The sequence below is a fragment of the Hordeum vulgare genome, chromosome 1H (assembly GCF_904849725.1).
Source record: "Hordeum vulgare subsp. vulgare chromosome 1H, MorexV3_pseudomolecules_assembly, whole genome shotgun sequence".
Classification (NCBI taxonomy): domain Eukaryota; kingdom Viridiplantae; phylum Streptophyta; class Magnoliopsida; order Poales; family Poaceae; genus Hordeum; species Hordeum vulgare.
Window position 1 is genome coordinate 409369381 of NC_058518.1, and position 144179 is coordinate 409513559.

Below are 144179 nucleotides of genomic sequence, written 5' to 3' on the forward strand. Positions count from 1 at the left end.
GCCTGCCTCCTCGTCTTTGGCATCTTCTCGCTCCCCGTCTCCTCCCCTATCGTCCCCACCACCGACGCCGAGACCGAGTTGTCCGGCGGAAGAGAGGCCGCATCCGAATCATCCCGCCCGGCTCACAATCGCGGCCGCCGCAATGTTAGGTGAGTGAGTGTGTGGTTCCGATGCACCCGCCTCACTCCAGATTCGCTTCGATCCGGCGCCAGCTGATCTGATCCCTTGCTCGTTCGTCGGGTGGGTGCAGTGAGGGGCTAGGGGAGCGCAGTGCATAGTGGACGGAGGTCATCTCGTGTGAGCCCAGGGCATTCGTCTACAACAATTTTGTGGTAACCACCATTGTTACCCTTCAACATTCATAATCGCTATTGTCGCCATGGCTCATCCGTTCCTACACCTGCTCCCTCATGCGCGTTGTTTGGATGTTGTTCTGCCTGCTCTCGAATCCGTTGATCGCCCAGTTGTTTCTTGGTTTGGGGTTATCCTTTTATATCTATTAATTATAGGATGGTTGCAGAGGTGTCGCCATCGTATCATCCCTGTCTGCTTGGTGATTATGTTGCTTCAGTTTTCATGATGCTAACTGCTTGGCTGAAAGAGGGAATCTCGCTGAAATAGTTAATTGAAGTATGAAGGGGGTTGTTGCTTGCTATAGATTTTCGGCTACATGGAAGTCCCCCTATTTCTCCACATCTCAAACAAATATGGCCACCGCGTGTTAGTGCATATCTCAACCACATCAATGTCCCTTGTTCCCGAGATTTACTACAGATTTATTGTAGGTGCATATCTCATACATGTCTATTCTCTGTTTTTTGGCATGGTGAAGTCCCCTGTTTCTGAGATTTGTTGTGTGTCAGATTCTCGAGTTAGATCCTTACTAATCTATGGCTTGATTAAGTTGGAATGCAACTTTAAGATTGAAAATATGTTGTAGATTGGGTCTTATTTAAACTAAACATGATAATTCTACTATGTTATTATATCCTCGCACTATTGTACTAGTATTATGCTGATTGCATAGTATCTCGAATGGAACATGAGTTACGTTGCATTATTTGGTCCCTAAATTAATACAGAAGAAAGAAGGACTTGAATTTATGCTAGTACTCCTACCAAATTTTCTATTCCTGTTTTTGTTATCTTTCTGGACCAGACGGTGCATGTTGTAGCTTACTCAATATATCTCTTGTCCATAAGAAATAGGATGCTTAGAATGTTAATCTCACTCGAATATTTTGAATAATGTGCTTGGTTTCAGTAAACCATGCTATTATGCTTATTGAGTTATTAAATTATTAACAATGATTGAAATTATGCTTGTTCATTTTAACTTCATTTTCAAATGGTTATTTCTGGATTTAGTACCAATTTATTGTTGTCCTGGCCTGTGCTCTGTACCAATTTATAGCATTATTATGTTATTTATTGTAAAATTATTTGTTAGATTTACTTTTATTTTGTTCCTTAATATTTTTTTCTATAACATGGAGATGTTGGCCTTTCTTGTTTTTTCATGAGCATCAGGACAAAGAAGTCGGAAGAAGCATAGTTCTAGCTCACTCGATATAGTTGTGGGATTAATGAAGCCCTTTAAGCTGATCATATTTGTATCTTTGTAATATGATTGTAAACTTGTAGAGCAGATTGCTTATTGATGTTATCTTATTGTAAACTTCATGATGATCACATTTGTATATGTGTTATATGATGTAGCAGATTATATTGCTTCTTGTTGTAATTTGAAGTATTGCGTCTGTATTCTGTCTATTTTGATTTAAATATTGGTTGTTTAGTTATCGGCATATTTATTGAAATATGAAGAACATCACCTTGACAACAGGGGCTCACAAACTAAAATGCCACATTTGGGACCCACTTACGAGAACGTCATAATTAGGATGCATTAAAAAAAGAAAAACAAAGGCCATAGCACAAAAAAGGCTCAAATGTTGGGCCTGGCTCATGTAGTTGACCAAAATTAATAGAAAAAAATGTAAAAAGGCTGAATTGTTGGGCTTGGCCTATGTAAAACACCGAATTGGACCGGGTTGATTCTTATCAACGACCAATCCAATTGGTCGTAACTTTGCCATGTTCGCTTGCCACGTTGGATCTGACGTGGTGTGGGCAGACTTATAACGACCAAAATGATTGATCATAGAACCTATGACCTTTTTTTGGTCATATAATTCTACGACCATTCCAGAAGAAAGGTCGTTAATTTCCATTAGAGACGCTCAGCTTTTGACCGTCTACTTTTGGTCGTAAAAAGGTCTGAAATGGAAATCAACGACCATTCAGTGACCAATATTGAAGGTCGCAAGTTAGCATATTTCTTGTAGTGTATGAAAAATAATTCTATAATGAAAATATCATGACTTTGGACCAGTAGAGCAAGAAAACAAGCAATTATTCGAAAAAAGGCAAGCAAAAAGACCAAGAGAAGTGAGAAATGTCATTTCTACGCAATGAAAGTCACTTGTGTCAAAAAGGTAAATAAGAAAGAGAAAGTTAAGTGGGAAAAGTTCATTTCTATACAACAAGCATGCACTTATGCCAATGCCATGGAAACCCGACATCGCATATATTTAAAAAGTCACTTATGCCAGAGGGTGTGTAGCTACCACCAAGCATAGGAAATCGCCTCTCTTCTATTTATATATATCGCCCAAAGATTTGACGCCAGTACCACGGAGAAATACTCTGTTCTCGTTTCTGTTCTTTTTCTGACAGATTTAGATCATCATGGCCTCATCAAGCTCCTCCAAAGATAAGTTCTTCGAGAGGGTCATCAACCCCTATTTGTCGGAGGTGATGAAGCACCCTGAAACCATTGAGATGCGTCAGGGGGTGCTCCACATCCGGGATGTTCAAGGTCCCAAGAATACGGGAATAGGAGATCTTCAGGTGCCAAGGCATGGTTGAGAGTGGACTTAGTGCCAACCACATCATGATCATGGAATTCACCCATGATCAAAAGGTGGATGGGAGATCCTTGAAGGATATCGCCTTCTCCCTCAATGAGCAAATCATATTTCTCCAAGGTCAAATCTTTGATCTTCAAAACCAAATCTTTAAGTATGAAGCAAGGTTAATTGGTATGAGTTTAGATGTCAACTGAAGGACTCTGGAGACTCGTGCCTCCTCTTATAATGGTGAGCCACTGCCATGGAAATCGGAGGACAAGGTTGCTTCTACTTCATCATCTATACCACCAGCACCTTAATCTTCATCACCAAAGATGGATACTTGAGTACACGGGTATGGACACTCCCCTTGGCTTATGCCAAGCTTGGGGGATGTGGCTGATACGTCTCCAACGTATCTATAATTTTTGATGGTTCCATGCTATTATCTTGTCAAACTTTGGATGTTTCGTATGCCTTTTATATCTTTTTTGGGACTAACTTTTTAACTCAGTGCCAAGTGTCAGTTCCTATTTTTCCGTGTTTTTGACCCTTTTCAGAGGAGGATTTTAAACGGTGTCCAAACGGAATAAAACTTCCGAAAAGATTTTTTCCGGAACAGAAGATACGCACGGGACTTGAGAACCAAGGCAGAGGCCACCAGGGGAGTCCACAAGCCCCCTAGGCGCGGCCAGGGGGGCCACGCCTAGCAGGCTTGTGGGCCCCTTGTGGCTCGTCTGCCCTACCTCTTCCGCCTAGAAATTCAGGAAAAAACCAAAACCGCGCGAGAGATCCACGAAAATACTTTTTCGCCGCCGCAAGCTTCTGTCTCCGCAAGATCCCATCTGGGGCACGTTCTGGTGCCCTGTCGGAGGGGGGATTCGGATACGAAGGGCTTCTTCATCAACACCATGACCTCTCCGATGATGCGCTAGTAGCTAGATGGCTTCTTCTCTCTCTTGGATCTTCAATACAAAGTTCTCCATGATCTTCATGGAGATCTATCCGATGTAATCTTATTTTGCGGTGTGTTTGTCGAGATCCGATGAATTGTGGATTTATGATCAGATTATCTATGAATCTTATTTGAGTTTCTTCTGATCTCTTATATGCATGATTTCATATCCTTGTAATTCTCTTCGAGTTGTGGGTTTTGTTTGGCCAACTTGATCTATGATTCATGCAATGGGAGAAGTGCTTGGTTTTGGGTTCATACCGTGCGGTGACCTCACCCAGTGACCGAAGGGGTAGCGAGGCACGCATCGTGTTGTTGCCATCAAGGGTAAAAAGATGGGGTTTACATCATTGGTTTGAGTTTATCCCTCTACATCATGTCATCTTGCTTAAGACGTTACTCTGTTCGTCATGAACTCAATACACTTGATGCATGCTGGATAGCGGTCCATGTGTGGAGTAATAGTATTAGATGCAGAAAGTATCGGTCTACTTGTCTCGGATGTGATGCCTATATGTATGATCATTGCCTTCGATATCGTCATGACTTTGCGTGGTTCTATCAATTGCTCGACAGTAATTTGTTCACCCACCGTAATATTTGCTATTTTGAGATAAGCCTCGAGTGAACACTATGGCCCCCGGGTCTACTTCACACCATATTTTTAACCTTTCACTTTTACTTTGTTGCACTTTCCGCCTTTAGATCTCACTTTGCAATCAATCTTGAAGGGATTGACAACCCCTTTATAGCGTTGGGTGCAAGCTCGTTTGTGTTTGCGCAGGTACTCCGGACACTTGGCTTGATTCTCCTACTGGATTGATACCTTGGTTCTCAAACTGAGGGAAATACTTACTGCTCCTGTGCTGCATCACCCTTTCCTCTCAAGGGAAAAACCAACGCAAGCTCAAGAGGCCGCCGGGGATTCCTGGCACCGTAGCAGAAGGATTTCTGGCGCCGTTGCCAGGGAGGATCAAATCAAGAATAGTCTCCCGTCAACGTGTCAATCTCTGGCACCAGGGATTATTCTAGGCGAAGCTCATCCAAGTAAGTGTTGCAAACTCATCTCTTGCATTTACTTTTTTGCCTCTCGTTTCCTCTCCCCCACTTCTGAAAAACAAAAATTTATAAATTATTTGCCTTTTTCGTTCGCCCTTTTCTCTCGTTTGCCTATCCTTTGCTTTTGTGCTATCTGCCTTCAATATGCTTGCATCTTCGCTTGCTGAAAACCTAGTGATATGGATCCTCACCCACTTACTAATCTCTTTAAGAGATCCAATTATGTTGAACCATTTTCTAGTGAGTTGAGTGCACTTGACTTTCTCTATGGAGTTTTGCTTGAGATGCGTGAATCTGAAAATCATGATGAAGAAATTTATGAAGTGATTCACGAGGGCTCCTTGAATGAAAATCATGATTGCAATGATTTCATTATAAATTCTATTAATGACCATCATGCTAAAAATATGCAAAACCCTAAGCTTGGGGATGCTAGTTTTGCTATGTCCACTACTTGTTGCAATGATCATGATTGGGGTGACAATTTTTCTTATGATCTTGAAATTTTGTTTAAGCCTCTTGATGATTATTATATTAGCAATAATATTGAAAGTGGGATTGGAGAAGTCATGACTTTAGTTGATGATAATCCCCCTATTTTTGAAGAGCGACAACTTTGCATGCATGTGGATCATGAAAAGAATATCCGATGTGATAGCTATATTGTTGAATTTTATTATGATCCCACATGTAATTGCTTTGAGAGAGGAAAATATTGTGGTAGAAACTTTCATGTTACCAAATTACCTCTCGTTATGTTGAGATTGCTATTGTCTCTTTCTTCTTCCTTGCATTTGGGAACTATTGGTTGTCTTGCCAATTTGTTTTCCTATAAAATGCCTATGCATAGGAAGTCTGTTAGACTTAGATGTGATTTTCACATGCTTTATGATGCTCCCGTTGTGCTTCAATTCTTGTCTTTTGTGTGAGCATCTTTGAATTATCAATGCCTAGCTAAGGGCGTTAAATGATAGCGCTTGTTGGGAGGCAACCCAATTAATTTATCTTTGCTTTTTTGCTTTCTGCTTTGTTGCGTCCACACCATCATAATTATGTTATGATTGTGTCTTTTGTGTTTATTTTTGTGTTTGAGCCAAGTAAAACCTTTATGACTAGTTTGGTGATGGTTGTTTGATCGTGCTGGAAAAAGACAGAAACTTTTCGCTCACGAAATTTTACTTTACATTTTTATTCAGAAAGAGATTTTGAGTTGATTCTTTTTGCTTCTGGTTGATATGCCTTTTTCCCAGGCTGTCGTAATTTTTCAGAATTTTTGAGGTACCAGAAGTATACGAAGTATACATATTGCTACAGACTGGTCTATTTTTGACAGATTCTATTTTTTGTTGTGTTGGTTGCTTGTTTTGATGAAATTATGGATAGTATCGGGGGGTACTAGCCATGGAAAAGTGAGAATATAATAACCTAACACCAATATAAATAGAAATCAAGATTGTTACAGTACCTAAAGAGGTGGTAGTTTGTTTTCTTGTGCTAATGATATCATGAGTTTCTGTTTAAGTTTTGTGTTGTGAAGTTTTCAAGTTTTGGGTGATGTTCTCATGGACAAAGGGATAAAGAGTGGAAAGAGCTCAATCTTGGGGATGCCCAAGGAATCCCAAGCCAAATTCAAGGACACCAAAAAGCCTAAGCTCGGGGATGCCCTGGGAAGGCATCCCTTCTTTCGTCTTCAATCCATCGGTAACATTACTTGGAGCTATATTTTTATTCACCACATGATATGTGTTTTGCTTGGAGCGTCTTGTATCGTAGGAGTCTTTTCTTTTTGTTGTGTCACAATCATCCTTGCTGCACACCTTTTGAGAGAGACATGCACTCATCGTGAATTTGCTAGAATACTCATTGTGCTTCACTTATATCTTTTGAGCTAGACAATGTTGCTCTATGTGCTTCACTTAGATCTTTTAGACCACGGCAGTGCGTAACTTGGTAGTTGGCTTGTGCTATGAAAGTAGTCCCAAAGGTGATAGGTATCCAAAGAGGATACAATAAAACTTCCATCTTCATGTGCATTGAGTAGAAGAGAAGTTTGATTCCTCTCAATTAGTTTTGAGACGTGGATTTGGTAATATTAAGAGTCATGTTAGTAGGGTGTTGTGAATCTAGAAATACTTTTGTTGAAGTTAGTGATTCCCGTAACATGCACGTATGGTGAACTGCTATGTTAGGAATTCGGAGAATTGATCTATTGATTGTCATCCTTTGTGTTGCGGTCGGGATCGCGCGATGGTTTACACCTACCAACCCTTCCCCTAGGAGTATGCGTTTAGCACTTTGTTTCGATTACTAATAAAAACTTTTGCAATAAGTATGTGAGTTATTGATGACTAATGTGAGTCCATGGTATAGATGCACTTTCACCTTACACCATTTCTAGCCTCTCTAGTACCGCGCAATTTTCGCCGGTGCACAAACCCACCATATGCCTTCCTCAAAACAGCTACCATACCTACCTACTATGGCATTTTCATAGCCATTCCGAGATATATTGCCATGCAACTCCCACCGTTCCGTCTCATGACTTGTGCCGTCACTCTCATACTGCTATTGCATGATCGTAAGATAGCTAACGAGATGTTTTAACGTCATACACCAAGCTAGATCGTTGCACATCCCGGTACACTGCCGAAGGCATTTCCTATAGAGTCATCGTCATTCTAAGCTTTGAGCTGTGAGTAAATAAAAGTGTGATGATCATCATTATTAGAGCATTGTCCCATGTGAGGAAATAAAAAAAGAGGCCAAAGTTGCCCACATAAAAAAAGAGAAAAAATAGAGGCCAAACAGCCCAAACAAAAAAAAGAGAAAAAGAGAGAAGGGACAATGCTACTATCTCTTTCCACACTTGTGCTTCATGATAGCACCATGTTCTTCATGATTGAGAGCCTCTTGTTTTGTCACCACCATATGCTACAGGGAATTTTCATTATATAACTTGGCTTGTATATTCCAATGATGGGCTTCCTCAAAATTGCCCTAGGTCTTCGTGAGCAAGCAAGTTGGATGCACACCCACTAGTTCTCCTTTTGAGCTTTCACATACTTATAGCTCTAGTGCATCCTTCGTATGGCAATCCCTACTCATTCACATTGACATCTATTAATGGGCATCTCCATAGCCCTTTGATACGCCGAGTCAATGTGACCATCTCCTCCTTTTTGTCTCACAACCTCCACCACACTCTATTCCACCATAGTGCTATATCCCTGGCTCACGCTCATGTATTGCGTGAGAGTTGAAAAAGGTTTGAGAAAGTAAGAGTGCAAAAACAATTACTTGGCCAATATCAGGGTTGTGCATGATTTAAATTAGTTGTGTTGGGATGATGGAGCATAGCCAGACTATATGATTTTGTAGGATAACTTTCTTTGGCCTTGTTATTTCGAAAGTTCATGATTACCTTGCTAGTTTGCTTGAAGTATTATTGTTTTCATGTCACATGAAAGAAGTTACAAAGGACAACTATGCTAGGTAGCATTCCACATCAAAAATTCAGTCTTTACCACTTCCCTACTCGAGGACGAGCAGGAGTTAAGCTTGGGATGCTTGATACGTCTCCAACGTATCTATAATTTTTGATGGTTCCATGCTATTATCTTGTCAAACTTTGGATGTTTTGTATGCCTTTTATATCTTTTTTGGGACTAACTTATTAACTCAGTGCCAAGTGCCAATTCCTGTTTTTTTCCGTGTTTTTGACCCTTTTGAGAGGAGGATTTTAAACGGTGACCAAACAGAATAAAACTTCCGAAAAGATTTTTTCCGGAACAGAAGATACGCACGGGACTTGAGAACCAAGGCAGAGGCCACCAGGGGACTCCACAAGCCCCTAGGCGCGGCCAGGGGGCCCGCTCCTAGAAGGCTTGTGGGCCCCCTGTGGCTCGTCTGCCCTACCTCTTCCGCCTATAAATTCAGGAAAAATCCTAAACTGCGCGAGAGATCCACGAAAATACTTTTCCGCCACCGCAAGCTTCTGTCTCTGCAAGATCCCATCTGGGGCACGTTCTGGTGCCCTACCGGAGGGGGGATTCAGATACGGAGGGCTTCTTCATCAACACCATGACCTCTCCGATGATTCGTGAGTAGTTCACCATAGACCTACGGGTCCATAGCTAGTATCTAGATGGCTTCTTCTCTCTCTCGGATCTTCAATACAAAGATCTCCATGATCTTCATGGAGATCTATTCGATGTAAACTTCTTTCGCGGTGTGTTTGTCGAGATCCGATGAATTGTGGATTTATGATCAGATTATCTATGAATCTTATTTGAGTTTCTTCTGATCTCTTATATGCATGATTTCATATCCTTGTAATTCTCTTCGAGTTTTGGGTTTTGTTTGGCCAACTTGATCGATGATTCTTGCAATGGGAGAAGTGCTTGGTTTTGGGTTCATATCGTGCAGTGACCTCACCCAGTGATAGAAGGGGTAGCGCGGCACGCATACTCTTGTTGCCATCAAGGGTAAAAAGATGGGGTTTACATCATTGGTTTGAGTTTATCCCTCTACATCATGTCATCTTGCTTAAGGTGTTACTCTATTCGTCATGAACTCAATACACTAGATGCATGCTGGATAGCGGTCGATGTGTGGAGTAATAGTAGTAGATGCAGAATGTATCGGTCTACTTGTCTCAGACGTGATGCATATATGTATGATCATTGCCTTAGATATCGTCATGACTTTGCGCGGTTCCATCAATTGCTCGACAGTAATTTGTTCACCCATCGTAATATTTGCTATTTTGAGAGAAGCCTCTAGTGAACACTATGCCCCCCGGGTCTACTTCGCACCATATTTTCAGCCTTTCACTTTTACTTCGTTGCACTTTCCGCCTTCAGATCTCACTTTGCAATCAATCTTGAAGGATTTGACAACCCCTTTATAGCGTTGGGTGCAAGCTCGTTTGTGTTTGCGCAGGTACTCTCGAAACTTGGCTTGATTCTCCTACTGGATTGATACCTTGGTTCTCAAACTGAGGCAAATACTTACTGCTCCTGTGCTGCATCACCCTTTCCTCTAAGGGAAAAACCAACGCAAGCTCAAGAGGCCGCCGGGGAATCCTGGCGCCGTAGCAGTGGCCCTCTATCGTATCACCATCACTCTTATTATATTTTTGCCATCTTAGTTTGATCTATAGTTATTTCATGATTTAGTCAAATAAAAGTTTAGTTCGTTCCATATTTTTAGTGCTAGTTTTGTAATCTATATATCTATCTATGTAATCGAGTGAGAGTTATATAATAAAGTTTAGTTTGAGTTTTGCTTCTTTACTTTCTTGCGACAACCAAAATAGAGGAAAATAGTGAAAAAGAACATATGCTAATCTAATAGTAAGTAGTGACACCACATAAGCAAATGTATAAGTAGTAAAAATTGTTGAAGATTGACAAACATAGCATTAGTCGGTGATGCAACACATGAAATAATTAATAAGGGAAGAGAAGATTTACGTGTAAATACGCTCTCCTTGACATCTTTTATGATTGTGAGCCCCCATCAATTATAATATGCCAAAACTACTGATGTTGGACAAGGAAGACAAAGTAATGATTTATGTTTGTTCACATTCATATAGAAGTTACATTGTTATAGATACTCTAACATGTTGTGCTTGCCCAATATCATTGCTAGCGAAAACTTCGCACTAAGGATAGATACTACTTGTCCATCAAAAACCTTAAACCCAAATCCATGTTCTAAGAGTCCACTATACCTACCTATGGATTGAGTAAGATCCTTCAAGTAAGTTGGCATCGGTGCACAAAGCAAAAAAAATGCTTCTAAACATGTTTGATCATTTAGTGTAAGGTAAATTAAGCGTTGTACAAACTTGTGATGGCGATAATAAAAGCGATGAACCGCATAATAAAGGTTGCCATCACAAGGGGAAATATAACATACCGTTCCTTTGCACTAAGAGATTTGGCATACAACCAAAAAGTGCATGACAACCTCTGCTTCCCTCCACAAAGGGCCTATCTTTTACTTTTATGCAAGAGTCAAAGTATTATTCTCTACTTCTTTTTATTTTATCCTTTGTAAGCATCATGTGGTGGGGAAAGATCTAAGCATTTATATCCAGTTAAATGTGAATAGACATGAGTTATTATTGTTGACATCATCCTTGAGGTGCATACGTTGGGAGGCGACACTTTAAGCCCCTATCTTTCTATGTGTCCGGTTGAAAGCTTTTGTTCATATGTATGCGATGAGTGTTAGCAATCATAGAAGACTAAATGATGGCTGAGTATGTAGACTTGTTTAAAAGCTCTCATATGTGACCCTTTCTAAAGATATGATGAATTGTGTTGCAAAGTCGAGTGAAAAGATAGCTTGTTAGTTTTCAACAGAGTTTATGCTTCATACTTCAACGATGTGATGGATCGTTACTTGTTTATGAGAAGTTCTTATGATGAAAGTTATCTGATGAAAATGTTATGATGAAGTATTTTATAAAATTTGTTTGATGTTATAATAATGAGCATGATGCTATTATGTCTGTATTTTGTTTTTAATGACACCTCTCTCTCTCTCAAAGCATGTCGTCATGATTTTCGTTGTCGTCTTTCGGCTGAGGACAAGCGAGGTCTATACTTGGTCAAGTTGATACGTCCATTTTGCATCATGTTTTGTTACTGTTATTTTTAGTGTTTTTATGCATTATACCACTTGTGCTGGAAATATGCTCTAGAGGAAATAACAAATTAGTTATTATTATATTTCCTTGTTCATGATAATTGTTTATTATCCATGCTAGAATTGTATTGATTGGAAACTCAAATACATGTGTGGATACATAGACAATACATTGTCCCTAGTGAGCCTATAATGGATTAGTTTGTTGATCAAAGATTGTCAAGGTTTCCTAACCATAGACATGAGATTTCCTTTGATAACAGGGATCACATCATTAGGAGAATAATGTGATGGACAAGACCCAAACTATGAACGTAGCATATGATCGTGTCAGTTTATTGCTACTGTTTTCTGCATGTCAAGTATATGTTCCTATGACCATGAGATCATGCAACTCTCGGACACCAGAGGAATGCCTTGTGTGTATCAAACGTCACAATGTAACTAGGTGACTATAAAGGTGCTCTATAGGAATATCCGATGGTGTGTGTTGGGTTGGCATGGATCAAGACTGGGATTTGTCACTCCGTATGATGGAGATGTATCTCGGGGCCCACTCGGTAATACAACATCACAACAAGCCTTGCAAGCAATGTGACCAAAGAGTTAGTCACGGGATTTTGTATTACGGAACGAGTAAAGAGACTTGCCCATAACGATATTGAACTAGGTATAGAGATACCGATGATCGAATCTCGGGCAAGTAACATACCGATGGACAAATGGAATAGTTTACAGGATTAACTGAATCATTGACATAGAGGTTTGACCGATAAAGATCTTTGTAGAATATGTAGAAACCAATATGGAAATCCAGGTCCCACTATTGGTTATTGACCGGAGAGTGTCTCAGTCATGTCTGCACAGTTCTCGAACCCGTAGGGTCTGCACACTTAAGGTTCGGTGACGTTTCGGTATAGTTGAGTTATGCATGTTGGTGACCGAAAGTTGTTCGGAGTTCCGAATGAGATCCCGGGCATCACGAGGAGTTCCAAAATGGTCCGAAGACGAAGATTGATATATAGTTAGAGGGTATTTGGGCTCCAGAATGGTTTCCCGCATTTCCGATAGTGTACCGGGAATGACGAATGGATTCCCGGGGTCCATCGGGAGAAGTCCACCCACCGAGGGGCCACATGGTCCTAAGATGTGGCGCACCAGCCCTTAGTGGGCTGGGCAGCCAGCCCCTAAAGGCCCTTGCACCAAAGAGGTGGGAGGAGGCCAAGTGGGGAGGGATGTTGGAAATATGCCCTAGAGGCAATAATAAAATAGTTAATATTATATTTCCTGTTTCAAGATAATCGTTTATTATCCATGCTATAATTGTATTGAATGAAAACATAAATGCATGTGTGGATATATAGACAAAACAATGTCCCTAGTGAGCCTCTAGTTAACTAGCCTCTTGGTCAAGGATGGTTAAGGCTTCCTAGCCATAGACAAGTGTTGTCACTTGATGACAGGATCACATCATTGGGAGATTGATGTGATGGATAAGACCCAAACTATAAATGTAGCATATCTTCGTGTCATTTTGTTGCTATTGTTTTCTGCATGTCAAGTATACCTTCCTATGACCATGAGAGCATGTAACTCACTGACACCGGAGGAATGCCTTGTGTGTATCAAGCGTCGCAATGTTACCGGGTGATAATAACGGTACTCTACATGCATCTCCGAAGGTGTCCGTTGAGTTAGCATGGATCAAGACTGGGATTTGTCACTCCATGTGACGGAGAGGTATCTCGGGGCGCACTCGGTAATACAACATCACAAACAACCCTTGCAAGCAATGTGACTAAAGAGTTATCCACGAGATCTTATATTACGAACGAGTGAAGAGACTTGCCAGTAACGAGATTGAAATAGGTATGGTGATACCGACGATCGAATCTCGAGCAAGTAACATACCGAAGGACAAAAGGAATGATATATGAGATAGTGTGAATCCTTGACATAGAGGTTCAACCGATAAAATCTTCGTAGAATATGTAGGATCCAATATGGATGTCCAGGTCCCGCTATTGGATATTGACCGGAGGGTGTGCAGACTTAAGGTTCGCTGATGTTTTCGGTATAGTTCCTTAACCCACAGGGTCTGCACACTTAAGGTCCGGTGACGTTTTTGGTATAGTTGAATTATTGATGTTGGTAACCAAATGTTGTTCGGAGTCCCGGATGAGCTCCTAGACGTCACGAGTGTCTCCTGAATGGTCCGTAAATGAAGATTGATATATAGGATTGTTGCATTTGGCTTCCAAAAAGATTTTGGGCATTATCGGTAAAGTACTAGGAGTGACGAATGGGTTCTGGGGTTTTACCGGGAGGGGCCACCCACCCGGGAGAGAACCAAATAGGCCCATGGGTGGCACACCAGCCCTTAGTGGGTTGGTGAGGCCATCCCAATAAGGCTATTTCAGCAAAAGCAATAATAAAGAAGGAAAAAGAAAAAAAGAAGGAGGTGGACAAGATAGGAAGGAGTCTGATACGTCTCCATCGTATCTACTTTTCCCAACTATTTTTCCCTTGTTTTGGACTCTAATTTGCATGATTTGAATGGAACTAACCTGGACTGACGTTGTTTTTAGCAGAATTGCCTTGGTGTTATTTTTGTGCAGAAATCAAAGTTCTCCAAACGTCCTGAAAATTTACGGGGAGCAGTTTTGGAAAATATCAAAAATATCTGCGCCAAGTTCCACCTCAGGGGGTGGGTCAGTGGGCCACAAGCCCCTGCCCCGCCACCACCCCCCTGGTGGCGGTGGGCAGGCTTGTGGGGCCCACAGGCACCTTCCGCCCCCAACTCCAGCTCTATAAGTTGTCCCAGAAAAAATAAAAGGAGAAGGTTTCGTCGCGTTTTCGATATGGAGGCTCCGCCACCACCTGTTCTTCATCTGGAGGGAAGATCTGGAGTCCGTCCTGGGCTCCAGAGAGGGGAAATCGTTGGCATCATCATGATCAACCTTCTTCCCTCTCCAATTCCATGAAGCTCTTCGTCGTTCGTGAGTAATCTATTCATAGGCTCGTTGGGCGGTGATGAGTAGGATGAGATCTATCATGTAATCGAGTTAGTTTTGATGGGGATTGATCCCTAGTATCCACTATGTTCTGAGATTGATGTTGCTACTACTTTTCCATGCTTAATGCTTGTCACTAGGGCCCGAGTGCCATGATTTTAGATCTGAAATTATTATGTTGTCACCAATATATGTGTGTTTTAGATCCGATCTTGCAAGTTGTAGTTACCTACTATGTGTTATGATCCGGCAACCCCGGAGTGCCAATAACCGGAACCACTCCCGGTGATGACCATAGTTTGAGGAGTTCATGTGTTCACCAAGTGCTAATGCGTTGGTCCGGTTCTTTATTAAAAGGAGAACCTTAATATCCCGTAGTTTCCTTTTGGGCCCCGCTACCACGGGAGGGATGGACAATAGATGTCATGCAAGTTCTTTTCCCTAAGCACGTATGACGACACACAGAATGCATGCCTACATCACATTGATGAACGGGAGCTAGCCACATATCTCTCCGTGTTATAGCTGTTGCATGATGACTATCATCCAAACAAATCACTGACCCATTGCCTACGAGTTTGTCCTACTACTGCTGTTACTTGTCTTGCTCTGCTGCTCCTGCTACTACTGTTGCTACTGTTGTTACTTGTCTTGCTTTGATGATACTGTTGCTATTACTGTCGCTTGCTACTGTTGCTACTTGCTACTGCTGTCACTACTGCTTTTCATTGCCGCTGCTATTGCTCGTTACACTGCTCCTACCTGCTACAATCTTGATCGCTGGTCGTTGACGGGAACTGAGAATTTTCGTCAACGAGGCAACTTGGCGCCATTGATACAATCGTTAGGAATAGTCTGCCATCAACAAATCGTTTCTGACACCGTTGTTGTCATATTACTTTGCTAATACTACTGTGGTTGCAGATACTAATCTTTCAGGTGTGGTTGAATCCGACAAATTCAGCTGCTAATACTCGAGAGTATTCTCTCACCTCCAGCCTGGCGATCTACAAATTTGGGTCGAATACTCTACCCTCGAAAAATGCTGCGAACCCACGCGTTGGTGGGTCGTCAACAACATTCTTCTAGTTTCCCTACTGGGGAGTGCTATCAGCATTGTTCTCATGCCGTTGCAGGAGAAGGTTTGTTGTTATAAGCATTCGTCTAGCTAACGCCAGAGATTGCACGATCGGCATTTTTCTGGCGCCGTTGCCGGGGAGGTATTGCTATATTCTTTGAGTTACTTGGGATTTATATCTGCTGATCACTATGAAGAATCTGAAGGATCCGAAGACCAAAGTCTTGCCCTCAACTACGAGGGGAGGTAAGGAATTGCCATCTTGCTCTGCACTTGATTCACCTTCAGTTATGAGTAAGTTTGCGACTTCACCTCCTGCTAGAAATCTTGATATGTCGCCTGTGCTTGATGATGCTTGTGATACTACTGCTAGGGATGCTATGCTTGATACTATGCTTGATGATCTATGCCTGATGATGCTATGCTTGATACTGCTAGAGATGCTATGCTTGATACTATGCCTGATACTGCTAGAGATGCTATGCTTGATACTGCTTTGCCTGATGATGCTAGAGATGCTATTTTGCCTAATGATGCTATGCTTGATACTGCTAGAGATACTACTTTGCCTGATGTTCCACTAGGAGTGTTCCTTGATGCTCATATTGCTAGAGTTACTGCCAATGCTTGTGATGCTTCTGATACTGCCGATACTATTGAGATAGAACCTGCTTTTGCTCCTGCTAGATCTAGCTCTCCTAGATATGAATTGCCTGATATACCTGAGGGTTACATTATGGAGGGAGAGATAGCTGAGTATTTTCTTGCATGTAAGGATGCCTATGACGCTGAGAAATTACTTGTCAAGTGGAAAGAAAAATCTCGGGAAGCTAGGATGAAAAATGACCCGAAGTTTGCCACTTCGCCTATCTTTGTCACCGATAAGGATTATGAATTCTCTGTCGACCCTGAGATAATCTCTCTAGTCGAATCTGATCCTTTTCACGGTTATGAGTTTGAGACGGTCATCGCCCATCTTGCCAAACTATTCGAAATAGCCAACCTTTTCACTAATGAGGAGAAGATCCGCCACTACTATATCCTTAAGTTGTTTCCTTTCTCTCTAAAGGATGATGCTAAAGCCTGGTTCACTTCTCTTGCTCCTGGATGTGTGCGTAGTCCCCAGGAGATGGTCTATTACTTCTGTGAGAAATATTTCCCTGCCCATAAGAAGCAAGCTGCCTTGCAGGAAATATACAACTTTGCTCAACTCCAAGAAGAGAGTCTTCCACAAGCTTGGGGGAGGCTGTCCAGCTACACAATGCTTTGCCTGATCACCCTCTTAAGAAGAACGAGATACTTTATATCCTCTATAACGGACTTACCGATGCCTTTAGAGACTACCTAGATAGTTGTGCCGGTTGTGTTTTTAGGGAACGAACTGTAGAACAAGCTGAGACCCTACTGAATCACATCTTGATCAACGATAATGCTTGGACTATTCCCGAACCACCTCCTAAGCCAACTCCTAAGAAAAGAGGGTATGCAAGAAGCCAAGAAATCTATGCAAGAGAAAGGCATTAGAGCCGAACCACCTCCTAAGCCAACTCCCGATATGAATCCTTGGCACTGAGGTTCAAACGATAAGATCTTTGTAGAATATGTAGGATCCAATATGGGCATCCAGGTCCCGCTATTGGATATTGACCGAGGAGTCTCTCGGGTCATGTCTACATAATTCTCGAACCCGCAGGGTCTGCACACTTAAGGTTCGACGTTGTTTTATGCGTATTTGAGTTATATGGTTGGTTACCGAATGTTGTTCGGAGTCCCGGATGAGATCACGGACGTCACGAGGGTTTCCGGAATGGTACGGAAACGAAGATTGATATATAGGATGACCTCATTTGATTACCGAAAGGTTTTCGGTGTTACCGGGAATGTACCGGGAATGACGAATGGGTTCCGGGAGTTCACCGGGGGGGGCAACCCACCCCGGGGAAGCCCATAGGCCTTGGGGGAGACACACCAGCCCTTAGTGGTCTGGTGGGACAGCCCACAAGTGCCCTATGCGCCAAGGAGAAGAAAATCAAGAGAGAAAGAAAAAAAAGGAGGAGGTGGGAAGGAAGGGGGACTCCCTCCCACCAAACCTAGTCCAACTCGGTTTGGGGGGGGGGAGTCCTACCCCTTGGACTCGGCCGACCCCCTTGGGGCTCCTTGAGCCCCAAGGCAAGGCCCCCTCCCTCCCACCTATATATACGGAGGTTTTAATGCTGATTTGAGACGACTTTTCCACGGCAGCCCGACCACATACCTCCACGGTTTTCCCTCTAGATCGCGTTTCTACGGAGCTCGGGCGGAGCCCTGCTGAGACAAGGTCATCACCAACCTCCGGAGCGCCGTCATACTGCCGGAGACTCTTCTACCTCTCCGTCTCTCTTGCTGGATCAAGAAGGCCGAGATCATCGTCGAGCTGTACGTGTGCTGAACGCGGAGGTGCCGTCCGTTCGGTACTAGATCGTGGGACTGATCGCGGGATTGTTCGCGGGGCGGATCGAGGGACGTGAGGACGTTCCACTACATCAACCGCTTTCTCTAACGCTTCTGCTGTACGGTCTACAAGGGTACGTAGATCACTCATCCCCTCTCGTAGATGGACATCACCATGATAGGTCTTCGTGCGCGTAGGAAAATTTTTGTTTCCCATGCGACGTTCCCCATCTCTATGGTGATGTCCATCTACGAGAGGGGATGAGTGATCTACGTACCCTTGTAGACCGTACAGCAGAAGCGTTAGAGAACGCGGTTGATGTAGTGGAACGTCCTCACGTCCCTCGATCCGCCCCGCGAACAATCCCGCGATCAGTCCCACGATCTAGTACCGAACGGACGGCACCTCCGCGTTCAGCACACGTACAGCTCGACGATGATCTCAGCCTTCTTGATCCAGCAAGAGAGACGGAGAGGTAGAAGAGTTCTCCGGCAGCGTGACGGCGCTCCGGAGGTTGGTGATGACCTTGTCTCAGCAGGGCTCCGCCCGAGCTCCGTAGAAACGCGACCTAGAGGGAAAACCGTGGAGGTATGTGGTCGGGCTGCCGTGAAAAAGTCGTCTCAAATCAGCCCTGAAACCTCCGTATATATAGGTGGGAGGGAGGGGGCCTTGCCTTGGGGTCCAAGGACCCTCAAGGGGGTCGGCCGAGCCAAGGGGGAGGACTCTCCCCCCCCAAACCGAGTTGGACTAGGTTTGGTGGGAGGGAGTCCCCCTTCCTTCCCACCTCCTCCTTTTTTTTCTTTCTCTCTTGATTTTCTTCTCCTTGGCGCATAGGGCACTTGTGGGCTGTCCCACCAGTCCACTAAGGGCTGGTGTGTCTCCCCCAAGGCCTATGGGCTTCCCCGGGGTGGGTTGCCCCCCCCGGTGAACTCCCGGAACCCATTCGTCATTCCCGGTACATTCCCGGTAACTCCGAAAACCTTCCGGTAATCAAATGAGGTCATCCTATATATCAATCTTCGTTTCCGGACCATTCCGGAAACCCTCGTGACGTCCGTGATCTCATCCGGGACTCCGAACAACATTCGGTAACCAACCATATAACTCAAATACGCATAAAACAATGTCGAATCTTAAGTGTGCAGACCCTGCGGGTTCGAGAACTATGTAGACATGACCCGAGAGACTCCTCGGTCAATATTCAATAGCGGGACCTGGATGCCCATATTGGATCCTACATATTCTACGAAGATCTTATCATTTGAACCTCAGTGCCAAGGATTCGTATAATCCCGTATGTCATTCCCTTTGTCCTTCGGTATGTTACTTGCCCGAGATTCGATCGTCAGTATCCGCATACCTATTTCAATCTCGTTTACCGGCAAGTCTCTTTACTCGTTCCGTAATACAAGATCCCGCAACTTACACTAAGTTATATTGCTTGCAAGGCTTGTGTGTGATGTTGTATTACCGAGTGGGCCCCGAGATACCTCTCCGTCACACGGAGTGACAAATCCCAGTCTTGATCCATACTAACTCAACTAACACCTTCGGAGATACCTGTAGAGCATCTTTATAGTCACCCAGTTACGTTGCGACGTTTGATACACACAAAGCATTCCTCCGGTGTCAGTGAGTTATATGATCTCATGGTCATAGGAATAAATACTTGACACGCAGAAAACAGTAGCAACAAAATGACACGATCAACATGCTACGTCTATTAGTTTGGGTCTAGTACATCATGTGATTCTCCCAATGACGTGATCCAGTTATCAAGCAACAACACCTTGTTCATAATCAGAAGACACTGACTATCATTGACCAACTGGCTTGCCAACTAGAGGCATGCTAGGGACGGTGTTTTGTCTATGTATCCACACATGTAAATGAGTCTTCATTCAATACAATTATAGCATGGATAATAAACTATTATCTTGATACATGAATTATAATAATAACCATATTTATTATTGCCTCTAGGGCATAATTCCAACAGTCTCCCACTTGCAGTAGAGTCAATAATCCAGCCCTCACATCACCATGTGAATTACATTGTAATAAATCTAACACCCATACAGTTCTGGTGTCGATCATGTTTTGGCCGTGGAAGAGGTTTAGTCAGTGGGTCTGCTACATTCAGATCCGTGTGCACTTTGCATATATTTACGTCCTCTTCCTCGACGTAGTCGCGGATGAGGTTGAAGCGTCGTTTGATGTGTCTGGTCTTCTTGTGAAACCATGGTTCCTTTGCTAAGGCAATGGCACCCGTGTTGTCACAGAACAAGGTTATTGGATCTAGTGCACTTGGCACCACTCCAAGATCCGTCATGAACTGCTTCATCCAGACACCCTCCTTAGCCGCCTCCGAGGCAGCCATGTACTCCGCTTCACATGTAGAATCTGCTACGACGCTTTGCTTGGAACTGCACCAGCTTACTGCACCCCCATTAAGAATAAATACGTATCCGGTTTGCGACTTAGAGTCGTCCGGATCTGTGTCAAAGCTTGCATCGACGTAACCTTTTACGGCGAGCTCTTCGTCACCTCCATACACGAGAAACTTCTCCTTAGTCCTTTTCAGGTACTTCAGGATATTCTTGACCGCTGTCCAGTGATCCACTCCTGGATTACTCTGGAACCTACCTGCCATACTTATGGCCAGGCTAACATCCGGTCTAGTGCACAGCATCGCATACATGATAGAACCTATGGCTGAAGCATAGGGGACGGAGCGCATATGCTCTCTATCTTCATCAGTTGCTGGGCACTGAGTCTTACTCAATCTCGTACCTTGTAAAACTGGCAAGAACCCTTTCTTGGACTGTTCCATTTTGAACCTCTTCAAAACTTTATCAAGGTATGTGCTTTGTGAAAGTCCTATCAGGCGTTTTGACCTATCCCTATAGATCTTAATGCCTAGAATGTAAGCAGCTTCTCCTAGGTCCTTCATAGAGAAACTTTTATTCAAGTAACCTTTTATGCTCTCCAAAAGCTCTACGTCGTTTCCAATCAGTAATATGTCATCCACATATAATATTAGAAACGCCACAGAGCTCCCACTCACTTTCTTGTAAATACAGGATTCTCCAACCACTTGTATAAACCCAAATGCTTTGATCACCTCATCAAAGCGTTTGTTCCAACTCCGAGATGCTTGCACCAGTCCATAAATGGATCGCTGGAGCTTGCACACCTTGTCAGCATTTTTAGGATCGACAAAACCTTCGGGTTGCATCATATACAATTCTTCCTTAAGGAAACCGTTAAGGAACGTCGTTTTGACATCCATCTGCCAGATTTCATAATCGAAAAATGCAGCTATTGCTAACATGATTCTGACGGACTTAAGCATCGCTACGGGTGAGAAAGTCTCATCGTAGTCAACTCCTGGAACTTGTGAAAAACCCTTTGCCACAAGTCGAGCTTTATAAACGGTCACATTACCGTCAGCATCCGTCTTCTTCTTAAAGATCCATTTGTTCTGAATAGCCTTGCGGCCCTCAGGTAGTATCTCCAAAGTCCACACTTTGTTCTCATACATGGATCCTATCTCGGATTTCATGGCTTCTAGCCATTTGTTGGAATCTGGGCCCACCATTGCTTCTTCATAATTTGCAGGTTCATTGTTGTCTAACAACATGATTGATAAGACGGGATTACCGTACCACTCTGGAGCAGCGCGTGATCTTGTCGACCTGCGTGCTTCAACAGAAACATGAACTGGAGTTTCATGATCATCATCATTAACTTCCTCCTCAACCGGCGTCGCAACGACAGAGGTTTCCCCTTGCCCTGCGCCACCATCCAGAGGGATGAGAGGTTCGACAACCTCGTCAAGTTCTATCTTCCTCTCACTCAATTCTCTCGAGAGAAACTCCTTCTGGAGAAAAGCTCCGTTTTTAGCAACAAACACTTTGCCCTCGGATTTGAGATAGAAGGTGTACCCAACTATCTCTTTTGGGTAACCTATGAAGACGCATTTTTCGCTTTGGGTTCTAGCTTTTCAGGCTGAAGCTTTTTGACATAAGCATCACATCCCCAAACTTTAAGAAACGACAATTTTGGCCTCTTGCCATACCACAGTTCGTATGGTGTCGTCTCAACGGATTTTGATGGTGCCCTATTTAAAGTGAATGCAGCTGTTTCTAATGCATAACCCCAAAAAGATAACGGCAAATCAGTAAGAGACATCATAGATCGCACCATCTCTAACAAAGTACGATTACGATGTTCGGACACACCATTACGCTGTGGTGTTCCAGGCGGTGTTAACTGCGAAACAATTCCACATTGTCTTAAGTGAGCACCAAACTCGAAACTCAGATATTCACCCCCACGATCAGACCGTAGGAACTTGATCTTCTTGTTACGATGATTTTCCACTTCACTCTGAAATTGTTTGAACTTTTCAAATGTTTCAGACTTGTGCTTCATCAAGTAGACATAACCATATCTACTTAAATCGTCAGTGAAGGTGAGAAAATAACGATATCCGCCGCGTGCCTCCACGCTCATTGGACCACACACATCGGTATGTATGATTTCCAATAAGTCACTTGCACGCTCCATTGTTCCGGAGAACGGAGTCTTAGTCATCTTGCCCATGAGGCATGGTTCGCACGTGTCAAGTGAATCAAAGTCAAGTGAATCCAAAAGCCCATCAGCATGGAGTTTCTTCATGCGCTTTACACCAATATGACCCAAGCGGCAGTGCCACAAAAATATGGCGCTATCATTGTTTACTCTAACTCTTTTGGTCTCAATGTTATGTATATGCGTATCGCTATCAAGATTCAATATGAACAATCCTCTCACATTCGGTGCATGACCATAAAAGATGTTACTCATAGAAATAGAACAACCATTATTCTCAGACTTAAAAGAGTAACCGTCTCGCAATAAAAAAGATCCAGATATAATGTTCATGCTCAACGCAGGCACTAAATAACAATGATTTAAGTTCATCACTAATCCCGATGGTAGCTGAAGTGACACTGTGCCGACGGCGATTGCATCAACCTTGGAACCATTTCCTACGCGCATCGTCACTTCGTCTTTCGCCAGCCTTCGTCTATTCCGCAGTTCCTGCATCGAGTTGCAAATATGAGCAACAGAACCGGTATCGAATACCCAGGCACTACTACGAGAGCCGGTTAAGTACACATCAATAACATGTATATCAAATATACCTGATTTTTCTTTGCCCGCCTTCTTATCTGCCAGATACTTGGGGCAATTGCGCTTCTAGTGACCCATACCCTTGCAATAGAAACACTCCGTTTCAGGCTTAGGTCCAGCTTTGGGTTTCTTCGGCGGATTGGCAACAGGCTTGCCGCTCTTCTTCGAATTGCCCTTCTTGCCTTTGCCGTTTCTCTTGAAACTAGTGGTCTTGCTCACCATCAACACTTGATGCTCTTTACGGAGTTCAGACTCTGCGACTTTCAGCATCGCAAACAACTCGCCGGGAGACTTGTTCATCCCTTGCATGTTGTAGTTCAACACAAAGCCTTTATAGCTTGGCGGCAGTGATTGAAGGATTCTGTCAGTGATAGCTTCTTGCGGGAGTTCAATCCCCAGCTCAGCTAGACGGTTTGAGTACCCAGACATTTTGAGCACATGTTCACTGACAGACGAGTTTTCCTCCATCTTGCAAGCATAGAATTTATCGGAGGTCTCATACCTCTCGATCTGGGCGTTCTTCTGAAAGATACACTCCAACTCCTGGAACATCTCAAATGCTCCATGACGCTCAAAGCGACGTTGAAGTCCCGGTTCTAAGCCATACAAGACTGCACATTGAACTATTGAGTAGTCCTCCTTACGTGCTAACCAAGCGTTCTTAACATCCTGATCAGCCGTAGCGGGTGGTTCATCTCCTAGCGTAGCATTAAGGACATAATCCTTCTTCCCAGCTTGTAAGATTAGCTTAAGATTACGAGCCCAGTCTACAAAGTTGCTTCCATCATCTTTCAACTTAGCTTTCTCTAGGAACGTATTAAAATTCAGGATGACTGTCGCGTGAGCCATGATCTACAACACAAATATATTCAAAGTGGACTTAGACTATGTTCAAGATAATTAGAGTTCAACTTAATCAAATTATATGCTAAACTCCCACTCAAAAAGTACATCTCTCTAGTCATTTGAGTGGTTCATGATCCACTTACACTATCCCAAGTCCGATCATCACGTGAGTTGAGTATAGTTTCAGTGATAAGCATCCCTATGCTAATCATATCAACTATATGATTCATGATCGACCTTTCGGTCTCATGTGTTCCGAGGCCATGTCTGCACATGCTAGGCTCGTCAAGCTTAACCCGAGTGTTCCGCGTGCGCAACTGTTTTGCACCCGTTGTATGTGAACGTTGAGTCTATCACACCCGATCATCACGTGGTGTCTCGAAACGACGAACTGTAGCAACGGTGCACAGTCGGGGAGAACACAATTTCGTCTTGAAATTTTAGTGAGAGATCACCTCATAATGCTACCGTCGTTCTAAGCAAAATAAGGTGCATAAAAGGATTAACATCACATGCAATTCATAAGTGACATGATATGGCCATCATCACGTGCTTCTTGATCTCCATCACCAAAGCACCGGCACGATCTTCTTGTCACCGGCGCCACACCATGATCATCCATCAACGTGTTGCCATCGGGGTTGTCGTGCTACTTATGCTATTACTACTAAAGCTACATCCTAGCAAAATAGTAAACGCATCTGCAAGCACAAACGTTAGTATAAAGACAACCCTATGGCTCCTGCCGGTTGCCGTACCATCGACGTGCAAGTCGATATTTCTATTACAACATGATCATCTCATACATCCAATATATCACATCACATCGTTGGCCATATCACATCACAATCATACCCTGCAAAAACAAGTTAGACGTCCTCTAATTTTGTTGTTGCATGTTTTACGTGGTGACCAAGGGTATCTAGTAGGATCGCATCTTACTTACGCAAACACCACAACGGAGATATATGAGTTGCTATTTAACCTCATCCAAGGACCTCCTCGGTCAAATCCGATTCAACTAAAGTTGGAGAAACCGACACTTGCCAGTCATCTTTGAGCAAAGGGGGTTACTCGTAACGATGAAACCAGTCTCTCGTAAGCGTACGAGTAATGTCGGTCCAAGCCGCTTCAATCCAACAATACCGCGGAATCAAGAAAAGACTAAGGAGGGCAGCAAAACGCACATCACCGCCCACAAAAACTTTTGTGTTCTACTCGAGAAGACATCTACGCATGAACCTAGCTCTGATACCACTGATGGGGAACGTCGCATGGGAAACAAAAAATTTCCTACGCGCACGAAGACCTATCATGGAGATGTCCATCTACGAGAGGGGATGAGTGATCTACGTACCCTTGTAGACCGTACAGCAGAAGCGTTAGAGAACGCGGTTGATGTAGTGGAACGTCCTCACGTCCCTCGATCCGCCCCGCGAACAATCCCGCGATCAGTCCCACGATCTAGTACCGAACGGACGGCACCTCCGCGTTCAGCACACGTACAGCTCGACGATGATCTCGGCCTTCTTGATCCAGCAAGAGAGACGGAGAGGTAGAAGAGTTCTCCGGCAGCGTGACGGCGCTCCGGAGGTTGGTGATGACCTTGTCTCAGCAGGGCTCCGCCCGAGCTCCGCAGAAACGCGATCTAGAGGAAAAACCGTGGAGGTATGTGGTCGGGCTGCTGTGGAAAAGTCGTCTGAAATCAGCCCTAAAACCTCCGTATATATAGGTGGGAGGGAGGGGGCCTTGCCTTGGGGTCCAAGGACCCTCAAGGGGGTCGGCCGAGCCAAGGGGGAGGACTCTCCCCCCCCCCCAAACCGAGTTGGACTAGGTTTGGTGGGAGGGAGTCCCCCTTCCTTCCCACCTCCTCCTTTTTTTTCCTTCTCTCTTGATTTTCTTCTCCTTGGCGCATAGGGCACGTGTGGGCTGTCCCACCAGCCCACTAAGGGCTGGTGTGTCTCCCCCAAGGCCTATGGGCTTCCCCGGGGTGGGTTGCCCCCCCCCCCCCCCCCGGTGAACTCCCGGAACCCATTCGTCATTCCCGGTACATTCCCGGTAACTCCAAAAACCTTCCGGTAATCAAATGAGGTCATCCTATATATCAATCTTCGTTTCCGGACCATTTCGGAAACCCTCGTGACGTCCGTGATCTCATCCGGGACTCCGAACAACATTCGGTAACCAACCATATAACTCAAATACGCATAAAACAACGTCGAACCTTAAGTGTGCAGACCCTGCGGGTTCGAGAACTATGTAGACATGACCAGAGAGACTCCTCGGTCAATATTCAATAGCGGGACCTGGATGCCCATATTGGATCCTACATATTCTACGAAGATCTTATCGTTTGAACCTCAGTGCCAAGGATTTGTATAATCCCGTATGTCATTCCCTTTGTCCTTCGGTATGTTACTTGCCCGAGATTCGATCATCAGTATCCGCATACCTATTTCAATCTCGTTTACCGGCAAGTCTCTTTACTCGTTCCGTAATACAAGATCCCGCAACTTACACTAAGTTACATTGCTTGCAAGGCTTGTGTGTGATGTTGTATTACCGAGTGGGCCCCGAGATACCTCTCCGTCACACGGAGTGACAAATCCCAGTCTTGATCCATACTAACTCAACTAACACCTTCGGAGATACCTGTAGAGCATCTTTATAGTCACCCAGTTACGTTGCAACGTTTGATACACACAAAGCATTCCTCCGGTGTCAGTGAGTTATATGATCTCATGGTCATAGGAATAAATACTTGACACGCAGAAAACAGTAGCAACAAAATGACACGATCAACATGCTACGTCTATTAGTTTGGGTCTAGTCCATCACGTGATTCTCCCAATGACGTGATCCAGTTATCAAGCAACAACACCTTGTTCATAATCAGAAGACACTGACTATCATTGACCAACTGGCTAGCCAACTAGAGGCATGCTAGGGACGGTGTTTTGTCTATGTATCCACACATGTAAATGAGTCTTCATTCAATACAATTATAGCATGGATAATAAACTATTATCTTGATACAGGAATTATAATAATAACCATATTTATTATTGCCTCTAGGGCATAATTCCAACATTTATATCCTGTTCATGCTTGCATTCAATGTTAGTCAAACTCATTGCATCTTGATGACTGTTGTCGCTCTCTAGTTGGTCGCTTCTCAGTCTTCTGCTAGCCTTCACTTGTACTAAGTGAGATTATTGCTTGTGCATCCACTTCCATAAACCCAAAAGTGTTTCCATGAGAGTCCACCATACCTACCTATTTGCGGTATCTACCTGTCGTTCCAAGTAAATTTGCTTGTGCCATTCTCTAAACCTTCAAGAAATAATCTGTTTTGCATACCCGAACCACTCATGTGGTGACAGAGGGCTATTGGTATCTTCCATGCTAGGAGTGTTATCCTCGACATGTGTTTATTCACAGTCATTCACGAGAAAGGGGCCAGTATTTGGGATGCCCAGTTCCACGCTTAAATCGAAAACATAACTGTAAAACAAGACTCCCCCCGGATTGATGTTAGTATGGACGGTACCCGAGGATTCGGCTAGTCGTGGAGTGTGATTGATTGGTGGTGGGGGAGTTAAAACTTTACTTTTCTGTTTGGGAACCACCTATAGCATGAGTAGCATGGAAGATATTGAGAACTCTTGGTCATTGCATTGACAATGAAAGCATGCCACCGAAAATTATTATCTCTGTTTTCAAAGCTTGAGCTCTGGCACCTCTACAAATCAATGCTTCCCTCTGCGAAGGGCCTGTCTATTTATTTTCCTCTCGAGTCATCCTCCTCTTATATAAGCACCAATTAGGGAGCACCTCTGTCATTTTTATGCTTTGCTTTTGATTGATATTGAGTATGACTATGACTGGATCTTCGTTGCTATGAATTATAATGCTTAGTCAGCCCTTGATCTTTGAAAGTGCTCTGCATTTATGTTTTGCAGTCTCAGAAAGAGCTAGCGAGATACCACCTATTCATATTGCTTCATGCTTGTTTTGATTGAAGTGTTCGTATTTGAAACTCATTATTATTTGCTCGTTAGCTGATTATGCCATTGATATTAGTTTACCGTGAGACCTTTGTGTCATTTTCTTATGTGGTTAACTTGTGATATTGCTGAAATTCTGGTTATGAGTTAAACATAGTTGCAACAACAAGATCAAACAGAGTTTGTCAAAGTTTTTCTTTCTCTCTCAGTTTGTCAACTGAGTTGCTTGAGGACAAGCAAGGTTTTAAGCCTGGGGGAGTTGATACGTCTCCATCGTATCTACTTTTCCAAACTCTTTTGCCCTTGTTTTGGACTCTAATTTGCATGATTTGAATGGTACTAACCTGGACTGACGTTGTTTTCAGCAGAATTGCCTTGGTGTTATTTTTGTGCAGAAATCAAAGTTCTCCAAACGTCCTGAAAATTTACGGGGAGCAGTTTTGGAAAATATCAAAAATATCTGCGCCAAGTTCCACCTCAGGGGGTGGGCCAGTGGGCCATAAGCCCCTGCCCCGCCACCAGCCCCCTGGTGGCGGTGCCCAGGCTTGTGGGGCCCACAAGCACCTTCCGCCCCCAACTCCGGCTCTATAAGTTGTCTTTCGTCCCAGAAAAAATAGAAAGAAAAGTTTTCATCGCGTTTTCGATACGGAGGCGCCGCCACCACCTACTCATCATCTGGAGGGCAGATCTGGAGTCCGTCTTGGGCTCCGGAGAGGGGAAATCGTCGCCATCGTCATCATCAACCTTCTTCCCTCTCCAATTCCATGAAGCTCTTCGTCGTTCGTCAGTAATCTATTCGTAGGCTCGCTGGGCGGTGATGAGTAGGATGAGATCTATCATGTAATCGAGTTAGTTTCGATGGGGATTGATCCCTAGTATCCACTATGTTCTGAGATTGATGTTGCTACTACTTTGCCATGCTTAATGCTTGTCACTAGGGCCCGAGTGACATGATTTCAGATCTGAAATTATTATGTTGTCACCAATATATGTGTGTTTTAGATCCGATCTTGCAAGTTGTAGTTACCTACTATGTGTTATGATCCGGCAACCCCGGAGTGACAATAACCGGAACCACTCCCGGTGATGACCATACTTTGAGGAGTTCATGTGTTCGCCAAGTGCTAATGCGTTGGTACGGTTCTTTATTAAAAGGAGAACCTTAATATCACGTTGTTTCCTTTTGGACCCCGCTGCCACGAGAGGGATGGACAATAGATGTCATGCAAGTTCTTTTCCCTAAGCACGTATGACGACACACGGAATGCATGCCTACATCACATTGACGAACGGGAGCTAGCCACATATCTCTTCGTGTTATAGCTGTTGCATGCTGAATATCATCCAAACAAATCACCGACCCATTGCCTACGAGTTTGTCCTACTACTGTTGTTACTTGTCTTGCTCTGCTGCTGCTGCTACTACTGTTGCTACTGATGTTACTTGTCTTGCCCTGCTGCTACTGTTACTATTACTGTCGCTTCCTACTATTGCTACTTGCTACTGCTGTCACTACTGCTTTTCCTTGCCGCTGCTATTGCTCGTTACGCTGCTGCTACCTGCTACAATCTTGATCGCTCGTCGTTGACAGGAACTGACAATTTCCGTCAACGAGGCAACTTGGCGCCATTGATACAATCATTAGGAATAGTCTGCCGTCAACAGATCGTTTCTGACACCATTGTTATCATATTACTTTGCTGTTACTACTGTGCTTGCAGATACTAATCTTTCAAGTGTGGTTGAATCCGACAAATTTAGCTTCTAATACTCGAGAGTATTCTCTCACCTCCTGCCTAGCGATCTACAAATTTGGGTCGAATACTCTACCCTCGAAAACTGCTGCGAACCCACGCGCTGGTGGGCCGTCAACAACATTCTTCTAGTTTCCCTAGTGGGGAGTGCTATCAGCATTCTTCTGGTGCCGTTGCAGGAGAAGGTTTGTTGTTATAAGCATTCGTCTAGCTAACGCCGGAGATCGCACGATCAGAGTCCTCCACCAAACCGAATTGGAGGAGGGCTCCTCCCTCCTTGCCTCGGCCGAAGCTCCTCCTTGGAGTAGGAGGCAATCCAACCACCCCTTGGTTCCTCCTATATATAGTGGAGGGTTTTAGGGTTTTTTGCAACTCAAGCCTTTGTGCAAACCTCTCTCCCTCCACTACTTCGTGACACCTCATAGCTATATAGGTACGGCATGGCGAAGCCCTGCCGGAGTAGCTCCACAATCATCATTGCCACGCCGTCGTGTTGTCGATGAATTCAGCTACCTCTTCGTCTCTTTTGCTGGATCAAGAACGCGGAGATCGTCATCGAGTTGTACGTGTGCTGAACGCGGAGGTGCCGTCCGTTCGGTGCTCGATCGGGACGGATCATGGGACGCTGGCGATTTGGGTTGCGAAGATGTTCCACTACATCGATCGTGTTTCTTAACGCTTCCCACTTAGAGATCTAAAAGGGTATGTGGATCTGATCTCCCTCTCGTAGATGATCATCACCATGATAGGTCTTTGTGTGCGTAGGAAAAAATTTGTTTCCCGTGCAGCGTTCCACAACAGTGGGATCCTACTAGGAGTAGGACTCCACCTCCCTTGGTGGAGGAGGATTCCTCCTCTTGGGTTCTGCCGGCCAACCTTAGGGCGCCACCCCTTCCCCCTCCCTCCTATATATACTAAAGGGGAGAGTGGGCAGCGAATACACAATCCAAGGTGCAGCCCCTCTCCCTCCCTCTAGTACGTTCTTCCTCTAGATTAGGTTTGGCAGTGCACGGTGAAGCCCTGCCGCATCTGGTTCACCATGGATAGATCTTGGGTGCGCGTAGGAAATTTTTTGTTTCCCATGCAACGTTCCCCAATAGTGGCATCATGAGCTAGGTCTATGCGTAGATGACATCACGAGTAGAACACAAAGGAGTTGTGGGCATTGATATTCAGATTGCTTCCCTCCTTAGTCTTTTCTTGGTTCAGCGGTACTGTGGGATGAAGCGGCCCGGACCAACTTTACTCGTCCACGTCCGAGAGACCGGTTCCATCGACTGACATGCAACTTGTTGCATAAAGATGGCTGGTGGGTGTCTCTCTCTACTACTCTAGTTGAATCGGATTTGACAAAGGCGGTCCTTGTAGAAGGTTAAATAACAACTTGCATATCATTGCTGTGGTTTTTGCGTAGGTAAGAAGCATTCTTACTAGATACCCATAGCAGCCATGTAAAACATGCAACAACAAATTAGAGGACGTCTAACTTGTTTTTGCAGGGCCTGTTGTGATATGATATGGCCAAAGACATGACGATATATATTTGATGTATGAGATGATCATGTTGTAATAGTTAATATCGACTTGCATGTCGATGCTACGACAACCGGCAAGAGCCATAGGGTTATCTCTAATTATTGTATGACCTTCGTGTCTCTCATTAAGCGCTAGGTAATGCTTTACTTTATAGCTAAACGGTAGCAATAGTAGTACAAGCATGGTTGGCGCGACAACCTCGATGGAAGCACAATGATGGAGATCATGGTGTGGCGCCGGTGACGATGGAGATCATGTCGATGCTTTGAAGATGCAGATCACAAGCACAAGTTCATGGCCATATCATGTCACTTATGATTTGCATGTGATGTTAATCCTTTTATGCACCTTATTTTTCTTAGGACGTCACTAGCATTATAAGGTGATCCATCACTAAAATTTCAAGATAAAATTGTGTTCTCCCCGAGTGTGCACCATTGCGATAGTTCGTCATTTCGAGACATGATACGTCTCCATCGTATCTACAATTTTTGATTAGTTCATGCCAATATTATACAACTTTCACATACTTTTGGCAACTTTTTATAAGATTTATGCGACTAACCTATTGATCTAGTGCCCAGTGCCAGTTCCTGTTTTTTTGCATGTTTTTTGTTTCACAGAAAATCCATATCAAATGAAGTCCAAACGTGATAAGAATTTACAAAGAATTATTTTGGAATTTATGTGATTTTTGGGAGGTGGAATCAACACAAACGAGGGCCAAGAGAGCCCACAACCCACCAGGGCGCGCCACAGGCCCCAGGCATGCCCTGGTGTCTTGTGCCCCCCTCGAACATCGGTTGGATCCCTTCTTGTGGCGCAAGAAATATAATTTATCGAAAAAAATCGTGTAAACATTTCAGTGCAATTGGAGTTAGGGATCTCCGGGAATTTAAGAAACTGTGAAGGGCCAAATCTGGGAAGAACGAAATAGAAGAGAATAGAGAGGGAGATCCAATCTCGGAAGGGCTCCCGCCCCTCCACCGCCATGGAGGCCATGAACCAAAGGGGGAACTGTCCTCCCATCTAGGGGAGGCCAAGGAAGGAGAAGAAGGAGGGGGCTCTCCCCCCTCTCTCCTGGTGGCGCCGGAGTGCCGCCGGGCTAGGATCGTGACGGCGATCTACATCAACAACCTTGCTACCATCAACACCAACTTTCTCCCCCTCTATGCAACGGTGTATCACCCCTTCTCCCCGCTGTAATATCTACTTAAACATGGTGCTCAACTCCATATATTATTTCCCAATGATATTTGGCTATCCTATGATGTTTGAGTAGATAATTTTTGTCCTATGGGTTAATTGTAATCTTGGTTGGTATAATTGTATATTTTATTTATGGTGTTGGCCTACAGTGCCCTCCATGTCGCGCAAACGTGAGTGGTCCCCGTTGTAGGGTGTTGTAATACGTTCATGGTTTGCTTATTGTCGGTGTTGCGGGGGTGACAGCAGCCTAAACGCGGATAAGTGGGTTCTGGCGTATGGGAGTAAAGAGGACTTCATACTTAATGATATGGTTGGGTTTCGCACCTTAATGATCTTTAGTAGTTGTGGATGCTTGCTAGAGTTCCAATCATAAGTGCATATGATCCAAGCAGAGAAAGTATGTTAGCTCATGCCTCTCCCTCGTATAAAATTGCAAGAATGATTACCGGTACTTGTTATCGATTGCCTAGGGATAAATGACTTTCTTGTTGTAAAAAAAGCTATCCACTTTTATTACCTTGCAATTTATTCGCAGTTTTATTCTCGCAAAGTACTCATAGTCTTATTCTTGCAAAATAGTTTCATACTTGTTTTAGGTAAAGCAAATGTCAAGCGTGCGTAGACTTGTACCGGCGTGTTGGAAATATGCCCTAGAGGCAATGATAAAATAGTTATTATTATATTTCCTGTTTCAAGATAATCGTTTATTATCCATGCTATAATTGTACTGAATGAAAGCATAGATACATGTGTGGATATATAGACAAAACAATGTCCCTAGCAAGCCTCTAGTTGGCTAGCCAGTTGATCAAGGATGGTTAAGGTTTTCTGACCATACGCAAGTGTTGTCACTTGATAACTGGATCACATCATTAGGAGAATAATGTGATGGACTAGACACAAACTATGAACGTAGACTGTGATCGTGTCATTTTATTGCTCTTGTTTTCTGCGTGTCAAGTGTTCACTCCTATGACCATGAGATCATGTAACTCACTGACACCGGAGGAATACCTTATGTGTATCAAACGTCACAACGTTACTGGGTGACTATAAAGGTGCTCTACAGGTATCTTCGAAGGTATCCGTGGAGCTAGCATGGATCAAGACAGCGATTTGTCACTCCGTGTGAAGGAGAGGTATCTCGGGGCCCACTCGGTAATACAACATCACATACAAGTCTTGCAAGAAATGTGACTCAAGTGTAAGTCATGGGATCTTGTATTACGGAACGAGTAAAGAGACTTGCCGGTAACGAGTTTGAAATAGGTATACGGATACCGACGATCAAATCTCGGGCAAGTAACATACTGAAGGACAAAGGGAATGATATACGGGATTATATGAATCCATGGCACAGAGGTACAACCGATAAGATCTTCGTAGAATATGTAGGATCCAATATGGACATCCAGGTCCCGCTATTAAATATTGACCGAAGAGTGTCTCGGGTCATGTCTACATAGTTCTCGAACCCGCAGGGTCTGCACACTTAAGGTTCGATGATGTTTTAGTATAGTTGAGTTATATGTGTTGGTGACCGAAGGTTGTTCGAAGTCCCGGATGAGACCATGGACATCACTAGGGTTCCGGAATGGTCCGGAAACGAAGATTGATATACAGGATGGATTCATTTGGTCACCGGAAAGTTTTCGGGCATTATCGGCTTTGTACCGGGAGTGACGAATGGGTTCCGGGTATTCACCGGGAGGGGCCCACCCACCCGGGCGTGAGCCCATTGACCCTAGGGTGGAGCACCAGCCCTTAGTGGGATAGTGAGGCCATCCCAAGAGGGTCATGGAGCCACAAGTGGAAAAAACCAAAAGAAAAGAAAAAACAAGAAAAGAGGGAGGTGGGAAGGAAGGAGGGGACTCCTTCCCCCAAACCGAATTGGGGTGGGAGTCCACCTCCTCCCACTCGGCTGGTGCCCTTGATGCTCCCTTGAGCCCCAAGGCTATCGCCTCCCCTCCTCCTATATAAATTGGTGGTTTAGGGCTTTTTGAGATACAACTTTGCCACGTGCAACTCAAACCTATACCACGTAGTTCTTCCTCTAGATCGGATTTCTGCGGAGCTCGGGCGGAGCCCTGCAGGAGTAGATCATCACCACCACCGGAGCGCCATCACGCTGCTGGAGAACTCATCTACTTCTCCATCTCTCTTGCTGGATCAAGAAGGCTGAGTTCGTCATCGAGCTGTACGTGTGCTAAACACGGAGGTGCCGTCCGTTCGGCGCTAGATCGGAACGGATCGTGGGACGACGGTGATTTGAATTACGAAGCTGTACCACTACATCAACCGTGTTTCTTAACGCTTCCCTCTTAGAGATCTACAAGGGTATGTAGATCTAATCTCCTCTCGTAGATGAACATCACCATGATAGGTCTTCATGTGCGTAGGAAATTTTTTGTTTCCCATGCAACGTTCCCCCAACACGGTGGTCGATAGAACTTGAGGGAATATTTGTTCTGCCTTTAGCTCCTCGTTGGGTTTGACACTCTTACTTATCGAGAAAGGCTACAATTGACCCCCTATACTTATGGGTTATCAAGACCTTTTTCTGGCGCCGTTGCCGGGGAGCAATAGTGTGGGGTGAATATTCTCGTATGTGCTTGTTTTCTTTATCACTAAGTAGATTTTATTTCCCGTTGTAAGTTGATCTCTATCTTTAGTTATGGATATGGAACACGAAACCCCAAAAAAATTAGTGGTACTTGCTACTCACGGAGATGGGGACCTTCTAAAACCCTCGATGCTCGTTATGTGAAAATATTATGCACTACTTTGATAATCGTGAGAAAACCCCATTCAACATGATAATGGGAGACACGTTGGATCGATGTGAATACTTTAGGGATTATCGCTTGATACAAAAAGGGAAACTGTTATGGGATCAAATTGATATGTTGCATTGGTATGCTTAGAATTTATGCGAGAGATATGATTTTACTTGTTGCTCTAGGATGAATGCTCCACACCTTCCCTTTTCTTGCAAATTTAGTGATAATGAAACCTTGGCTTCTTATGGTAATGGTATATATAATTACTATGATGTGGAACGAATAGAAGAATTTGTTGCTTTTATGGGTGCTTACGAAATTGAATCTTTGTTTGAGAGTTTGAAGATTTTGATGATTCAGTTTATAGACCTGAAAATTTTGCTATCCTTAAATATTTCTATGATAATTATGAATACAGTTTTGATATTAATGCCTTTATTGAGAAAGTCTCCGCTGTCCAAGAAGAGACTAATATTTTGCATGAGTCTATGGAAGAAGGAATTAATGAAACTGTGAGCCCATTGGATGAAAAAGATGAAGAGGAGAGCAGAGAAAAAAAGGAGGAAGAGCGGATTGATCACCCGTGCCCACCTTCTAATGAGAGTAACTCTTCAACTCATACATTGTTTAACGTTCCTTCGTTCTTACCGAAGGATGAATGCTATGATAATTCTATTATCCCATTGATTCCTTTGAAATATCCCTTTTTGATGATGCTTTCTATGCTTGTGGACAAGATGCCAATATGAATTATGCTATTGGAGATGAACTTGCTATTGTTCCTTATATTAATAATGAAATTGTTGCTATTGCACCCACACATGATAGTCCTATTATCTTTTTGAATTCTCCAAACTACACTATATCGGAGAAGTTTGCACTTGTTAAGGATTATATTAATGGGTTGCCTTTTAACACTACACATGATGATTTTGATGAATATAATACACATGTGCTTTCCGCTCCTACTTGAAATTATTATGGGATAGGAACTACATCTCCGCCTCTCTATGTTTCCAACACGATAAAATTGCAAGAAACTGCTTATGTTATGTATTGGCCTTTACTTGATGTGCATGAATTGTTCTTGTATGACATGCCGATGCATGGGAAGAGAGTTAGACTTCATCATTGCTTGATATATGTTTATTTTTGCTCACTACTAAATGCCAAATCATTGCTAATTAAAATTGGCTTTGATATACCTTGGGATCCGGTGGATCCATTACTTGAGCACTTTATGCCTAGCTTAATGGCTTTAAAGAAAGCTCTGCCAGGGAGACAACCCGGAAGTTTTAGAGAGCCATTTAATTCTGTTTAGTGTTTTTATAAAGTTTTAAAAAAAATATAGAGGGGAACTTAAAGCTTCACAAAAATAGAGGCGATTGAAAGGTGATGCATTGGTCAAGTGAGGGTCGACCTTGAACACTTGTGTTCATGCTCATGGAAACAATGTAGAATTTTTCATGAAGATTCTCAAAAAAATAATTATCCCCTTGTAAAAATCCATTGTATTTTAAAAATAATGTGCCAAGATTTGCCTTTAGGATGGGTAGATTTATTGTTGGTATGTGCGGTGCAGAAATAGAAACTTTTGCTGTAGGGTGTGAATTTTCATTTTTTTTACTCGAACGTAAAAAGGTTCTAAAACTTTTGGCACAGTCTTGATATACAATTTTTTTTTTCATAATTTTTCAGAATTTGTGGTGTACCAGAAGTATGATAGATGTCAATATTGCTACAGACATCCTGTTTAAGACAGATCTGTTTTTGATGCATTGTTTTGCTTGTTTTGATGAAACTATCGATTTTTATCGGTGGTATGAGCCATGGAAAAGTTATATTACAGTAGCTACAATGCAAAAACAAAATATTAATTGGTTTGCAACAGTACTTAGAGTAGTGATTTGCTTTATTATACTAACGGATCTTACCGAGCTTTGTATTGAGTTTTGTGTGGATGAAGTGATGAAGGATCGAGGAAGTCTCTATATGAGGAGAAGAATGAGAGGCAAGATATAAAGCTTGTGGATGCCCAAGTCACCTCAAGTAAATATTCAAGGAGACTCAAGCGTCTAACTTGGGGATGCCCCGGAAGGCATCCCATCTTTCTTTAACAAGTATTGGTATGTTTTCGTCTTTGCTTCGTTCATGTGATATGTGCAAATCTTGGAGCGTCATTTGCATTTAGTTTTTTTTCTTTTATGCACCATGATGGTATGACATAGTACATGGTTGATTTATAGAAAGCTCATTGCACTTCACTTATATCTTTTGAGTATGGCTTTATAGAATGCTTCATGTGCCTGACTTATATCCTTTGAAGTTTGGATTGCCTGTTTCTCTTCACAAAGAAAACCGTTGTTTGTAGAATGCTCTATTGCTTCACTTATACTTATTAGATCATGATATTTTGTAGAAAAAATTAAACTCTCATGCTTCACTTATATCTATTTAGTGAGTCAACAGGAATTGGACATTTGCATGGTTAGCATAAAATCCTACATAAAACTTATGGATCACTGAATAAGATATGCTTGATTCCTTGCAATAGTTTTGAGATATAGAGATGGAATATGTGGGAGTTACTAGTAAACGGTTGTGGTTAGTAAGAATATTGGTGTTAAGGTTTGTGATTCCCGAAGCATGGACGTATAGTCTCTCGTTATGATGGGAAGTTGGAGCACAATTTATCCTTGATTGTCTATATTTGTGTGAAGGTCGGGGGCTCGCGATGGTTAACTCCTACCAACCTCCCCCCTAGGGGCATACGTAGTAGTACTTTGCTTCAAGGGCTAATAAACTTTAGCAATAAGTATATGAGTTCTTTATGACTAATGTGAGTCCATGGATTGTACGCACTCTTACCTTTCCGCAATTTGCTAGCCTCTACGATACCGTGCATTGCCCTTTCTCACCTCGAGACGTGGTGCAAACCTCGCCAGTGCATCCAAACCCCGTGATATGGTACGCTCTATCACACATAAGCCTTATTATATCTTCCTCAAAACAGCCACCATACCTACCTATTATGGCCTTTCAATAGCCATTCCGATATATATTGTCATGCAATTTCCATCTGCTCCGTTTGACTTGAGCATTCATTGTTGTATTTCTTTGCATGATCATATAGCTAACATAGTAGTTGTGGCTCAGCCATCGTGCATCATTTTTTAAACATGTTACGCTAGATCATTGCACATCCTGGTACACTGCGAGAGGCATTCATGGAGAGTCGTATTTTGTTCTAGGTATCGAGTTGTAATTTTTATTTATTTTGAGTTATAATTAAATAGAAGTGTGATGATCATAATTATTCATTATTAGAGCATGTCCCAGTGAGGAAAGGATGATGGAGACTATGATTTCCCCACAAGTCGGGATGAAACTCTGGACAATGAGAGAGAGAGAAAATATAAGAAATAAATAGAAATAAAAGAAAAAAATAAAAAAATAAAAAAGAGAAGGGGCATGCTAGTTCCACACTTGTGCTTCAAAGTAGCACCTTGTTTTTCATATGGAGAGTCTCCTATGTTGTCACTTTCATATACCGGTGGGAATTTTTCATTATAGGATTAGATGCACACCCACTTAGTTTTCATATGGAGCTTTCATACACTTATAGCTCTTAGTGCATTTGTTGCATGGCAATACCTACTCCTCACATTCATATCAATTGATGGACATCTCCATAGCCCGTTGGTTAGCCGCGTCGATGTGAGACTTTCTTACTTTTTTGTCTTCTCTATATTTACCCCTATCATCATACTCTATTCCACCTGTAGTACTATATCCATGGCTTGCGCTCATGTATTGCATGAGGGTTGAAAAAGCTGAAGCACGTTAAAAATTATGAACCAATTGCTTGGCTGACACCGGGATAGTACATGATTTATACTTTGTGTTAAGAAGACAGAGCATGACAAGATTATATGACTTTGTAGGGATAGCTTTCTTTAGCATTGATAATTTGGAAGGCATGATTGTTATTGGGATGCCTGAGTATTGATGTGTTTATGTCAAATTATAGACTATTGCTTTGAATCACTTATGTCTTAATTCTCATAACATGATTAGATATATGATCAAGTTTATACTAGGTAGCATTCCACATCAAAAAAATTATTTTTACCATTTACCTACTCGAGGACGAGCAGGAATTAAGCTTGGGGATGCTGATACGTCTCCGTCATATCTATAATTTTTATTGTTTCATGCCTATATTATACAACTTTCACATACTTTGGGCAACTTTTTATATGATTTATGCGACTAACCTATTGATCTAGTGCCCAGTGCGAGTTCCTGTTTTTTGCATGTTTTTTGTATTGCAAAAAATCTATATCAAACGAAGTTCAAACATGATAAAAATTTACGAAGAATTATTTTGAAATTTATGTGATTTTTGGGAGGTGGAATCAACGCAAACGGGGGCCCATAGAACCCACAACCCACCAGGGAGCGCCACAGGCCCCAAGCGTGCCCTGGTGTCTTGTGCCCTCCTAGAATGTCGGTTGGAGCCCTTCTTCACGCGCAAGAAATATAATTTATCAAAAAAAATCATGTAAAAATTTCAGCGCAATCGGAGTTACGGATCTCTAGGAATTTAAGAAACCATGAAGGGATACATCTCGGAAACGCGAAATAAAAGAGAATAGAGAGGGAGATCCTATCTCAGAGAGGCTCCCGCCCCTCTACCGCCATGGAGGCCATGGACCAGAGGGGGAACTCTCCTCCCATCTAGGGGGAGGCCAAGGAAGGAGAAGAAGGAGGGGGGCTCTCTCCCCCTCTCCCGGTGGAGCCGGGGCTAGGATCGTGACGACGATCTACATCAACAACCTTGCTACCGTCAACACCAACTTTCTCCCCCTCTATGCAGAAGTGTAACACCCCTTCTCCCCATTGTAATCTCTACTTAAACATGGTGCTCAACTCCATATATTATTTCCCAATGATATTTGGCTATCTTATGATGTTTGAGTAGATCCGTTTTGTCCTATGGGTTAATCGTGATCTCGGCTGGTATGATTGTATAATCATTTATGGTGCTGTCCTACGGTGCCCTCCATGTCGCGCAAACGTGAGGCCCCCCCGCTGTAGGGTGTTGCAATATGTTCATGGTTTGCTTATTGTCGGTGTTGTGGGGGTGACAGTAGCCTAAACGCGGATAAGTGGGTTATGACGTATGGCAGTAAACAGGACTTGATACTTAATGCTATGGTTGGGTTTTGCGACCTTAATGATCTTTAGTAGTTGCGGATGCTTGCTAGAGTTCCAATCAGAAGTGCATATGATCCAAGCAGAAAAAGTATGTTAGCTCATGCCTCTCCCTCATATAAAATTGTGAGAATGATTACCGGTACTTGTTATTGATTGCCTAGGGACATATGACTTTCTTGTCGACAAAAGCTAACCACTTTTAATACCTTGCAATTTATTCGTAGTTTTATTATCTCAAAGTACTCGTAGTTTTATTCCTGCAAAATAGTTTCATACTTGCTTTAGGTAAAGCAAACGTCAAGCGTGCGTAGAGTTATCGGCGGTTGATAGAACTTGAGGTAATATTTGTCCTGCCTTTAGCTCCTCGTTGGTTTCAACACTCTTACTTATCGAGAAAGGCTACAATTGATCCCCTATACTTGTGGGTTATCAAGACACCATGTGATGATTGGGTGTGGTAGACTCTACGTTCACATAGAGCGGGTGCAAGACAGTTTTGCACACGCGAAACACTCGGGTTAAACTTGACGAGCTTAGCATGTACAGACATGGCTCGGAACACAAGAGATCGAAAGGTCGAACATGAGTCATAGATATTATCAACATAGAGATTTTCACCATTGAATCCAACTCAATTCAAGTGATGATCGGACTTGAGTTGGTGGATTTGGATCATGTACCACTCGAATGACGAGAGGGATGTCAATTTGAGTGGGAGTTCTTAAGTAATATGATTAATTGAACTCATTATCATGAACATAGTCATAATGTCTTTGCAAATTATGTAGTAGATGATTAACTTGCGTTGTAGCTCCTTTGTATTTTGATATTTCCTAGAGAAAACTAAGTTGAAAGATGATAGTAGCAATTATGCGGACTGGGTCCGTAAAGTGAGGATTGTCCTCATTGCTACACAGAAGGCTTATGTCCTTAGTGCACTGCTCGGTGTGCTACCCCAAGCGTCGTCTCTGGATGTTTTGAAAATCTGACATACGCGTTTTCTATGACTACGTGATAGTTGAGTGTGTCATGCTTTATGGCTTAGAATTGAGGTGCCCAAGACGTTTTGAACGTCACAGAACATATGAGATGTTCCAAGAGCTGAAATTAGGATTTCAGGATCGTGCCTGTGTTGAGAGGTAGATCTCCGACAAAGATTCTTTTCCTGCAAAGTAAGGGAGAAAAAGCCAATCGTTCAGCATGTGCTTAGATTGTCTGGGTGCTACAATCGCTTGAATCGAGTGGGAGTTGATCTTCCAGATAAGATAGTGATTGACATTGTTCTCCAAAATCACTGCCACCAAGCTACTGAGCTTCGTGATGAACTATAACACATTAGGGATAGAGATGATGATCCCTGAGCTATTCGCGATGTTTGCACTGCGAAGGTAGAAATCAAGCAGGAGCATCAAGTGTTGATGGTTAGTAAAACCACTAGTTTCAAGAAGGGCAAAGGGAATGAAGGGAAACTTCAAGACTGACAAGTCAGTTGTCACTCAATGAAGAAACCCAAGGTTGAACCCAAACCCGAGACTAAGTGCTTCTGTGACGAGGGGAATGATCACTGAGGCGGAACTTCCCTAGACACTTGGCAGATAAGAAGGCTGGCAACATCAACAAAAGTATATCGGGTATACGTGTTATTGACGTGTACTTTACTAGTATTCCTAGTAGCACGTGGGTATTAGATACCGGTTCAGTTGCTAAATGTTAGTAACTCAAAATAAAAGCTATGGAATAAACGGAGACTAGCTAAAGGTGAGGTGACTATGTGTGTTGAAAGTGTTTCCAAGGTTGATGTGATCACCATCGCATGCTCCCTCTACCTTCGGGATTAGTGTTAAACCTAAATATTGATTGGTGTTTGCGTTGAGCATGACCATGATTGGGTTGTGTTTATTGCAATGCCATTATTCATTTAAAGAGAATAATGATTACTCTGTTTACTTGAATAATACCTCCAATGGTCATGCACCTAATATAAATGGTTTATTGAATCTTGATTGTAGTGATACACATGTTCATAACATTGATGCCAAAAGGATACAAAGTAGTAATTATAGTACCAGTTACTTGTGCCACTGTCGCTTGAGTCATATTGGTATAAAACACATGAAGAAGCTCCATGTTGATGGATCTTTGGACTCACTCGTTTTTGAATCGTTTGAGATATGCGAGCCATGCATATTGGTGTAAACGCATGAAGAGACTCCATGGAGATGGATCGTTTGGACTCACTTGATTTTGAATCACTTGAGACATGCAAATCATGCCACATGGGCAATATGACTGAAGGCCTCGTTTTCCAGTGATGGAACGAGCAAGTAACTTATTGGAAATAATACATTTCGATGTATGCGGTCCAATGAGTGCTGAGGCACGCAGTGGATATCGTTATGTTCTTACTTCACAAATGATTTAAGTAAATACTAGTGTATTTACTTGATCAAACACAAGTCTAAATTATTGAAAAGTTCAAGCAATTTCAGAGTGAAGTTGAGGATCGTCATGACGAGAGGATGAAATGTCTACGATATGATCGTAGAGATGAATGTATGAGTTGCGAGTTTGGTATACATTTAAGACAATGTGGAAAAAAATCACAACTCATGCCACGTGGAACACCATAGTGTGATGGTGTGTCCGAACATCGTAGCCACGCCCTATTAGATGTGGTGCATACTATGATGTCTCTTATCGAATTACCGCTATTGTTTTGGGGTACCCAAAATAGTTGGGTATACCTTCTATCTCAGATCCAGAAGCAAAGTGTTTGTTTCTAGAAACATGTCCTTTCTCGAGAAAGGGTTTCTCTCGAAAAAATTGAGTGGGTGTGTGGTGGAACTTAATGAGGTTACTGAACCATCACTTCAAACAGAGTGTAGCAGGGTGCAGGAAGTTGTTCCTATAGCGCCTACACCAAATTGAAGAGGAAGACTATGATGATGATCATGAAGCTTCAGATCAAGTTACTTACAAACCTCGTAGGACGACAAAGGACATGCACTACTCCAGAGTGGTACGGTAGTCTTGTCTTGGAAGTCATGTTGTTGGACAAAAATGAACCTACGAGCTATGGAGAAGCAATGGTGGGCCTGGATTCCGACGAATGGTTGGACGCCATGAAAACCGTGATAGGATCCATGTATGAAAACAAAGTGTAGACTTTGGAAGGACTACTTGATGGTCGTAAGGCTATTAAGTAGAAGTGGATCTTTAAAAGGAAGACAGACGATGATGGTGAATACCACCATTTAGAAAGCTTGACTTGTTGCAGATAGGTTTTCGACAAGTTCAAGGAGTTGGCTACGATGAGACATTCTCACCCATAGCGATGCTAAAGTCTGTTGGAATTATGTTAGCAGTTGCTGCATTTTTCAATTATGAAATCTTGCATATGGGTGTCAAAACATTGTTTTCTTGACGGTTTCCTTGAGGAAAGGTTGTATGTGATACAACAAGAAGGTTTTTTCGATCCTAAGGATGCTGAAAAGTATGCAAGCTCCAGCGATCCTTCTATGGACTGGAGAAATCATCTTGGAGTTGGAATATACGCTTTGATGAGATGATCAAAGTTTTTGGGTTTATACAAAGTTTATGAGAAACTTGTATTAAGAAGAAAGTGAATGGGAGCACTATAGAATTTCTGATAAGTATATGTAATTGACATATTATTAATCGGAAATGATGTAGAATTCTTGGAAAGCATATAGGGTTGTTTGAAAGGTGTTTTTCAAAGGAAAACCTCGAGTAAGCTACTTGAACATTGAGCATAAAGATCTATGGAAATAGATCAAAATGCTTGATAAAACTTTCAATAAAGACATGCCTTGACAACTTTTTGAAGGGATTCAAAATGGATCAGTGAAAGAAGGAGTTCTTGACCGTATTGTAAGGTGTGACTTTGAGTAAGACTCAAAGCCTGACCACAACAGAAGAAAGAGAAAGTACGAGGGTCGTCCCCTATGCCTTAGCCATAGGCTCTATGGTATGCCATGATGTGTACCGCACGTGATGTGTGCCTTGCCATGAGTCTGTCAAGGTGTATAAAGAGTGATCCAGGAATGAATCACTGAACATCGGTCAAATTTATCCTTAGTAACTACTGTACTAAGGAATTTTTCTAAATTATGGAGGTGATAAAAGAGTTTGTCATAAAGGGTTATGACGATGCAAGCTTTGACACTAATCCAAATGACTGTGAATAGCAAACCGGATTCGTATAGTGGAGCAATTATTTGGAATAGTTCATAATGGCGCGTGGTAGCAGCATCTACAGGATGACACAGAGATTTGTAAAGCGGACACGGATCTGAAAGCTTCAGACCCGTTGAGTAAAACCTCTCTCACAAGAAAACATGATTAAACCCCAAAACTTATTGGGTGTGGATCACATAGTGATGTGAACTAGATTATTGACTCTAGTGCAAGTGGGAGACTGTCGGAAATATGCTCTAGAGGCAATAATAAATTAGCTATTATTATATTTCCTTGTTCATGATAATCGTTTATTATCCATGCTAGAATTGTATTGATTGGAAAGTCAAATACATGTGTGGATACATAGACAACACACTGTCCCTAGTAAGCCTAACCATAGACATGAGATGTCATTTGATAACGGGCTCACATCACTAAGAGAATGATGTGATGGACAAGACCCAAACTATGAATGTAGCATATGATTGTGTCAGTTTATTGCTAATGTTTTCTGCATGTCAAGTATTTGTTCCTATGCCATGAGATCGTGCAACTCCCGGACACCGGAGGAATGCCTTGTGTGTATCAAACGTCACAATGTAACTGGGTGACTATAAAGGTGCTCTACAGGTATCTCTGAGGGTGTTAATTGGGTTAGCATGGATCAAGACTGGATTTGTCACTCTGTATGACGGAGAGGTATCTCGGGGCCCACTCGGTAATACAACATCACAACAAGCCTTGCAAGCAATGTGACCAAAGAGTTAGTCACGGGATTTTGTATTACGGAACGAGTAAAGAGACTTGTCGGTAACGAGATTGAACTAGGTATAGATATACCGAGATCGAATCTCGGGCAAGTAACATACCGATGGACAAAGGGAATAGCATACGGGATTAACTGAATCCTTGACATAGAGGTTCAACCGATAAAGATCTTTGTACAATATGTAGGAACCAATATGTGCATCGAGGTCCTACTATTGGTTATTGACCGGAGAGTGTCTCGGTCATGTCTGCATAGTTCTCGAACTCGCACGGTCTCGAACGCACCCCAGGGGCCACATGGGACTAAAAGGTGGCACACCAGCCCTTAGTGGGCTGGGCAGCTAGCCCCTAAAGGCCCTTGTGCCAAAGAGGTGGGAGGAGGCCAAGTGAGGAGGGAATCCTACTAGGAGTAGGACTCCACCTCCCTTGGTGGAGGAGCATTAATTCCTCCTCTTGGGTTTGGCTAGCCAACCCTAGGGGAAACCCTAGGGCGCCACCCCTTCCCCCTCCCTCCTATATATACTAGAGGGAAGAGAGGGCATCGAATACACAATCCAAGGCGCAGCCCCTCTCCCTCCCTCTAGTTCGTTCTTCCCCAAGATTAGGTTCGGCAGTGCACGGCATAGCCCTGCCGGATCAGCTCCACCACCATCGCCGCCACACCGTTAGGCTGTCTGAGAACTCAGCTACCTCTCCACCCCTCTTGCTAGATCAAGAAGGCGGAGATCGTCATCGAGATGCACAAGTTCTGAACGCGGAGATGCCGTCCGTTCGGCATTAGATCGGGATGGATCATGATGGGATCGCAGGACGGATCATGATGAGATCGCAGGACCGACTACGATTTGGATCGTGAAGATGTTTGACTACATCAACCGCGTTATATACGCTTACGCCTAGTGATCTACAATGGTATGTAGATACAATCTCTCCTCTCGTAGATGGTCATCACCATAGATAAATCTTGTGTATGCGTAGGAAATTTTTTGTTTCCCATGCAACGTTCCCCAACAACTTGTTGGAGTAATTCTATTGTTTTTATCTCATAACTTGCAAAGTTTACATCAAGAGGGAGAATGCCGATAGATTGAATTCTGGACCTGAAAAAGCTATGTCAAAGATACCTATTCTGCACATCACCAAATGGGCTGAAGCTTCATGGAGATTTATTTTGGAATAAATAAAGTAACTAGAGGAAAGAAGTATCAAAGGGGGCTACCAGGTGCCCACTAGGCACTAGGGGGCACCAGCCCCCCTCCCCCCCCTTGCGTGACCTGGTAGGTAGTGGGCCCCCTGGCCCACCTATGGCGACCATCTTGTGGTATAAATTCTCTTTTGACCTGAAAAAATCAATAGAGGACTTTCGGGACGAAGCGCCGCCATCTTGGGGCTGAACCTGGGCACGAGCACTTTTGCCCTCCGGTTGAGCGATTTCGCCGGAGGAACTTCCCTCCCGGAGTGGGAAATCGAAACCATCGTCATCACCAACAACCCTCTCATCTCGGGGAGGTCAATCTTCATCAACACCTTCATTAGCACCATCTCCTCTCAAAACCCTAGTTCATCTCTTGTGCTCAATCTTTTACTCGAACCTCGGATTGGTACCGCGGTGTGACTAGTAGTGTTCATTACATCTTGTAGTTGATGCTTCATGGTTTATTTCGTGGAAGATCATATGTTCAGATCGAATATGCTATTTAATACCTCTATGATCATGAGCATGTTTATCACTTGAGAGTAGTTGCTTTTGTTCTTGAGGCCACGAGAGAAGTCATGTTGCAAGTAGTCATGCGAAGTTGATATCCGTTCAATATTTTTATGATGTGAATGTTGTGATACTCTTAGTGGTGTTATGTGAACATCGACTACATAACACTTCATCATCTTTTGGCCTAAGAAAATGCATTGTGGAGTAGTAATTAGATGGTGGGTTGCGAGAGTGATAAAAAAATAATCTCATGCCCCGACGCAACTTGACCGGCGGCACAGGCGGGCTAGACCTCTTATGTGGTGAGGCTGACGCCAGGGAGGGACATGGTGGCGCTGGCCCATGAAGATATCTCCCTCGCGCATGGAGCTCGTCTGGCGATCCCGCTGAAGATGTCACCGCCAAGACCACCCTGAGGCTCTTGCGCATGTGCCGGTCTAGTGGATGACTTAGTTAGTAGGTAAGAAGCAGGTAGAAGAAGGAGAAGGAAAAGGTGAAAAGCATAAATGGTGTGGATAGTGTTATACAAATATGCATATGCATTGGAAGCTTTGTCAACAATGGATCAGTAGTACTGATTGCTCTCTGTTTGAAATATCAAACATTTCGTTCCTCCTGTTGTTTTGATGTTGATGGTTGACTTATGTGGTTGATGTTGATATGGTGAGCGGATTACCGTCTCAAGGAATGGTCAATTAGAGAAGAGTGTTTCCACCAAAAGTAAGTTGACATTTATTTATGTTCATATTGGTTGTATTTAAAATAAGATTTTGGCAACAATACATAGTATCTCTATGTGTGATATTAGTTAATGATCAATAAATCATTAGTTTGATTTTGTTTTAACACATAAAGACGTACACTCAGAAGCAGAAAAGCAGGAATTGAATTATCAATATGCCTAAGGTTCAAAGACACAATAATTCTTATTTAAATGAGAATACAAGACATGAGATATTTACCATAACTCTAGACCTTGCCCACAAATAATAACAATGGTGTAATAGTGCATAGGAGGGAGCCGTTTGGTCCTTTTACTGTGGACTAGTTTAATCCCCGTGCGCTGCCACGGGAAACAAAGCTAACAAAGTTGTGAATGTCAAAGCGTCAAATGTCGGTTGTTTTTTCATATACCCTCGCTCTGTTTCTACACAAATGATAGGTTCATGGTTGCCATGCTGCATTTAGTGTAACTCTAATGCTACAATGTTGGCCTTTCCAACTCTGGAATTTCCGTCGCGTTTTAACTCTAAGGATTCTTTTATAGATGCAGTCTTACTTGAAAAATCTGCTCCTACTAATGGCCATTTATGAAGTATCAAACATATAATACATTGCTAGCGGTGTGGCATTTGAATATGTGCGAAGGAAGCAAAAAAGGATAATGAACAAAGATATTGAACAAACATATATTGATTATCACACATTAAATCCAATAGGGTAATTAGTTACCAGGATCAAAGAGTTTATACTTACCTCGATAAAAAAAGTGAAAATACCAAAAGTACAACATAGTTCATACCTATGGAAACTTACAACCGATATACTACTCGTTACATACATATCACACATTCTGAGAGCTATCCAATGTTGTAGCCACCACAAGAATCGCAATACAAAAGTTGGACCATCACAAATATGAGGTGATGATTTGACCACCCATGTAGTAACTCATGCCTACAGAAGTTGAGAGTCAAGTCGAACCTGCAATAAGCCAATAATAGAAGAATTTTCCATGCCATCAATGTATGATCATACTGAAATTGGATGTAGCGCTAAACTAATTTATTTACAATTCAAGATAAAGATTAAAATTCTTGTTTCTAATATGCATACAAATATAAGGTTACTATTTAAGTTTTGCTCACACAATTGTTTTAGTAGATCTTCTAGTGCATAGCACATGATTAACTGAGTACATGTATGTTGTGGCATATGTACATGTATGATACATAACCTTAGTTCAAAACCATGACGCTTACTTTCGATCAGAGGGAGTAGTATATAAGGCTTGTCATCTCCTTTCTAATTGTATATACGTGCAAAATTTAATAATGATAATAGAATGATGAAGAAAACGCATACATGCATGACAGAAACAGAGTGAATATTGCCTCTCCATTATCCAAGTTTTCATCAGTATGGCGTCTAAGAATACAAAAGACATAATTCAGTTATTACAGCATGGAAGATAACCTTGATAGGCCTTACCTTGGATCAGGTCAAAACGAATGGCCACATGATTCTGTTAGTGCGGACTCCAAACAAAAAATTGCTCTTAAAAACTTTTTACTAACCTCTGTGTTGATTTGTTCAGTACTTCTGTTTTTAAGTTTAGCATTCTAAAAAAGCTATCAAAGAGCCCATTGATGTAAAATAGAAGGTATGCTACTACAGATATTTTAACGCTTACCAATTACAAATGAATTAGTAGCACACTATTAAACGACATTAGGTGACAACAATGTAAGCTTAAATGATGAGCCTAATACTACAACTAAATGGATGACAGAATATGCAGGCCAGTTTGGCAATATAAGTTCCCAATCATTAGCTCACCTCAAGGTAAAACAAGTATCCAAATAGTAAAGAACCAAAGCACATGAGCGGTGTTGTAATCAATCATGTAGATATTATAGAACATAGGTGACTTTGACCCGTGACTCCACTGATTTTTGAAGCTTTGCCAGATATAAAATAATTTTAATTTCCTTTGCACAAGTTACAACTGAACTAAACGACATCAGGTGACAACAGTGTAAGCTTAAATGTTGAACTAAGTATGAGGTGAGCGATGAAATAAGAGCACACACTAAACAATCAGAATTGCACATACATTACAAAAGACAACAACTACAATCAGAGGTCGAGGCGAGGGTCGTCAGCCGGCATCGCGTGGAGGGAGGTGCAGCCTGGGTGCGGAGGAGGAGAGAGTCGGGGACGATAGGTCCAACCACAAGAGCCAGCGGCAGCGGGGCCGCACACCTACTTATCGCCGGTGAGAGACATGGATTGGCCGCGCGGGGCATGCGGTGACGAATTGGGAACTAGGCCGGTGAGGTGATCAGGGTTGGAATCTGGGAAGATTGGGTTCAAGTGACAGCGGCCGGAGAGACGATGCCCTCCACGGCACGCGGAGGCGGCGCGCAGGCTCTTGGGAGGGAGATTGGATCATGGGCGTGTGTTAGTGGGCTCGTGGCTATTTCTAACGCTGGTTTCCCTTACGTGAACCGGCTGTTTTCTTTGAAGTTGGATCGTCCGACGAGAATTTCGTTGTGGGGGTGATAAAAAGGAGGAGGTTGAACCATCGTCACGACGACAGATTTTTCTTTAATAGTAGATATATATTTCTTACTTGTGATCCTCGTCAATAATCTCCAATCCTTTGGGGGTTCGCTAGCAGTCATGGTCAGACTTGGACTAGGGACTAGGCGCCCCGGATGTCTTGGCACGCTCGAGTCCACCGACCCTACAAGCCCAAGGTGAATACCTCCCTCGCTTAGCCCTTGGTGTTGCATGGCTAGGTTGACTTAACAAAATGATTTATATAGTTCATATATTGTTGTAATATCATGATATTGTCAAAAAATTGTAATGTAGCACAACAAACAATGCCCGTATTATATTAGCAATCAAATTTATTTGCCTTCAGAATTATTCCACAAACACATCCCGAGATGGTTATTCGTTCTTAAAGAGATTGGAAAACCACTACTTGTTATTTGGCTCTTAGATATTACACAAGATGTAGAGGATGTTTGAATACGTTTTAGTCCCATGACTAAAAGTAGTGGGACTAAAACTTGCTAGCCTCATCCATGTTTGGATCCAAATACTAAAGAGACTAAAATCAAGTTAATGAGCATTTATTATCCCCAAATCCTTCAATCCAGAACTCGAATGTGTATCCCCAAATCCTTCAATCCAGAACTCGAATGTGTTAAAGGAGAGGAGTTAAATGAGGAGAGAGAGGACTAATCCACATTTTAGTAGGGGTACTCCTTACTAAAAGATTTTAGCCTCAAGACTAGTTTAGGGACTGTTTGGTTCCCAGCCTAAGGTTGTCACGCCTAACCTTAGTCATGCCACAATAACTTAGGCATGTGTTTGATTCCTTGTCACATTTGTGGCTTGCCACACTTTTCTAATTATATGGTTCATATGTCATACACTTAATTTTTTGTCAAATCTTGCCATACTTATGGTGTCCATTTTGTTAGCCACACTTTTTATGACGGCCACACTTTGACTAAGATTAGTTGTGGCAAAGTTAGTCATGAACCAAACAGACACTTAGTCTCTCTTTAGTCAGGGATGCTTGAAACTTTAGCCTCTTATCTTTAGTCAGACTAGTTTTAGTCCCTTGAATCCAAACAACCCTCGTATTTTATTAAGGTCGGCTGACCAATTAATTTTATTGTCTTTATGATATGTAATGGTTGCCTCAATTGTTTTCGATATACTAGGAATGACACCTCTTTATATTGTGTATTATATGATCAACCCCAGCCCATAAGAACTTAGTAGCTTTAATTGTATGTGTTGCTTGCATGTATAGTTTGCTGAACCATATTTTAGCAGCTGATGTGATATTTTAACATCGATGTTCGTCTGGGCTGCAAGATAAATATAATTGTTTAGTTCTTATGGGCTATGATTGTAGAGTATTTTATTATACACATGCTCTAATGCTTTTCGATGTTCATTGATGTTCGCCTACTATGGTCCACTTCTATCTTTTGTGTTCACTTTCATGCAACTCAAGATAAATATGATAAATATAATTGTTTAGTCCTTATGGGCTATGACTATATTTTATTATACTTGCTCTTATAAAGCCGCGGATTATATTGAGATTTGAGAGTTGAGATTCAGATTAGAACATCGCACAAAGACGGAAGATTCAGATTCATAACAGCACACGCACTACATAACAGAGAACGCCATAGCTTGGTCACAACTTACGACACCTCTACTCTACTAGCTACTGGTAGAAGCTAGATGCGACACTTGAAAGCACACACGAGCGGTACACATGATCACCTACATGCATATTACATCAAGATCCGAGTACCTGACGACCTACATTATTCAGTACCTTGACAGTAAACGAACTACATCCAAACACGAGCGAGCAGTCAGCTGCTTTGCTAGCTAGCTAGGCAGTAGGCACTGAACTGAACGTCTAGGACTTGGTCTTGAACTTGGACTCGTCGATGTCGATGCCCTCCCGGGCGGCGCGCTCGCCGCCGGGCTCATCGTTGGTGCTCAGCCCGCCCTTGCGCCCCATCTCGCTGTACCCCTCCTCCCCCATCTGCTCCCTGCGAGTCTGCCCGCCGCGGCTGCGCCCTGCACAAATGCGCGCGTGTTACAACAATGCCAGTGATCAGTATCAGAAGTTGACCTGACAAAGCGCAGGTTCAGTATGTATCGACATGTCTCGACTCTCAATCGACATGTCTCGACTCTCACGTAGTACTCCCTCCGTTCCTAAATATAAGTCTTTTTAGAGGTTTCACTAATAAACTACATACGGATGTATATGAAGGTTTCATTAATAAACTACATACGGATGTATATAGACATATTTTAAAATGTACATTCAATCATTTTGCTCTGTATGTAGACCTTTAGTTTAAAAGACTTATATTTATGAACGGAGGGAGTAGCATATGTACCTTCGGCGAGTTTCTCCTGCGCCTCGTAGCTCTTCCCGCCGGTGCCGCCAGGGACGACGGTCTGCCCCTCGCGGGCCAAGCTGTCCAGCTCCGACCTCCCCTTATCCTGACCGGACGCCATTGCCGACAAGCGCTCGACCGCTAGGTTCCTGAAGCTGACTTGTGTATGCTTGTGTGGTGTATATGTAACTGCTGGTGCTCTAGCCAATGATGCTGGGGAGGACGAGCCATACGCCTGCGTTTTTATAGACGGAGATGGGCGGTGCGTCGTGAGGCATGGAGGCGGCACGTGTGCAGCGACGCGGACGTACGCCGGCCTGCTCGTTGTCCCTAGTGTCTCGCCACGTGCGTGGCAAGGGCCTGGAAGACAACACGTACCGGGCGTGCCCTCTCAGGGCATGGAATTATCCCAGGAAGCGGGAGGAGCCAAGAAGCTGAGGGTGTGTTTGGAAGCCTGCACGAAGGGTGCATAAGGCCAAATGTTCCCTCTTTAACTCATTTTTAGATGTTTGGCAGGGTGTATGGGCTCTTCCGAGCATAGCTCCATCGATGCAAAAAAGGCCCAGAGCTATGTTGAAGGGAGCTCGTCCATACAGCCGAGCTGGGCTCAGCTACGCTGGGTTCGCCCCCGACCCTCGTTCCCTCGCTCCCTCGCTCGTCCTCCTCCCCCCGACCCTCGTTCCCTCGCTCGTCCTCCTCCTCCTGACCTAGCCCCCTCCTCCTCCTCCTCCCGACCTAGCCGCCAGAAGGGAGCCGGCCCCCTCCCCCTCCCGACCTAGCCGCCAGAAGGGCGCGTCATCGGCCCCTCCCCGCCGTCCCGCCGGCCCCTCCGCGCCGTCCCGCCGTCTCGCCGGCCCCTCCCCGCCGTCCCGTCCTCCCGCCGGCCCGCCGTCGCCTCCCCAGCACAGGTAGCCACCCTCCTCTTCCCCCTCCCCTCCGCGAGGCCGAAGCCGCCGGCTCGCCGGCCTGCCGTCGCCTCCACCATCCACCCCTCCCCCTCCCCCTCCGCCAGGCTGAGGCCGCCGGCTTGCCGGCCCGCTGGCGCCTCCACCCCTCCCGTCGTTTGATGCAGCCTATCAAACACAGTCTCGGATCAGCATGGGTCAATACATACATTGCTATCAAACAACTGCAGTTGCATGTACTGAGCATGTTTATACTCAACATGTCTCAAATGAGAACAACTAGCATAGGATGGGAACTGCTTCCAAAGACTCTGCTGGCGTGCATGCATCGTCGGCGCGTGTGCCTTTGTATGCAGCATTTGGCCGGGCTCGGTCGGAGAATGGCCGTGAACCAGCCGTCATGTCATCTCTGTATGGTTCGCTCAGAATGAAGTCGAGCTTGTACTTTTTGTGCTTGTTATTTCGTTTAATCTTTTGTAAGAACACGCGTGTAAGTTTTGATCAAACTCGAAAAATTCCCATGGAATGGGGCACGCACCAGCCCAGCCATGTCTGATCATACATTATTTTGCGGTTTGTAAAGTCGTTGAATTCCACACAAGGCGTCAGGTTTTGCGTTTTATTATCTGAAACTTAAGAGCAGGGCCGGTCCTGAAGTTTCGGAGGCCCCGAGATGAAGTCAAATAAGTGGGCCTATGACGACATAGGAGAAAAAAAAAGATTCCATATATTGTTAGTTTTTTTCTACGAAGCTACAATAAACAGTGGTAATTTTCTTTGTTAAATAATATATGATAACAACGTCATACTTCACCATATACCATAGAAGTTACATAGCATAAACAAAAATAGATGACACTAACAAGCCTGCAAGCCTTCGTTGATCATGAGAAACGGCTCCTCCGTGCATTCTTTGACGCAAAATCATTAATGATAGTGTCAAGATCGATGTTATCCAACCCATCCTTCTCAATACAACATATTGCCAATCCATTCAATCTTTCTTGCGACATAGTTGACCCCAAATAATTTTTCAATAACTTTAATTTTGAAAAACTTCGTTCGGCTGATGCAACTGTCACAGGCACAGTTAAGAGAATTCGATAAGCAATTGACACGTTTGGATAACAGTCTGCAGCTCTAACAAACTCAAATATTTGATCAGCCGGCATGAGTGTATTTGGCAATGTCATCTGCAACACTTTCAGTTCAGAAACAAAATCATCTAAGTCAACATCTGCCGAATTGTCATGAGAAAAGGTCTTTGCAAAATTAGTGCAACATCTTCTCAAATCAGTCTCGTCCAAGGATTTCAACTTTTTAGAGTTGAATAAGAAGCCAAATATACTCCCAAATGACTTAAGCTCATCAGATCTGGTGGTCAGGGAATTAATTGCAACATCTATAATCACGTATTTTACTCTAAATGATTCCTCCGCAACTGCTTGTGCTTCTCCCATTTGATTATTTTCTTCCATGTCATTAGTTTCATCAAAGTGTTTTTTTCTGATAACATGGCGTTTTACAAGAAATACAGGCTCTATATCCATGTCAGATGCAATAGCTTTTGCAACATTTACACTGGATGTAAAGCCGTCATTTCTGTACTTCTTAAAAAATGAGATGGCGTCCTCAATTTGCTTAAGGGTAACATCAATGCACATAAACTCAGACTGCGACTTCTTACTGACCATGTTGATAGTAAATAAAATATCATGCCAAATGACCATACCAACTAAGAATTCAAAATTTCCAAGTGCAGCAACCAATGACTTTGCATCACTCTTAGTTTTGGGGTCATCACTAGAAGTTCTCTGCAATTCCAACAGAGTTTTTCTTAACTGAGGCGCTTGATACCTAATAGCTTGAACACTCTTTATCCAACTCTCCCAACGAGTATTACACAGAGATTTAACAATAAGGTTTGGAACATTATCAAGCAATACCTGCCATCTTTTAGTTGAGCTTGAAAATAATATGTAGATCCGTTGCACAACTCCAAAGAAAGTAATAGCTTTGCTGCATGATTTGTCCATATCACATAGAGTAAGATTCAGGCTGTGACAAGCACATGGCATTTACAATGCTCTCGGATTTATTTCAAGTAACCTCTTCTAGACACCTTGGTGTTTTCCCTTCATGTTCGAACCATTATCATATCCTTGACCTTTAACATCATTAACATTCAAACCGAGCAATCCAAGAGCATTTATTAGCTCTTTATAAAGTCCTAGTCCTAATGTATCATCCACCTTTAAGAACTCCACAAAATACTCATTTATTTTTGTAGTGGCACTTGCCATGTTTACACATCTCACAATTAGAGTCAATTGTTCTTGATGACTCACATCAGGGGTACAATCAAGAATTACAGAGAAATACTTGGCATCCTTAATTACCTTTAAGATATAATCTTTAACACTATGAGCAAGAAGTGTAATTAACTCATTCTGAATCTTATGCCAAAGATAATGATAGTGAATTTCACTATTTTGAATGCGCCTAAGATGGTCTTGCATAACTGGGTCAAATTCTGCTATCATTTCAATTACCCTCAAAAAGTTTCCATTGATAACCTGATATAGTTTCTCATTTGATCCTCGAAAATCCAAATTATGCTTGGCTAGAAACTTCACTGTAGCAACAATTCTAATTAGAACTTGTCTCTATCGCTCTTTCTCCTTTGCAATTTCTTGTTGTAGATCTTTATCAATTGTTACATTTTTACTTAGTCTCAGTCTTACCTCATTCCAAGTATTCATGTTAGTGATGTGCTCAACACTATTCTCATGTAGTTTGAGCTTCTCACTTAGATGCTTCTAGTCCATTAGTCCTTCGGATGCTAGTAAACTTTTGCTACTTTCATATTTGAACAATTTGCAGCAAAAATAGTAAACTTTATTCAGATTTTTAGAGTAAAGCAACCACTTCCGATCACTGACCTCCCTATTACTAAGCTTTCTTGAGTAGTAAGCATAGGAAAAATGCCTCCCAATATTATCCGTTTGAAACACAAGATTTTATTCCCTTGTAGGCCATTTTTCAATCATAATATCTCTTGATTTATTGTCAAGAGAATCCCAGTTTCTAGGGTCATATATATCAAAAGGAGAAGATCCTTCTTCATCTATAATTGCAGGATTCTCACGGTCCATACTTTTAGGAGTCTCATGCGCATTATTTTCCACAACGGTGGTCTCATTCTCAGTAGGTTGTTGTTCTTCAGAAGTGTCATCTAGTTCCTCAAGATTATGAGCAGATTCATTCCTTACAACATATCTATGCATAGATCCCTTCTGCAATTTGTTGGACTTCTCTGTTTTTTTCCTCTTTTTTCTTTTCTCACAACCAGATAAATGTTTTTTGGGCAGCATGTTTGAAAGAAAAGGAGTGAAGGCACCTGAAGGCTGAAGGTTGCTGAGTGCTGACTTGTTGTAAGTAATTGAAAATTTGGGTTCCAACCTGACTCAGCTAGCCATCAATCATCAAAGAAACAAGAAGTACACGTCTGCTGGACCAAGTCGGAAACCATAGATGATCAAACTCGGCTGTAAAAAGCAATAGAATTGGTTATAGTCCTTATAGATTAATCTGTACACGGCCTGAATCTGTATTCAGTAGATGGAATTTATCCCTACAGATTATGTAAATTATCCGTGCAATTATGTAAATTTATCCTTGTAGATTTATCCCTGCAATTTGTCCATGAATCTGTCTGACATGGTTACGTACTCAGGCATGCACGTACTTACGTATTCAGTAGTCAACATCTGGTTGGTGACTTGGTGCACATCGTAATGGCCAGCAGGTGATAACCCACAAGTATAGGGGATCGCAATAGTTTTCGAGGGTAGACTATTCAACACAAATTTGTTGATTCAACACAAAGGGAAGCAAAAGAATATTCTCGAGTATTAGCAGTTGAGTTGTCAATTCAACCACACCTGAAAGACTTAGTATCTACAGCAAAGTTTCAGTAGCAAAGTAGTGTGATAGCAACAGTAGCAACGGTAACAGTAGCAATAGTGATAGCAGTAGCAGTAACAGTAGCACCAGTGACAGCAGTAACGGTAACAGTAGCAGCAGTGACAGCAGTAGCGGCAAAGTAACGTAGCAAGGACCAGTAGGAAAAGACTCGTAGGCATTGGATCGGTGATGGATAATTATGTGGGATGACATTCATCATGCAACAGTTATAACACGGGGAGATATGTAACTAGCTCCAGCTCGTCAATGTAATGTAGGCATGCATTCTGTATATAATCATACGTGCTTATGAAAAGAACTTGCATGACATCTATTGTCCATCCCTCCCGTGGCAGTGGGGTCCTAATGGAAACTATGGGATATTAAGGTTCTCCTTTTAATAGAGAACCAGAACAAAGCATTAGCACTTAGTGAACACATGAACTCCTCATACTATGATCATCTCCGGGAGTGGTTCCGGCTATAGTCACTCCGGGGTTGCCGGGTCATAACACATAGTAGGTGACTACAACTTGCAAGGTAGGATCGAGAACACACATATATTGATGAGAACATAATAGGTTCAGATCTGAAATCATGGCACTCGGGCCCTAGTGACAAGCATTAAGCATAGCAAAGTAGTAGCAACATCAATCTCAGAACATAGTGGATACTAGGGATCAAACCCCATCAAAACTAACTCGATTACATGATAGATCTCATCCAACCCATCACCGTCCGGCAAGCCTACGATGAGATTACTCACGAACGGTGAAGAGCATCATGGAATTGGCGATGAAGGAAGGTTGGTGATGACGATGGCGACGATCTCCCCTCTCCGGAGCCCAGAACGGACTCCAGATCTGCCCTCCACAGGAAGAACAGGTGGTGGCGGCGCCTTCGTATCGTAAAACGCGATAAACTCTTGTCCTTGAATTTTTTCTGGATGAAAGTGACTAAATAGAGCTGGAGTTGGAGGCGGCGGAGCCCCGAGGGCCCCACAAGCCTGCTAGGCACGGCTAGGGGGCCCGTGCCTCCTGGGCTTGTGGGCTCCTCGCTCCACGCCTCTGGTTGATTCTTGCGCCAGTATTTTTTATATATTCCACAAAAAATCCTCGTAAATTTCCATATCATTCCGAGAACTTTTATTTCTGCGCAAAAACAACACCATGGCAATTCTGCTGAAAACAGCGTTAGTCTGGGTTAGTTCCATTCAAATCATGCAAATTAGAGTCCAAAGCAAGGGCAAAAGAGTTTGGAAAAGTAGATATAGTGGAGACGTATCAACTCCCCCAAGCTTAAAGCCTTGCTTGTCCTCAAGCAATTCAGTTGACAAACTGAAAGAGACAAAAGAAAAAACTTTTATGAACTCTGTTTGATCTTGTTGTTGCAATTATGTCTAAGTCATATTCAGATTTCCAGGAAGATCATAAGCAAACCACATAAGCAATGACATGTAGGTCTCATGGTAAACTCATATCAATGGCATAATCAACTAGCGAGCTATAATAATGAGTTTCAAACGTCAACACTTCAATCAAAACAATCCTGAAGCAATATGAACAGATGGTATCTTGCTAGCTCTTTCTGAGACCGCAAAACATAAATGCAGAGCACCTTCAAAGACCAACGGCTGACTGAACATTGTAATTCATGGCAAAGAAGATCCAGTCACAGTCATACTCAATAACAATTAAAAGCAAAGCATAAAAATGACGGAGGTGCTCTCTAATTGGTGCTTTTTGAAAGAAGAGGATGACTCAACAGAAACATAAATAGATAGGCCCTTTGCAGAGGGAAGCATTGATTTGCAGAGGTGCCAGAGCTCAAGCTTTGAAGACAGAGATAAATAATTTTGGGTGGCATGCTTTCATTGTTAACGTGATGACCAAGAGTTTTCACAATCTTCCATGCTACACATACTATAGGCGGTTCCCAAACAGAAAAGTAAAGTTTTGACTCCCCCACCACCGATCAATCACACTCCACGACTAGCCGAATACTCGGGTGCCGTCCATACCAACAACAATCCAGGGGGAGTTTTGTTTGCAATTATCTTTTCAATTTGAGCATGGAACTGGGCATTCCAATTACCGGCCCCTTTCTCGTGAATGATAGTGAATAAACACATATCGAGGATAACACGCCTAACATGGAAGATACTGACCGCCCCTTGTCACCACATGAGCGGTTCGGGCATGCAACTCAACCATAGGAGGAATCTTCCTTGGATAGAATTTAAAGCTTTGCATGAAAATATTACTAAGGAGGAGGTATTGTGGACACTTATATTTAACGAATGCGGTAAGGCATGCGTTCTCCACCAAGTAATAAAAGTCCCCATAAAGTCCGGCGGCGCATAAGAACACATCGCTTGGCCACTCGCACGCTCGAACTTCTCAACTCGGGGGACCGGATACTTGGGTTTCTTCTTCTCATTTCCATCATCCTTGGGGTCACGGCTTGAAGAGCCTCTTAGGAACCTTCTCATATTTTCCTTTTTATTTCTCTAAAAATTTCTGGAATTTTTAGTGACTCCAAGGAAAAGTGAACAAAGCTCAACAAAACTCATAGCCATTACTCCTTCAAGTGCCTAGAGGCCATATCATGCATCAAAACTACTTGGGACGAGCTAAATTTAGCATGCAAAGCTCAAGAACAGGGTCACCAAGGCAGCAATAATACGCAACGAATAAGGCACTAGAGCAAAAACTAATTGGACCAATGGAGGAGTCACATACCAAGGAACAATTTCCCCAAAACAGTTTGGTGAATGGGGCTTTGCACAAGGAGATCGAAAATCACAGCAAGAAGAGCAAGAACACGGGTTTGAGCTGTAGAATGATTTTTTTTCTCAAGGTAGGTGATGACCCACAAGTATAGGGGATCAATCGTAGTCCTTTCGATAAGTAAGAGTGTCGAACCCAATGAGGAGCAGAAGGCTCTCATAAGCGGATTTCAGCAAGGTAATAACTGCAAGCACTGAAAGTAACGGTAACAAGTGATTGTGTAGCGAGGTGAAACGTAACAAGCAAAGGGTAACAAGTAACAAGTAGTAGCAATGGTGCAGCAAGTGTCCCAATCCCTTTTGTAGCAAGGGACAAGCCTGAACAAAGTCTTATAGGAGGAAAAGCGCTCCCGAGGACACACGGGAATTTCTGCCATGCTAGTTTCATCATGTTCATATGATTCGCGTTCGTTACTTTGATAGTTTGATATGTGGGCGGACCGGCGCTTGGGTACTGCCCTTACTTGGACAAGCATCCCACTTATGATTAACCTCTCTCGCAAGCATCCGCGACTACAAAATAAGAATTAAGACAAAGTCTAACCATAGCATTAAACTAGTGGATCCAAATCAGCCCCGCACGAAGCAACGCATAGACTGGGTTTAAGCTTCTGTCACTCCGGCAACCCATCATCTACTTAGTACTTCCCAATGCCTTCCTCTAGGCCCAAATATGGTGAAGTGTTATGTAGTCGACGTTCACATAACACCACTAGAGGAAAAACAACATACAACATATCAAAATACCAAACGAATATCAAATTCACATGACTATTATTAACATGACTTATCCCATGTCCTCAGGAACAAAAGTAACTACTCACAAAACATAATCATAATCATGATCAGAGGTGTAATGAATAGCATCAAGTATCTGAACATAAACTCTTCCACCAAATAATCCAACTAGCATCAACTACGAAGAGTAATCAACACTACTTGCAACCTTACAAGTACCAATCGGAGTCGCGAGATGAAGATTGGTTACAAGAGATGAACTAGGGATTGGAGAGGACATGGTGCTGATGAAGATGTTGATGAAGATGACTCCCCTCCGACGAGAGGAGTGTTGGTGATGACGATGGCGACGATTTACCCCTCCGGGAGGGAAGTTTCCCCGGCAGGATCATCCTGCCGGAGCTCTAGATTGGATCTGCTCAAGTTCCGCCTCGTGGCGGCGGCGAAACCACGAAAAAGCTCCTGGTTGATTTTTTCCACACCAAATCCCTTCATATAGTTAAAGAGGGGGCTACTGGGCCGTCAGGCAGCCCACAAGCTTGCCCTGCGCCACCAGGGGGTGGTGGCGGTGGGCAAGCTTGTCGAGCCCTAGTGGGCCCCCTCCGGTAGTTCTTTTCGCCCAGTTTTTTTATATATTCTAGAAAAAATCCACGTAACTTTTCAGGGCATTTGGAGATGTGTAGAATAGTGGACTAGGATTTGCTCCTTTTCTAGTCCAGAATTTCAACTGCCTGAATTCTCCCTCTTCAAATAAAACTTGCAAAATAAGAGAGAAAAGGCATAAATATGGTACCACAAGTAATATAACAGCCCAAAAAGCAATAAATATCAACATGAAAGCATGATGCAAAATGGACGTATCAACTCCCCCAAGCTTAGACCTCGCTTGTCCTCAAGCGAAAACCAAGTTCCATAAACATGTCCACATGTTGAGGGACGAAGGTGTCGATAAAACATAATACGGACATGAGGGCATCATGATCACACATAGAACAACAATACATCATAAAGATTGTTATGGGAAAGTAACAATTCCTTAACAAAGCAAAGCATGAAGCAAAAACCTTACCGAGAAGTAACCAACAATAGTCCATAGTCATTAAAGCAATTGCAATTTACCACAACATCAGAAAGAGTCAAATAAGAGCTTGTAAGGCAAACCCACATACTCAATCATCTCTTTCGTTTTCCACAATTGTTACGACTCACGTGGTACTCATGGTGTCAAAGTTTCAGCTGGACACAGAGGAAGATAGGGGCTTATAGTTTTGCCTCCCAACCATTTACCTCGAGGGTAAAGTCAACAACAATAAAGCATAAGTACTCAACTCCAAGTTGATATATGAATATAGATCTTTCCCAAGCATGTGACGGTAGCCAAGACAAAGGCAAAAATAGGGAATTGGTGATGATCACCATGACTCTTACAAGGGTAAAAAGTAAAGGTACAAGATAGGCCCTTCGCAGAGGGAAGCAGAGGTTGTCATGCGCTTTTGAGGTTTGAATGCGTGTCCTCTTAGTGCGGAGGAACGTCACTTTATATTGCCTCCTGTGATAAAGGACTTTATTATGCAGTCTGTCGCTTTTATGTCTTCCTCATCACAGGTTCGTACAAAGCTTATTTTCCACACACTAATAGATCATACATATTAGAGAGCAATTTTTTATTGCTTGCACCGATGACAACTTACTTGAAGGATCTTATTCAATCCATAGGTAGGTATGGTGGACTCTCATGGCAAAACTGGGTTGGAGGTTTATGGATGCACAAGTAGTATCTCTACTTGGTGCAGGAGTTTTGGCTAATATGAGGTGGAAGCAATCGTCACATGCTAAGGGATCTCTAATCATATAGCATTGTTCGGAACCAAGCAAACACAATTCATTATGTTGTCTTCCTTGTCCAACATCTACTCCTAGGAATGTAATAGTTTGGTGGGTGCTCACAATTGTAAAAAGTGTCTAAGATGATATATTTATACATGAACCTCTCTTTCCTTATTACTTCTTATTAATTGCAACAATGACTGAGGTCTATGTTGATTTATTTTCAACAAGTTTCAATCATCATACGTGTCATAAGTGAAGTTATCACTTTCCATAAGATCGTCTCATGATCTTTCATGCTATTGTTCTTTTCATACTTTTGATCATGGCACAAAGCAAAGCCCTTAACTAAGACACTCTTTATTATATAGCTCGTAGGCTCGAATACATCGGGGGAGAGACAAAAGCAAAAGACTCAAACTAAAAACTAAAGACTTATTCCTCTAAGAGAAGAAATAAAAACTAAAAAGGAAAGAACTAAAAAAAAGGTAAAAGCAAAAGATATAAAGGTGATACGATACCAGGGCAACTTCCCCAAGCTTGGCAGAAGCCAAGGGGATTGCCCATACCAATGCTTAGTTGTCTTCCTTTGGTGGTGATGGTGGTGTTGTTGTCGGAGCAGTCTTGAGCTTGTCTAATTTCCACTTGAGCAAAAAGTTCTGCTCCCTTAGATCGTCATTTTCCTCCTTAAGTTTCAAAACTCTATGGCAAAGCTCCTGCTTACTCTCCTGCAAGAAACGAGAAGGGATAAACAAGGTCTTAGGCTTCTTCCTATGGTCAGGGAGGCTTGACTTCTTGAACTCCACATGGGTGTTTGCAGGTTGAGGTAGAGGAGCCTCCTCTTCATCGGAACTCGTTTGCTCCTTCCCTTTGGGCTCATAGTCCTCTTCCTCATTAGTGGTCCAGCCATATGGTTCCAAGTCCCCATAGACATTGGGGTTAGGAAGGTAGTCAGCCACATAGCTCTCTCCCTCTGAATCTTGAGAAGACATCTTGACCTAGATCTGCGGCAGAACAAGCTCGAAACGAAAACAGAGAAAAACTGCACGATACGGAGATCAAAACCTTCGGGCAACTATATATTGATTTTTTCTGGGCCAGAAGGAGTCCTCCGCAAGAAAACAGAGTCTGGGAGGCACACGAGGTGCCCACAAGCTTGCCCTCCGCCACCAGGGGGTAGGGGCGGTGGCAGGGTTTGTGGCCGCCTCGTTCGCTCTCCGGGCTGCTTTTTATTTTTCTAATTTTCCAAAAATTCCAAAACGGAAGAAATTTCCTATTGGAAAAGTATCGGAGTCCAATTTCTTACCGAAACAGATACATCTTCGTTTTCAAGGTCTGAAACAGGCTGATAAACATCCCTTATGTACTCCTTTGGAGTTATGACATTGATGATATTGGTCTCAACATTTATGGGAGTACCAGAGATGTAATGCTTGATTCTTTGCCCATTTACCACTCTAGGAAAATTTCCTTCCGTGTTATTGATTTTGATGGCACTAGAATGATATACTTCCTCGAAAACATAGGGACCTTCCCATTTAGAGAGAAGCTTGCCTGCAAAGAATCTCAAACGAAAATTGTATAGCAAGACATAATCACCTACATTGAACTCTCGTTTCCGTATTCGTTTGTCGTGCCATCTCTTAACCTTTTCCTTGAACAACCCGGCATTCTCATATGCCTGGGCTCTCCATTCATCTAACGAGCTGATATCAAACAACCGCTTCTCACCGGCAAGTTTGAAATCAAAGTTGAGCTCTTTGATTGCCCAATAAGCTTTGTGTTCCAGCTCAAGAGGTAAATGATAGGCCTTACCGTAAACCATTTTATACAGTGACATGCCCATGGGATTCTTAGAAGCGGTCCTATAAGCCCATAGTGCATCGTCAAGTTTGCTAGACCAGTTCTTTCGAGATCTATTGATGGTCTTTTGTAGGATCAACTTGATCTCCCTATTACTCAACTCCACTTGACCACTAGACTGAGGATGATAAGGAGATGCAACTCTATGGTTGACATCATACTTAGCTAGCATCTTGCGGAAAACACCATGAATGAAGTGTGAACCGCCATCAGTCATCAAGTATCTAGGGACTCCAAATCTTGGGAATATTACTTCTTTAAGCATCTTAATAGAGGTGTGGTGATCAACATTTTTAGTGGGGATAGCTTATACCCACTTAGTAACGTAATCCATAGCAACTAAGATGTGAGTGTACCCATTGGAACTCGGGAAGGGTCCCATATAATCAAAGCCCCAGACATCAAATGGTTCAATGACAAGTGAATAGTTCATAGGAATTTCCTGACGCTTACTAATGTTCCCTATCCTTTGGCATTCGTCACAAGACAAGACAAACTTACGGGCATCCTTGAATAGAGTGGGACAATAGAAACCTAATTGCAATACCTTATGGGCAGTTCTATCTCCAGCATGGTGTCCTCCGTAGCCTTCAGAATGACACTTTTGCAGGATCTGTCCCTGTTCATGTTCATGCACACAATGTCTAATAACACCATCTACTCCTTCCTTATAAAGGTGAGGATCATCCCAAAAGTAGTGTCTCAAATCAAAGAAGAATTTCTTCTTTTGTTGATAGGTGAAACTGGGTGGTATGTATTTGGCTACGATATAGTTTGCATAATCGGCATACCACGGTGCACTATGTGAAGTGCGGATGACATTTAATTGCTCATCAGGAAAGCTATCATCAATAGGTAGTGGGTCATCAAGGACATTCTCTAGCCTAGACAAGTTATCTGCTACAGGGTTATCAGCACCCTTTCGGTCAACGACGTGCAAATCAAATTCCTGTAGCAGGAGAACCCATCTGATCAGCCTAGGCTTAGCATCCTTCTTCTCCATGAGGTACTTAATAGCAGCATGATCAGAGTGAATAGTGACTTTGGAGTCAACTATGTAAGATCTGAACTTTTCACATGCAAACACGACTGCTAAAAATTCCTTCCCCGTAGTGGCATAGTTTCTTTGGGCACTGTCTAGAGTTTTACTAGCGTAGTGAATGACATTCAACTTCTTGTCAATTCTCTGTCCTAGAACAGCACCAACAGCGTAATCACTAGCATCACACATGATTTCAAAGGGCAAGTTCCAGTCAGATGGTTGAACAATAGGTGCGGTTATCAAAGCCTTCTTAAGTATTTCAAAGGCTTCCTCACAATCCTCATCAGAAACAAAAGGAACATCCTTCTGCAAGAGGTTGGTAAGAGGCCTAGAAATCTTAGAGAAGTCTTTAATGAACCTTCTATAGAAACCAGCATGACCTAGGAAACTTCATATACGTCTGATATCTGTGGGGCGAGGCATTTTCTCAATTGCATCAACCTTAGCCTTATCAACTTCAATGCCTCTCTCAGAAATTTTGTGTCCTAAGACGATACCTTCATTAACCATAAAGTAGCACTTCTCCCAATTCAAGACGAGGTTGGTTTCTTCGCATCTCTATAAGACTCGATCAAGGTTGTTGAGGCAATCATCAAAGGAAGACCCGTAAACAGAGAAGTCATCCATGAAAACCTCGACGATCTTTTCACAAAAGTCAGAGAATATAGCCATCATACATCTTTGAAAGGTGGCAGGTGCGTTACATAAGCCAAAAGTCATACGTCTATAGGCAAAGGTACCGAAAGGGCAGGTGAAAGTGGTTTTCTCTTCATCAGATTCTGCCACAGGTATTTGCGAGAAACCTGACTAACCGTCTGGAAAGCATAAGTGTGTGTGTTTTGATAGCCTTTCTAGCATTTGGTCGATGAACGGCAAAGGATAATGATCTTTCCTGGTTGCCTTGTTCAGTTTCCGGAAGTCTATCACCATTCTATAGCCGGTAATAATCGTTTGTGGGATTAGCTCATCCTTATCATTAGGAACGACGGTGATACCTCCCTTCTTAGGTACGCAATGTACTGGACTTACCCAATCACTATGAGCAACAGGATAAATGATTTCTGCTTCCAGAAGCTTTAATATTTCTTTTCTAACGACCTCTTTCATCTTAGGATTTAATCTCCTTTGATGATCAGCAACTGGTTTAAAGTCAGGATCGGTTTTAATCTTGTGCTGACATAGAGTGGGACTAATACCCTTAAGATCATCAAGAGTATATCCAATAGCAGCGCGGTGCTTCCTCAGAGTTTTTAGTAACTTCTTCTCTTCGCGCTCTGAGAGGAGAGCACTAATAATGACAGGATATATCTCCTTCTGATCAAGATAGGCATACTTAAGAGTATCAGGTAACTGTTTAAGCTCGAACACAGGATCACCCTTTGGTGGGGGAGGATCCCCAAGCAGTTCAACAGGCAAATTATTCTTGAGAATAGGATATTGTTCTAAGACAATTTTATCTATCTCATCTCTCTCCTCCATATGCATATCATTTTCATGCTCAAGCAGATATTGCTCTAAAGGATCCGTAGGAGGTACGGCAATAAAGGCAAGAGCAATGATTTCATCTCTACCAGACGACTCTCTTTCATGGGTTTGTCTTCCAAACTTGGAGAAGTTAAATTCATGAGACACACCCTCGAAACTTATTGTGACAGTCTGCTTAATGCAATCAATGTGAGCATTGACAGTGTTGAGAAAGGGTCTACCGAATATGATGGGACAAAAGCTATCTTGTGCAGTACCAAGGACGAGGAAATCAGTAGGATACTTCGTCTTACCACACATGACTTCTACGTCTCTCACAATTCCCAGAGGGCAGATAGTGTCTCTATTAGCTAGCGTAATAGTGACATCAATGGGTTCTAACTCAGCAGGTGCAATCTCATCTTTGATTTCATCATATAGAGAACGGGGTATTGCACTAACACTAGCTCCCATATCACATAAACCATGGTAACAGTGATCTCCTAATTTAACAGAAACAAGGCAGGCCAACTACAGGTCTGTGTTTTTCTTTCGCGTGAGGTTTACCAATTCTAACGGAGTCCTCACAGAATTTGATAACATGCCCATCTATGTCTTCAGCTAAGAGATCTTTGATAATAGCAACACTAGGTTCAACTCTAATCTCCTCAGGGGGTGCAAGTGGTCTAATGTAACCCCTACGTATCACAGTTGGAGCTTTAGAATAATCCTTTATCCTAGCAGGGTATGGTGGTTTCTCAGTGTACGCACAAGGAACAACAGGATCACTAAAAGCTATGATTTTCTCCTCAACTAGATTGGTTTTGGCTATGTTGCTTTCTACAGGAGGATGATATTTAAACCACTTATCTTTGGGAAGATCAACATGAGCAGCAAAAGATTCACATAGAGAAGCTACTATCTTAGAGTCAAGTCCATACTTAGCGCTAAAATCTCTAGAAGTGTTTGTCTCAACAAAAGATTTAACGCAATCAAACTGGAAATTCATACCTGACTCCTTACCTTCCTCCAGCTCCCAATCTTTAGAGTTGTGTTTGATTCTCTCCAATAAATTCCACTTGTGATCAATATCCTTCTTCATAAAAGAACCGGCACAAGAAGTGTCAAGCATGGTACGATCTTCATGAGAAAGCCGAGCATAAAAGTTTTGAGTGATGATTTCTCTCGAGAGCTCATGATTGGGGCATGAATATAGCATTGATTTAAGCCTCCCCAAGCTTGATCTATGCTTTCCCTGTCGCGAGGCCAATAGTTATAAATAAAGTTCCGATCACGATGTACTAAATGCATAGGATAGAACTTTTGATGAAATTCCAATTTCAACTGATTGTAGCCTCATGATCCAGTATCATCACATAGCCTATACCATGTCAACGCCTTATCCTTCAAAGATAAAGGAAAGACTTTCTTCTCTATCTCATCCTCGGGCAAACCTGCAAGCTTAAATAAACCACAAACTTCGTCTACATAGATTAGATGCAAGTCTGGATGTGAAGATCCATCTCTTGTGAAAGGATTAGCCAGCAGTTTCTCAAGCATACCCAAAGGAATTTCATAAAAGATATTTTTAGTACGTACCTCAGGTTGAGGAGAAACTCCTCGTGCTTCTGTTCGTGGTGAAGATACCCCGAACAAACTCCTCAAAGGAACAGTTTCCATAGTGACAAGTGACAATAAATTTCAGCACAGTATATAAATGTTTCCTTACCAATTTCCACTTACCAAAGGCGCTTCACTCCCCGGCAACGGCACCAGAAAAGGGTCTTGATGACCCACAAGTATAGGGGATCAATCGTAGTCCTTTCAATAAGTAAGAGTGTCGAACCCAACGAGGAGCAGAAGGCTCTGATAAGCGGATTTCAGCAAGGTAATAACTGCAAGCACTGAAAGTAACGGTAACAAGTGATTGTGTAGCGAGGTGAAACGTAACAAGCAAAGGGTAACAAGTAACAAGTAGTAGCAATGGTGCAGCAAGGGTCCCAATCCCTTTTGTAGCAAGGGACAAGCCTGAACAAAGTCTTATAGGAGGAAAAGCGCTCCCGAGGACACACGGGAATTTCTGCCATGCTAGTTTCATCATGTTCATATGATTCGCGTTCGTTACTTTGATAGTTTGATATGTGGGCGGACCGGCGCTTGGGTACTGCCCTTACTTGGACAAGCATCCCACTTATGATTAACCTCTCTCGCAAGCATCCGCGACTACAAAATAAGAATTAAGACAAAGTCTAACCATAGCATTAAACTAGTGGATCCAAATCAGCCCCGCACGAAGCAACGCATAGACTGGGTTTAAGCTTCTGTCACTCCGGCAACCCATCATCTACTTAGTACTTCCCAATGCCTTCCTCTAGGCCCAAATATGGTGAAGTGTTATGTAGTCGACGTTCACATAACACCACTAGAGGAAAAACAACATACAACATATCAAAATACCAAACGAATATCAAATTCACATGACTATTATTAACATGACTTATCCCATGTCCTCAGGAACAAAAGTAACTACTCACAAAACATAATCATAATCATGATCAGAGGTGTAATGAATAGCATCAAGTATCTGAACATAAACTCTTCCACCAAATAATCCAACTAGCATCAACTACGAAGAGTAATCAACACTACTTGCAACCTTACAAGTACCAATCGGAGTCGCGAGATGAAGATTGGTTACAAGAGATGAACTAGGGATTGGAGAGGACATGGTGCTGATGAAGATGTTGATGAAGATGACTCCCCTCCGACGAGAGGAGTGTTGGTGATGACGATGGCGACGATTTACCCCTCCGGGAGGGAAGTTTCCCCGGCAGGATCATCCTGCCGGAGCTCTAGATTGGATCTGCTCAAGTTCCGCCTCGTGGCGGCGGCGAAACCACGAAAAAGCTCCTGGTTGATTTTTTCCACACCAAATCCCTTCATATAGTTAAAGAGGGGGCTACTGGGCCGTCAGGCAGCCCACAAGCTTGCCCTGCGCCACCAGGGGGTGGTGGCGGTGGGCAAGCTTGTCGAGCCCTAGTGGGCCCCCTCCGGTAGTTCTTTTCGCCCAGTTTTTTTATATATTCTAGAAAAAATCCACGTAACTTTTCAGGGCATTTGGAGATGTGTAGAATAGTGGACTAGGATTTGCTCCTTTTCCAGTCCAGAATTCCAGCTGCCTGAATTCTCCCTCTTCAAATAAACCTTGCAAAATAAGAGAGAAAAGGCCTAAATATGGTACCGCAAGTAATATAACAGCCCAAAAAGCAATAAGTATCAACCTGAAAGCATGATGCAAAATGGACGTATCAGTAGGAGAAGGTGATGGGAGCTAGAATAAGTGGAGGGGGCCACATGGGCCCCACAAGCCTGGTAGGCGCGGCCAGCGGGTGCCCGCGCCACCTGGGCTTGTGGCCCACTGGTGCATCCCCCTGACTAGCTCTTTGTCTCAGAATTTTCAAAAATTCCAGAAAAAATCATACTTGATTTTCAGGGCATTTGAAGAACTTTTATTTTCGGGACACTTTTCTGTGGGACGCAAGAAGCAGAAAACAGGAAAAACTAAAGCTAAATCTATCATTTTTCTTCTAAGCAACTGAAGGTAAAGGTTTGGAACAGAGGGGTGTGACTCCTAGATTCATCCATCTCATGGTCATCAAAAGAAATCTGGCAATGAGGTTAATCAAGTCTCCTTGACAAACTTTTTCTAATCGCATAAAACCGGAGAATTTTCGAATAGTCACTAGGTTACCTCAATGGGAATGTGCATATCCCCAACAAGCAAATCATACTTCATCTTAACAGTACGTATAGGGCATTCAAAGCTCCCAATAAGAATCGATGAAGTTTTTTCAATAGCATTGATGCAATGTACTCGATATTGTTTCTTCGGAAAGTGCACCGTATGCTCATTACCATTGACATGGAAAGTGACATTGCCTTTGTTGCAATCAATAACAGCCCCTGCAGTGTTTAAAAAGGGTCTTCCAAGGATGACCACCATGGCATCATCCTCGGGAATATCCAGAATAACAAAGTATGTTAAGATAGTAATGTTAGCAACCACAACAGTCACATCCTCGCAAATGCCGATAGGGAAAGCAGTTGATTTGTCGGCCATTTGCACAGAGATTTCAGTGGGTGTCATCTTATCCAATTCAAGTCTACGATAAAGAGATAGAGGCATAACACTAACACCGGCTCCAAGATCGCATAAAGCATTTCTAACGTAGTTTCCTTTAATGGAGCAAGGTATAGTGGGCACTCCGGGATCACCTAGTTTCTTAGGAGTTCCATCCTTGAAGGTGTAATTAGCGAGCATGGTGGAAATCTCAACCTCAGGTATCCTCCTCTTATGAGTCACAATATCCTTCATATACTTAGCATAAGGAGACATTTTGAGCATATCTGTCAAATGCATTTGCAGAAAGACAGGTCTAATCATTTCAACAAATCGCTCAAAATCCTCATCATCCTTTTTCTTGGATGGTTTGGGAGGAAATGGCATGGGTTTCTGAACCCATGGTTCCCTTTCTTTACCATGCTTCCTAGCAATGAAATCGTTCTTATCGTATCTCCTATTCTTAGGTTGTGGGTTATCAAGATCAACTGGCTCAATCTCCACATCCTTATCATTGCTAGGTTGAGCATCTTCATGAACATCGCTATCGATATTATCATTAGGCTCATGTTCATCACCAGATTGTGTTTCGGCATCAGAAACAGAGACATCGTTTGGATTCTCGGGTGTAATAGCAACAGGGTTGCTAGCATGCAAGTTCCTATCATCTTTCTTTTTCTTCCTAGGATGACTAGGTGCATCAGTGCTAACTCCTTGAGAATCTTGCTCAATTCTCTTAGGATGGCCCTCGGGATACAAAGGTTCCTGGGTCATTCTACCGTCTCTAGTGAAGACTCTAACAGAATTGTCATTCAACTCATTGAGCAAGTCATTCTGAGCCTTAAGTACTTGTTCTACCTGAGTAGTAACCATATAGGCATGTTTACTCAAAAGCTTAAGATCATTGACATTTCTATCCACACAAGCACTTAAATGACCAAGCATACGAGCGAGAAAGGAAACAGCTTAAGGATATAGTAGTGGCGGATCTTTTCCTCACTCATAAATAGGGTGGCTATATCGTGCAGCTTAGTAAGATGTGCTACAACCGTTTCAGACTCATAACCATGAAAAGGATCAGATTCAACCAGAGTGATTAACTCGGGATCGACAGAGAATTCATAATCCTTATCGGTCACAAAGATAGGCCAAGTAGCAAACTTCGGGTCGTATTTCATCCTAGCGTTCAGAGATTTTTCTTTCCACTTGCGCAATAATTTCTCAAGATCATAGCTATCCTTACAAGCAAGAAAGTCCTCAGCTATCTCTCCCTCCATAACATAACCCTCAGGTATATCAGGCAATTCATATCTAGGAGAGCTAGTTCTAACAGGTGACATAGGAGGATCTACTTCAATAATTTTAGCAGTCTCAGAAGTATCATCACATTTAGCAGCAACTCTAGCAATTTGTGCATCAAGGAATGCACCTAGTGGCAAAGCAGTATCATCACAAGCATCATCACAAGCATCATGGATAGCAGAAGTAGCATCATCAAGCACAGGCGACATATCAAAATTTCTAGGAGGAGGTGGTGTCGCAAACTTACTCATAACTGAAGGTGAATCAAGTGCAGAGCTAGATGGCAGTATCTTACCTGTACTCGTAGTTGAGGGCAAGACTTTATTTTTTGGATCTCTCGGATTCCTCATAGTGATCAACAGACGTAAATCCCAAGTGACTCAAAGAATAGTGCTAGGCCTCCCCGGCAACGGCGCCAGAAAATAGTCTTGATAACCCGCAAGTGTAGGGGATCGCAACAGTTTTCGAGGGTAGAGTATTCAACCCAAATTTGTTGATTCGACACAAGGGGAAGCAAAAGAATATTCTCGAGTATTAGCAGTTGAGTTGTCAATTCAACCACACCTGAAAGACTTAGTATCTGCAGCAAAGTTTCAGTAGCAAAGTAGTGTGATAGCAACAATAGCAACGGTAACAGTAGCAATAGTGATAGCAGTAGCAGTAACAGTAGCACCAGTGACAGCAGTAGCGGTAACAGTAGCAGCAGTGACAGCAGTAGCGGCAAAGTAACGTAGCAAGGACCAGTAGGAAAAGACTCGTAGGCATTGGATCGGTGATGTATAATTATGTGGGATGACATTCATCATGCAATAGTTATAACATGAGGAGATATGTAACTAGCTCCAGTTCGTCAATGTAATGTAGGCATGCATTCCGTATATAGTCATACGTGCTTATGAAAAGAACTTGCATGACATCTATTGTCCATCCCTCCCGTGGCAGCGGGGTCCTAATGGAAACTACGGGATATTAAGGTTCTCCTTTTAATAGAGAACCGGAACAAAGCATTAGCACTTAGTGAACACATGAACTCCTCATACTATGGTCATTTCCGGGAGTGGTTCCGGCTATTGTCACTCCGGGGTTGCCGGGTCATAACACATAGTAGGTGACTACAACTTGCAAGATAGGATCGAGAACACGCATATATTGATGAGAACATAATAGGTTCAGATCTCAAATCATGGGACTCGGGCCCTGGTGACAAGCATTAAGCATAGCAAAGTAGTAGCAACATCAATCTCAGAACGTAGTGGATACTAGGGATCAATCCCCATCAAAACTAACTCGATTACATGATAGATCTCATCCAACCCATCACCGTCCGGCAAGCCTATGATGAGATTACTCACGAACGGTGAAGAGCATCATGGAATTGGCGATGAAGGAAGGTTGGTGATGACGATGGCGATGATCTCCCCTCTCCGGAGCCCAGAACGGACTCTAGATCTGCCCTCCAGAGGAAGAACAGGTGGTGGCGTCTTGATAACCCACAAGTATAGGGGATCGCAACAGTTTTCGAGGGTAGAGTATTCAACCCAAATTTATTGATTCGACTCAAGGGGAAGCGAAAGAATATTCTCAAGTATTAGCAGTTTAGTTGTAAATTCAACCACACCTGAAAGATTTAGTGTGTGCAGCAAAGTATCAGTAGCAAGGTAGTATGATAGCAGGAGTAGCAACAGTAACCAGTAGCAGCAAAGTAACAGCAGTAGCAACAGAGTAACAGCAGCAGCAGTGACAATAGTAGCACCAAAGTAACGTAGCAAGGACCAGTACTAAGAGACTCGTAGGCATTGGATCGGTGATGGATGATTATGCCAGATGTGATTCATCATGTAATAGCTATAACACAGAGATATATGTAACTAGCTGTCGTTCTCAATCTAATGTAGGCATGTATTCCGTATGTAGTCATACGTGCTTAGGGAAAAGAACTTGCATGACATCTATTCTCCATCCCTCCCGTGGCAGCGGGGTCCTAATGGAAACTACGGGATGTTAAGGTTCTCCTTTTAATAAAGAACCGGACCAACGCATTAACACTTGGTGAATACATGAACTCCTAATACTATGGTCATCTCTGGGAGTGGTTCCGACTATTGTCACTCTGGGGTTGCCGGGTCATAACACATAGTAGGTGACTAGAACTTGCAAGATAGGATCTAAAACACACATATATTGGTGACAACATAATAGGTTCAGATCTGAAATCATGGCACTCGGGCCCTAGTGACAAGCATTAAGCATGGCAAAGTAGTAGCAACATCAATCTTAGAACATAGTGGATACTAGGGATTAATCCCCGTCAAAACTAACTCGATTACATGATAGATCTCATCCAACTCATCACCGTCCAGCAAGCCTACGATGAGATTACTCACGAACAGTGAAGAGCATCATAGAATTGGCAATGGAGGAAGGTTGATGATGACGATGGCGACGATTTCCCCTCTACGGAGCCCAGAACAGAATCCAGATCTGCCCTCCAGATGAAGAACACGAGGTGGCGGCGCCTCCGTATCGTAAAACGCGATGAATCCTTCTCCCTGATTTTTTTTTCGGGCGAAACAGAATATATAGAGCTGAGATTGGAGGCGGTGGAGCCTCGTGGGCCCCACAAGCCTGCCAGGCGTGGCCAGGGGGTGGCCGTGCCACCTGGGCTTGTGGCCCACTGGCTCACCTCCTCCGGTGGATCTTTGCGCATGTATTTTTCATTAATTCCAAAAAAAATCTCCGTAAATTTTCAGGTCATTCCGAGAACTTTTATTTGTGCACAAAAACAACACCATGGCAATTCTGCTGAAAACAGCGTTAGTCCGGGTTAGTTCCATTCAAATCATGCAAATTAGAGTCCAAAACAAGGGTAAAAGAGTTTGGAAAAGTAGATACGACAGAGACGTATCATGGCGGCGCCTCCGTATCGTAAAATGCGATGAACTCTTCTCATTGATTTTTTTCTGGACAAAAGGGACTAAATAGATCTAGAGTTGGAGGCGGCGGAGCCCCGAGGGCCCCACAAGCCTGCTAGGCGCGGCTAGGGGGGCCCGCGCCTCCAGGGTGTGTGAGCTCCTTGCTCCACGCCTCCGGTTGATTCTTGCGCCAGTATTTTTTATATATTCCACAAAAATCCTCGTAAATTTCCAGGTCATTCCGAGAACTTTTATTTCTGCGCAAAAACAACACCATGGCAATTCTGCTGAAAACAGCGTTAGTCCGGGTTAGTTCCATTCAAATCATGCAAATTAGAGTCCAAAACAAGGGCAAAAGAGTTTGGAAAAGTAGATACGATGGAGACGTATCAGCAGGTAGCAGCAAAAGGATCTGCATGACTAGCCCACAGATTATTCCGAACCACAGCCCCTGAAATTCATACCATTACATAGGTTTTGAGAGGTTTCTTGAGATGAGGTTTCTTCAGATAAGAGAAATTTATCTAGCGATTTACCTCATTGGCTTTCTCTCATGAAGGAATTCCTTGCATCCCTGCATCGACCGCTGTTGCAGGAATCGCCCCTTGCCCCGATCGGCCTTTTTGTGGAGGGCTGGAGGCGAATAGGAATAAGGAATTGTTCTGGACGAGTTGGGCCATTACTACGTATAAGCTCGGTGCCCTGTATCTGTCCAGCAGGTTGCACCACTAGCTCGGGGCCCCTAGTTTAGCTCGGCCCCGGGTCGTCGCCCCTGCCGCCCTGGCCCAGGGTCGGCCGTGCTTGAGAGTTTTGTCGTTCATAGATATCAAATTTTAACCGATGAAACTTTATAAAGTCTTTAAAACCCGTAAAATGTATTCAAAAGTAGTCTTATCTTAAAGCTCTAGTCACAAGGAACACGAATATGTAAATAAAATTTAATTTAAAGCTTTGGTCACAAGGAACACAAAGAGCATGTGAAATTATTGTGATGGCACAGAGAAGACTATAAGAAAAAGGGATGTTGAGAGTACCCGCTGACGGATCGAAGTGGAGAAAAATAGAGAGAAAGTGGCGCGACTTTGCAAATGACGCAAGGAATGTATGCCTTGGTTTAAGTGCATATGACACTAATCCTTTTGGGGAGCAAAGCAGCAATCATAGCACCTCGTTTGTAACACTATGCATCTATAACCTTTCTCCTTGGTTGTGCATGAAGCAGAAGTTCATTATGATGTCAGTGCCCATCCAAGGCCCTAAACAACCCCACAACAACAATGATGTGCACCTAAGGCCATTAGTTGAAGAAATTTTACACGTGTGGGATAAAAAATGTACGTGTGTGGGATGAGCACAAACAACAGAAATTTGACCTACGAGCATTGTTGTTTGTAACCATCAATGATTGGTTTGCTCTTAGTAACCTTTCAGGACGGACAAATAAGGGATACAACGCATGCACGCACCGTTTAGATGAGACTGAAAGTATATATTTGGACAAATGTAAGAAGAATGTGTACCTGGGGCATTGTTGATTTCTTTCGATCATGCATCACTTAAGAAAGAAAGGCAAGCATTTCAAAGGTGAGGCAGATCATCGGAAGAACCATATCTTCCGTATAGGTGATGTTATATTTGATATGGTCAAAGATTTACAAGTATCTTTGGAAATGGTCCTACCGGACAATATGATCCGGATGACACTGAGGGACACGCACCCATGTGGAAGAAGAAATCTATATTTTGGGACCTACCTTATTGGACAGACCTAGAGGTCCGCTCTGCAATCGAAGTGATGAACGTGAAGAAGAATGTTTGCATGAACCTCCTAGGCTTTTCGGGCATGTATGGGAACACAAAATTGTTGAGGAACATCGCATGGGAAACAAACAAAAACTATGCTCACCAAGATCAATCTATGAAGACTAACATCTACAAGAGGGGGAGTGCATCTATATACCCTTGTAGATCGCTAAGCGGAATCGTATCAACGCGGTTGATGTAGTCAAACGTCTTTGTGATCCAATCACGATCCGTCCCGTGATCCTATCACGATTTGTCCTGATCTAGCGCCGAACAAACAGAACCTCCGCGTTCAGCACACGTACGGCTCGATGACGTCTCCTCCTTCGTGATCCATCAAGAGAGGAAGGAGAAGTGGATGGGATCTCAACTAGCATGACGGCATGGTGGAGCAGTGCCAGCAGGGCTTCGCCAAGAGGTGTCGGAACCTATCTGAGGAGAAAACAGAGTTATGGGAGAAGTAGGGCTGCCACCGGGGCATGGGAATTGGTGTGTTCGGCCCCTCCCTCTCCCCCATTATATATAGGAGGCAAGGGGGATGGTTGGGTCGTAGCTCTAGCCCCTTCTCCAAGGAGGGAGCGTGGGCCTGGGGAGGTTTCCTCCCTCCCAACCGCATGGGCCCTTGGGGTCTCGCCCAATGATGTCAGTTGTGCTTCCCTGGTAACGGCGCCAGGAATAGTCGTGTCGACGGCACCAGGAATCCTTCTACTACGGCTACGCCTTAAGGGACTTCCTAGGCAAATATGCAAAGGATTTCCCACATGGACTTGGAGCCTTATGTTGGTGTTCCCTCGAAGCGGAAAGGGTGATGTAGCACAGCGGTGGTAAGTATTTCCCTCGGTTTGAGAACCAAGGTATCGATCCAGTGGAGGAGTATCACAAGATCCTGCACAAACACAAAAAAGCTTGCTCCCAACGTTATGAAGGGGTTGTCAATCCCTTATAGATTATTCGCGAAGTGAGAACTGAAAGCAACAAAGTAACAAAGCAAAGTAAAAGCAAAAGTGGAAACGATAGATGTGAATAGACCCGAGGGCCGTAGTGTTTACTAGTGGCTTCTCTCATGAAAGCAAGTAGACGGTGGGTGAACAAATTATTGTCGAGCAATTGATAGAACCGCGCAAAGTCGTGACATCATCTATGGCAATGATTATATCTATAGGCATCACGTCCAAAACAAGTAGACCGATACTGTCTGCATCTACTACTATTACTCCACACGTCGATCGCTATCCAGCATGCATCTAGTGTATTAAGTCCAAAAGAACAGAGTAACACCTTAAGCAAGATGACATGATGTAGATGGACAATCTCATATCAACGAGAGAGCCCATCTTGTTACCCTTGATGGCAACTACTTAATGTGTGCCTTGCTGCCCCTACTGTCACTGGGAAAGGTCACCACATGGTAAGAACCCAAAACCAAGCACTTCTCCCATTGCAAGAATCATAGATCTAGTTGGCCAAACAAAACCCAAGACTCGAAGAGACTTACAAGGATATCAAATCATGCATATAAGAAATCAGCAAAGACTCAAATATATATATCATAGATAATCTGATCACAAATCCACAATTCATCGGATCTCGACAAACACACCGCCAAAGAAGATTACATCGGATAGATCTCCATGAAGATCGTGGAGAACTTTGTATTGAATATTGAAGAGAGCGAAGAAGCCATCTAGCTACTAACTATGGACTCGTAGGTCTGAAGTGAACTACTCACGAGTCATTGGAGGGGCGATGATGATGATGAAGAAGCCCTCCAACTCCAAAGTCCCCTCCGGCAGGGCGCCGGGAAGGGTCTCCAGATGAGATCTCGCGGAAATGGAAGCCTGCGGCGGCGGAAAAGTATTTTCGAGGCTCCCCTGATTTTTTGCTATATTTTAGGGAATATATAGGCCAAAGATCTATGTCAGGGGGCGGCCAGGGAGGCCACAAGCCCTGCCACCGCCGCCTCCCCCTGGTGGCGGAGTGGGGGCTTGTGGGCTCCCAGGAGCCCTCCTGGCTTGGCCCACAGGCCCCCTGATCTTCTTTCATTCGGGATAAAATCATTTCGGGGATTTTATTCCGTTTGGACTCCGTTCCAAAATCAGATCTGAAAAGAGCCAAAAACACAGAAAAAACAGGAACTGGCACTTGGCACTGAATCAATAAGTTAGTCCCAAAAAAAGATATAAAAGGTACATAAAACATCCAAAGATGACAAGATAACGGCATGAAACCATCAAAAATTATAGATACGTTTGAGATGTATCAAGCATCCCCAAGCTTAACTCCTGCTCGTCCTCGAGTAGGGAAGTGATAAAGAATGAATTTTTGATGCTTTCATGCTACCTAGCATAGATGTCCTTGGTAACTCCTCTTATGTGACGTGAATGTTCAAATCCATTAGATTCAAAACAATAGTTTGCTATTGACGTGGAAACAGTAATAATTCAAGCAAACTAGCAAGGTAATCATGAACTTTCAAAATAACAAGGCCAAAAGAAAGTTATCCCTACAAAAGCATATAGTCTGGCTATGCTCTATCATCATTGCACAACGAATTTAAATCATGCACAACCCCGGTATTGGCCAAGTAATTGTTTCACACCTTTACTTTCTCAAACCTTTTCAACTCTCACGCAATACATGAGCGTGAGCCATGGTTATAGCACTATAGATGGTGTGGAGTGTGGTGGAGTTTGCAAGACAAAAAAGGAGAAGATAGTCACATTAACTAGGCATATCAATGAGCTGTGGAGATGCTCATCAATAGATATCAATGTGAATGAGTAGGGATTGCCATACAAATGATGCACTAGAGCTACGAGTATGTGAAGGCTCTTAAAGAGAACTAGTGGGTGTGCATCCAACTTGCTTGCTCACGAAGACCTAAGGCAATTTTGAGGAAGCCTATCATTGGAATATACAAGCCAAGTTATATAATGAAAATTTCCCACTAGCTATATGGTGGTGACAAAACGAGAGACTCTCAATCATGAAGATCATGGTGCTTAATATGCACAAGTGTCGAAAAAGTGGTAGCATTGTCCCTTCTCTCTTTTTCTCTCATTTTTTTTTCTTTTTTTTTTTAATTTTTGGTGGGCTCTTTGGCCTCTCTTTTTTTTGGTGGGCTTCTTTGGCCACTTTTATTTCCTCACATGGGACAATTCTCCATTAATGATGATCATCACACTTTCAACTCAAAACTTAGAGCAACGATGACTCTATATGGAATGCCTTCGGTAGTGTACCATGACAATGATCTAGCATGGCATAGACATTAATGGAAACATCATGCTAGCTATCTTACGATCATGTAATGGCAATGTAGACGTGGTGGCACATGTCATGGTGGTAGTTGCAAGGCAATATATCTCGGAATGACTTTGAAAAAGCCATAGTAGGTAGGTATGGTGGCTGTTTTGAGGGAGGCTAATGGTGGGTTTTGTGCACCGGCGAAAGTTGCACGGCACTAAGAAGATGGTGATGGTGGAAGGTGAAAGTGCATCTAAACCATGGACTCAACATTAGTCATGAAGAACTCATATACTTATTGCAAAAGTTTTATTAGCAATCGAAACAAAGCATTCAACGCATACTCCTAGGGGAAGGGTTGGTAGGTACAAAACATCGCGCGATCCCGACCGCTACGCAAAGGATGACAATCAATAGACTAATCATGCTCTGATTTCATCACATAGCGGTTCACCATACATGCATGCTACGGGAATAACTAACTTCAACACAAGTATTTCTAGATCCACAACACCTTACTAGCATGACTTCAATATTACCATAACCACAACTCAAAACTAATTGAGATGAATCAAACTTCTCTAACTATTCAATGCACATGAAGGTGGAAGTTTTCGTATCCCTTTGGATAACTACCCCTTTTGAGACTACTTTCAAAGCATAGATCAACTACCAAGACACGCACCGCTGCGCTCTAAAAGATATAAGTGAAGCACACAGAGCAAAAGTATCTAGCTCAAAAGATATAAGTGAAGCACATGTGAGCGGAATTGTCTACCAAAAGATATAAGTGAAGCTCGACAAAATCACGGTGAGTGCATGTCTCCCTCTCTAGGTGTGCAGCAAGGATGATTGTGACAAAACAAAAATAAAAGACTCCTACGATACAAGACGCTCCAAGCAAAAACACAAAACATGTGGTGAATAAAAATATAGCCCCAAGTAACGTTACCGATGGATTGAAGACGAGAGAGGGGATGCCTTCCCGGGGCATCCCCAAGCTTAGGCTTTTACAACATACTTGAATCTCTTGGGGTGCCTTGGGCATCCCCAAGCTTGAGCTCTTGCCACTCTTTATCTCTTTGTCCATAAGAACTTCACCCAAAACTTGAAAACTTCACAACACGAAACTTAAACAGAAACTCGTGATAACATTAGTATGAGAAAGCAAACCACCACTTCCTTAGGTACTGTAGCAAAATTCAATTATACTTATGATGATGTTGTGTTACTGTATTTTCAATCTTCCATGGCTAATACCCCCGATACTATCCATAGTTTCATCAAAATAAGCAACCAACACAACAAAAACAGAATCTGTTAACAGCAGACTAGTCTGTAGGAATCTGTATATTTCGTATACTTCTGGTACTTCAAAAATTCTGAACAATTACGAAAGTCTGAAGACTTTGTGTAGAAATCAGCAGCAAAAAGAATCAACTCAAAAGCTCTTACAGAAAAAAAAATGAAAATTCTTTTCGTGAGCAAAAAGTTTCTGTCTTTTCCAGCATGACCAAACGATCATCCCCAAGACTAATCATAACGGTTTTGCTTGGCACAAACGCAAAAAGAAACTCAAAAAACACTATCATAACAGAATTATGAAAGTGTGGAAAACACAAAACAGAAAGAAAAAGGATAGATCCGTTGGGTTGCCTCCCAACAAGCGCTTTTGTTTAACGCCCTTAGCTAGGCGAAAGGTGATGAAATCACGTATAGTCATCTTTGGTGCTCAAACCATAAGTAGTGTGATCATTTATTATCTTAAGATTTTCATCTTTATTGGATGACTCACCACTAGCTTTAGGAACAAAAACAGACTTGACGGTCTTTTTGAGAATGAGATTTGGAGTATTTTGCACAGCGGCAAAAGCGGAACCCAAGTTGGTTATGACATCTTCCAATTTGCCAATTCTAGAAGAATCATTAACTATAAGTTCCTTCTCCCTTAAATTTTTCAAAAAATTTCCCACTTTGGATCCGTATTGAGTAATTTGATTGTGGATCTTTCTATCCAAACCCTCAATAAGTTCAACTGTGGCAATTTTGCTTTCAATAGCGTCAAGCCTTTGCTTCACGTGTTCCAAGGTCAAGGTAGTTCCATTAACCATGAGCGGGGGTGAGCCTACCAAATTCATGATAGCTCTATAGGAGTCAACAGTATGGCTCCCCAAAAAGTTACCCCTACAATGGTATCAAGGATGTACCTATTCCAAGGAGAAATCCCAACATAGAAACTGCGAAGGAGGACGGTAGTGGATTGCTTACGAATAGATCTACTTTGAGCATTGAAAATTCTGTACCAAGCGTCCTTTAAATTATCTTCCTCATTTTTCCTGAAATTGAGAACTTCATTCTCAGGAGTATCGTTTGGAGTGGTGGGTCTAGCCATTGATGGACTGTCTCACACACAAATGAGCAGGAAGAGAGAGTGAAACAGGCGAAAGAAAACGGCAAAGGAGAAAGGCAAATGAAAACGGTAAATGTGAAGTGGGGAGAGGAAAACGAGAGGCAACTGACAACAAAAGTAAATGCAAAAGATGAGTTTGTGAGACCTACTTGGATAGATCTTGATCTTTCCTCCCCGGCAACGGCGCCAGAAATACTTTTGATGTCAGTTGTGCTTCCCTGGTAACGGTGCCAGGAATAGTCGTGTCGACGGCACCAGGAATCCTTCTGCTACGGCTACGCCTTAAGGGACTTCCTAGGCAAATATGCAAAGGATTTCCCCCGTGGCCTTGGAGCGTTGTGTTGGTGTTCCCTCGAAGCGGAAAGCGTAATGTAGCACAACAGTGGTAAGTATTTCCCTCGGTTTGAGAACCAAGGTATCGATCCAGTGGAGAAGTATCACAAGATCCTGCGCAAACACAAAAAGCTTGCTCCCAACGCTATGAAGGGGTTGTCAATCCCTTATAGATTGTTCGCAAGTGAGAACTGAAAGCAACAAAGTAACAATGCAAAGTAAAAGCAAAAGTGGAAACGATAGATGTGAATAGACCCGGGGGCCGTAGTGTTTACTAGTGGCTTCTCTCATGAAAGCAAGTAGACGGTGGGTGAACAAATTACTGTCGAGCAATTGATAGAACCGCGCAAAGTCGTGACGTCATCTATGGAAATGATTATATCTATAGGCATCACGTCCAAAACAAGTAGACCGATACTGTGTGCATCTACTACTATTACTCCACACGTCGACCGCTATCGAGCATGCATCTAGTGTATTAAGTCCAAAAGAACAGAGTAACGCCTTAAGCAAGATGACATGATGTAGATGGACAATCTCATATCAACGATAGAGCCCATCTTGTTACCCTTGATGGCAACTACTTAATGTGTGCCTTGCTGCCCCTACTGTCACTGGGAAAGGTCACCACATGGTAAGAACCCAAAACCAAGCACTTCTCCCATTGCAAGAATCATAGATCTAGTTGGCCAAACAAAACCCAAGACTCGGAGAGATTTACAAGGATATCAAATCATGCATATAAGAAATCAGCAAAGACTCAAATATATATCATAGATAATCTGATCACAAATCCACAATTCATCGGATCTCGACAAACACACCGCCAAAGAAGATTACATCGGATAGATCTCCATGAAGATCATGTGTTAGGGCATATTTTATGCCTAAGTAATTTTGGTGATTGATGACAGTACCGCTAAGGAATAATCGTGTGTGTTAAGATTTCAGATAACACATGTCAATGGCACAAGACGACTCGCCCCCTCTTCCACGGAACAGAAGCACGGTGTACTCTACGATTCTCCTTCTTTGAGTCATAGGAACGTCGTACTATTAAGAGGGGACCCGTAGTGGAAAGGTTTGGGTGGAATCAATTTTGCACGCACACACTTTATCTCCTTTCCCTTTCCCTGCAACTTTGGAGTGGCTCCCGCCTCTGGTTTATCTCCTCTAAGCAAAAGGTCTCTCAGCGGTAGTACCGCTGTGCCTAGCGGTAGTACCGCTGGGCCTAGCGGTGGTACCACTGGAGCTGGCGGTAGTACCGCTGGCCCTAGCGGTAGTACCGCTGTGCTGGCGGTAGTACCGCCCCTGGTCAGCGGTAGTACTGCTCCAGGAGCTTAGTACCGCCTTCCTAGCGGTTGTACTTCGTCGGACCTTTTTGCGAAGACTTTCTTGGCGGTGGTTGGCCCGGTAGTGCTTCTGCACTACCATGGGCCCAGCGGTAGTACCGTTGCAGCCAGCGGTGGTACCGCTGGAGTGCCAACGGTAGTACCGCTGCAGCCAGCGGTAGTACCGCTGGAGTGCTAGCGGTAGTACCGCTGCAGCGAGCGGTAGTACCGCTTGGCTCGGGCTGTGAGTGGGAAAACGGTTGGATTTCCCCCCCCCCACTATATAAAGGGTTCTTCTTGCTGTAGAACCCTACCTTTGACCCTCCCACGCTCCATCGTTGCTCCCTAAGCTCAAAAGTGCCCGATCTCTCTCCCTAGCCAATCAAACTTGTTTATTCTTTAGGGATTGGTTGAGAAGGCCTAGATCTACACTTCCACCAAGAGAATAGTTGATTCCCCCACCAATCCCTTGCGGATCTTGTTACTCTTGGGTGTTTGAGAACCCTAGATGGTTGAGGTCACCTCGGAGCCACATTCCGTTGTGGTGAAGCTTCGTGGTCTTGTTGGGAGCCTCCAAGCTTTGTGTGGAGTTTTCCCCAACCTTGTTTGTAAAGGTTCGATCGCCGCCTTCAAGGGCACCTATAGTGGAATCACGGTACCTTGCATCGTGTGAGGGCATGAGGAGAATATGGTGGCCCTAGTGGCTTATTGGGGAGCATTGTGCCTTCACACCGCTCCAACGGAGACGTACTTCCTGTCAAAGGGAAGGAACTTCGGTAACACATCCTCGTCTTCATTGGTTCCACTTGTGGTTATCTCTAACCTTTACTTCGTGTATGCTTATGTTGTTGTGTATCTCTTACTTGTCTTAGTTGTTCTTGTTGTTAGCATCATATAGGTTCACCTCTTTGTTGCTAATTTAGTGAACCCGAATGTTGCTTAGCCTAACTTGTTAAGATTAATTAAAAAGTGGTCGTTGCCTATCCCCCCCCTCTAGTCAACCATATCAATCCGTTCAATTGGTATCAGAGCCACGTCTCTTTATTAAGGGTTTAACCACCCGAAGAGTATGGAAGATGATGAGGGAGTTCCGCGTGCACAAACCGAGGGCATGTACTTGACTTCGATCACAAGGGACGACTTGAATACGGCTATGGCCGCAGTCAAGACGTCCATGACGAACGAGGTCAAGACCATGCTTAAAGAGTTAATTGAGGGAATTAAAAATTCTCCCGAACCGGCATTGGTGGTTAACCCCACCAACACGGATTTGGAGGCCAATTCCTTTAGGGAAACGGCTAAAGGTATGCAACCTTCCCCTCCTCTCGAAAATGATGGGAATGGGACGTATGCATCTGTTCCACCACCCTTAGTCTATGGAGGACCGTTTCCCACACCGTGTCTTAATCCTGTTGGTCCTCCTCCTAAGCTTGTAAAAGGTGATTTTGCTAACTTGGTATTTTGTATTAAGTCTCATTTGAATCAGAGCTCAACAAATTTGTGAAGAATCATCGAGCAAGGCTATTATCCCCATGACCCAAGCAACCTCACTCCAAGAGAAGAAGCGGACAATAAATATAATCACTCTGCTTTGTTTATTCTCCAGTCCGCAGTGCCACCTGAAGATCTTCCTCACTTGCGTCCCTTCACTTTGGCCAAGGACTGTTGGGAGCACATTGTGGTGTTGTACAAGGGAAGCTCAAGCATTCAACGGTCCAACTATGAAGTGGTACTTGATAAGGCCGATGAGTTTGTGATGAAGGAAGACGAGGACCCTCGTGATCTCTATCGGAGGGTGACTGCTATTGTTGTGGCACTCAAGGACCATGGGAGCAAGGATGTGGATGATACATGGGTCAAGCGCAAGTTTCTAAAAGCCATCATGCCTTTCAATAAAGCCATGTCATCTGTCATTCCTCAGCGACCAGACTTCCACTCCTTGTCTTCCAGTGAGGTTGTTGGATGAATTCATTACAATGTCAATCATGAACGAGACAGCTGACAATGCACTTGCTCGTGTTCGCTCAAAGACAGCTTCACCCAACCTTGCGTTAAAGGCAAAAGCAACTTTTGAAGAAGAAGAAGAGGATGAGCAAGAGGAGAGCTGCCCTGAAGACACGAAGTATGCTTATCATGAGCACATGGCTCTTGCGTCAAGGCAATTCTGGGGCAACAAGAGGAACTCAAGACCCACCTTCACCAAGAACAACTCAAGTGGGTTCAAACCCAAGCAACGAGTGAGGACATGCTATAACTCTGGTAACGTGAGTCACTTCATGGCCGAATGTCCCTATGAGAAAAGGGAAGACAACGGGGGCAAGCTCATTCGCAAAGACAAAACCAAGTCATTCCCAATCAAGAACTACTTTGTGAAGAGACCCCACCCAAAGGGCATGGTGGCCCTTGACGAGTACCCTTCCGATGATGATGATGATGATGATATGGTGGCAACGGCAACTATTGCTATTGCCACCCCCTCTCCCAAGAAGGTGTCTCTCTTCAACGCCCCCAACGAGAACCACATCGCCAAGTGCCTCATGGCAAAAGGTATCGATCAGGTAACCCCCATCATTAAGACCAACATCGCTACTCCTCCTTCATTGTTAAATTGTGTTGATGATAGTGATGTTGGGGAACTTAATGAGCATGATCCTGACAAATTTCTATGCACTATTAAGGGAGAATCCAAGAAGCACTTTGTTGCTCTCTTGGAACAACTGGGTGAGGCCAATGACCTCATCGAGTCTCATGAGGAGACCATCTCCGAGCTTCAGGGACATAGTCGTGACTATGCCGATGAAATTGCTGAATTATCTATTGCACTAGAAAAGGAGCGCACTCTTCGTTTGGCTCTTGAGGAGTCATACAACGATGACTGCGCTAAAATGCAAAAGAAACTAGATCATGATACTGTTCTTACTCGTATGCTTAAGTCTGAAAAGTATGCTCTTGGGGTTGGCCATGATAGACTCAAAGTGGAGTTTGACACACTTGACAAGGCTCACAAAGTCTTGAAAGGTGTTCATTTCTCTCTGAAAGAGTCTCATGATCAACTCCAAGCAAAGCTTACCAAGGAAATCTCTACTTGTCCTCCCTTTGTGTTAACTGATAATGCTTGTACAACTAATCCTTGTTGTGAGCATGTACATCTTGTGGAGGAAAATGCCAAGTTAAAGGAGAAACTTGAGAAGGGCCTTGTGGCATGCATACAAGGTGAGAAGAGCCTGAACAACCTCTTGAGCAATCAAAAGGGTGTTGTAGGAAAGGAGGGACTTGGACTTACCTCCAAGTCAAAAGGAAAAAGGAGGAACAGGAACAAACGATCCCCTACCCTCATGGACATCTTTGTCAAAGACGGCGAAGGGACTCAGGAGGTGAACAGGAACAAGGTGGACGATGGTGACGTCAAGAAGGGCAAAACCATTCCTACTAACACAACCGGCAAACTCAATCCTTCCTATGTCTTATGTCGTGCTGGTGATGGGCATGTTTATGCCAGATTTGTTGGTTCTTACTATGAGTCCATTGAAAGGACTATCTGGGTTCCTAAGACCCTTGTCTCTAACATTAAAGGACCCATTAAAAAATGGGTACCTAAAACCAAGCCTTGATCTATTGCAGGAGTTTGCTTCCGGTGGGGTGTCATGGTTGCTCGATAGTGGAGCAACAAATCATATGACCGGAAGCAAGGACTTAGTTGTGGATGTGCATCCTTCTCCATCTATGCCCACCCATGTCCAATTCGCCGATGCATCCTCGTCAAAGGTATTGGGATTTGGTAAGGTGGTCATCTCTCAAGAGTTATCTATTGAGAAGGTCATGCTTGTTGAGTCTCTTGCCTACAATTTACTTTCGGTTCGTCAACTTGCAATTATGGGTTTATCCACTTTCTTTAATCTTGATACTATGGTCCTCCTCTGGAGCAAGACTCTTAAAGTAGCCTATGTTGGATCTGTCGAAAATGGTCTTTGTGTGGTGAACTTCTCAAAGCGACCCACTAAGACTGCGACGTGTTTAATGGCTAAAGTTGATGTGGGCTGGCTTTGGCATCGCCGACTAGCTCATGTCAATATGAGATATTTGCAAAGTCTTCTCAAAGGGGACCATATTCGTGGACTAACAAATGTGAGTTTTTCTAGAGATCGTGATTGCAGTGCCTGCATTGAAGGAAAGATTCATGAAACTGCTCATCGTCCAACGACTCTCATTTACACTAAGAGGCCATTGGAGCTCCTCCATATGGATCTTTTCAGTCCTCCATCATTTGATAGTCTTGGAGGCAGAAAGTACTGCTTGGTGATTGTTGATGACTTCTCAAGATACACCTGGGTATATTTCTTCAAAAGGAAGAGTGAGACTCAACAAACTGTCATCAACTTTGCTAATGAAGCTCAATGTCAACATGAAGCAAAGATCTTGATGATTAGAAGTGACAACGGCACCGAGTTCAAGAACTATACCTTGGATGAGTTTCTAGGTGATGAGGGAATAAAGCATAAATATTCAGCACCATATACCCCTCAACAAAATGGCGTGGCAGAAAGGAAGAACCGTACTTTGATGGATGCTGCAAGAACAATGATGGCGGAATTCAAATCTCCATATAACTTTTGGGCTGAGGCCATCAACACTGCATGTCATGCGTCCAATCGGCTCTATATCCGCAAAGGCTTGAACAAGATTCCATATGAGATTCTCACTGGAAATAAACACAATCTCAAGTACTTCCGGGTATTCAGTTGTAAGTGTTTCATTCTCAAGAAAGGTGCACGTTTAGCTAAATTTGATTCTAGAGCACAAGAGGGCATCTTTGTTGGTTATGCTACAAACTCTCATGCTTACCGTGTCCTCAACAAGTCCACCGGACTCATTGAGGAGACGTGTAACGTGGAGTTTGATGAAAATAATGGCTCCCAAGTGGAGAAAAGTGGTCTTTGTGATGTAGGTGATGAAATTCCTCCCCAAGCCATAAGAAGAATGGGGATTGGTCAAATACTCCCCATTGAGGAACCCCTTGTGGCCGAAGGAGAAGGACAATGCTCTACTCAAGTGGAGCCATCACCCCCACAAGCCCCACACGCTTCCGATGAACAAAGAGAAGACTCTCAACAAGTTGAACAAGCTCAAGGTCAAGATCAATTGCCCAACGATGGTGATGTGTCCCATGATATTCAAGCACTTACCCAAGGTTCCGAACCTGCTCAAGATCAAGATCAAGTACAACCACAAGATCCAGACCAAATAGAAGCATAAGATCAAGATCAAGAGCAACCACAAGTACAAGGACAAACAAGTGAACCTGCTCAAATCGAAAGTCAAGATGATCAGGATACTGTCTCGCAATTCCCTTCTGCAGCACCAACAGTTGGTGCCAAGGGAGGTTCAAGACGCAAGGGCAAGCAAAGTAATCAAGTCGATGCTCCCCAGTTATCCAGTGAAGAACTCTTGGAGCGTCGAGCAGCCAAGATTGCGAACAAGCTGAAAGTCAAGTCACATCTTATGAAGAATGTACTTGGCAGTTTAAAAAGGGGAGTATCCACCCGTCAACAGATTTGGAATTATTGTGAGCATCACGCGTTTGTTTCTTATTGTGAACCTCAACAAGTACAGGAAGCGCTCGATGATGAGGATTGGCTTATGGCCATGCATGAAGAACTCAACAACTTTGACCGTAATCAAGTCTGGGATTTAGTGCCAAGACCAAAGGAGGAACATAATGTCATCGGGACCAAATGGATTTTCAAAAACAAGCAAGACTCCAATGGGATTGTGATTCGAAACAAGGCAAGATTGGTGGCTCAAGGCTACTCCCAAGTCGAGGGTATCGACTACGGTGAAACCTTTGCCCGTGTTGCTCGTCTAGAATCTATTCACATGCTGCTTGCATTTGCTTCTCATCATAATTTCAAATTACAGCAAATGGATGTGAAAAGTGTCTTTCTTAATGGTCCTTTAAATGAGTTGGTCTATGTCAAACAACCCCCAGGATTCGAACATCCTAAGCTCCCCAAACATGTGTACAAACTTAATAAGGCACTCTATGGCCTTAAACAAGCCCCACGTGCGTGGTATGAGTATCTTACTGAGTTGTTACAAGATCGTAGGTTTGAAATTGGGAAGATAGATCCCACTCTTTTTACTAAGAGGGTTAAAGGGGATTTGTTCATATGCCAACTATATGTTGATCATATCATTTTTGGTTCTCCTAACATTTCCTTCAATGAAGAATTTGTTGCACTAATGACCGAGAAATTTGAGATATCCATGATGGGAGAATTGAAGTTATTCCTCGGATTCGAGATTAAACAAGGCCTAGAAGGGACCTTCATCAAACAAGCCAAGTACACTCAAGACATGCTCAAACGGTTCGAGCTTGAAGATGTCAAGTCGGTCAAGTTCCCCATGACAAAAGGATGCAAGCTTGACAGTGATCCCAATGGTAAAGCAGTGGATCAAAAGGTATATCGCTCCATGATTGGATCCCTCCTTTACCTTTGTGCATCTAGACCGGATATTATGTTGAGTGTAGGGATATGTGCACGGTTTCAATCCGCACCAAAAGAAAGTCATTATATGGCTGTTAAGCGAATCTTTCGATATTTGGCTCATACCCCAAACTTTGGTCTATGGTATCCCAAAGGAGCAAACTTCAACCTAGTGGGCTATTCTGACTCAGATTGGGCAGGAGATTGTGTGGAGAGGAAGTCAACTTATGGAGGATGCCAATTCCTTGGTCGCTCACTGGTAAGTTGGTCTTCAAAGAAGCAGAATTGTGTCTCATTATCATCCACCGAAGCTGAGTATGTGGCAGCTGCAAGTTGTTGTTCACAATTGCTATGGATGAGGCAAACTTTAAAGGATTACGGTGTCACTTGTGACAAAGTGCCTCTTCTATGTGACAATCAAAGTGCTATCAAGATTTCCCTCAACCTAGTGCAACATAGCAAGACCAAGCATATTGATATTCGCCATCACTTCATTCGTGAACATATCAAACTTGGTGATATTGAGGTTCACTTCATCCACACTGAAGAGCAACTTGCAGATATTTTCACTAAGCCCCTAGATGAAGCAAGGTTCCGGGAGTTAAGGCGTGAGCTAAATATCATTGATTCAAGTAATGTGGATTGAAGCTGGGCACTTTGCACCTCACTGTGCATTCGATCTTGTTCTAGATGTAGGCATGGACATAGGGGGAGTGTTGTTATCTCAATGAACTTTTCCTGCCCCCATTATGCATAAATTGATCAAGTCTTTCACTTTAGCCATTACCAAATGGCACTTGTGCTTCAAAGACGAGTGTTGGTCATGAACCCAAGGATAATTCTTCGTGGTGTCATACCTTTGTGTCAAACATAGGTGGCCTCGGCCACCGCCCCCACCTTTCTCTCATATGAAAGAAAGGATACAAAATGACGAGTCAGTATATCTTGCTGGTGCTATCTTCTTATTACACTGACTTGTCGTTTGCCCACGTCTTTCTCATGCTATCCTATGTCTCGTTGTGCCATTTGGAGCGATACTACCACCAGGGGTACCGGTACTACCGCCAGGGGTAGCGGTACTACCGCCAGGACCCCAGCGGTACTACCGCTCGGGATAGCGGTACTACCGCCAGGACCCCAGCCTACCACGACCTGACTAGGGCTTTTAGGGTTGTCTCGAGGGGGAGCGGTACTACCGCCAGGGGGAGCGGTACTACCGCTACAGGCAGCGGTACTACCTCCACGGGTAGCGGTACTACCGCCAGGACCCCAGCGGTACTATCGCTGGCCCGTACCCCTTGGACTATATAAAGGAGGGGGAGCCCGTTTTTCCTGCCCTCTTTCTTCTTCCTCGTGGCTCTTCCTTCCCCAACCCCGAACTCCTCCTATTTGGATCTCTATCTGTGGAGCCCCTTCTCTCCGTTGAGTTGGAGGGTTTGCTCCACTCCTTCTTCCTCCACCAAGTGCCATGGACTCCGGTAAAGCTCCTCCCTTTATTCTCTTGATTGGTGTTTTCTTGTTCTAGGGGTAGGAGCATTGGTGATGTGGATCCATGACTATGGTTTTGTGCTTTGTTCTTGGATGGAACGAAGGAGATATTCTAGGGGAGTGTAGGTCCTATGATTCATTGCGTTTATATTGACATGCTCTAGGTTCTTCATGTTTTAGATCAAGCACTTTTTCTCTTATTTTGGATTAGATCTAAAACTTGAATCCTCTTGACTAGGCATGTTTTTATCTAGATGATTCTTGAGATCCTCATGTGTTTAGGGCTATGGTGGTTTTTGTAGTGATTCTATGCAGTACCCATGGCCCTCGTAAATCCAATGTAGTCGTTCCTATGGGTCTTTTTCTATTCAGATATGAAAGTCAACCCCCTAGCGGTACTACCGCCAGGCTGGCGGTACTACCGCTAGGACCCCGGCGGTACTACCGCCAGGGGTAGCGGTACTACCGCTAGGTGTAGCGGTACTACCGCCACGAGGATATTTTTCTTCTTTTCCATTTTTTTGGCAATGTGAGTTTACTATTATGCCTCTTTTTGTTCATTGCCTTGACTCCTCGTGTCGCTCTTTTTTGGTGTGTGTCTTGTGTGTCACAGGTGGTGCTCACCGCTCGAATCCCCCACGGGACACCCAACCGAAGCAGTATCGCGCTCCAGATGCTCTAGAGGGCTCTGCCACTTCCGGTCTGAATCCCAAAAAGAAGTCTTTCAAGAAGACAACTCACAAGACCAAGGGGATCAACGTTCGCAATATGCCCCCTAAGGAGTTTCTGCGGTTCCGCACCCGCAATCACTATCTAGAAGAGAAGGCTCAGATCAAGAATGTCGAGCTTGTTTGGTCACGGGATCACTGCATGATCTATCGCGACATCATCAAGCACTTCAAGAAGATGTTTGTTCCAGTTCAGTGGATTGACTTGGCTTGCCTTCAGCGGAACCCGGATTACTTTGGTGAGGCTCTCTGTTTGATTGACAAGCTTGGCATTAAGGAGATCATCACCTTCAAGCGCGACTTTGATCTAGATGTTGTGGCCCAATTCTATGTCACTGTTCACTTCTCACCTAATGACGAGCGCACCATGACTTGGATGACTGGTACTCAAAAGATGACAGGTTCCTGGTCAGAATTCATGAAGCTTCTCAAGGTCGAATTTCAGGGAGTTGACAATCCTCTTGGGTTGCGTCCTCATGCTCCATCTTCATCTACTGCCACCCCCAAGGATAGGCTGCAACAACTTTATGTGAAGAAAGGTGTGCTCCCCAAGCATCTGGATATCATGCATCGGATCTTCCGCAACACTCTCTTTCCTCGTGTTAGCAACTTTGACGAGGTGCATGGTTATCTAGCTGAGATGCTTGTTCTTTGTGAGGAGGCTAAGACTAAGGAATCTGCCCCACTCGGTATTTCCGACGTAATGTTCAATGAGCTCTGGAACTGCATCATGAACCGCAAGGTTCCCATCTACGGGCCCTACTTTTTGGCCTATATTCGCCAGAGGTGGCACGAAGTCTATCTGATCGATGAGTTCCCTATTCAGGCTGATTACTTTGTGCACGATCCTATCAAGCTCCGCATCAAAGACAAATGGGCCAACCCATCCACTTCGTCTCAGCACATGGACACTGACACAGAGACTGCTGCTGAAAGAGCCCCGCTTCTCAGTCCCACTCTTCTGCTATGCCATCTTGGGCAGTGAAACTGAAAGATAAAATGAAGACTCTCTTCTGTATGCAGGCCAAGGGACAGTATCAGTCTCATGTGGCCCAGAAGGAGAACCGTCAGAGGCACAAGTGTGTCCTGAGGACACGTGATGTTGATATCTCCAGCGGCTCAGAGGACGACATCACTCCACAGTCTGATTGGATGCGGGCTCAAGGTTATCAGTGGTCTGATGCAGAGGAGGAGGCATTTGAAGAGGACAATGAGGAGGAGCAGGACGATCCGGATGCCACGGACGAGTGTGGGGCTGATGAGGATGAGGAGTGACCACCTGTGTCATTAGGTGTGCCCCTTTTTGGTGTCTTGTGCCAAAGGGGGAGAGAGTCTAGGAGCTGGATTTGAGATTTGAGCTTTGCTTATCTTATCGTGTTTGCTTTGAACTTGGTTTGGTCTTATTTGCTATCTTTGCTTTGTGTGATGTGAGACTTGAACTAGTGTGAGATTTATTTCTATCATATGTTGTGAGTCATATGCTCCTTAATTTTCTATACCACTATCTTTATGTTCACATGCTATTCACCGTGCAAATCTGGTATTGTCATCAATCCACCAAGAAGGGGTAGATTGTTAGGGCATATTTTATGCCTAAGTAACTTTGGTGATTGATGACAATACCGCAAAGGACTAATCGTGTGTGTTAAGATTTCACATAACACATGTCAACGGCACAAGACGACTTGCCCCCTCTTCCATGGAACAGAAGCACGGTGTACTCTACGATTCTCCTTCTTTGAGTCATAGGAACGCCGTACTATTAAGAGGGGACCCGTAGTGGAAAGGTTTGGGTCGAATCAATTTTGCACGCACACACTTTATCTCCTTTCCCTTTCCCTGCAACTTTGGAGTGGCTCCCGCCTCTGGTTTATCTCCTCTAAGCAAAAGGTCTCTCAGCGGTAGTACCACTGTGCCTAGCGGTAGTACCGCTGGGCCTAGCGGTGGTACCACTGGAGCTGGCGGTAGTACCGCTAGCCCTAGCGGTAGTACCGCTGGTGCTGGCGGTAGCACCGCTGTGCTGGCGGTAGTACCGCCCCTCGTCAGCGGTAGAACCGCTCCGGGAGCTTAGTAGCGCCTTCCTAGCAGTTGTACTTCGTCAGACCTTTTTGCGAAGACTTTCTTGGCGGTGGTTGGCCCAGTAGTGCTTCTGCACTACCATGGGCCCAGCGGTAGTACCGCTGCAGCCAGCGGTGGTACTGCTGGAGTGCCAACGGTAGTACCGCTGGAGTGCTAGCGGTAGTACCGCTGCAGCCAGCGGTAGTACCGCTAGGCTCGGGCTGTGAGTGGGAAAACGGTTGGATTCCCCCCCCCCCACTATATAAAGGGCTCTTCTTGCTGTAGAACCATATCTTTGACCCTCCCAAGCTCCATTGTTGCTCACTAAGCTCAAAAGTGCCCGATCTCTCTCCCTAGCCAATCGAACTTGTTGATTCTTTAGGGATTGGTTGAGAAGGCCTAGATCTACACTTCCACCAAGAGAAAAGGTGATTCCCCCACCAATCCCTTGCGGATCTTGTTACTCTTGGGTGTTTGAGCACCCTAGACGGTTGAGGTCACCTCGGAGCCACATTTCATTGTGGTGAAGCTTCGTGGTCTTGTTGGGAGCCTCCAAGCTTTGTGTGGAGTTTGCCCCAACCTTGTTTGTAAAGGTTCGATCGCCGCCTTCTAGGGCACCTATAGTGGAATCACGGTACCTTGCATCGTGTGAGGGTGTGAGGAGAATACGGTGGCCCTAGTGGCTTATTGGGGAGCATTGTGCCTCCACACTGCTCCAACGGAGACGTACTTCCTGTCAAAGGGAAGGAACTTCGGTAACACATCCTCGTCTTCATTGGTTCCACTTGTGGTTATCTCTAACCTTTACTTCGTGCATGCTTATGTTGTTGTGTATCTCTTACTTGTCTTAGTTGTTCTTGTTGTTATCATCATATAGGTTCACCTCTTTGTTGCTAATTTAGTGAACCCCAATGTTGCTTACCCTAACTTGTTAAGATTAATTAAAAAGTGGTCGTTGCCTATTCACCCCCCCCCCCGTCTAGTCAACCATATCGATCCTTTCATCATGGAGAACTTTGTATTGAAGATCCAAGAGAGAGAAGAAGCCATCTAGCTACTAACTACGGACACGTAGGTCTGAAGTTAACTACTCACGAGTCATTGGAGGGGCGATGATGATGAAGAAGAAGCCCTCCAACTCCAAAGTCCCCTCCGGCAGGGCGCCGGGAAGGGTCTCCAGATGAGATCTCGCGGAAACGGAAGCTTGCGGTGGCGGAAAAGTATTTCCGAGGCTCCCCTGATTTTTTTCTGTATTTTGGGAATATATAGGCCAAAGATCTAGGTTTATGGGGCGGCCAGGGAGGCCACAAGCCCTGCCACCGCCGCCTCCCCCTGGTGGCAGAGTGGGGGCTTGTGGGCTCCCAGGAGCCCTCCTGGCTTGGCCCACAGGCCCCTTGATCTTCTTCCGTTCGAGAAAAAATCATTTCGGGGATTTATTCCGTTTGGACTCCGTTCCAAAATCAGATGTGAAAAGAGCCAAAAACACAGAAAAACAAGAACTGGCACTTGGCACTGAATCAGTAAGTTAGTCCCAAAAAAAGATATAAAAGGTACATAAAACATCCAAAGATGACAAGATAACAGCATGAAACCATCAAAAATTATAGATACGTTTGAGACGTATCACCCAACAAGGCTTGGACACCCTCTTACAGCCCATGCACGTCCTAGGAGATGGAGGGACCTTTCCGGACTCCTCCGGGACCTTCCAGAAGCTTCCCGGTACAATACCTATAAAACTCAAAACTTTTCCGGTAGCCAAAATAGTACATCCCATATAAAAATCTTTACCTCCGGACCATTCCGGAGCTCCTCGTGACGTCCAAGATCTCATTCCAGACTTCGAACAACATTCAGTCGCCAATGTGCATATCCCAATACTACTCTAACGTCACCGAATGTTAAGTGTGCAGACCCTCCAGGTTCGAGAACTATGCACACATGACCGAGACACCTCTATGGTCAATAACCAATAGCGGGACCTGGATGCCCGTATTCAATTGTCGGTATCTCCATACCTAGTTCCATCTTGTTACAGGCAAGTTTATTTAATCATTCTGTAATACAAGATCCCATGGCTAACTCTTTAGTCACATTGCTTGCAAGCTTCTTGTGATGTTGTATTATTGAGTGGGCCCTGAGATACCTCTCCATCATACGGAGTGACAAATCCCAGTATTGATCCATACCAACTCAACAGACACCCTCGGAGACACCTGTAGAGCACCTTTATAGTCACTCGGTTACATTGCGACGTTTGATACACATAAGGTAGTCCTCTAGTGTGAGTGAGTTGCATGATCTCATGGTCATAGGAATAGATACTTGACATGCAGAAAGCAGTAGCAATAAACTGACATGATCACATGCTACCTTCATAGTTTTGGTCTTGTCCATCACATCATTCTCCTAATGATGTGATCCCGTTGTCAAATGACAACTCATGTCTATGGTCAGGAAACCTTGACCATCTTTGATCAACGAGCTAGTCCTTAGAGGATCACTAGGGACAGTTGAAAGCACAATTGCTCCCTAGGGTGGTTTTGATAATTGATCACAACATATGCATCATTGGACTAATGTGTTTTCCAAGTGTATTTCAGAAAAGTTCAAAAGATGCTATGGCTTAAGGTTTATGTGGAGATGCCCGTGGATGCAAGAAAGGAATAATATTGGCTCAAGCTTCAAGCTAGAAGACTCTTCATTTTACATTTGTGAGAAATCACCTTTGAGTCCATAGGAAAGCCAATACTATTAAAATGGGGTGAGGTAGTAAAATGAATTGATTGCTCAAATGCTCAAAGTTAGCCACCAAAACACTCAGTCATTTTTTCCCACATATCCACTCTATCAAGTTCCACATTCACAAATTCGGTATCACCAACATTTCAACACCGGACCCACCAAGTTTGAACCTAAGACAAAACCCTAGCCATTCCCACCAAATTGGTGCAACCAAAACTGCATCGGTGCTACCGAGTTCAGTGTGACCAACATTCTGTTGCCAAGATACACAAAATCAGAATTTCCGAGTTTGAGTATCGGTGCCACCGAGTTTGGCCATCTGACCGTTAGTCAACTTTTCGGTGCCACCGAGTTCAATATATCGGTCTCACCGAGATTCAAAAGTTCACCACTTTAGTGCTAATCGGTATCACCGAGTTGTCCACTTCGGTGTCACCGAGTTTGCTCTTTTGTGTGTAATGGTTGGATTTTGGCTGCTACCTATATATACTCGTTCACCCACCTCTCATTTGTGGGAGAAGCACTCAGAACACACACTTCATTTCCAGATCCATTTTCTGAGAGAGAACCACCTACTCATGTGTTGAGACCAAGATATTCAAATCCTATCATTTGTATCTTGATCTCTAGCCTCCCCAAACTACTTTCCACCAAATCAACCTCTCCTACCCATGCATATTCTGGGAGAGAGAGATTTGTGTTGAGGAGACAATCTTTAGAAGCACAAGAGCAAGGAGTTCATTGATCTACCCCATCTATTACCTTGCCTCCTAGATTGGTTAGGTGTCGCTTGGGAGCCTCCTACTTCGTGTTGTGGAGTTGAACCATGATGTTTGTAAGGGCAAGGAGATCGCCTAATTTGTGAAGATCTACCGTGAGTAAGGCTAGTCCTCCATGGACGGAAGCCGTGGTGGGATAGACAAGGCCGCTTCTTTGTGGAACCTCCATGAGTGGAGCCCTCCGTACACTCTCGCAGTCGTTACCCTCCGTGGGTTGAAATCTCCACTAACATGGATGTACGATAGCGCCACCTATCGGAACCATGCCAAAGTTTGTCGTGTCAACCTCATGTGTTTGATCTCCCTACCTTACTCCTCTACTTTACACTTGCATGTTTTACTTTCCGCTGTAATACTATTAGAACTGCATGTGTAGGGTTTACTTGACTTGTGATAACTGTCGTAGCTGCTTCTCAAGTAAAATTGGGAAAAGGAAAAAAATTATCTTGTCAAGTAATCTAATCACCCCCCCTCTAGACATACTTTCGATCCTAAAAGTAGTATCAGAGCTTTGGTCTCCATTTCATTGGTTTAGCAACCAAGGAGAGTATGGCATCTAGTGAGGGAAATTATCATCGTAGAGGTCCTTACTTCGATGGCACTAATTTTGCTAGTTGGAAGCATAAAATGAAGATGCACATTCTTGGCTTTAATCCTCATGTTTGGGTTGTTATTCATGTTGGTGTGCAAGGTAACTTATTTTGAGAAGGGCATGAACCAGATCGTGATGCAATAGCTGATGAACTGAAGACGTTGCAACTTAATGCTCAAGCATGCGATATCATCTTCAACTGCCTTTGCCCCGAAGAATTCAACAAAATCAGTCGTCTTGAGAATTCAAAAGAGATTTGGGATACTTTAGTTGATATGCACGAAGGTACTGATTTTGTCAGAGAATCTAAGTTGGATGTGCTTCAAAGTCAACTTGAAAAGTTCAAGATGAAGGATGGTGAAGGAGTCGCTGAAATGTACTCTAGGCTAGCTCTCATCACAAATGATATTGTCGGCTTAGGAAGCGAAGAGATGACCGACAAATTCATCATCAAGAATATACTTAGATCTCTTAATGGCAAGTATGACACAGTGTGCACATTGATCCAAATGATGCCAAATTACAAAGATCTCAAGCCAAGTGAAGTCATTGGTAGGATTGTTTCTCATGAGGTGTCACTCAAAGACAAAGATGAGATGCACAACAAGTCAAGCGGTGCTTACAAAGCTTCATGCGATGCTCCCGCTACTTCAAAAGACAATCTTGTCATTGATGAAGAGATGAGCCTCATGGTCAGAAAATTCAACAAGTTCTACAAGAGTAGAGGCAAAGATAGAAGCTCAAGTTCAAGACATGATGAGAAGCGTTCGTTAGTCGTGACCGAAACTGCTACAATTGTGGGAAGCCCAGACACTACTCAAATGAGTGCTCGGCTCCCTACAAAAGAAGATAAGAGTTACCTCAAAGACGGAGCTCAAGAGATGAGCCACCTCGCAGAGAGAGAAGGAGTATAGAAGATCACTATGAACGAAGACACTCACGGAGAGGCAAGGAATCGGAGAAGAAGGACAAATACACCAAGAGCAGTTCAAGAAGAAGACATCAAGCTTATGTTGGTGAATGGGCATCTGGCTCCGAATTTGATCACCACTCCGAGAGAAGCTATCACGCCCACTCCGACTATAGTCAAGATGAAGGTGTTGCTGGTATTGCACTTGTTTCCACCAACTCCTACGACTTATTTGATTCACCAAATGAGGGAGTCGAAAAACTGCTTCATAGCTAAAGGCCCCAAAGTATCACACCCAGAATATCTTGATTTCAATAGTGATGAGGATGACTTGTTAGGAGAAGATGACTTGTTTATAGATAAAACTAGTGAATGCACTAAAAATGAACTTGCTAATTATCATGCTAGTCAAGAGAAATCGAATGATGATGATAAGAAAGAGATTGAAGGACTAACTCAAGAATTAAAAACTCTTAAGTTAGCTCATGAGACCACTCTATAATATCATAGAGAGCTTGCAAGAACCCAACAGAAGCTACACTTCGAGAAGCTCAACTTGGAGTAAGAGCATGAGTTCTTAAAAGCAATCAATGATGACCTTCAAAAGAAGAGTTCTTGTTATCTAGAGAAACGATTACTCGTCTAATTTTGTTCCACAAGTTAAGCCTAAGAACACTAGTAACAAAGGCAAGAAGGTTTCTTCATCTAGTAACAACAATGCTAAATCTAAATCCAATAATGTTGTTGCTAGTAACTCTATTGATTCCACTAACGATTCTCTTAGCCAAGTTACACTTGAGCAAGAAAATGATTTATTGAAAGGGATTATAGAGAGAGGTGTCTTCAAGAGTCTTGCCGGAAGTAAGCAATTTGAGGAAATTGTGCGCAAGCAAGGAGGACATTGGAAGAAACAAGGTGTTGGCTACTTCAATGTCAACGGAGATGCTTGGGAAGAAGGTCCATATCCCACTCCCAAGTTTGTTCCTCAAGAGGAGAAGTCCACTCCTTCTGAAGGAACAAGCTCACAAGATGACCTTCCACCACAAGACCACAAAGGCAAGGGAAAGCTTCAAGGTGACATTGAACTATTTGAAGAAGAACCCCAAGACAAGGTCAAGTGGGTTCCCAAGGATTCTACTAGCTCTACCTCAACATGTGCTACAACAACTCCAAGGATTCCCATCTATTTGGTGTGGATTCCCAAGAGGAAGAACTAGAAGTTCTTGAGGGGTGACTCCGCCAATGAAATTCACTCTTATTCATTTTGGAAAGAACTATATGCAATCAACCTCAACCTTATGCATTAGTTAAAGGAGTCACACATTCCCTCAAAGGTAAGCAAGGAACTAGGTAATCAATGCATCTTTGGACATCATCCCTTTTGTGCTTCACTCCATGTCCATAGTGTTCGAAATATGCCCTAGAGGTAATAATAAAATAGTTAGTATTATATTTCATCTTTCAAGATAACCGCTTATTATCCATGCTATAATTGTATTGAATGGAAACATAAATGAATGTGTGGATATATAGACAAAACAATGTCCCTAGTGAGCCTATAGTTGACTAGATTGTTGATCAAGGATGGTTAAGGTTTCCTAGCCATAGAAAAGTGTTTTCACTTGATGACGGGATAACATCATTAGGAGAATGATGTGATGGACAATACCCAAACTATAAACGTAGCATATGATCGTGTCATCTTGTTGCTATTGTTTTCAGCATGTCAAGTATACATTCCTATGACCATGAGATCATGTAACTCACTTACACTGGAGGAATGCCTTGTGTGTATCAAATGTCGCAACGTTAATGGGTGACTATAAAGGTGCTCTACAGGTATCTCCGAAGGTTTCCGTTGAGTTGGCATGGATCAAGACTGGGATTTGTCACTCCGTGTGACGGAGAGGTATCTCGGGGCCCACTCGGTAATACAACATCACAAACAAGCCTTACAAGCAATGTGACTAAAGAGTTAGCCACGGGACCTTGTATTAAGGAACGAGAAAAGAGACTTGTTGGTAACGAGACTGAAATAGGTATGTCGATACCGACGATCAAATCTCGGGCAAGTAACATGCCGAAGGACGAAGGGAATGATATACGGGATTGTGTGAATCCTTGACATAGATGTTGTACCGACCAGACCTCAATCAGTCCAGTCTCTATGCATCTGTGTCATCCCTGGATCGGTATTTTGACATGCACAGTACTTCGATGGGTATTATAACAGAGTAGCAATCACACAAATATTCCAACGAATGTCTCAAAGAGAACTTATTACAATAATTTGGCCTAAGGCCATCTAAAAATGATAACAGCGAAAGGCTTGGAAGATAAAGTAGGTCCATCAACTCCAACGGCATAGCTGAGTGCAAAACAACGACCTATGGCGCTTACTCAATATCTGAAAAGTCTGCAACATGAACGTTGCAGCCCGAAATGGGTCAGCACATGGAATATGCTGGCAAGATAACACATAGAGAGTGAACAGAAATAAAAGCTATATCTACATGCATATTTGGCTGGTGGAAAGCTCTATGGTTAACAGTTTTGCATAAAGCCAAATTTCTTCCTATATTAGTGGAACAAAGTTTATTTAACTACGTTGTTAGTTATTAGACAATGAGAAGGTTCCTCCAACTCAAACCCAAAAATAATCATCATTAACCCGTAAATTAATTTAGAGTGTTGAGATACACATGAAAATCCAAGAACCAGATACTCAAGATGTCCATAACCGGGGACACGGCTAATCATGATTAGTTTGTACACTCTGTAGAGGTTGTGCACTTTTCCCACAAGACTCGAAATACATCCATGGTCGGAGAATCCGAGACACGGTCTTTCTGAAGCATTAACTCTCTACTTCTGGGTAGACCGTACCACCTATACCCTCTACATCTGCTAGTCTACCACTTCGAGAGCTTCACACAACTTACTCAACTATGCTAGAGACCCTAATAGCTTGCGGCTGCACACGTAAGTTTCAGGTATGAATAGTCTTATGATCCCTTTGAAGCTGGGTGGCGGACCTTAGGATGATCACACGGTTCCCCGGGATATCCTGACAACCAGTGGGGATTCCAGGGTGCCTCAACCAATCCACCCAGATGTGTATTTAAGTAGCCACCTTAAGTTAACCTTTAATTAACAATACTCACATCTGTCATGGAAAATCACTCACCCAAATAATCTTCTACGAGCATAGCATAGCAATAATAGCATTACGTAGAAGTAACTCCCAAAAGTTTGATAGTAAACAGGTAATAGGTTCTACCTCTGTATCTACTTCCAAATCCCACATGATAATTAGATCCTAACCATGCAAAGTGTGAGGGTGGATCTAATGCAATAAAACAGGGTAATAAGGGATATTATCAAAGTGTTACTTGCCTTGCTGATGATCCGCAAAACCTAGGGACTCGTAGTAGCACGCTTCACAATCCGGATATTCTACCTCAACAAACAATAGCACACATAAGCAACAATATAGATGCACGGGTAAAATCGAATAAGATCTAAGCAGAAAGTTCAACTAAAGAACTCCGGTTTGCAAAAAGAATCAAATCAAACAGATCAACGAAACTCAAACTGCGAAAGAAACGAGTTTCGTTTACTAATCTGGACTAAAGTCAAAATTTTATTCATAAAAATCTTGTGCAAGTGGATTAATCAGAAAGAGATTTTCATGACGAAAATCTGGGCGTTTGAATCACATGATTCCGATAAACGAGCGAGAAGTTATAGTAAAACGAAATTCGGATCAGGAATCGCGATCGAAATTAATCGCAAAAAAAATCCCCGAAAATAAATCTGACGAACAGACGGGCGAACAAACGTTCGTTGTTTGAAATTAATTAACGAACAGTGTTCATTAAAACGAACGTACGGATGAACGTCCGTTAATTAAATAAACCAATATATATTTCTACCTCTGGCGGCGTGCTCCGGCGAGTGGCGGCGACCGGCGGCGAGGGGCGGCGGCGGCGGCTAGGGTTTGTGCGCAGGGGGGACGGGCGGCTTATAAAGGCCTCTGGGGTCGGTTCGGTTTTTTTTAAATCGGACAAGATAGAAAATTAAAACGAAAGTCCATACGAACATCGATTTCGATGAAACAAATTTTGCCAGACTCCTAAAAATGAGCCCTACAACGTGGACATTTTTAAAAGGCCGAAATAATATTTTGAAAAACGCGTATTTTCGTAAATCCAATAAAATAGCAAATAAAATTCAAAAAAAATATTATTTGGCTTTAATATTTCCTCTCAAATATTTTTAAAATTTGGGAAAGTCATTTTATCCCCTCTCTCATATTTTATATATATGAAATATTTGAAGAGAAAAATAATTAAAAACCAATGATCCTCTTTTCATTATTTGAGAAAATCCCAATATGAAAATAAATAAATTCCCAACTCTCTCCAAGGGTCCTTGAGTTGCTTAGAATTTTTAGGATCAGAAATTATGCAAATAAAATATGATATGCAAGATGCTCTAATGCAATAACATTCCAAATTGGAAATTTGGGATGTTACAAACCTACCCCCTTAAGATGAATCTCACCCTCGAGATTCGGGTTGGCTAGAAAATAGGTGCGGGTGATCTTTCCGTAGATCCTCCTCTCGTTCCCAGGTGGCTTCTTCCTCGGTATGGTGGCTCCATTGAACTTTGCAGAACTTGATAACCTTGCTGCGTGTGACTCGGCTGGCATAGTCGAGAATCTTCTCTGGTTTCTCCTTGTAGGTCAAATCACTATCCAACTGAATTGCTTCCAGTGGTACTGTATCTCTTAGAGGAATATCGGCCATCTCTGCGTGGCACTTTTTCAACTGGGAAGCATGGAAGACATCTTGAACTCCCGACAATCCTTCCGGCAATTCCAACTTGTAAGCAACTTCTCCCATACGTTCCAGAACTTTGTATGGTCCCACAAAACGTGGTGCTAAATTTCCTTTAACTCCAAAACGCTTAACTCCTCGAAGTGGGGACACGCGAAGATAAACTCTGTCTCCGACTTCATGAACTGTCTCCTTGCGTTTTAAATCCGCATAGCTCTTCTGTTTGGACTAGGCTACCTTCAGTCTATCACGAATCAACTTAACCTTTTCTTCAATTCCTTAATCAAATCTGGTCCGAACAGCTGACGGTCTCCAACTTCGTCCCATAACAACGGTGTCTTGCACCTTCTCCCGTACAAAGCTTCGAAAGGGGCCATCTTTAAACTGGCTTGATAGTTGTTGTTGTAGGAGAAATCTGCGTATGGCAAATTGTCGTCCCAACTAGATCCATAATCTCGTGCACAAGCTCTCAGCATGTCCTCCAGAATCTGGTTGACTCTCTCGATATGTCCATTTTTCTGTGGATGAAAGGCTGTACTGAACTCTAGCCTGGTTCCCAAGGTTTCGTGCAACTGATTCCAGAACTTTGAGGTAAACTGGGTTCCTCTATCTGATACAATGGCTCTCGAAACTTCATGCAGACATACGATCCTGGTCATGTATATCTTCGCCAACTTAGCACTGTTGTAAGTAGTCTTTACTGGGATGAAATGAGCTGCCTTCGTCAAACGGTCGACTACAACCCAAATCGAGTCATAGCCCAAATCGACTACAACCCAAACTGTTGTAAGTGTCTTCCAAAAGGTGTGTCCTCATCTGTAGCGACCAGACCTCAATCAGTCCAGTCTCTATGCATCTATGTCATCCCTGGATCGGTATGCTGACACGCACAGTACTTCGATGGGTATTATAATAGAGTAGCAATCACACACATATTACAACGAATATCTCAAAGAGAACTTATTACAATAATATGGCATAAGGCCATCTAAATATGATAACAGCGGAAGGCTTGGAAGATAAAGTAGGTCCATCAACTCCAACGGCATAGCTGAGTGCAAAACAACGACCTATGGCGCTTACTCAACATCTGAAAAGTCTGCAACATGAACGTTGCAGCCCGAAACGGGTTAGCACATGGAATATGCTGGCAAGGTAACACATAGAGAGTGAACAGAAATAAAAGCTATATCTACATGCATATTTGGCTTGTGGAAAGCTCTATGGTTAACAGTTTTGCATAAAGCCAAATTTCTTCCTATATTAGTGGAACAAAGTTTATTTAACTACGTTGTTAGTTATTAAACAATGAGAAGGTTCCTCCAACTCAAACCCAAAATAATCATCATTAACCCGCAAATTAATTTAGAGTGTTGAGATACACATGAAAATCCAAGAACCAGATACTCAAGATGTACATAACCGGGGACACGGCTAATCATGATTAGTTTGTACACTCTGTAGAGGTTTTGCATTTTTCCCACAAGACTCGAAATACATCCATGGTCGGAGATTCGAGACACCGTCTTTCTGAAGCATTAACTCTCTACTTCTGGGTAGACTGTACCACCTATACCCTCTACATCTGCTAGTCTACCACTTCGAGAGCTTCACACAACTTACTCAACTATGCTAGAGACCATAATAGCTTGCGTCTACACACGTAAGTTTTAGGTATGAATAGTCTTATGATCCCTTTGAAGCTGGGTGGCGGACCTTAGGATGATCACACGGTTCCCCCAGGATATCCTGACAGCCACTGGGGATTCTAAGGTGCCTCAAGCAATCCACCCAGATGTGTATTTAAGTAGCCACCTTAAGTTAACCTTTAATTAACAATACTCACATCTGTCATGGAAAATCACTCACCCAAATAATCGTCTACGAGCATATCATGGCAATAATAGCATAACGTAGAACTAACTCCCAAAAGTTTGATAGTAAACAGGTAGTAGGTTCTACCTCTGTATCTACTTCCCAATACCCACATGTTAATTAGATCCTAACCATGCAATGTGTGAGGGTGGATCTAATGCAATAAAACTAGGTAATAAGGGATATGATCAAAGTGTTACTTGCCTTGCTGATGATCCGCAAAACCTAGGGACTCGTAGTAGCACGCTTCACAATCCGGGTATTCTACCGCAACAAACAATAGCACACATAAGCAACAATATATATGCACGGGTAAAATCGAATAAGATCTAACTAGAAAGTTCAAGTAAAGAACTCCGGTTTGCAAAAAGAATCAAATCAAACGGATCAACGAAACTCAAACTGCGAAAGAAACGAGATTCGTTTACTAATCTGGACTAAAGTCAAAATTTTATTTATAAAAATCTTGTGAAAGTGGATTAATCGGAAAGAGATTTTCATGAAGAAAATCTCGGCGTTTGAATCACGTGATTCCGATAAACGAGCGAGAAGTTATACTAAAACGAAATACGATCAGGAATCGCGATCGAAATTAATCGCAAAAAAATAACCGAAAATAAATTTGACGAACACTCGGGCAAACTAAAGTTCGTCGTCTGAAATTAATTAACGAAAAGTGTTCGTTAAAACGAACGTACGGACGAACGTCCGTTAATTAAATAAACCAAAAAAATCTGAAAAAGAAAAAAAATCCTACCTCGGGCGGCGTGCTCCGGCGAGTGGCGGGAAGCGGCGGCGGCGGCGGGCGGCGGCTAGGGTTTGTGCGCAGGGGGGCGGTTTATAAAGGCCTCCGGGGTCAGTTCGCTTTTTTTAAATCGGACGAGATAGAAAATTAAAACGGAAGTCCATACGAACTCCGATTTCGATGAAACAAATTTTGCCGGACTCCTAAAAATGAGCCCTACAACGTGGACATTTTTAAAAGGCCGAAATAATATTTTGAAAAACGTGTATTTTCGTAAATCCAATAAAATAGCAAATAAAATCCAAATTTTTTTATTATTTTGCTTTAATATTTCCTCTCAAATATTTCTAAAATTTGGGAAAGTCATTTTATCCCCTCTCTCATATTTTTTATATATGAAATATTTGAAGAGAAAAATAATTAAAACCAATTATCCTCTTTTCATTATTTGAGAAAATCCCAATATGAAAATAAATAAATTCCCAACTCTTTTCAAGGGTCCTTGAGTTGCTTAGAATTTTTAGATCAAAAATTATGCAAATAAAATATGATATGCAAGATGCTCTAATGCAATAACATTCCAAATTGGAAATTTGGGATGTTAGAGAGGTTCAACCGATAAGATCTTCGTAGAATATGTAGGATCCAATATGGACGTCGAGGTCCCGCTATTGGATATTGATCGGAGAGTGTCTCGTTCATGTCTACATAGTTCTCGAACCCGTAGGGTCTGCACACTTAAGGTTCGGTGACGTTTTCGGTATAGTTGAATTATTGATGTTGGTAACCAAATGTTGTTAAAAGTCCCGGATGAGATCCCGGATGTCACGAGTGTCTCCGGAATGGTCCAGAAACGAAGATTGATATATAGGATTGTTGCATTTGGCTTCCGGAAAGATTTCGAGCATTACCGGTAAAGTACTCGAAGATGAATGGGTTCCCGGGTTTTACCGGGAAGGGCCACCCACCCAGGAGAGAACCTAATAGGCCCATGGGTGGCGCACCAGCCCACCACCTATATAAGCCTATTTTGTGTGAAGCAAAAAATTGTTGGAAATATGCCCTAGAGGCAATAACAAATTGGTTATTATTATATTTCCTTGTTCATGATAATCATTTATTATTGCTGCGTCTCCAACGTATCTATAATTTTTTATGGTTCCATGTTATTATCTTGTCAACTTTGGATTTTTGTATGCATGATTATGTTATTTTATATCTTTTTTGGGACTAACCTATTAACTCAGTGTCAAGTGTCAGTTTCTATTTTTATGTGTTTTTGACCTTTTTCACAGAAGAATATTAAACGGAGTCCAAACGGAGTAAAACCTGCGGAATGATTTTTTCCATAACAGAAGATACGCACGGGACTTGAGAACCAAGGCAAAGGACCCCGGGGGAGGTCACAAGCGCCCTAGCCACGGCCTAGGGGCGTGCCTAGCAGGCTTGTGGGCCCCCCGTCGCTCCTTTGCCCTACTTCTTCCGCCTATAAATTCTCTAAAAATCTAAAACCACCAGAGAGAGCCACGAAAATACTTTTCCGCTGCCACAAGCTTCTCTCTCCGCAAGATTCCATCTGGGGACCGTTCTGGTGCCCTGCCGGAGGGGCGATTCGGACACGGAGGGCTTCTTCATCAACACCATTGCCTCTCCGATGATGCATGAGTAGTTCACCACAGACCTTCGGGTCCATAGCTAGTAGCTAGATGGTTTCTTCTCTCTCTTGGATCTTCAATACAAAGTTCTCCATGATCTTCATGGAGATCTATCCGATGTAACCTTCTTTTGTGGTGTGTTTGTCGAGATCCGATGAATTATGGATTTATGATCAGATTATCTATGAATATTATTTCAGTTTCCTCTGATCTCTTATATGCATGATTTCGTATCCTTGTAATTCTCTTCGAGTTGTGGGTTTTGCTTGGCCAACTTGATCTACAATCCTTGCAATGGGAGAAGTGCTTGGTTTTGGGTTCATACCGTGCGGTGTCCTCACCTAGTGACAGAAGGCGTAGCGAGGCACGCATCGTGTTGTTGCCATCAAGAGTAAAAGGATGGGGTTTATATCTATTGCATGAATTTATCCCTCTACATCATGTCATCTTGCTTAAGGCGTTACTCTGTTTGTTATGAACTCAATACACTAGATGCATGCTCGATAGAGGTCGATGTGTGGAGTAATAGTAGTAGATGGACACAGTATCGGTCTACTTGTCTCGGACGTGATGCCTATATGTATGATCATTGCCTTAGATATCATCATGACTTTGCGCGATTCTATCAATTGCTCGACAGTAATTCGTTCACCCACCGTAATGCTTCCTATCATGAGAGAAGCCTCTAGTGAACACTATGGCCCCTGGGTCAACTTCACATCATATTTTCAGATCTACACTTTTACTTTGTTGCACTTTCCACCTTTAGATCTCACCTTGCAAATAATCGTGAAGGGATTGACAACCCCTTTATAGCGTTGGGTGCAAGTTTGTTTGTTTTTGCGCAGGTACATTGGTGCCTCATCTTGATACTCCTACTGGATTGATACCATGGTTCTCAAACTGAGGGAAATACTTACTGCTACTGTGCTGCATCACCCTTTCCTCTTCAAGGGAAAAAACCAATGTAAGCTAAAGAGGTAGCAAGAAGAATTTCTGGCGCCGTTGTGAGGGAGTATTCATAGTGAAGCATATCCAAGTAACTATCGCAAACTCATCTCTTGCATTTACATTATTTGCCTTTTGCCTCTCATTTTCCTCTCCCCCACTTCTGAAAAAAAAACAAAATTTACAAAAACATTTGCCATTTTCGTTCGCCCTTTTCTTTCGCTTGCTTTCTGTTCGCTTATGTGTTTGTCTGCTTGTTGAGTCACCATGACTGAAAACACCAAATTGTGTGACTTCTCGAATACTAATAATAATGATTTTATTAGTACTCCGATTTCTCCCGCCACTAGTGCGGAATCATATGAAATCAATGATGCCTTGTTGAATCTTGTTATGAAAGAGCAATTTTCCGGCCTTCCTAGTGAAGATGCCGCATCCCATCTTAATACCTTCATTGAGTTATGCGATATGCAAAAGAAGAAAGATATGGATAATGATGTGATTAAATTGAAGCTATTTTCGTTCTCCTTACGAGATCAAGAAAAAACTTGGTTTTCATCTTTACCCAAAAATAGTATTGATTATATATCCAAGTGTAAAGATGCTTATATATCCAAGTATTTTCCATCGGCTAAGATTATCTCTCTCCGTAATGATATCATGAATTTTAAGCAACTAGATCATTAACATGTTTCACAATCTTGGGAGAGAATGAAATTGATGATTAGAAATTGTCCCGCTCATGGCTTGAGTCTTTGGATCATTATACAAATCTTCTATGCTGGTTTGAATTTTGCTTCTAGAAATATCTTGGATTCCGCCTCCGGTGGAACTTTCATGGAAATCACATTAGGAGAAGCCACAAATCTCCTAGATAATATCATGACAAACTATTCTCAATGGCACAGTGAAAGGTCATCTACTAGTAAAAAAGTACATGCTATAGAAGGAATTAACTATTTGAGTGCTAAGATGGATGAGTTAATGAAATTGTTTGCTAGTAAAGGTGATCCTCCAGATCCAAATGATATGCCTTTGTATTCCTTGATTGAGAATAGCAATGAAAGCTTGGATGTTAATTTTGTTGGTAGGGATAATTTTGGCAACAACAATGCTTATAGAGGTAACTTTATTCCTAGGCCTTTTCCTAGTAATCCCTCTAATAACTTTGGCAATTCCTACAACAATGCTCATGGAAATTACAGTAAATTACCCTCTGATCTTGAGAGTAATATTAAAGAGTTTATCAACTCGCAAAACATTTTCAATGCGTCCATAGAAGAAAAACTGCTCAAAACTGATGACTTGGCTAGGACCGTTGATAGAATGTCTCTTGATATTGATGCTTTGAAATTAAGATGTGCTCCTCCCAAGATTAATATGGATGAAACTTTGAAAGCTATGTGTGTTTCCATGAATGAGAGTAAAGAAAGAACCGCCCAAATTCGTGCTAGACATGAATGGCTTAAAAAGGCGTGTTCTCGTGATGAGAATCACGGAGATCTTAAAGTGCTTGGTGTGACTCCTATTGAATCCTTGTTTTCTAATGTCAATCCTAATGATGATGGGGCTGGATATGAATTCACTTTGGTTGAGAAACGCCCCAATTATTCGGAGTCTATCTATCTTGATGCTAAAAGTACTAAAAGTGGAGTAGAGGATATCAAAACTTTGAGTAGTGCTGAAATTACTACTTTGGATTTCAAGGAATTCAATTATGATAGTTGCTCTTTGATTGAATGTATTTCCTTGATGCAATCCATGCTAAACTCTCCACATGCTTATAGCCAAAACAAGGCTTTTACCAATCATATTGTCGATGCTATGATGAAATCTCTTGAAGAGAAACTTGGGTTGGAGATATCTATTCCTAGAAAACTTCATGATGAGTGGGAACCTACTATCAAAATCAAGATTAAAAACTATGAATGCAATGCTTTGTGTGATTTGGGTGCTAGTGTTTCCGCTATTCCAAAGTCTTCATGTGATGTTCTAGGCTTCAATGAGATTGATGAGTGCTCTCTTAATTTGCATCTTGCGGATTCTACTGCTAAGAAACCTATGGGAAGGATCAATGATGTTCTTATTATTGCAAATAGGAACTATGTACCCATAGATTTCATTGTGCTTGATATTGATTGCAATCCGACATGTCCCATTATTCTTGGTAGACCTTTCCTTAGGACTATTGGTGCTAATTGCTATCATCTATATGAAGGAAGGGAATATTAGATTCCATTTTCCATTAAAGAAGGGCATGGAACACTTTCCTAGAAAGAAAATAAGATTACCTTATGAATCCATGCTGAGGGCTACTTATGGTTTAAGCACCAAAGACGACGATACTTGATTCTATCGCCTTGTGCCTAGCTAAGGGCGTTAAACAATAGCGCTTGTTGGGAGGCAACCCAATGAATTTATCTTTGGTTTTTGCTTTCTGTTTTGTTGTGTCCAAACCATCATAATTCTGTTACGATTGTGTTTTTTGTGTTTCTTTTTGTGTTTGTGCCAAGTAAAACCTTTATGACTAGTTTTGGTGATGGTTGTTTGATCTTGCTGAAAAAGACAGAAACTTTGCGCTCACGAAATTATTTTTAGTTCCTATACAGAAAGAGCTTCTGAGTTGATTGTTTTTGCTGCTGGTTGATATGCAAATTGCCCTAATTGTCATGATTTTTAAGAATTTTTGAGATAACAGAAGTACACAAAGTATACATATTGCTACAGACTGGTCTCTTTTTGACAGATTATGTTCTTGTTGTGTTGATTGCTTATTTTGATGAAACTATGGATAGTATCGGGGGGTACTAGCCATGGAAAAGTGAGAATACAGTAATCTAACATCAATCTAAATAGAAATCAAGTTTACTACAATACATAAAGAGTTGATAGTTTGTTTTCTTATGCTAATGATATCACGAGTTTCTGTTTAAGTTTTGTGTTGTGAAGTTTTCAAGTTTTGGGTGATGTTCTCATGGACAATGGGATAAAGAGTGGAAAGAGCTCAAGCTTGGGGATGCCCAAGGCATCCTGATACGTCCATTTTGCATCATGTTTTCATGTTGATATTTATCGCTTTATGGACTGTTATTATACTGTGTGGTACCATACTTATGCCTTTTCTCTCTTATTTTGCAAGGTTTATTTGAAGAGGGAGAATACCGGCAGCTGGAATTTTGGACTCGAAAAGGAGCAAGTCTGAGTCCTCTATTCTGCGCAACTCCAAATGCCATGAAAATCAACGTGGAATTTTTTGGGAATATATAAAAAATATTGGGTGAAAGAAGTGCCTGAGGGGAGCTGCCACGGGCCCACAAGCCTGGTAGCCGCGGCGTGCCCCCGTGGCCGCGGCTACAGGGCTTGTCGGCACCCTGGTGGCCCACTGGCCCCCCTCTTCTTCTATATGAAGGGTTTCGTCCGGAAAAAAATGAGGGCGGAGCTTTTTCAAGGAGGAGCCGCCGCCACGAGGCGGAACTTGAGCAGAACCAATCTAGAGCTCCGGCAGGACGATCCTGTCGGGGAAACTTCCCTCCCGGAGGGGGAAATCGTCGCCATCGTCATCACCAACACTCCTCTCGCCGGAGGGGAGTCATCTCCATCAACATCTTCATCAGCACCATCTCCTATCCAAACCCTAGTCTATCTCTTGTAACCAATCGCCGTCTCGCGAAGCCGATTGGTACCCGTAAGGTTGCTAGTAGTGTTGATTACTCTTTGTAGTTGATGCTAGTTGGTTTACTTGGTGGAAGATTATATGCTCAGATCCATTATGATATTCATTACTTCTCTAGTCATGAATATATCCATGCTTTGTGTGTAGTTACTTTTGTTCCTGAGGACATGGGATAAGTCTTGTTATTAATAGTCATGTGAATTTGGTATTCGTTTGGTATTTTGATATGTTGTATGTTGTCTTTTCCTCTAGTGATGTTATGTGAACGTCGACTACATAACACTTCACCATATTTGTGCCTATAGGAAGGCATTGGGGAGTAGTAAGTAGATGATGGGTTGCTAGAGTGACAGAAGCTTAAACCCGAGTCTATGCGTTGCTTCGTAAGGGGCTGATTTGGATCCACTAGTTCAATGCTATGGTTAGACGTTGTCTTAATTCTTCTTTTGTAGTTGCAGATGCTTGCGAGAGGGGTTAATCAGAAGTGGGATTCTTGTCCAAGTAAGGGAAGTACCCAAGCGCCGGTCCACCCACATATCAAACTATCAAAGTAACGAACGCGAATCATATGAACATGATGAAACTAGCATGACAAAAATTCCCGTGTGTCCTCGGGAGCGCTTTTCCTCGTATAAGACTTTGTCTAGGCTTGTCCCTTGCTACAAAAGGGATTGGGCCACTTTAATGCACCGTTCCTATTACTTGTTACTTGTTACTTTTCACCTACTACGTTTCACCTCACTACACCATCACTTGTTACCGCTACTTTCAGTGCTTGCAGTTATTACCTTGCTGAAAACCGTTTATCGGAGCCTTCTGCTCCTCGTTGGGTTCGACACTCTTACTTGTCGAAAGGACTACGATTGATCCCCTATACTTGTGGGTCATCAAGACTCTTTTCTCGCGCCGTTGCCGGGGAGTGAAGCGCCTTTGGTAAGTGGAATTTGGTAAGGAAACATTTATATACTGTCACTTGTCACTATGGAAACTGTTCCTTTGAGGAATTTGTTCGGGGTATCTTCACCACGAACGGAAGCACGAGGAGTTGCTCCTCAACCTAAGGTACCTACTGAAAATATCTTTTATGAAATTCCTTCGGGTATGCTTGAGAAACTATTGGCTAATCCTTTTACAGGAGATGGATCATCACATCCACACTTGCATCTCATCTATGTAGATAAAGTTTGTGGTTTATTTAAGCTTGCTGGTTTGCCCGAGGATGAGGTAAAGAAGAAAGTCTTTCCTTTATCTTTGAAGGATAAGGCGTTGACATGGTATAGGCTATGTGATGACACTGGATCATGGGACTACAATCGGTTGAAATTGGAATTTCATCAAAAGTTTTATCCTATGCATTTAGTACATCGTGATCGGAATTATATTTATAACTTTTGGCCTCATGACAGGGAAAGCATAGCTCAAGCTTGGGGGAGGCTTAAATCAATGCTATATTCATGCCCCAATCATGAGCTCTCGAGAGAAATTATCACTCAAAACTTTTATGCTCAGCTTTCTCATGAAGATCGTACCATGCTTGACACTTCTTGTACCAGTTCTTTTATGAAGAAGGATATTGATCACAAGTGGAATATATTGGAAAAATTCAAACGTAACTCTGAAGATTTGGAGCTTGAAGAAGGTAAGGAGTTAGGTATGAATTTCCAGTTTGATTGCGTTAAATCTTTTGTTGAAACAAACACTTCTAGAGATTTTAGCGCTAAGTATGGACTTGACTCTGAGATAGTACCTTCTCTATGTGAATCTTTTGCTGCTCATATTGATCTTCCCAAAGAGAAGTGGTTTAAATTTCATCCTCCTTTAGAAGTCAATGTAGTTAAACCCACTCCAGTTGAAGAGAGAGTCATTGCCTATAATGATCCTGTGGTACCCAGTGCTTACATTGAGAAACCACCTTTCCCTGTTAGGATAAAGGATCATTCGAAAGCTTCAACTATGATACGTAGAGGCTATATTAGAACACCTACACCCACTGAGCAAATTAGAGTTGAACCTAGCATTGCTATTATCAAAGATCTTCTGTCTGAAGAAGTTGAGGGACATAATATTCACTTTTGTGAAGATGCTGCTAGAATTGCTAAACCTCATGTTAGAGACAAACATAGGCATGTTGTTGGCATGCCTATGGTTTCTGTCAAGATAGGAGATCACTGTTATCATGGTTTATGTGATATGGGTGCTAGTGTTAGTGCAATACCGCAATCCTTATACGATGAAGTCAAAGATGAGATTGCACCTGTTGAGATAGAACCTATAGATGTCACTATTCAGCTTGCCAATAGAGATACTATCTGCCCTGTGGGAATTGTTAGGGATGTTGAAGTGTTGTGTGGTAAAACGAAGTATCCTGCTGATTTCCTCGTTCTTGCTACCGCTCAAGATAGCTTTTGTCCCATCATATTTGGTAGACCTTTTCTCAACACTGTCAATGCTCATATTGATTGTGAGAAGCAAACTGTCACTGTTGGCTTTGAAGGCGTGTCACATGAGTTCAATTTCTCTAAGTTTGGTAGACAACCTCATGAAAAGGAGTTGCCTAGTAAGGATGAAACTATTGCCTTAGCTTCTATTTTCGTGCCCCTACTGATCCCTTAGAGCAATACTTGCTTGAGCATGAAAATGATATGCATAAGGATGAAAGGGATGAAATAGATAGAGTTGTCTTAGAACAATATCCTATCCTTAAGAATAACTTGCATGTTGAACTCCTTGGGGATCCGCCCCCACCAAAGGGTGATCCTGTGTTCGAGCTTAAACAGTTGCCTGATACTCTTAAGTATGCCTATCTTGATGAAAAGGAGATATATCCTGTTATTATTAGTGCTCGCCTTTCAGAGCAGGAAGAAAAGAAGTTACTAAAAACTCTGAGGAAGCACCGTGCTGCTGTTGGATATACTCTTGATGATCTTAAGGGCATTAGTCCCACTCTATGCCAGCACAAGATCAAAACTGATCCTGAATTCAAACTAGTTGTTGATCATCAAAGGAGATTGAATCCTAAGATGAAAGAAGTAGTGAGAAAAGAAATACTAAAGCTCCTAGAAGCAGGTATTATCTATCCTGTTGCTCATAATGATTGGGTAAGTCCAGTACATTGCGTACCTAAGAAGGGAGGTATCACCGTTGTTCCTAATGACAAGAATGAACTAATCCCACATAGGATTATTACTGGCTATAGGATGGTGATAGACTTCCGGAAACTGAACAAGGCAACCGGGAAAGACCATTATCCTTTGTCGTTTATGGACCAAATGCTAGAAAGGCTATCTAAACACACACACTTCTGCTTTCTAGATGGTTATTCAGGTTTCTCGCAAATACCTGTTGCACAATCTGATCAGGAGAAAACCACTTTCACCTGCCCCTTCGGTACCTTTGCTTATAGACGTATGCCTTTTGGCTTATGCAATGCACCTGCCACCTTTCAAAGATGGATGATGGCAATATTCTCTGACTTTTGTGAAAAGATTGTTGAGGTTTTCATGGATGATTTCTCCGTTTAAGGTTCTTCCTTTGAAGATTGCCTCGGCAACCTTGATCGACTCTTACAGAGATGCAAAGATACCAACCTCGTCTTGAACTGGGAAAAGTGCCATTTCATGGTTGATCAAGGCACTTCTTAGGACACAAAAACTCTGAGAAAGGCATTGAAGTTGACAAGGCTAAGGTTGATGCAATTGAGAAAATGCCTTGCCCCATAGATATCAGAGGTATACGAAGTTTCCTAGGTCATGCTGGTTTCTATAGAAGGTTCATTAAAGACTTCTCTAAGATTTCTAGGCCTCTTACCAACCTCTTGCAGAAGGATGTTCCTTTTGTTTTTGATGAGGATTGTGAGGAAGCTTTCGAAATCCTTAAGAAGGCCTTGATAACCGCACCTATTGTTCAACCACCTGATTGGAACTTGCCCTTTGAAATCATGTGCGATGCTAGTGATTATGTTGTTGGTGTTGTTCTAGGACAAAGAGTTGACAAGAAGTGGAATGTTATTCACTACGCTAGTAAAACTCTAGACAGTGCCCAAAGAAACTATGCCACTACGGAGAAGGAATTTTTAGCAGTCGTGTTTGCATGTGAAAAGTTCAGATCTTATATAGTTGACTCAAAAGTCATTATTCATTCTGATCATGCTGCTATTAAGTACCTTATGGAAAAAAAGGACGCTAAACCTAGGCTAATCAGATGGGTTCTCCTGCTACAGGAATTTGATCTGCACGTTGTTGACCGAAAGGGTGCTGATAACCCTGTAGCAGATAACTCGTCCATGCTAGAGAATGTCCTTGATGACCCACGACCTATTGATGACAGCTTTCCTGATGAGCAATTGAATGTCATCCGCACTTCACATAGTGCATCGTGGTATGCTGATTACGCAAACTATATCGTAGCCAAATACATACCACCCAGTTTCACCTACCGACAAAAGAAGAAATTCTTCTTTGATTTGAGACACTACTTTTGGGATGATCCTCACCTTTATAAGGAAGGAGTAGATGGTGTTATTAGACGTTGTGTGCCTGAACATGAACAGGGACAGATCCTGCAGAAGTGTCATTCCGAAGCCTACGGAGGGCACCATGCTGGAGATAGAACTGCTCATAAGGTATTGCAATCAGGTTTCTATTGGCCCACTCTCTTCAAGGACGCGTGTAAGTTTGTCTTGTCTTGTGACGAATGCCAAATAATAGGGAACATCAGTAAACGTCAGGAAATGCCTATGAACTATTCACTTGTCATTGAACCATTTGATGTGTGGGGCTTTGATTATATGGGACCCTTCCCGAGTTCCAATGGGTATACTCACATCTTAGTTGCTGTTGATTACATCACTAAGTGGGTAGAACTATCCCCACTAGAAATGTTGATCACCACACCTCTATTAAGATGCTTAAAGAAGTCATTTTCCCAAGATTTGGAGTCCCTAGATATCTGATGACTGATGGCGGTTCACACTTCATTCATGGTGTTTTCCGCAAGATGCTCGCTAAGTATGATGTCAACCATAGAGTTGCATCTCCTTATCATCCCCAGTCTAGTGGTCAAGTGGAGTTGAGTAATAGGGAGATCAAATTGATCTTACAAAAGACTGTCAATAGATCTCGAAAGAATTGGTCTAGCAAACTTGACGATGCACTATGGGCTTATAGGACTGCTTATAAGAATCCCATGGCCATGTCGCCGTATAAAATGGTTTAGGTAAGGCCTGTCATTTACCTCTTGAGCTAGAACACAAAGCTTATTGGGCAATCAAAGAGCTCAACTTCGATTTCAAACTTGCCGGTGAGAAGCGGTTGTTTGATATCATCTCATTAGATGAATGGAGGCCCCAGGCATATGAGAATGCCAAGTTGTTCAAGGAAAAGGTTAAGAGATGGCACGATAAAAGAATACAAAAACGTGAGTTCAATGTAGGTGATTATGTCCTCCTATACAATTCTCGCTTAAGATTCTTCGCAGGCAAGCTTCTCTCTAAATGGTGGAAGGTCCCTACGTTGTCGAGGAAGTATATCATTCTGGTGCCACCAAAATCAACAACACGGAAGGTAATTTTCCGAGAGTGGTAACTGGGCAAAGAATCAAGCATTATATCTCTGGTGCTCCCATAAATGTTGAGACCAATATCATCAATATCATAACTCCACAGGAGTACATAAGGGATGTTTATCAGCCTGTTTCAGACTCTAAAAACGAAGAGGTATGTGTTTCGGTAAGTAATGGGACTCCAAAACATTTCCAGTAGGAAATTTTCTCTGTTTTGGAATTTATGGAAAAATAGAAAAATAAAAAGCAGTCCGGAGAGCGCACGAGGCGGCCACAAGCTTGGTAGTCGCGGCATCCCCCTGGCCGCAGCTACAGGGCTTGTGGGCACCTCGTGTGCCTCCCGGACTCCGTTTTCTTGCGAAGCACTCCTTCTGGTCTAGAAAAAATCATTATATATACGCCCGAGGGTTTTGATCTCCGTATCGCATGTTTTTCGTTTCGAGCCTGTTTCTGTTGCAGATCTAGATTGACATGACTTCCCCAAAAGCTCCTAAGGACAAGATCTTCGAGAAGGTCATCAATCCCTACCTCACGGAAGTGCTGCAACACCCTCAATCTATTGAGATGCATGAGGGGATGTTGCACATCCGTGATGTTGAGGGGCCTAAGAAGACTGGAAGCATGGAGACGAGGCTCGAAACAATGGAGCAACAAGTCTTCAAGTGCTAAGGGATGGTGGAGCGTGGACTCAACGTCAACCACATGATGATCACGGAGTTCACCAACAAGCACAAGATGGATGCCAATGACATTGGGAAGCACCTCTCCAGGCTCTATGACAGGGTTGATCCACTCCAGGGCCAGATCTATGACCTGCAGAACCAAAATTGTGAGTATGAGTATAGATTTAAATCAATACGGTTGGCTGCAGATTTGAGGATTTCGGCGACTCGTTCATCCTGCCATGATGGAGCACCTATGCCTTGGAAGACGGAGGATCAAACTCATGTTGCAACTCCTCCACCGTCTCCACCAAAGGAAGACAACTAAGCATTGGTATGGGCAACTCCCTTGGCTTGTGCCAAGCTTGGGGGAGTTGCCCTGGTATCGTATCACCTTTATATCTTTTGCTTTTACCTTTGTTTTAGTTCTTTCCTTTTCAGTTTTTATTTCTTCTCTTAGTGGAATAAGTCTTTAGTGTTTAGTTTGAGTCTTTTGCCTTGTGTCTCCCCCGATGTATTCAAGCTTGCGAGCTATATAATAACGAGTATCTTAGTCAAGGGATTTGTTTTGTGTCGTGATCAAAAGTATGAAAAGAACGATAGCATGAAAGATCATGAGATGATCTTATGGAAAGTGATAGCTTCACATATAAAAAGTATGATGATTGAAACTTGTTGAGAATAGACCAACATAGACCCCAATCATTGTTGCAATTAATAAGAAGTAATAAGGAAAGAGAGGTTCACATATAAATATATCATCTTAGACACTTTTTACAATTGTGAGCACTCACCAAACTATTACATGCTTAGAAGTAGATGTTGGACAAGGAAGACAACATAATGAATTGTGTTTGCTTGATTCCAAACAATGTTATATGTCTAGAGATCCCTTAGCATGTGATGATTGTTTCCACCTCATATTAGCCAAAACTTTCATACTAAGTAGAAATACTACTTGCGCATCCATAAACCTTCAACCCAGTTTTGCCACGAGAGTCCATCATACCTACCTATGGATTGCGTAAGATCCTTCAAGTAAGTTGTCATCGGTGCAAGCAATAAAAAGTTGCTACCTAAAGTATGTATGATTTATTAGTGTGTGGAAAATAAGCTTTGTACGAACCTGTGATGAAGAAGACATAAAAGCGACAGACTGCATAATAAAGTTCTTTATCACTGGGGGCAATATAAAGTGACGTTCCTTTATACTAAGAGGTCGTATATCCAAACCTTAAAAGCGCATGACAACCTCTGCTTCCCTCTGCGAAGGGCCTATCTTGTACCTTTACTTTTGTCCTTGTGAAAGTCATGGTGATCAACACCAATTCCCTATTCCGTCTTCATCTTGGTGAACGTCATATGCTAGGGAAAGATCTATATTCATATATCAACTTGGAGATGAGTACTTATGTTTTATTATTGTTGACTTTACCCTTGAGGTAAATGGTTGGGAGTCAAAATTATAAGCCCCTATCTTTCTCTGTCTCCAACTGAAACTTTGATACCATGAGTACCACGTGAGTTGTAACAATTGTGGAAAACAAAAGAGATGATTGAGTATGTGGATTTGCTTTACAAGCTCTTATTTGACTCTTTCTGATGTTATGATAAATTGCAATTGCTTCAATGACTATGGACTGTTGTTGGCTACTTCTTGGTAAGGTTTTTGATTCATACTTTGCTTTGTGAAGGAATTGTTACTTTCCCATAAGAATCTTTATGATGTATTGTTGTTCTATGTGTGATCATGATGCCCTCATGTCTGTATTATGTTTTTTCGACACCTTCATCCCTAAACATGTGGACATGTTTATGGATCTTGGTTTTCGCTTGAGGACAAGCGAGGTCTAAGCTTGGGGGAGTTGATACGTCCATTTTGCATCATGTTTTCATGTTGATATTTATCACTTTATGGACTGTTATTATACTTTGTGGTACCATACTTATGCCTTTTCTCTCTTATTTTGCAAGGTTTATTTGAAGAGGGAGAATACCAACAGCTGGAATTCTGGACTGGAAAAGGAGCAAGTCTGAGTCCTCTATTCTGCGCAACTCCAAATGCCCTGAAAATCAATGTGGAATTTTTTGGGAATATATAAAAAATACTGGGCGAAAGAAGTGCCACATGGGGAGCTGCCATGGGCCCACAAGCCTGGTAGCCGCGGCCTGCCCCCCTGGCCGCGGCTACAGGGCTTGTGGGCACCCTGGTGGCCCACTGCCCCCCCCCCCCTCTTCTGCTATATGAAGGGTTTCGTCCGGAAAAAAATGAGGGCGGAGCTTTTTCGAGGAGGTGCTGCAGCCACGAGGCGAAACTTGAGCAGAACCAATCTAGAGCTCCGGCAGGACGATCCTGTCGGGGAAACTTCCCTCCCGGAGGGGGAAATCGTCGCCATAGTCATCACCAACGCTCCCCTCGTCGGAGGGGAGTCATCTCCGTCAACATCTTCATCAGCACCATCTCCTATCCAAACCCTAGTCAATCTCTTGTAACCAATCGCCATCTCGCGACGCCGATTGGTACCCGTAAGGTTGCTAGTAGTGTTGATTACTCTTTGTAGTTGATGCTAGTTGGTTTACTTGGTGGAAGATTATATGCTCAGATCCATTATGATATTCATTACTTCTCTGGTCATGACTATATCCATGCTTTGTGAGTAGTTACTTTTGTTCCTGAGGACATGGGATAAGTCTTGTTATTAATAGTCATGTGAATTTGGTATTCGTTTGGTATTTTGATATGTTGTATGTTGTCTTTTCCTCTAGTGATGTTATGTGAACGTCGACTACATAACACTTCACCATATTTGTGCCTATAGGAAGGCATTGGGGAGTAGTAAGTAGATGATGGGTTGCTAGAGTGACAGAAGCTTAAACCCGAGTCTATGCGTTGCTTCGTAAGGGGCTGATTTGGATCCACTAGTTCAATGCTATGGTTAGACGTTGTCTTAATTCTTCTTTTGTAGTTGCAGATGCTTGCGAGAGGGGTTAATCAGAAGTGGGATTCTTGTCCAAGTAAGGGAAGTACCCAAGCGCCGGTCCACCCACATATCAAACTATCAAAGTAACGAACGCGAATCATATGAACATGATGAAACTAGCATGACAAAATTCCCGTGTGTCCTCGGGAGCGCTTTTCCTCGTATAAGACTTTGTCTAGGCTTGTCCCTTGCTACAAAAGGGATTGGGCCACTTTAATGCACCGTTCCTATTACTTGTTACTTGTTACTTTTCACCTACTACGTTTCACCTCACTACACCATCACTTGTTACCGCTACTTTCAGTGCTTGCAGTTATTACCTTGCTGAAAACCGTTTATCAGAGCCTTCTGCTCCTCGTTGGGTTCGACACTCTTACTTATCGAAAGGACTACGATTGATCCCCTATACTTGTGGGTCATCACATCCCAAGCCAAATTCAAGGACATGAAAAAGCCTAAGCTTGGGGATGCCCCGGGAAGGCATCCCCTCTTTCATCTTCAATTCATCGGTAACGTTACTTGTTGCTATATTTTTATTCACCACATGATATGTGTTTTTCTTTGAGCATCGTGTATGATAGGAGTCTTTTATTTTTGTTTTGTCGCAATCATCCTTGATGCACACCTTTTTGAGAGAGACATCCACTCATCGTGAATTTGCTAGAATACTCATTGAGCTTCACTTATATCTTTTGAGTTAGGCAATTTAGCTTGCATGTGCCTCACTTATATCTTTTGAGCTAGATAACTTTGCTCTAGTGCTTCACTTAGATATTTTTAGAGCACGGTGGTGTCATATTTTGAAGAAATAAAAACTCTCGATCTTCACTTATATCTTTTTGAGAGTGCTCTCTCTTAGTAACTTGGTAATTGGCTTGTGCTATGAAAGTAGTTCTAAAGATGATAGGCATCCAAAGAGGATATAATAAAAACTTCCATATTCATGTGCATTGATTAGTAAGAGAAGTTTGATTCCTAACAATTAAGTTTTGAGATATGGATTTGGTAATATTAGAGTTATGTTAGTAGGGTGTTGTGAATCTAGAAATACTTGCGTTGAAGTTAGTGATTCCCGTAGCATGCACGTATGGTGAACCGCTATGTTAGGAAGTCGGAGCATAATTGATTTATTGATTGTCATCCTATGTGTGGCGGTCGGGATCGCGCGATGGTTAACACCTACCAACCCTTCCCCTAGGAGTAGGCGTTTAGCACTTTGTTTCGATTACTAATAGAACTTTCGCAATAAGTATATGAGTTCTTCATGACTAATGTGAGTCCATGGTATAGATGCACTTTCACCTTCCACCATTGCTAGCCTCTGTAGTGCCGCGCAACTTTTGCCGGTGCACAAACCCACCATATACCTTCCTCAAAACAGCCACCATACCTACCTATTATGGCATTTTCATAGCCATTCCGAGATATATTGCCATGCAACTCCCACCGTTCCGTCTCATGACTTGTGCCGTCACTTTCATATTGCCATTGCATGATCGTAAGATAGCTAGCGAGATGTTTCAACGTCATACGCTAAGCTAGATCGTTGCACATCCTGGTACACTACCGGAGGCATTTCCTATAGACTCATCCTTGCTCTAAGCATTGAGCTCTGAGTAAATAAAAGTGTGATGATCATCATTATTAGAGCATTGTCCCATGTGTGTAAATAAAAAAAATTAAAAGTAGCCAAAGAGCCCAAACAAAAAAAAGAGAGAAAAAGAGAGAAGGGACAATGCTACTATCTTTTTCCACACTTGTGCTTCAAAATAGCCCCATGTTCTTCATGATAGAGAGTCTCTTGTTTTGACACTTCCATATACTAGTGGGAATTTTCATTATATAACTTGGCTTGTATATTCCAATGATGGGCTTCCTAAAAATGGCCCTAGGTCTTCGTGATCAAGCAAGTTGGGTGCACGCCCACTAGTTCTCCTTTTGAGCTTTCACACACTTATAGCTCTAAGTGCATCCGTTGCATGGTAATCCCTGCTCATTCACATTGATATATATTGATGGGCATCTCCATAGCCCGTTGATACGCCGAGTCGATGTGACCATCTCCTCCTTTTTGCCTCACAACCTCCACCACACTCCATTCCACCTATAGTGCTATATCCATGGCTTACGCTCATGTATTGCGTGAGAGTTGAAAAAGTTTGAGAAAGTAAGAGTGCGAAAAAATTACTTGGCCAATACCGGGGTTGTGCATGATTTAAATTCGTTGTGTGGGGATGATGGAGCATAGCCAGACTATATGATTTTGTAGGGATAACTCTCTTTGGCCTTGTTATTTCAAAAGTTCATGATCACTTTGCTAGTATGCTTGAAGCATTATTGTTTTCATGTCAATAGTATACTATTGTTTCGAATCTTACGGATCTAAACATTCATGCCACAAGAAAGAAGTTACAAAGGACAAATATGTTAGGTAGCATTCCACATCAAAAATCCAGTCTTTATCACTTCCCTACTCGAGGACGAGCAGGACTTAAGCTTGGGGATGCTTGATACGTATCCAACGTATCTATAATTTTTTATGGTTCCATGCTATTATCTTGTCAACTTTGGATGTTTCGTATGCATGATTATGCTATTTTATATCTTTTTGGGACTAACCTATTAACTCAGTGCCAAGTGCCAGTTTGTGTTTTTTCCGTGTTTTTGACCTTTTTCAGAGAAGAAAATTAAACGGAGTCCAAACGGAATAGAACCTGCGGAATGATTTTTTCCATAATAGAAGATACGCATGGGACTTGAGAACCAAGGCAAAGGACCCCGGGGGAGGTCACAAGCCCCCTAGCCGCGGCCTGGGGGCGCGCCTAGCAGGCTTGTGGGCCCCCCGAGGCTCCTTTGCCCTACTACTTCCGCCTACAAATTCTCTAAAAATCTAAAACCACCAAAGAGAGCCACGAAAATACTTTTCCACCGCCGCAAGCTTCTGTTTCCGCAAGATCCCATCTGGGGACCGTTTTGGTGCCCTGCCGGAGGGGGATTCGGACACGGAGGGCTTCTTCATCAACACCATTGCCTCTCCGATGATGCGTGCGTAGTTCACCACAGACCTTCGGGTCCATAGCTAGTAGCTAGATGGCTTCTTCTCTCTCTTGGATCTTCAATACAAAGTTCTCCATGATCTTCATGGAGATCTATCCGATGTAACCTTCTTTTGCGGTGTGTTTGTCGAGATCCGATGAATTGTGGATTTATGATCACATTATCTATGAATATTATTTGAGTTCCCTCTGATCTCTTATATGCATGATTTCGTATCCTTGTAATTCTCTTCGAGTTGTGGGTTTCGTTTGGCCAACTTGATCTATAATTCTTGCAATGGGAGAAGTGCTTGGTTTTGGGTTCATACTGTGCGGTGTCCTCACCTAGTGACAGAAGGGGTAGCGAGGCACGCATCATGTTGTTGCCATCAAGGGTAAAAAGATGGGGTTTATATCTATTGCATGAATTTATCCCTCTACATCATGTCATCTTGCTTAAGGCGTTACTCTGTTTGTTATGAACTCAATAGACTAGATGCATGATGGATAGCGGTCGATGTGTGGAGTAATAGTAGTAGATGCAGACAGTATCGGTCTATTTGTCTCAGATGTGATGCCTATATGTATGATCATTGCCTTAGATATCATCATGACTTTGCGCGATTCTTTCAATTGCTCGACAGTAATTCGTTCACCCATCGTAATGCTTGCTATCATGAGAGAAGCCTCTAGTGAACACTATGGCCCCGGGTCTACTTCACATCATATTTTTCAGATCTACACTTTTACTTTGTTGCACTTTCCACCTTCAGATCTCACCTTGCAAATAATCGTGAAGGGATTGACAACCCCTTTATACTGTTGGGTGCAAGTTTGTTTGTTTTTGCGCAGGTACATTGGTGCCTCATCTTGATACTCCTACTGGATTGATACCTTGGTTCTCAAACTGAGGTAAATACTTACTGCTATTATGCTGCATCGCCCTTTCCTATTCAAGGGAAAAACCAACGCAAGCTAAAGCGGTAGCAATTATCCATGCTAGAATTGTATTGGTTGGAAACTCAAATACATGTGTGGATACATAGACAACACACTGTCCCTAGTGAGCCTCTAGTTGACTAGCTCGTTGATCAAAGACGGTCAAGGTTTCCTAGCCATAGACAAGTGCTGTCACTTGATAGCGGGACCACATCATTAGGAGAATGATGTGATGGACAAGAACCAAACTATAAACATAGCATATGATCGTGTCAGTTTATTGCTACTGTTTTTGTGCATGTCAATGTATCTATTCCTATCACCATGAGATCATGTAACTTTCGGACACCGGAGGAATACCTTGTGTGTATCAAACGTCACAACATTACTGGATGACTATAAAGGTGCTCTACAGGTATCTCCAAACGTGTTTGTTGGGTTGGCATCGATCAAGACTGGGATTTGTCACTCCGTGTGACGGAGAGGTATCTCGGGGCCCACTCGGTAATACAACATCACAACAAGCCTTGCAAGAAATGTGACTAAGGAGTTAGTTACGAGATCTTGTATTACGGAATGAGTAAAGAGACTTGCCGGTAACGAGATTGAACTAGGTATGGAGATACCGACAATCGAATCTCGCGCAAGTAACATACCGAGGGACAAAGGGAACAACATACGGGATTAACTGAATCCTTGACATAGAGGTTCAACCGATAGAGATCTTTGTAGAATATGTAGGATCCAATATGGTCATCCAGGTCCCGCTATTGGTTATTGACCGGAGAATGTCTCAGGTCATTTCTGCATTGTTCTCGAACCCGCAGGTCTGCACACTTAAGGTTCGATGACGTTTTTGGTATAGTTGAGTTATAGGTGTTGGTGACTGAAAGTTGTTCGGAGTCCCGGATGAGATTCCGGACATCACGAGGAGCTCTGGAATGGTTCGGATGTAAAGATTGATATATAGGAAGTCCTGTTTTGGTCACCGAAAAAGTTTTGGGCTCATCGGTAGTGTACCAGGAGTGCGAAGAGGGTACCGGGGACCATCGGGAGGGGTGTCACGCCCCGAGGGGCCTTATGGGCTATGGGAGGATACAAACCATCCCCTAGTGGGCTTACATAAGCTCCCACTAAGGCCCATGGGGTTTGTGAGGCAAAAACCCTGAAAGGATCGATATGGTTGACTAGAGGGGGGTGAATAGGCAACGACCACTTTTTAATTCATCTTAGCAAGTTAGGGTTAGCAACATAAAGGTTCTCTAAAATGAGAACAAGGAGGAGAACCTATATGATGCTACCAACTAAAAGTACAAAGGCAAGTAAGAGATAGTCAATAACAAAAACATACACAATGTAAAGTTTAGAGATAACCGCAAGTGGAACCAATGAAGACGAGGATGTGTTACTGAAGTTCCTTCCCTTTGACAGGAAGTACGTCTCCGTTGGAGCGGTGTGGAGGCACAATGCTCCCCAATAAGCCACTAGGGCCACCGTATTCTCCTCACGCCCTCACACCATGCAAGGTACCGTGATTCCACTATAGGTGCCCTTGAAGGCGGTGACCGAACCTTTACAAACAAGGTTGGGACAAACTCCACACAAAGCTTGGAGGCTCCCAACAAGACCACGGAGCTTCACCACAATGGAATGTGGCTCCGAGGTGACCTCAACCGTCTAGGGTTCTCAAACACCCAAGAGTAACAAGATCCGCAAAGGATTAGTGGGGGAATCAATTTTCTCTTGGTGGAAGTGTAGATCTAGGCCTTCTCAACCAATCCCTAGGAAATCAACAAGTTTGATTGGCTAGGGAGAGAGATCGGGCACTTTTGGGCTTAGGGAGCAACAATGGACCTTGGGAGGGTCAAAGGTAGGGTTCTAGAGTAAGAAGAACCCTTTATATAGTGGGGGGGAATCCAATCGTTTTCCCACTTACAGCCCGAGCCCAGCGGTACTACCGTTGTCTGCAGCGGTACTACCGCTAGCACTCCAGTGGTACTACCGATGGCTGCAGCGGTACTACCGCTAGCACTCCAGCGGTACTACGCTGGCTGCAGAGGTACTACCACTGAGCCCATGGTCGTGCACACGCACTGCCGGGCCAACCACCGCCAAGAAAGTCTTTGCAAAAAGTCCGACGAAGTACAACCGCAAGGAAGGCGGTACTAAAGTCCTGGAGCGGTACTACCGCTGACCAGGGATGGTACTACCGCCAGCTCTAGCGGTACTACCGCCAGCTCTAGCGGTACTACCGCTAGGGCGAGCGGTACTACCACTAGGGACATCGGTACTACCGCTAGGAGACCTTTTTGCAAGATGAGATAAACCAGAGGTGGAAACAGCTCCAAAGTTGCACGGAAAGGAGATGGAGATAAAGTGTGTGCGTGCAAAATTGATTCCACCCAAGCCTTTCCACTACGATCCCCTCTTAATAGTAAGACGTACCTACGACTCACAAACAAAGAGAATCGTAGAGGACACCGTGCTTCTGTTCCACCGAGGGTGCCGAATCGTCTTGTGCCGTTGATATATATTCTCTGAAAGCTTAGTGCACACGATTAGTCCTTTAAGGTACTGTCATCAATCACCAAAATTACTTGGGCACAAATATGCCCTAACAATCTCCCCCTTTTTGGTGGATTGATGACAATACGGATTTGCAGAGAAGAAAGCATGTGAACATAAACATAAATAATAGAGATAATTGAAGAGCATACGACTCACAACATATGATAGAAAATAAGTCTCACAATAAAACCAAGTCTCACATCACACGTAGAAAAGATAGCAAAACCGATCAAACCAAGTTCAAAGCAAACACGATAAAGATAAGCAAAGCTAAAGCAAAGCGCAAATCCAGCTCCTATACTCTCTCCCCCTTTGGCACAAGACACCAAAAAGGGGGCACACCTAACAACACAGGTGGTCACTCCGCATCCTCATCATCCCCAGACGCGTCCGTGGCATCCGGATCCTACTCGTCCTGCTCCTCCTCAATGTCTTCCTCAGAAGCCTCCTCCTGAGCATCAGACCCAGTCCATTGATAACCTTGAGCCCTCATCCAATCAGACTCCAGAGTGACGTCGTCCTCTGAGCCGCTCGAGATAGCCACATCAAGGGTCCTTAAGACACGCTTGTGCCTCTGACGGTTCTCCTTTTGGGCCACATGAAACTGATATTGTCCCTTGGCCTGCATGCAGAAGAGAGTCTTCATTTGACCCTTCAGTTTCACGGCCCAAGATGGCATAGCAGAAGAGCGGGTCTGTGAAGCAGGTCCTCCTCCAGCAGCAGTCTCTGTGTCCGTGTCCATGTGCTGGGAAGAAGTTGATGGGTTGGCCCATTTGTCCTTGATACGGAGCTTGATAGGATCGTGCACAAAATAGTCAGCCTGAATAGGGAAGGGGTCTATCAGATAGACATCACGCCACCTCTTCTGAATATAGGCAAACACGTAGGGCCCGTAGATGGGAACCTTACGGTTCATGATGCAGTTCCAGAGCTCATTAAACATCACATGGGCAATATCGAGAGGCGCAGTATCCTTAGTCCTTGCCTCCTCACATAACAGAAGCATCTCAGCTAGATGACCATGCACCTCGTCCTTGTTGCCAATACGAGGGAGGATAGAGTTGCGGAAGACCCGATGCATGATATCCAGATGCGTGGGGAGCACACCTTTCTTGATGTAATGTTGTTGCAGCCTGTCCTTGGGGGTGGCAGTAGACGAAGAGGGAGCATGAGGATGCATCCCAAGAACAGTTTCGTCCCCTTGAAAGTCGACTTTGAGAAACTGCATGAACTCTGTCCAGGAACCAATCATCTTCTGAGTACCGGTCATCCAGGTCATGGTGCGCACGTCATCAGGTGCAAAGTGAACAGTGACATAGAACTGGGCCACAATATCTGGATCAAAGTCTTGTCTGAAGGTGATGATCTCTGTAAGGCCAAGCTTTTCAATCAAGGAGAGAGCCTCACCAAAGTAGTCCGGATTCCACCGAAGGTGAGCAAGGTCAATCCACTGTACTGGAACAAATATCTTCTTGATTGGCTTGATGATGTCACGATAGATCATGCAGTGATCCCATGACCAAACTTAATCGATGTTCTTAATCTGAGCCTTGTCTTCAACATAGGGATTGCGGGTGAGGAATGCCAGAAAATCCCTAGGGGGCATAGTGCGATCGTTGATCCCTTTGTTCTTGGTAGCAGTCTTCTTGAAGGACCTCTTCTTGGGAATCAGACTGGAAGTAGCGGAACCCTCTGGAGCCTCTGAAGTGCGATACTTCTTGGGTTGGGTGGTACGGGCGGGATTCGAGCGACGATCACCACCTGTGACACACAAGATACACAGGCAAAAAGGGGAGACAAAAGGAGTCATGGCAATGGTCAATAAGAATTATAAGAAGAAACATATTGCCAAGAGAAATCAAAGAACAAAAATTAAAAAAAATCCTCCTGGCGGTAGTACCGATACCCCAGGCAGTACTACCACTGGGGGTCCTGGAAGTAGTACCGCCAGGCTGGTGGTAGTACCGCTAGGGTTTGACTTTCAGATCTGAATATATAAAAACCCTCAAAAACTACTAGATTTGTTTCAAGAGATCCATGTCTAATAAATAAACTCATTATAAGAATCACCATAGCCCTAACACATGTGGAACTCGAGATCATCTAGATGGAGACAAGCCTAGGCAAAGAGATCCAAGTTTGAGATCAACTCTATGAGAAGAATGATAAGAGCTACTAGATCTAAAACATGGAGAACTAGGGCATGTCAAAATAATTGCAATGAAGAACATAAAACCTAAACTCCCCTAAGATATCTCCTTCGCTCCATCCAAAAACTAAGCACAAATCATAACCATGGATTGAAATCACCAAGCTCCTAACCCTAGAACAAAAATCAACAACCAAGAGAAGAAGGGGAGGAGCTTTACCGGTGTCCATGGCACTTGACGGAGGAAGGAGGAGGGGAGCAAACCCTCCAACTCAAGGGAGAGAAGGGGCTCCGTAGAGAGAGATCTAAATGGGGGGAGTTCGGAGTAAAGGAAGGGAGAGCCACGAGGAAGAAGAAACAGGGCAAGAAAAACGGGCTCCCCCTCCTTTTTATAGCCCAAGGGGTACGGGGCAACCGGTAGTACCGTTGGGGACCTAACGGTAGTACTGCCGTCCTAGCGGTAGTACCGCTCCCCCTGGTGGTAGTACCACTGGGGTCCTAGCGGTAGTACCGCTCCCCCTGGCGGTAGTACCGCTCCCCCTTGAGACAGACCTAAAAAGCCCTAGGCAAGTCGTGATAGGCTGGGGTCCTGGCGGTAGTACCGCTGGGGTCCTGGCGGTAGTACCGCTCAAGAAGACACAACGAGACATAGGATTTTGTGGAAATGAAGTGGGCAACGACTAGTCAGTGTAATAAAAAGAGAACACCAGCAAGGTATACCGACTAGTCATTTTGTATCCTTTCTTCCATACGAGAGAAAGGTGGGGCGGTGGCTGAGGCCACCTATGTTTGAGGCAAAGGTATGACACCGCGAAGAATTATCCTTGGGTTCATGACCAACGCTCGTCTTTGAAGCATAAGTGCCATTTAATAATGGCCAAAGTGAAAGACTTAATCAATTTATGCATAATGGGGGGAGGGAAAGTTCATTGAGAGAACAACACTCCCCCTATGTCCATGCCTACACCTAGAACAAGATGTAATGCAGAGTGAGGTGCAAAGTGCCTAGTTTCAATCCACATTACTTGAATCAATGATATTTAGCTCATGCCTTAACTCCCGGAACCTTGCTTCATCTAGGGGCTTAGTGAAAATATCTGCAAGTTGCTCTTCAGTGTTGATGAAGTGAACCTCAATATCACCTTGCTTGATATGTTCACGAATGAAGTGATGGCGAATATCAATATGCTTGGTCTTGCTATGTTGCACCGGATTGAGGGAAATCTTGATAGCACTTTGATTGTCACATATAAGAGGCACTTTGTCACAAGTGACACTGTAATCCTTTAAAGTTTGCCTCATCCATAGCAACTGTGCACAACAACTCGCAGCTGCCACATACTCAGCTTCGGTGGAAGATAGTGAGACGCAATTCTGCTTCTTTGGAGACCAACTTACCAGTGAACAACCAATGAATTGGCATCCTCCAGAGGTTGACTTCCTCTCCACACAATCTCCTGCCCAATCCGAGTCAGAATAGCCCACTAGGTTGAAGTTTGCTCCTTTGGGATACCATAGACCAAAGTTTGGGGTATGAGCCAAATATCGAAAGATTCGCTTAACACCCATAAAATGACTTTATTTTGGTGCAGATTGAAATCGTGCACAAATCCCTACACTCAACATAATATCCGGTCTAGATGCACAAAGGTAAAGGAGGGATCCAATCATGGAGCTATATACCTTTTGATCCACTGCTTTACCATTGGGATCACTGTCAAGCTTGCATCTTATTGGCATGGGAAACTTGACCGGCTTGACATCCGCTAGCTCGAACCTATTGAGCATGTCTTGAGTGTACTTGGCTTGTTTGATGAAAGTCCCTTCTAAGCCTTGTTTAATCTCGAATCCGAGGAAGAACTTCAACTCACCCATCATAGACATCTCAAATTTCTCGGTCATTAGTGCAGCAAATTCTTCATTGAAAGATTCGTTAGGGGAACCAAAAATGATATCATCAACATATAGTTGGCATATGAACAAATCCCCTTTGACCCTCTTAGTAAAAAGAGTGGGATCTATCTTCCCAATTTCAAACTCACAATCTTGTAACAACTCAGTAAGGTACTCATACCACGCACGTGGGACTTGTTTAAGGCCATAGAGTGCCTTATTAAGTTTGTACACATGATTGGGGAGCTTGGGATGTTCAAACCCCGGGGGTTGTTTGACATAGACCGACTCATTTAAAGGACCATTAAGAAAAGCACTTTTCACATCCATTTGTTGTAATCTGAAATTATGATGAGAAGCAAAGGCAACCAGCATGCGAATAGATTCTAGACGAGCAACATGGGCAAAGGTTTCACCATAGTCGATACCCTCGACTTGGGAGTAGCCTTGAGCCACCAATCTTGCCTTGTTTCTAATCACAATCCCATTGGCATCTTGCTTGTTTTTGAAGATCCATTTGGTCCCGATGACATTATGTTCCTTCTTTGGTCTTGGCACTAAATTCCAGACTTGATTACGCTCGAAGTTGTTGAGTTCTTCATGCATGGCCATAAGCCAATCCTCATCATCGAGCGCTTCATGTACCTGTTGAGGTTCACAATACGAAACAAACGCGTGATGCTCACAATAATTCCAGATTTGTTGACGAGTGGATACTCCCCTTTTCAAACTGCCAAGCACATTCTTCATAAGATGAGACTTGACTCTCAGCTTGTTCACAATCTTGGTTGCGCGACGCTCCAAGAGTTCTGCATTGGATAACTGGGGAGCATCGACTTGATTACTTTGCTTAACCTTGCGTTTTGAGCCTCCCTTGGCACCAGTAGCCCTCTTAGGCACTCCAGAAGGGAATTGAGAGACAGCATCCTGATCAACTTGATTTTCGACTTCAGCATGTTCACTAGTTTGTCCTTGTTCTTGTGGTTGCTCTTGATCTTGATCTTGTGCTTCTATTTGGTCTGGATCTTGTAATTGCACTTGATCTTGAGCAGATTCAGAACCTTGGGTAAGCGCTTGTACATCATGGGACACATCACCATCTTTGAGCAATTGATCTTGTCCTTGAGCTTGTTCAACTGGTTGAGGGTCTTCTCTTTGTTCATCGGAAGCGTGTGGGGCTTGTGAGGATGATGGCTCCACTTGAGTAGAGCATTGTCCTTCTCCTTCAGCCACAAGGGGTTCCTGAATGGGGAGTATTTTACCAATCCCCATTCTTCTTATGGCTTAGGGAGGAATTTCATCACCTACATCACATAGACCACTTTGCTCCACTTGGGAGCCATTATTTTCATCAAACTCCACGTTACACGTCTCCTCAATGAGCCCGGTGGACTTGTTGAGGACATGGTAAGCATGAGAGTTTGTAGCATAACCAACAAAGATGCCCTCTTGTGCTCTAGAATCAAATTTAGCTAAATGTGCACCTTTTTTGAGAATGAAACACTTACACCCGAATACCCGGAAGTACTTGAGATTGGGTTTGTTTCTGGTGAGAATCTCATGTGGGGTCTTGTTCAAGCCTTTGCGGATATAGAGCCGATTGGACGCATGACATGCTGTGTTGATGGCTTCGGCCCAAAAGTTATATGGAGATTTGAATTCCGCCATCATTGTTCTTGCAGCATACATCAACGTCCGGTTCTTCCTTTCCGCCACACCATTTTGTTCAGGGGTATATGGTGCTGAATATTGATGTTTTATTCCCTCATCGCCTAGAAACTCATCCAAGGTGTAGTTCTTGAACTCGGTGTCGTTGTCACTTCTAATCATCAAAATCTTTGCTTCATGTTGACGTTGAGCTTCATTAGCAAAGTTGATGACAGTTTGTTGAGTCTCACTCTTCCTCTTGAAGAAATATACCCAGGTGTATCTTGAGTAGTCATCAACAATCACCAAGCAGTACTTTCTGCCCCCAAGACTATCAAATGATGGAGGACCAAAGAGATCCATATGAAGGAGCTCCAACGGCCTCTTAGTGTAAATGAGAGTCGTTGGACGATGAGCAGTTTCATGAATCTTTCCTTCAATGCAGGCACTGCAAGCACGATCTCTGGCAAAACTCACATTCATTAGTCCACGAATATGGTCCCCTTTGAGGAGACTTTGCAAAGATCTCATATTGACATGAGCTAGTCGGCGATGCCAAAGCCAGCCCACATCAACTTTAGACATTAGACAAATCGCGGTCTTAGTGGGTCGCTTTGAAAAGTTCACCACATAGAGACCATTTTCAACATATCCAACATAGGCTACTTTAAGAGTCTTGCACCACAAAAGGACCACAGTATCAAGATTGAAGAATGTGGAAAACCCATAATTGCAAGTTGACGAACCGAAAGTAATTTGTAAGCAAGGGACTCAACAAGCATGACCTTCTCAATATATAACTCTTGAGAGATGACCACCTTACCAAATCCCAATACCTTTGACGATGATGCATCGGTGAATTGGACATGGGTGGGCATAGATGGAGAAGGAGGCACATCCACCACTAAGTCCTTGCTTCCGGTCATATGATTTGTTGCTCCACTATCGAGCAACCATGATACCCCACCGGAAGCAAACTCCTGCAATAGATCAAGGCTTGGTTTTAGGTACCCATTTTTGAATGGGTCCTTTAATGTTAGAGACAAGGGTCTTAGGAACCCAAATAGCCCATCTAATGGACTCATAGTAAGAACCAACAAATCTGGCATAAACATGCCCATCGACAGCACGACATAAAACATAGGAAGGATTGAGTTTGCCGGCTGCGTTGGTAGGAATGGTTTTGCCCTTCCTGACGCTACCATTGTCCTCCTTGTTCATGTTCACCTCCTGAGTCCCTTCGCCCTCTTTGACAAAGATGCCCATGAGGATAGGGGATCGTTTGTTCTTGTTCTTCCTTTTTCTTTTTGACTTGGATGTAAGTCCAAGTCCCTCCTTTCCTACCACACCCTTTTGATTGCTCAAGAGGTCGTTCAGGATCTTCTCGCCTTGGATGCATGACACAAGGCCCTTCTCAAGTTTCTCCTTCAACTTGGCATTTTCCTCCACAAGATGTACATGCTCACAACAAGGGTTAGTTGTACAAGCATTATCAATTAAAACGAAAGGAGGACACGTAGAGATTTCCTTGGTAAGCTTTGCTTGGAGTTGATCATGAGACTCTTTCAGGGAGAAATGAGCACCTTTCAAGACCTTGTGAGCCTTGTCAAGTGTGTCAAACTCCACTTTGAGTCTGTCATGGCCAACCCCAATAGCATCCTTTTTAGACTTAAGCATACGAGAAAGAACAGTAGCATGATCTAGTTTCTTTTGCACTTTAGCGCAGTCATCATTGTATGACTCCTCAAGAGACAAACAAAGAGTGCGCTCCTTTTCTAGTGCAATATATAGTTCAGCAATCTCATCGGCATAGTCACGACTATGTCCTTGCAGCTCGGAGATGGTCTCCTCATGAGACTCGATAAGGTCATTAGCCTCACCCAGTTGTTCCAAGAGAGCAACAAAGTGCTTCTTGGGTTCTCCCTTGATCGTGCACAGAAATTTGTCAAGATCATGCTCATTAAGTTCCACAACATCACTATCATCAACACAATTCAACAATGAAGGAGCAGTAGTGATGTTGGTCTTAATGATAGGGGTTACATGATCGATACGTTTGGCCATGAGGCACTTGGCGATGTGGTTATCGTTGGGGGCGTTGAACAGAGACACATTCTTGGGAGAAGGGGTGGCAATGGTGACAGTTGCAGTTGCCACCATATCGTCATCGTCATCATCATCGGAGGGGTACTCTTCAAGTGCCACCATACCCTTTGGGTGGGGTTTCTTCATAAAGTTGTTCTTGTTTGGGAAAGACTTGGTTTTGTCTTTGCGAATGAGCTTGCCCCCGTTGTCTTCCCTCTTCTCATAGGGACATTCTGCCACGAAGTGACTCACATTACCACAGTTATAGCATGTCCTCACTCGTTGCTTGGATTTGAACCCACTTGAGTTGTTCTTGGTGAAGTTGGGTCTTGAGTTCCTCTTGTTGCCCCAGAATTGCCTTGACGCAAGAGTCATGTGCTCGTGATAAGCATACTTAGTGTCTTCAGGGCAGCTCTCCTCTTCCTCATCCTCTTCTTCTTCTTCAGAAGCAGCTTTTGCCTTTAGAGCAAGGTTGGGTGAAGCTGTCTTTGAACGAACTCGAGCAAGTGCATTGTGAGCTGTCTCATTCATGATTTACATTGCAATGAATTCGTACAACACCTCACTAGAAGACAAGGAGTGGAAATCTGGTCGTTGGCGAATGACCGATGACATGGCTTTGTTGAAAGGCATGATGGCCTTAAGAAACTTGCGCTTGACCCATGTATCATCCACATCCTTGCTCCCATGATCCTTGAGAGCCACAACAATAGCAGTCACCCTTCGATAGAGATCACGAGGGTCCTCATCTTCCTTCATCACAAACTCATCGGCCTTATCAAGTACCACTTCATAGTTGGACCATTGAATGCTTGAGCTTCCCTTGTACAACACCATAATATGCTCCCAATAGTCCTTAGCCAGAGTGAAGGGGCGCAGGTGAGGGAGATCTTCAGGAGGTACTGCGGACTTGAGAATAAACAATGTGGAGTGATTTTATTGATTGTCCGCTTCTTCTCTTGGAGTGAGGTTGATTGGGTCATGGGGATAGTAGCCTTGCTCGATGATTCTCCATAGATTTGTTGAGCTGTAATTCAAATGAGACTTAATAGAAAATACCCAGTTAGCAAAATCACCCTTTACAAGCTTAGGAGGAGGACCAACAGGGTTAAGACGCGGTGTGGGAATAGGTCCTCCATAGACCATGGGAGGTGGAACTGAGGCATAAGTTCCAGTCCCATCATTTTCGAGAGGAGGAGAAGGTTGCATACCTTTAGCCGTTTCCTTACAAGAATTGGCCTCCGAATCTGTGTTGGCGGGTTTAACCACCAACGCTGGTTCGGGAGAACCTTTAATTCCCTCAATTAACTCTTTAAGCATGGTCTTGACTTCGTTCGTCAAGGACGTCTTGAGGGCGGCCATAGCCGTATTGAAGTCGTCCCTTATGACCGAAGTCAAGGCCATGGCCTCGGGTTGCCCACGGGGAACTTCCTCATCATCTTCCATACTCTTCAGGTGGTGAAACCCTTAATAAAGAGACGTGGCTCTCATACCAATTGAAAGGATCGATATGGTTGACTAGAGGGGGGGTGAATACGCAACGACCACTTTTTAATTTATCTTAGCAAGTTAGGGTTAGCAACATAAAGGTTCTGTAAAATGACAACAAGGAGGAGAACCTATATGATGCTACCAACTAAAAGTACTAAGGCAAGTAAGAGATAGTCAATAACAAAAACATACACAATGTAAAGGTTAGAGATAACCGCAAGTGGAACCAATGAAGACGAGGATGTGTTACCGAAGTTCCTTCCCTTTGACAGGAAGTACGTCTCCGTTGGAGCGGTGTGGAGGCACAATGCTCCCCAAAATGCCACTAGGGCCACCGTATTCTCCTCACGCCCTCACACGATGCAAGGTACCGTGATTCCACTATAGGTGCCCTTGAAGGCGGCGACCGAACCTTTACAAACAAGGTTGGGGCAACTCCACACAAAGCTTGGAGGCTCCCAACAAGACCACGGAGCTTCACCACAATGGAATGTGGCTCTGAGGTGACCTCAACCGTCTAGGGTGCTCAAACACCCAAGAGTAACAAGATCCGCAAAGGATTAGTGGGGGAATCAATTTTCTCTTGGTGGAAGTGTAGATCTAGGCCTTCTCAACCAATCCCTAGGAAATCAACAAGTTTGATTGGCCAGGGAGAGAGATCGGGCACTTTTGAGCTTAGGGAGCAACAATGGAGCTTGGAAGGGTCAAAGGTAGGGTTCTAGAGCAAGAAGAACCCTTTATATAGTGGGGGGGATCCAACCATTTTCCCACTCACAGCCCGAGCCCAGCGGTACTACCGCTGGCTGCAGCGGTACTACCGCTAGCACTCCAGCGGTACTACCATTGGTTGCAGCAGTACTACTGCTGAGCCCATGGTCGTGCAGAGGCACTACCGGGCCAACCACCGCCAAGAAAGTCTTCGCAAAAAGTCCGACAAAGTACAGCCGCAAGGAAGGCGGTACTAAAGTCCTCGAGCGGTACTACCGCTCACCAGGGGCGGTACTCCCGCTAGCACAGCGGTACTACTGCTAGGGCTAGCGGTACTACCGCCAGCTCTAGCGGTACTACCGCTAGGGACAGCGGTACTACCGCTAGGAGACCTTTTTGCAAGATGAGATAAACCACAGGTGGAAACAGCTCCAAAGTTGCAGGGAAAGGAGATGGAGATAAAGTGTGTGCGTGCAAAATTGATTCCACCCAAGCCTTTCCACTACGGATCCCCTCTTAATAGTATGGCGTACCTACGACTCACAAACAAAGAGAATCATAGAGGATTGATGTCCCACAAGTATAGGGGATCAATCATAGTCCTTTCGATAAGTAAGAGTGTCGAACCCAACGAGGAGCAGAAGGCTCTGATAAACGGTTTTCAGCAAGGTAATAACTGCAAGCACTGAAATTAGCGGTAACAAGTGATGATGTAGCGAGGTGAAACGTAGCAAGTGAAAAGTAACAAGTAACAAGTAGTAGCAATGGTGCAGCAAGTGGCCCAATCCCTTTTGTAGCAAGGGACAAGCCAGAACAAAGTCTTATAGAAGGAAAAACGCTCCCGAGGACACACGGGAATTTCTGTCATGCTAGGATCATCATGTTCATATGATTCGCGTTCGTTACTTTGATAGTTTGATATGTGGGTGGACCGGCACTTGGGTACTGCCGTTACTTGGACAAGCATCCCACTTATGATTAACCCCTCTCGCAAGAATCCGCAACTATGAAAGAAGAATTAAGACAATGTCTAACCATAGCATTAAACTAGTGGATCCAAATCAGCCCCTTACGAAGCAACGCATAGACTAGGGTTTAAGCTTTTGTCACTCCAGCAACCCATCATCTACTTACTACTCCCCAATGCCTTCCTCTAGGCCCAAGTATGGTGAAGTGTCATGTAGTTGACGTTCACATAACACCACTATAACGAACAAATACCAAATTCACATGACTATTATTAACATGACTTATCCCATGTCCTCAGGAACAAAAGTAACTACTCACAAAGCATAATCATAATCATGATCAGAGGTGTAATGAATAGCATCAAGGATCTGAACATAAACTCTTCCACCAAGTAATCCAACTAGCATCAACTACAAAGAGTAATCAACACTACTAGCAACCTTACAAGTACCAATCGGAGTCGCGAAACGGATATTGGTTACAAGAGATGAACTAGGGATTGGAGAGGAGATGGTGCTGATGAAGATGTTGATGAAGATGCCTCCCCTCCGACGAGAGGAGTGTTGGTGATGACGATGGCGACGATTTCCCCCTCCGGGAGGGAAGTTTCCCTAGCAGGATCGTCCTGCCGGAGCTCTAGATTGGATCTGCTCAAGTTCTGCCTCGTGGCGGCGGCGAAACCACGAAAAAGCTCCATCTTGATTTTTTTCTGGAACGAAACCCTTCACATAGCAAAAGAGGGGGCCAGTGGGCCGTCAGGGAGCCCACAAGCCCTGTAGCCGCCACCAGGGGGTGGCGGCTACCAGGCTTGTGGCGCCCTGGTAGCTCCCCTCTGGTACTTCTTTCTCCCAGTATTTTTTATATATTCCCAAAAAATTCCACGTAAATTTTCAGGGCATTTGGAGTTGTGCAGAATAGAGGACTCAGATTTGCTCCTTTTCCAGTCCAGAATTCGAGCTGCCTGAATTCTCCCTCTTCAAATAAACCTTGCAAAATAAGAGAGAAAAGGCATAAATATGGTACCACAAAGTAATATAACAGCCCATAAAGCGATAAATATCAACATGAAAGCATGATGCAAAATGGATGTATCAATGACACCGTGCTTCTGTTCCACGGAGGGTGCCGAATCGTCTTGAGTCGTTGAGATATATTCTCTAAAATCTTAGTGCACACGATTAGTCCTTTAAGGTACTGTCATCTATCACCAAAATTACTTAGGCACAAATATGCCCTAACAAACCCAAAGGTGGAAAAGGTGGAAAGTGTTTCCAAGTGGAAAGGAGGAATCGTACTCCTGGTATGATTGTAGTAAGACTCCTCCACCTCCTATTTCGGCCAAACCTTGAGGGTTTGAGGCTTCCTCCTCCCCTCCCTCCCTCCTATATATACTAGAGGTATTGAGGGTTTTTGAGACACACAATTTCAGCCACGTGCTACCCTCTCCTCTAGTTTGTAGTTCTTCCTCTAGATCGGATTTCTGCGGTGCTTAGGCAAAGCCCTACAAGAATAGATCACCACCATCACCGGCACGCCATCATGTTGCCGGAGAACTCATCTACTTCCCCGTCTATCTTGCTGGATTGAGAAGGCGGGGTCGTCATCGAGCTGTACGTGTGCTGAATGCGGAGGTGTTGTCCGTTCGACAAAAGATCGGGATGGATCGTGATGGGATCGCAGGCGGATCGTGATGAGATCGCGGGACAGGCTGTGATTTGAATTGTGAAGATGTTCCACTACATCAACCGTGTTATATACGCTTTGGCTTAGCGATCTACAAGGGTACGTAGATTCACTCTCCCCTCTCGTAGATGATCATCACCATGGATAGGTATTGCGTGTGCGTAGGAAATTTTATGTTTCCCATGCTACGTTCCCCAACAGTGGCATCAAGAGCTAGGTTCATGCATAGATGATATCTCGAGTAGAACACAAAAGAGTTTGTGGGCATTGATGTTCAATTTGCTACCCTCCTTAGTCTTTTCTTGATTCGGCGGTATTGTTCGATTGAAGCGGCCCGGACCAACTTTACTCGTACACTTATGAGAGACCGGTTTCATCGATTGGCATGCAACTTGTTGCATAAAGATGACTCGCGAGTGTCTGTTTCTTCAACTTTAGTTGAATTGGATTTGACCGAGGTGGTCCTTGGAGAAGGTTAAATAACAATTTGCATATCACTGTTGTGTCTTTGCGTAAGTAAGATGCGATCATACTAGATACCCATAGCAGCCACGTAAAACATGCAACAACAAATTAGAGGACGTCTAACTTGTTTTTGCAGGGTATGCATGTGATGTGATATGGCCAAAGACATGATATGATATATTGGATGTATGAGATGATCATGTTGTAATAGTTAAATATTGACTTGCACGTCGATGCTACGGCAACCGGCAGGAGCCATAGGGTTGTCTTTAAACTAACGTTTGTGCTTGCACATGCGTTTACTATATTGCTAGGTAGTAGCTTTAGTAGTAATAGCATAGATAGCACGACAACCTCGATGGCGGCACGATTATGGAGATCATGATGATGGGGATCATGGTGTGGCGCCGGTGACGATGAAGATCATGTCGGTGGTTTGGTGATGGAGATCAAGAAGCACAAGATCATGGCCATATCATGTCACTTAAGATTTGCATGTGATGTTAATCCTTTTATGCACCTTGTTTTTCTTAGAACGACGGTAGCATTATAAGGTGATCCCTCACTAAAATTACAAGATAGAATTATGTTCTCCCCGACTGTGCACCATTGTGACAGTTCATCGTTTCGAGACACCACGTGATGATCGGGTGTGATAGACTCAATGTTCACATACAACGGGTGCAAAACAGTTGCACACGCGGAACACTCGGGTTAAACTTGACAAGCCTAGCATGTACATACATGGCCTCAGAACACAAGAGACTGAAAGGTCG

The 144179-nt window shown here is 43.2% G+C and overlaps 1 protein-coding gene and 1 pseudogene across 1 annotated transcript; both read right to left on the reverse strand.

Annotated features, from left to right (window-relative positions):
• Positions 1-52195: 52195 nt before the first annotated feature.
• On the reverse strand, positions 52196-53206 carry LOC123412395 (em protein CS41). Its single transcript, XM_045105342.1, has 2 exons — positions 52998-53206; positions 52196-52668 (listed from the first exon to the last, which is right to left on the reverse strand). Exons 1-2 carry the CDS (start codon positions 53116-53118, stop codon positions 52505-52507), a joined length of 285 nt encoding a protein of 94 aa, XP_044961277.1. The 5' UTR covers positions 53119-53206; the 3' UTR covers positions 52196-52504.
• A 566-nt stretch (positions 53207-53772) lies between these two features.
• On the reverse strand, positions 53773-105643 carry LOC123399769 (annotated as a pseudogene).
• Between the last annotated feature and the right edge of the window lie 38536 nt (positions 105644-144179).

What these genes read in the sequence shown, in the direction of transcription:
- LOC123412395 (XM_045105342.1), bottom strand. Translation starts at nt 53,118, where the DNA reads ATGGCGTCCGGTCAGGATAAGGGGAGGTCGGAGCTGGACAGCTTGGCC. An exon ending in GCAGGAGAAACTCGCCGAAG is followed by an intron (nt 52,669 to 52,997) that starts GTACATATGCTA and finishes GCATTTGTGCAG; the next exon opens with GGCGCAGCCGCGGCGGGCAG.